At 37.9% G+C, this 127,088-nt stretch overlaps 7 protein-coding genes and 1 non-coding gene across 8 annotated transcripts; 6 read left to right on the top strand and 2 right to left on the bottom strand.

Moving 5' to 3' along the window:
• The first annotated feature begins 10,858 nt into the window (after window positions 1–10,858).
• LOC115456348 (putative mediator of RNA polymerase II transcription subunit 26) lies at window positions 10,859–20,458 on the top strand. Its single transcript, XM_030185366.1, has 7 exons — window positions 10,859–10,879; window positions 11,727–11,843; window positions 14,017–14,223; window positions 15,677–16,959; window positions 17,949–18,045; window positions 18,364–18,437; window positions 19,025–20,458. Exons 1-7 carry the CDS (start codon window positions 10,874–10,876, stop codon window positions 19,092–19,094), a joined length of 1,854 nt encoding a protein of 617 aa, XP_030041226.1. The 5' UTR covers window positions 10,859–10,873; the 3' UTR covers window positions 19,095–20,458.
• Window positions 20,459–20,536: 78 nt separating this feature from the next.
• Window positions 20,537–27,497, bottom strand: LOC115456347. Its single transcript, XM_030185365.2, has 2 exons — window positions 27,344–27,497; window positions 20,537–22,995 (listed from the first exon to the last, which is right to left on the bottom strand). Exon 2 carries the CDS (start codon window positions 22,981–22,983, stop codon window positions 20,779–20,781), a length of 2,205 nt encoding a protein of 734 aa, XP_030041225.1. The 5' UTR covers window positions 22,984–22,995; window positions 27,344–27,497; the 3' UTR covers window positions 20,537–20,778.
• Window positions 27,498–32,205: 4,708 nt separating this feature from the next.
• Window positions 32,206–32,278, top strand: Trnar-ccu. Its single transcript has one exon. It is a non-coding gene; the product is annotated as a tRNA-Arg (tRNA).
• An 8,144-nt stretch (window positions 32,279–40,422) lies between these two features.
• Window positions 40,423–44,274, top strand: LOC115456362 (lymphocyte antigen 75-like). Its single transcript, XM_030185380.2, is given in 6 exon segments — window positions 40,423–40,474; window positions 40,958–41,071; window positions 41,755–41,895; window positions 42,104–42,298; window positions 42,743–42,988; window positions 43,916–44,274. Coding segments are annotated over 6 exon segments (936 nt in total). The 3' UTR covers window positions 44,104–44,274.
• A 1,627-nt stretch (window positions 44,275–45,901) lies between these two features.
• On the top strand, window positions 45,902–52,919 carry LOC115456357 (lymphocyte antigen 75). The gene is made up of 6 exons (XM_030185375.1): window positions 45,902–45,999; window positions 46,704–46,817; window positions 47,380–47,520; window positions 48,501–48,695; window positions 51,903–52,154; window positions 52,632–52,919. Exons 1-6 carry the CDS (start codon window positions 45,948–45,950, stop codon window positions 52,808–52,810), a joined length of 933 nt encoding a protein of 310 aa, XP_030041235.1. The 5' UTR covers window positions 45,902–45,947; the 3' UTR covers window positions 52,811–52,919.
• A 2,334-nt stretch (window positions 52,920–55,253) lies between these two features.
• On the top strand, window positions 55,254–59,370 carry LOC119189160. Its single transcript, XM_037438146.1, has 6 exons — window positions 55,254–55,377; window positions 55,984–56,097; window positions 56,783–56,920; window positions 57,520–57,714; window positions 58,193–58,444; window positions 59,084–59,370. The coding sequence occupies exons 1-6, from the start codon at window positions 55,296–55,298 to the stop codon at window positions 59,260–59,262; spliced, it is 960 nt and encodes a 319-aa protein (XP_037294043.1). The 5' UTR covers window positions 55,254–55,295; the 3' UTR covers window positions 59,263–59,370.
• A 1,533-nt stretch (window positions 59,371–60,903) lies between these two features.
• LOC115456351 (CD209 antigen) lies at window positions 60,904–65,838 on the top strand. The gene is made up of 6 exons (XM_030185370.2): window positions 60,904–61,007; window positions 62,464–62,577; window positions 63,802–63,945; window positions 64,477–64,674; window positions 64,960–65,217; window positions 65,517–65,838. The coding sequence occupies exons 1-6, from the start codon at window positions 60,956–60,958 to the stop codon at window positions 65,705–65,707; spliced, it is 957 nt and encodes a 318-aa protein (XP_030041230.2). The 5' UTR covers window positions 60,904–60,955; the 3' UTR covers window positions 65,708–65,838.
• Window positions 65,839–79,091: 13,253 nt separating this feature from the next.
• Window positions 79,092–89,573, bottom strand: LOC115456366 (lymphocyte antigen 75). Its single transcript, XM_030185389.1, has 6 exons — window positions 89,477–89,573; window positions 84,787–84,900; window positions 83,859–83,996; window positions 83,048–83,242; window positions 81,475–81,726; window positions 79,092–79,342 (listed from the first exon to the last, which is right to left on the bottom strand). The coding sequence occupies exons 1-6, from the start codon at window positions 89,526–89,528 to the stop codon at window positions 79,164–79,166; spliced, it is 930 nt and encodes a 309-aa protein (XP_030041249.1). The 5' UTR covers window positions 89,529–89,573; the 3' UTR covers window positions 79,092–79,163.
• Between the last annotated feature and the right edge of the window lie 37,515 nt (window positions 89,574–127,088).

The raw sequence follows: 127,088 nt of genomic DNA, 5'->3' as shown, positions 1-127,088 counted from the left end.
TTACTTTTTGAGGTTATCGCGTTCAGACAGACGCAGCGATTTTGTTTGGAAGTTTGAAGTAAATGCAAAAACTGCTGAACGGGTTTTGGATATATAGCACGCGGATAGACCATGTCCTAGATTAACATTAGGCCACTTTTTCTCCCAGAATTTGCTCCCGTAGCGTAACGAAACGCTTTTTTACAATATTAAATGAATGAATGAATCCCTCCTAGCCGAATTTCGGCCACGGCGGCTAATCTCAACGGACATCAGCCAGATACGCAGGATATACCTATTATGTGCACAAGTGTGTGCGTAATACACAGGTGCACTCTCTGTTCCTTCACTCTCATAGTTCGTCGAGACGGCAAGCCGACATTACCGTTAAGAGATCAGGCGCAGGACCAACGGCTTTACGTGCTTTCTGAGGCACGTTGGTATCACACCGCCAACTTCCTGACTCCGAGCTGCGACTGAGTAATTTTTAAGATGGAAAAACCCAGTCACATTTATATATTATATTCGCAATATTTACAGAATACCATTTTAGTCCATTTTGACTTTGTGCAACCAGAGAGAATAATAGAATAGTCGCCGCGTGACATAATTTCTCTTCTGCCAGCCTGCCTGCGCAGCCGAATATTTCCGGAAATGCCCGATGTCATCGGATAAGAGAGCGGCGCGTAACAATATATTAGATTTATTTATTTGATTTTTTAGATATATCACTATTGTATTTAAGTTACTTTTGTAGCAGGAAAGCCTTTTACGAAGGCGAAGCCGCGAGCAATACCTAACAAAAGAGGAAACAGCAATGATATTCTTAAGAAACAAGAGCAGGTTACGGAATATTTGGGTCCTAATTATTGGTGCTAAGTATTCCAAAAAGACTCCTTTGAACGTGCCTGTTTAATTAGAATTTATATTATTAGTTATCGTTTAGATAGTAGTTAGTATCTAAATGATTCTAAATATTTTTCGTAGTAACTAGATCTCGTAAAATAACAAAGGATTGTTTCTAATTAGTTTTTTGACAGTATATTAAATATATTATTAAGGTTAACACCATATCTATATGTTAGGGTATTTCTAAATTAGTAGTTACATTTTTGACTTTTTTTGTTACTAAGCCACAGTGTGCGAGCACTGCTGTATTTCAGTGCGATTTCTGCAGCATCTGAATCAGTATGTCTTTGTCTATTATTAAAATTAAGCCGTAGTCTGAAAATTCCTGCGGGGCATTAAAGCCAATGTATAGACGGCGACAGTCCAGTTGGTATTGCAACGGACTGCCGAGACGAATGTCCGCAGTTTCAAAACCCAAGGGCATGCACCTCCGACTTTTATAAAGTTATGAGTGTATTCTTTGTGAATTATCGCTTGCTTTAACAGTGAAGGAACACACCTTGAGAAAACTTGCATACCTAAAAAGTTCTCTATAAACATTTAAAGGGTATGTGAAGTGTGCCAATCCGAACTAGGCCAGCATTGCGGACTAAGGCCTCCCTCTCAGTAGGAGATGAGGCTAGTGCCCAGCAGTAGGGCAGTAATACATAACTAATATTGTATGTGTATTTTGAATACCCCTTTAACGAAAATACAATTAGAAATCGGTGGTTTTGTCAATCCCAAGATGTGTACAATACTTAAGGAATAGGTTACGAACAAAGTTTAAGTAGTGGAAACGTAAACGTATACTTGCATATAGTGAAATAATGCAGTTTGGAACTTAACAAGTGTGTCGTCATGCCTTGCAAATACTTGCACAATATCGTCAAACATTGATCCAACATTTGTCGTCAACCATCAGTATGGCAAGTGTGACGTCATACCTTGCAAATGCTTGTACAAAATCGTCAGACATTGATCCAACATTTGTCACTAACCATTATTATGGCAAGTGTGACGTCATACCTTGCAAATACTTGCACAATATCGTCAAACATTGATCCAACATTTGCCGCCAACATTCAGTATGGCACCGTCTTAACTTTTTATTTACAATGCAGGATCCAGGCCAAATATACAATGGAGTCAGTTGGATCGAAGCCAGTGCATTTTATGTTTTGTATTACGCGTTTCTGGTCACCAAATTCGATTTATGTAATGATTGGACGTATTACAATATTCAAAAGGCATTCTCTTTTACAACGACGATGATTATTTTTATTGGACTCTGTTTGTCGTGTATTTAAGTTAAATTATTCAATACTTTTCCTGTTTTTGTAGGGTATGTGACATTTTATTCTATTTCTTTTATCATTACATAAACTGGTATTCTGCTCTTGATAGATAATATACTGGAGTCTAGATACAGTATCGACTGGCGAGAAATGTTTATTGACAGTTGACACAATTATGCCGGCCTGTTCGAAGGTAGACAAGCTGAACTTGGAATGCAAATCACGTTGACCACTACATTTTCAATCTCTATAGGTTTTACATCTTATGTTTGGTGGTTGATATCCTGGCGGTATTATTTTATTATAGGCTAATAGACCCCACTGCACCTGATACGTGAAGAGAGGTCCAATAGAATGTCGACTGACGAGAGATGATTATCCCTTGACAGTCGACCCAATTATGCCGGCCTGTTAGAACTGGATATACATAGGCTAATCCCGGAACGCGACACATACGTGAGCCACTATGACGACTGGTATACGGTGTTCGCTATCCGGGCAGATATAAAATATATCCTACCACCAACCAACTACGGATAGCAATATTCTGCCACTAGCAACTCCTTTTGCTAATAATATAATTTTCGCTCAATGTGAGTTCATTATGAAAGGATTATTTAAATTACTCTGCGGATGGCTTCGACCCCTCATTTCTACTCGCTGCAATTTCAGCGAATTAGTCTAAATTCTATACAATTTTGATCCTGGATTTGGCTAATTGAATTTATAAGTTGGTTTAACTTCAATAAATAATCGTATTCAGGAAACGAATAAACAAAATGAAAAGTAAGAATTCATTATTTAAATAAAATGAAAACTAAGAAAGCATTATTTTTAATCGTCATCAAAAAGAGGAGGGTATATGTTCAACTGTTTTTATTTTTGTGAGTACCATTTTAATATCCTAGGACCATCTAGAAGATGTAGAAGGGAACTTCTCAAAATCAAATAGACTTAGAACGATTATATTTCTGTTGGGTTCAGCGTAGTTTCAATGCCATTCTACATTAAGAATATTGCTGTTCAACACTACTTTAAAAAAATTAACTTTGAAAACGCAGGAAGATACCTCAAAATCAATCGAGGCTTTAGATTTGTGTCGGGTTTTGTTATCTTTATTTCTTACTAACAAACAAGCAAATAAAACTGTTTTAATAGTATAGACAATAAAGGCTTGGTATTTATTTGCATATACTAAATCATAATGAAACCTCTGTAGCTGATAGTACCGATTATCATTCAGTTATTTTTATTGTGATTTGTTCCAGACAGGGGAAGTTTGTGTGAAGGGGGTGCATCTGTACCCCCTGCACATGCACCCTCTTTCACCATGAGTACAGGCCTGGTATTTTTATATAAAGCGATCGCGAAAGAGGGTAGGCAGTACAGGGTTGTTTTCAAAATGCATTCGTTGCAAGCGACTACCTGTCCCAACTCGCGGATACTAATTTCATCGAAATGGAATCTAAAATGATGGCTTACAGTTGCACGTGCAGTGGTCTCAGTATGTTTTATTTATAAAATTAATAAATTGACTACTTGCATCAGGCTTTTCAGACTTGGTCGGTGCGGAAATATTTAGGGGAGGCCAACGTTCAAGGTCGAAAAGCTAAGTAATTTTCATTGTAGTATTCTATCTGCAAAAGCAAACGCTGGCTGCCTCGGTGGAGTACTTGACGACGACTACCGCACTGAGGTCCTGAGTTCGAATTCCCAGTCGGATCAAAAATAAATGAGACTGGGTTTTTCCTTCTTAAAAATTACTCAGTCACAGCTCGGAGTCAGGAAGTTGGCGGTGTGGTGTCCCTGTGCCTCGGAAAGCGCGTTGGTTCTGCGCCTGATCTCTCCGGTCATGTCCGATTGCCGTCTCACCGGACTACGAGAGTGAGCGAACAGAGAGTGCACCTATGTTTTGCGCATACATTTACACTTCAGTATCTTCTGTGTGGCTGATCTCCTTTGAGATGACCCGCGTTGCCGAAATTCGCCTAGGAGGGATTTAAATATAGGTTAATGTGTACAGACAAACAGTGTTAGCTACTTTCAATTAAGGAAAGGTCAATACTTAACAAATAACATGACCTTAGTTTAACATAATAAACCTATATAGTTGTACACAGATTATACACACAATGCACGTAGTTCTTAAGGCTGAACTTAAATAAATTGATGTCTTATTTAAACTCCGCTTAATTTGTAGGTTATATTTTTAAATACAAATATACAAGCATTTATTTGCACAACACCATGACACATTCAATTTACAAACAAAACAAAGAGATGAAAAACAAATATAATAAAAGGAACAAAAAAAAATCGTCAAAAGCAGCTCTGACTTTTTGAAGTTACTTGTGTTTTCTTTATTAATTATTATTAAGATTTTCTGCATTTTCGAAGGTTTAAGTCTGCCAACTGGCACTAATGCACTATGGTGCTTCTGGCGTGTTCATCTTGAGGACCCATAGCTTCACCAAGGTGCCGGTGACCAACATGGGGTTTATAGTTTTTAGGTAAAAATTCCTCATACCCTGCTTATCATTAGTAGATGGGAATACAAGAGGACTTTCCCCATGAAAGAACAAATACCACTGTGGTGGTTTAAGGCCTAAATCTTCGTAGTAGGAGGCCCGTGGACAGGAGAGGAATAGTATATTATACAGGGATGATATTCTCTCTTAATACAGGCCAGTGCCCAGCAGTGGGTCAATAAATACTAGGTTGCTATTATAACAATATGGAGGACTATATAAGGAACTGATTGCTAACTTTTAGTAATGCCTGTCCATTCCTACATCTCCTGAACATGAGATTATAAGAATCAACACTTTGTATACATAATTACTAAAACTAGTGCTGGTGGTAGGATATATTTTATATCCGCCCGGATAACGACCACCGTACACAAGATGTTAAAACTCGTCATAGTGGCGCACGTAAATGTGTCGCGTTCCAGGATCATCTTGTGTACATTCGGTTCTAACAGGCCGGCATAATTATGTCGACTGCCGAGGGGTAATCATCTCTCGTCAGTCGACATTCTATTGGTCTCCACTCCACTTATTATCAGAAGGGTCACTAATAAAATAAATAAAAATTTAACAAAGTTGTGTAACTGCTTATCTTGTAACTGTGACCCGAAACTTTACCACTAACTTGCAAACGGACATGTTTTCGGTTTCCCGTTTTTCCTGATATGAATCTGGAAAAATGGCGCCCGGGAGCGCTCCAACGCCATCCTAAACGGCAAGTTATTGTTCGAAGTACTTTAGAGTAAATGTTAGAACAAAAACATTTCATACGAAATGTGTCGCATACGGAGGACTGTTCACAATTTTGTTTGTTTGTTTTATTTTTTTATTTATTTAAATAGCACTATGAGACCACAAATATTTAGTCTTACTTATAAAAATTTTGCAAAGCTATGCTTAGTTAAAATACAGATTTTCTCGATCAGCTTTCAATCAAAAACCCGTCATCTTGCCTCTTAATAAGGTTTAAACTAGGAACCGGTGATGTTTTTAACAGCTATTTAAGTAAATGTTTGATGACATATAGAAAATTTTCGACTTCCTTTATATAAATTAAACATTATTTTCGTACACATTTGGTCAGGTATTTATCTAGTTAGCCAAGTCAATACTATTTATTTATATCTACGAATTAAAAACAGTGTTTATATTAGGTTTATAGAGACTATCCGATCACTGCATATAAAACGTGCCCATGGTAATCTCGGTCATAGAAGTTGCAACCCCGTAATGTCTTAACCAATAACATGTCGAAACGCGAAGAAAGAGCCAAATAAATCAAACAGACAGTCGGCAGACAGATGGCGCGTGCCTAAACTTTAAAAAAGGTTTTAATGGCAGTGATAATGTGGGTATCTTATTAATATTGTAAATGTATAAGTAGGTGAAGATTTACAGTTTTATTTATAAAAATTCCGCAAGGCTATTTTTAAACGCTCTTTTTACAGTATTAAACATTATACAGGGTAATTTTGAAATTGCGTTACTTAATAAAAGCACATACTTATATACTTGGAAATAACACTTTACAATAAGTTACTTGAGCCGTAGATGTAAACTAAAAAAGTGTAAGTTTCGAACAAAATAAATGTTAATAAAAAGTAATTTAAAAATTATGCGCCCTAAAGCCACTACTACTACCTTAAGAGAATACGTTGCAGTGTCAACATTATAGTTTCATTCAGAAATACACCCACGCTCGCGCCATTATCGCATTAGACTACACAATTATTAAAAAATCTGAAAACTTAACCCAGGATTTTTCGTGAAAATATTAGTTATTAATGTATGATTTTTGGCACAATATCAGCAAAGGTGAAGACGAGTATGTGGTTTCATTTAGTAACGCAATGTCAAAATGACCCTGTATTAACAAAAATAATTATGTACAGAATACAATTTTAGACATTTTGTTAACTACGTGCAACCAGGTAGAATAATAGAATAGTCGCCGCGTGACATATCTTTTCTTCTGCCAGTCTGCCCGAGCAGCCGAATACTTCCGGAAACGCCCGATGTCATCGGCTAGGATAGCGGCGCGTAACACTATACTTAAAACACAAATTTACTCGATCAGCTGTAAGTCGAAAACCGCCATCTTGCCTCTCATGTAGATTTAACTAGGAAACTGGTGATGTTATTGACAGCTATTTAAGCAATTCTTGATCACCTCTTAACGCTAAAACAAGTTTATAATAAAGACTTTTAGAAGTCTGTTATTACTTCTTGGTGGCGTTGTACTGTATGTGCGGTACGGAAGCGCTCTGAGGTCCTGGGTTTGAATTCCGAGTTTAGCAAAGTAGTATTTGGGTTTTTTTTGTCAGTATCAGTCCGGAGTCTGGAATTTGTACCCGATAAAAATAAAAATAAAAATGCTTTATTCATCACGTAGGCGAACATAGTTGCACTTATGATAAGTCAAGGTACATGAGAATATTTAATTATTACTTAATTAAATTAGCTTATATAAACAAAGACAATTTATATTGAAAATAAAATAAATGAAAAATATACTTAGTAAACAAAGAAGCCAGCTCGGGCTGGCAGGGAAGAAAAAATAAAATGATGTATATATGTATTTTTAAATAAGCAATAAGGGAGAAACGCGTCGCGATCCTCACCGGTGAGGACAATAAAAGCCCTAACCTAGCTAACCTACCAGCCTTTCACTTACTATCTAAGCGATGACTACCCGAAGAAGAAAGGCAGAAAGAAACTCCGGGCTTTATTTTTTGTCATCAATTGTCCATTCTTTTATAATCTTGTTATTAAATATATTTTTTTTGAATAAGCCTTTTCTATATAAATTTCTGATATGGCGATAGGCACGCCTACATCACATCATGGGACGGAACACACTTGGCGAAAAGTGGATGCCCTGGTTGCGCCTCTGCATACCACTTTGGGGATAAATGCGTGATATCAGTGTTATTATTTCTGCAATTTGGTACTTATAAGTACAGAAAAACGATATCTAAGATTATACAGTCATTTTGATATTTATTTATTGCACTTAATAAACAAATGTATACAGGCGGACTTAATGCCATAGGCATTCTCTACCAGTCAACCTTAGGGTGGTAGATAATCATGGTAAGTGTATCACCGTAATATGACACTGAGAAAGAAGATAAATATATAAAATACCTAATATGATATTCTGTTTAGGAAACCCCATACTCATGTTTACATATGCTGACATAGTGCCAAAAATCATCCATGAATAACAAATATTTTAACCAAAATTCCCGGTTCTACTTTTTCGATTTTTGGATCATCTTGTTTAGTGCGAATATAGTGTGTGCGTGAGTGTATGTTCGACTGAAAGTATGATGTTGCCATCACATCCGATCTTAGCCGAATGCACCATATAGGGTGGTCGTGTCTAGGAAGATATTCCACCTCAAGTGGTACAGAACCAAGTCAGTTCATGTTTTAAAGTTAACACAGATGCTCTGTCTTCTAAAGGACTTGCCTACGTCAAGTACTGATGAGTTCTTCTTTGGCAGACGATACAAACATGGAATAGGGTTGGCAAGAATGAAAGAATTAAGGTGTCGTTCGTGAATTTTTTTGCTGATTCTAGGAGTTTAAGTGATATAAATATAATTGTAATTTATTTTATTTTTTTATTATTTTATTTATTAGGGATTACCAACAAAATTAACAATATTACATATAAATAACTAAAATAAAAAAAACATCTGGATTAATTGCATTTCTAATAACAGGCGACAACAACATGCGCAAGGTTTGAATGAAATTATTAAACATATAAAAATAAAATAGTTAACAATATAAATCTATGTATCTATATACCTAATAACAAATTTTAAAGTTTATTATTATCAGAATGAATATTATAACATCATCAATATTTACCAAAACAGCTTATTTCTATTTAAGTTTCTACTGCAAGCAATCGTTGTGTGGGCTTCGGCTGTTACTGTTGGAACGGATATTTGTATTATCGTAGCTGAGATTGTAACAAATAGTGTATTAGAGTGCGTTGGGGTAATACCGGATAGCGGGGTAACCCCGTTGTTTCGAGATTACTTCTAACCCGTCAGTATTTGCCAATACGAAAAACATAGCTTGTATTTTTTTATTATAAATACCACAATTGTTTGCCACTGTTTTGTTTTGGTTATTCATTAGCTTTAATTTTAGAAAACGGGATTAATCCGTTATCCGGTATTACCCGGACGCACCCTACTGGAATCTAGATGAAATTCTATCTGGAGTGCTGTGAGTTATATTCACCTCTCTGTCTACTTAATCTGACTATAGGCGTGAGTATATTCGAGTATGTCGGAACAGTAGCGGGTAAAAATGCCGGCCGTTTTACTTTATAAGTGATTGACTAACAATGAATGTTTTTTCACCAATCCATTAATTAACAATACATGTTTTCCCAAAGCGAATATTTTTGTAAAGGTATGTACACAAGTTTTTGATAGAGGTTCAGTGTTTGAACTTTTTAAAAGGAACAATTCCGTTATACATGATTGTTGTTGTCCGTTATACATTTTAACTAAAAAGTAATCAAGATTTCCCGTTTTTGCAGCATTTTTGATTGATGCTCCGGTCCTGTTGGTCATAGCGTGATGTTATATAGCCTATAGCCTTCCTTGATAAATGGGCTATCCAACACTAAAAGATTTTTTCAATTAGAACAATTCGTTCCTGAGATTATCGCGTTTAAACAAACAAACTCTTTAGCTTTATATAATAGTACAGAAGTACAGATAGATAATTTCGAGAATTAATTTTTTAAATATTAATTCAACGTATGGTTTATCTGTATGAAAAATTTTGTTCATATTAATTGTTGATTTCTAAGTATATTTCTGAGAAACTAAAAATCATATTTTTTGCTGAATGTACCTTCTGTAACGTAAATAAAAAGTCGGAGTCACGGTGAGCAGTAATCAAGTTAATATCAGACAAAAATATATTGAACTAGTTGACCCGACAGACGTTGTCCCGTTTTAACTATGAATTTGCAGCGCGCATTCTGTCAATCGCTGACAGTTATTTCAAACAATTGATAGTTATATATAATTAATAATTTCGTTAAGATTTCTTAAATTTTCTAATTTACCGCGCAATTTTTTGAATTTTTTCTTTCATAAGAAGACTCCTGACAATGATAAACACACAAAAAAAATAGTTAAATCGATCCAGCCGTTCACGCGTGATGGTGTGATTAAGGGAAATAGGGATTCATTTTTATATATATAAATTAATATACAAATACAACAGTGCATATTCTCCTTAATATAGACAATAAGTTTGATAAAAGGCATTAAGTCATTAGAGTTTAGATTAAATTGAAATATCTTGTTAGTGTTAAGGCTGGATTGAATTCTTAATTGCGTAACCAAAAATATTTCTAAATTATTTTTATTTGACACTTTATGTAGTGCTTTTGATTTTCTAATTTTAATTATAAAAAGTAGGTCATAGTAAATTGAAATAGCAGTATATAAACAAATTATTTTTATTATTAGCAGTATATAAACTAATATAAACAAATTACATATTTTTCATAATAATTCGTACCTACATATACTCAGTTATTAAGAACAATAACAACCATGAATTTTAATATAAATTATTTTTAATACATTCAAATTAAGATATAATCGACTGTCATAAAACTTATTGAAAAGTCGAAATATTTTTCAAAAAAAATTACCTCAGTGCAAAATATTGAAAACAATGTGCTGACTCAAAAAATGTATAAATTACTACCTCGGTGGCGTAGGTGTACTGCATGCGCGGTACGGCAGCGCTCTGAGGTCCTGGATTCGAATCCCGGGTCGAGCAAAGTGATATTTGTGTTTTTCTGCTCAGTATCAGCCCGGAGCCTGGAAATTGTGCCCGATATGGCGATAGACTCGCCCCTATCACATCATGGGACAAAACACACTTGGCGAAAAGTGGCTGCCCTAGTTGCGCCTCTGCATACCCTTTTGTTTTGTTTATAAAAGTTAATCTCGTAAAAAATCGCTTAAGTAAATTAACCTTACAACAGTATTTATAATTTATAAAAACTGATTTGGCAACCCTACCGCCGTAAGGTCGGCATCGTTCGCGCGCCGCATGACAATGCCCAACACTATTGTCTATAAAAGCGTTACTCGTGCGCACCTCATAAAGCGAAAGTCCACGAAAATGAAGGTGATTACACGTTTTTTTTATGTGCCAGTGTTAGTGCGGTGTGTGATCGATACGGATTTGAATTTGGAATTATAATTTATTTTGTGTTTTAAAGGGTTTTAATATTTGGGTTACAATTTGACTGGCGTATTGGATTATTTTTTTTAAATATATATTTTGAATAAATGTTTTTTTTTAACTATTTAAAAGGAATGCTTTTGTGATAATTGAGTTGCTATTTATGTTTCTTGTATTCGTTTATATTAATTAATTCATCGAACAAATATTTATAAAAATGGAACGCATTTGCTTACCGCTAATTTCAATAAACGATTCAAGTCTTTTCGTTCTATCGAATGCCAAAATGGATCAATCAGAACAAAGTTTAATTAAACTTATTTTGATTGATATTCTCGGAATTGGATCGAAGATTAAGATTGAGATCGTTTATTGAAATCGGTCGTTATGGTTTACCGAATAGCTTCTTTATATAAGTATATAGACCTGTTTAACAAGTTTCAAGTTAATAATTATTTCTTATGACGCGAATGTTAGACGTTAAAACTATTTTCGGATTTTATCGCGGTTTTTTATATTATAATTTTCTCCCGACTTTTCAAAGACTGCATCCTTCATGCTTATTGGGGGAATTGAGGTGTTGGTCGACCGAAAATTTAAAGTTACAATATCTAACCACTTTTTACAATTATAAAATTTCTTTAATTATTTTTTTCTTATTTTTTTTTTTTAAAAGATATAAATTCAGATTCTTTTAAATTTACTCAGAAGTTGTAAAACAGGCACCAAGTATACCACTATTATCGTACCAAAACATTGGACTGGGGATTAACGTCATGTCATGTCTTAGGGGCTATTAGCTGTAGTGTTCCTGGTGGGTGTGGCAGCGGAGCCCCCAGCCCCGTACCCGCCGAGCGGCTGGCGACCCAGCGGACCCGCCTTCGAACTTCCACAGAACGGACAACAGGTTTGTATGTGTTGTATACCTCATTGCACGGACGTGAGGCCCCGAAGGCCCAATTTCGTCGGTAAAATCGAAAAAAGGGTTCTCCAAGACACTGCGTGAGGTCCTTGTAAGTACGAGGCTCTAGGCAGGCTCTAGCCCGGTTGGCCTCCCCCTAAGGCCGCCTCTGTCTCATTGCAGTCAAAACCGATATATTTGTCTGTTCTATGAGTGAATTTATAATTGAGTATTGTAAGTCAACATACTGTTTATTTGTATCGTGTTACACAGCGGCGATAGCCTAGTTCGGTGTGGAACTGTTTGCCAAGACGAATGTCCGCAGGTTCAAATCCCAAGGGCACACACCTCTGACTTTTCTAAAAAATCATGTGTGTATTCTTTGTGAATTTATCGTTCGCTTTAACGGTGAAGGAAAACATCGTGAGGAAACCTGCACATCTGAGAAGTTCTCTATAGGAATTTCGAAGGTGTGTGAAGTCTACCAATCCGCACTAGGCCAGCGTGGTGGACTAAGGCCTAATCCCTCTCAGTAGTAGAGGAGGCCTGTGCTCAGCAGTGGGCAAGTATATAATACAGGGCTGATATTATTATTATTGTGTCACACAGTGCCAGTTTTATATTTTTATGAGTGTAAGCCACTTTATTTCCGCCGCCCCATGTTGGTAGGTTTATGTATGTAGGTTTCGAAAATATTTAATAATTTTCCATTTGTTTGTATTATGGAAGGCATTAAAGTTAAATAAACGAATGATTAATTAAATCGAGTGATCGTCCTAGGAAATCTGCCGCCCCTAAGAGGCTGCTGCCTATAGGCCGTGGCCTATACGGCCTATTTACAAATCCAGGGCTGGTTACACTGCTGTATTAGGTTAGCTTGTAATAAAATGTAAGAGAGAAAAATAAATAAATGTTTTTAGGTTTTGGAAGGACATGTATTGGTAGGTTACTTGTAAACGACAAGCTCTGGGTAAGTACAACCGCAATGTCTTTTTCTAATGCCAAGTAGGGTCTATGCATTGTCGAGTCCAGTTTGAAGGATATTGTACCATAATTACATTATGACTTAATATCTCATGTCTCAGGATGACGAGCGGAGTGCAACGTACTTGGTAATTATACGTTCTGTATGTTGTTGCTACTCTTTATTTATTTATTTATTGTATTTTAAGGGAAACACACGAGCAATAATGAATAACATAAAAATAAAGCAAATTAAGTAGTACATGTCTCAATTAAGTTTCCAAAATTAATTATGGGCGCTTTCTATCAGGCGAGTGACATGCTCATCTCGCTTTCCAACTGCAATAAAAAATATATACAAAGTGACGCAGTTGTATCGTGTAATATAAATCGGATAATTATATTTTAAATATTTTTCTCAAACAAATTAGATATTTGTAATTCTTAGGTAGTTAGTTGGTTCGCGACAGAAATAGACTCTTGTTATACGTACATGGGAACGTGATCCTACTGTACCTGATGGTAAGTAGAGTGGGGCCCAAGGGTTGCCAGTATATTTTTTCAGTCTATAAGGGACAATTAGAAAGAAAGAAAGAAAAGAAATTTATTTTGCAACAAACACAAGTTACATAAACATAACAGACAAACAAACGAAACAGACAAAAAAAACTTAAAACTATGTTTGTCACAAAAAAGGCACCAACTCAGCAATATGCTGACAGTGAAGCCAGCGCTGATCTTCCGTTGGGCCGATACTTAAAGGAGCATAATTATAATCATAATTTAAAACAGGTATCAACACGCTTTATATTAAATTAATAAAAAACCGACTCGTATTGATATGTATGCGGAAATGCGAATGTTGCGTGCGTGAGCACTTGTCAATCGTACATCGATCGATTTACGGGACAGAGTTTCTCCCGCCAGGACATTTCAAATTGTGCCTAAAATACAAAATGTCCCGGTAAATATGAGACGTCTAGCAACACTAGGTCCAATAGAATGTCGACTGACGAGAGATGATTATCCCTCGACAGTCGACACAATTATGCCGGTCTGTTGGAACCCGATATACACAGGTTGATCCTGGAACGCGACGCACTTACGTATATTTACTTTACTCTTTTTTTATCCTACTCTCTCAGTAGTAGAGGAGACCCGTACCCAGCAGTGAGAGAACGTATTTTTTTTGTTAATAATCAATTTATCTATACAGTCTCAACAATACCTGCCGCCTCTGGACCCTCGGAATCCAGCTGTCCCAGGCGTGGACTACGGAACACCTGACGTGTCAGTCCAAGGTCTCCCCACGCAAGAGCAGCAGCCAATCTTCCAAGGGTCACCCGTCCATGGACAGCCTTCTCAGGGACCTGGCTTCCAATCCGACATCAGGAACTTAGACCAAAGTCTTCAGCAGAATCAGGTAAAGAGTTGGTGATAGGTTTTTTTGTTGAGTGGTTTAGCTCATTTTCGTTATTAGAATATTGTATTTTATCGTCCTAATCATTAGATTCTAATTTGTTTGTTGAGGGTTTTTATTTTCTATCTTATTAAATATAATAAACTTAATAGTGTATAATACATTCCCAATACAATTTTTTTTATATCTATTATCATTCCAGATGGATATAATGGGTTAGAAATATGAATTCGTAGGTGCAAAGGCAATTTGTTTTAAGCGACATTATTTTACTATATTAATTTATATATTTTGCAATGTCTTTCTTATTTCAAATATATACTTCAATGTTCCATACTAATGTCACTTAAGTCAATTAGCCTTTCACTCGTCCTTATAGCATTACATAGTATAGCATAAGCATATAATGATTTTAAGCTCACTTAGAGTCGCATAGACCATTGCGTGGAGCATAGATGTTATTGTTTTGTGTATTTTTTTATCATAATTTCATGGGTCGAGTATAAAGGCAGCAAAATGTGGGTGCACTGAGAATGTATTTAGCTTATGTCGGTTAACTTTTTTGAGCTTCGTTTCACTTAACATCCGGTTAATTTTGTCGTGTATTCAATAAAAAATAAATCAGTACATCGATATATATGTACTAAGTCGTACATGTTTATCCTTCGTTCGTAATAACGTGTTTATCCTCGAAGGGGTATGCAAAGGGCAACCAGGGGCAAAAGTGGATGACTTTTCACCAAGTGTGTTCCGTATCGCCTATCGCCATATCGGGCACCAATTCCAGACTCCGGGTTGATACTGAGCAGAAAAAACCTAATTTCACTTTGCCTGACCCGGGATTCGAATCCAGGACCTCAAAACGCTGCCGTACCCCGCATGCAGCACAACTACGCCACCGAAGCAGTCATATAAATTGAAAGCCCCGGAATAATTTAGGCCGTTAACTAAACGCACAATAAATTAACTTCAATTATTAAATTAAATCGAGTTCGGGAACTAATGGACGCTTTAAATTATTCACATGTTCACCAGTTAATTCAGAATGTTGAACGTGTGTCTTTCGAACAATTATTTCTGTCGGACTCATCTGTGGTCGAAAAACGTCATCATTTATGGTTATCTGTATTTTACACTGCCCACTACTGGGCATTTCTTTACTGTTTAGTCGGTTTAGGCCTTAGTCAACCACGCTGGCCTGGTGATAGTTGGCAGACTTCACATTCTAGTTATAAATTCTGGTTCATAAGTATCTAGTATACTCATATAATAGAAATAGTGTAGGTAAAAAATAAATATGAAATAGGTTCGGCATCTAGTAGTTAAAACTAAACAATTATTAATATTTACGTAGAAAGAAATTGTAGCTGCCTTTGCAGTCGTTACAAAAGGGTAATAGTTAAAGCGAAATAAGACTAAATATACAGCCCAGATTAAAATATTGTTATTATTCCAGTACCAACAACAACAAGAAATCTACCGTCAGTTCCAAAAACAGAAGCAGCTAGAAGCCGCCCAGGCCAAAAGCAAAGGAAACAGTCTCCCATCACCCAAAGCTCCAAGGCCTTTCGCTCGCACCACTCCTGCACCTTCCACCACAGCAAAAGCTGAGCCCACCACCGAGGCGCCAGCATCTCAAGTCACTGAGGCTAATCTGAACGAGCGCGAGATCTTGGAAGACGATGGTCCTTCAGCTGAACTTAAGCAAAGAACATCAGTGGAAGTATCTAAGCAAAACATCCAACAATACCCTGGAGAATTCTACCTGAGTTCTCTAGCCCAGTTGCAGTTGCAGCCCCAGTTCGTTCCTCTTCAGCAAATCAGGAACTCCTACCTTCAACCCATCCAGGCTGAGAAGCAGGTTGGTTTCGATGGACCAGCTCATTTCGCTGCCCTGCCTTCAGTTTTGGCGCAACAGCAAGCGAGTCCTCAGCCGTTACCCCAAAGTCCTGCTTTATTGATCGGTGAACAAGCACCAAATCCTGGCTTCATCGTGCAGCAACCCTTAGCTCAGCACCAACCTGCTGCCGCTTATCAACCCGTACAAGCTCAGTACCAACCTGCGGTACAGCCCCAGGCGGCCCAACCAGAATATTTACAAACAAATCCTGATGCGGTAGCAGTCCAACCTGTACAGCAGTACCAACCAGTTGCTTACCAACCTCAGGTGGCACCTTTACCTCAAATCCAAGTGCAACCTGTTGTTTTGCAACCTCAGTCCGCGCCTCAACCCCAGGGTAAAGATCGCGAAGAAATCGAGAACCAAGGTGACAACTCTGAGTTTCAAGCCCAGCAAGTTTATCAGCAACCGCAGCAGGTTTACCAACAACCGCAACAAGTATATCAACAGCCTCAACAAGTATATCAACAGCCTCAACAAGTCTACCAACAGCCCGAACAAGTCTACCAACAGCCTCAACAAGTATTCCAACAACCCGAGCAAGTATATCAACAACCCCAGCAGTTTTACCAACAACCAATCATCGTATCTCAAAACCAGGCTCCTCAGCAGCTTTACCCAGCCCCGTTAAACAATCAGGGCGAAGTCTACGAGGGTCAATTTCAACCCCAAATAATTCCGGGTGCTCAGCCTCAGAATTTCCAAGGTCAAGACGCTTTGCAGAGTGGTTTGGATGCTAACCAAGAGGGAAACGACATAGACCAGGCCGAAGAACAGGAGTCGGAAGAAGATGACGAAGGCACCAGGAGTACAGCCGTAGCAACAGTATTTGGTGCGAGGTAAGTTTAAAGATTTCATAAAAACTATTTCGTTCTGTACATTTGTTTTAAGAAATACTATTATCCAGAAAAACGCAGTCTTTCCTTCGAGGAAAAGAATTACTCAGCTTTGTATAAAACAAACGTATTTGGCAATACATAAAAGTTCAATATATCATACTTTAAATTCACGCACCGTCTTAAGGACGTATTACATAAGCAATTTTAAGGTTTTTAGGCTGCAGAACCCAAATTCATTTATAATTCAGCATCGTCTCATACATCGGCATTCCAAGCCCTAATTGGGGCAATGTCTTCCATTGTTACATCTGCCAATTTGCATATTATATGTGACTGTATTACATATGCTGGTTGTGAACTAACCTTGCGACTTATTCGTGTGGAACGTTGGGTGTAAATTGTAGAACATTTTTATTGCAAGCTGCAAGCAAATGCCCTGTTAAGTGATTTTCATCCCACTTTAAATATTAAAAGAAAAATGGGCTGGATTTAATGCTATGCCCTGAGCATACGTTACATTCATTTACGGGTCGGAATATGCAAAAAATTACTAATTATTGTTTTAAAAAATCTATTTTAGGTCTTTTTGAAAATTTTATACTTCTATAATGTTTCTCATTAAATTGCCTAACAGAGTTTAAATTACTGTGATGTGTACTTTAGGAGGAGATGCATGGAATCAACAATTTAGTGGCATTTTCAATACGAAATTATTAAAACAATATCCACATTTGTAGAAATATGATGTGTATTTTCTTATAGCTATATAGCTTCTAAATATACGCTTAGCGCGCTGTGTTGCTGGGAGCATCGCTTTTATGAAAAATATTAAATGTCCGTCAAGGAAATGTTTTTTGAGATTTGCTGTTTGACGATATTTTAAGGTTATCGATAAAGATTCCTTTACTATACCAACAAGAGCTTGATGAAGAACGTAGGAATATGAATTCTATTCCAAAACTCTAAGCAAATATCAATTCAATTTACAGGACGCAGCCGCGCGTATTCACGCAATACGGGGCTCCGTTCCCAGTGCCGAGGGTTCAAGCTAAACCTAGCTTCACCACTACAGAATCACCAGTTGAGGTAAACCATCTCCATACCATACAAGGGTATTCTTCATGGCTTTAAAGTAGTAAGGACGTGACCGCGTCTTTATTAAAAAAAAAAAATCAAATAAGTTTGTTTGCTTTTAAACTTCAGTTTTTTATGTAGTTATATATTTAAAAAAAAAAATAGATTTGTCACTTATTAATATCAGGACCGAAAAGTAAAAAAAAGTATTTTTTACTTGGCTTTAAAGTAGAAGACTTGTGTAAAATAATTAAAAAAAATTATACTTCGACTTACGATCTAACGTTGGAAATAAATGAATAACTATACATTTAAATTGAACTTATCCAGGAGGTGACAGAAGAAGGTCCAGCCATTGCTCAGGCTGTAGCTGTTGCCAGCAGGCAGAAAAACGCAAAACTCAGGTATTTTTTCAATCATAATAAAAAAATTCTGTATCAGCTAGGAGTCTGGAATTTATGCCCGATATGGAGATAGGCTCCCCTCCTATCATGGAGGCGGAAAGTGAGTGCACTAAAAGCACCTCTTAGTAGTAGTTTTCGGGGATAAGGGGCGTGTGTGTGTAATTTAATAAGTTTAAGTAATAAACTTAGTGTACATTAAGACGTTTAATGAAACTAGGGGTAGAGTTCATTGATATTTTGTCTATACCTTCGGGGATAAATATTTGCTGAGGGTAGGATATATTCTATACCCGCGCAGCAGCGACCACAGTACACAAAACGTTAAAAATTAAAACCCGCAGTAGTTACCAATGTCAGTACGTCGGGTTCCAGAATCAGCCTGTGTATATCTGGTTCCAACAGGCCGGCATAATTGTGTCGACTAGAGGGTTAATCATCTCTCGTCACTCGACATTCTATTGGACCTCACTTTTTTCACCATCATTAGGTTACTTTGCCGTGCGCATGCCAAAATACCATTAAATTATAGCGATGTTAATCCCTATTAAGTTTCAATACATTTCTAATTAGGTCATCCCTTTTCACAGGAGGAACCGCATTCGACCAGTCTTCACAGTGGACCGATCTGGACATTTAGTCCTCGCTCCTGGACAATAAATGACAACATATCCAATATCACACAGAAACTTTCTCCAAAAAGTATATGCTAATGTTGCGTTGATTTAGGATGAATCGTATTTATTTTCTATGCGCGGTGTTTCCGCTCTGCATAGCTGTGGATTTATAACCGCCATTTTCAAAAAAAGATCCCAACCGCTTTTCGATCTATTTCAAAAATGGACCAATCAGAACAAAGTATTTCTGACATGCTTGCAAATGAGTTATTTTGATTGGTTCATTCTCGGAATCGAATTTCAGATTGTGATCGTTTATTGTAAACGGTTGTAAATGATACAGAGTCATAGTTTAGCCCCATTTAGACGGATCAATTATTGCTAATAATCGTACGCAATTATTGCTTTAAAAATTGCCTCGTCTAAACATGTGTAATGGCGAAGCCATTCTCGTTCGCCTTAACGACTAACAGATATTAAAAAAAATGATCAATTGTTAGCAATAATTCCTCCGTCTAAATGAGACTTAAATATATAGCAGAATCGATGCAACTCTATTCGGTTAGAGTGAATGGCTAATTAACCTAAAAACATTTTTTTCGAAAATGTTTAATTTAAAAAACATAGAAAAATTGCTGATTTTAAATATGTATGAAACTTGTGTCACTAAAAAATTTGGCTTAAGACAATTAGCCTTTCCACCGCCAAAATAATATAAATAAACAACCCTAATCGCTATCTTCGTAAAAATGAACCAATAAGAATAGTTCGACATGCTTACGGATGAGTCTGATTGGTTTATTTTTAGGATCAATCCGTAGTTAGCGATTATGATGGTTTATAGTATCTGTCCGTAATAAAATCAGTAAATAACCTTTGTCAATGTTTATCACCTTTACTCTGTAATTGATGTCTTAAGAGGTTTAATATAAAATGTGAACGTAACTTGGGACCTGAATTTACTACTAGTTGACCAATTAAGTTTCTTACAAGCAATCATCAAATATAATGAAGTTTGAGGTCAAAATTCGTTACTTCTATTTACGTCAAACTTAATTGTTGTTAAGTTATTTGAACGTGGCAAACTCAAAATAAAGAAATTAAAGTTTTCAGCAATAAATATCACATATTAAGTTATAGGTTACAATACTCAGCACTGAATATTTCAATGGTTTTTAGAAAGAGATAGGTGCTTAGCTTCGGGTTTATAGAGCACTCTTTCACTCCCTAAATGACATTGTGTTACTAATTTGCTTCTCTTTCTTTATCTACAAATTTACTGCCGCGTACTGTAGTTATGAGACATTGTGTTCTTTATTTATTTTCGCCTTTAATCTAACTATATTTATTTTCATGAAGGTTTTTCCTAACAGCTTATTTAAGTTGTGAATAAAGAATTATATTTAATGTGGTTTATTTCTAATCCTTCCCAAAACACCGTAATTTAAAGAAGGAAAAAAATAGTCAGTACTTTTAGATAAATTAATTATTCACTAATAGTTTTTAATAACCAAATAAATGTAAGTAGGAGAACTAACACATTATAAATCTGTAGTCAATATTTTGGTTTATATGTAAATAACAAACCTATGATGACTTGAAATTTCCATAAATCCTGCATAAAATTATGGACCCAACACGTAGTACATAATACAATTTAAATTATGACATCAAAACTATTGGTAAGTATTAAAAGAGGGATCAAATAAATAAAAATATCTTGAACTTCACAAAGGCTTCATTATAAAGACAACAAGTCCGTACATACATAACAAAATTAACAAAAATGTCGGCACACTGGTCATGACAAAGGCATTCTCTTTCATAAACTTTATAGGGACAGATAATAGTACTTTAAGACGATGGAATCTGCTAACATCTTGCGCTAATTCTGGTTCAACGCCCGACATAGTTTCTTCTTTTTCAATATCAGTTTCAAGTCCAGGAGATAGATCGTCTAAATACTCTCTAAAAATCTTCGTAATTAATTTATGACTGAATTTAGGCGAGTTTATAGTCGGCCCTTCAGGGTATAGTTTGGTCATCAGTCGGTCGATAACTTGGTTCTGGAGTAGGTCACATTGTAAATTCTCATCCGTTTCTGTTTGGAGCATATCAACGTATACTCCTTTATTTAAGACGCTTTCTTTTGCTGCAATGTCTGCTGTTTTTTCCGACATGACTTTTAAAACAAAATTTTTGTAGTTATCAAAATCTAGTATTTTCTTTATTTCCTGTATTATTCTATTGGGAAGTGTCTCCTCAATCCTTTTTAATGCTGCATCGAGTATTAGTATCAATCTGTCCCACATTTCTGATAATGTGGAAGGGTTAGTGTTTGGGAATTCATTCTCAGTTTTGCTTTGAGTTACGTGATTTTCTTTTAGCTTTGCTCTGATAATCGTTTCATCTGGTAGCGTTATTATTTTATGAACGCCTAAATTTTTCTCAACATCAAAATTCTTTTTTAAAATATTCTTGACCAAATCGCCTTGCTCATTTAGGATTACATCGTCATCTTTTTTCACATAGGTTTTGTGTTCTTTTGTTACTATGACGGCATTTTCATTGAATTTGCTTGTCGATGGGTTTGATTCAGGAAACATTCCTAAATTGATAACTGCATTCAGTAGTTTCTCGTTGTTGTAGTCACTATCTCTCGCATATCCCTCATTACCGGTAATGGTTTCATCTGATTGAATTTCTGAATTTGTTAAAGTTAAGTTTGAATTGAAACTGGATTTATTGAAATCAGAACTAGTTCTTGCGATGACGAACGTGTCTTCATCTATTGATATTGCTAAACTGGATTTTTTATTATTACCAATAAGTGTTGCGTTACTTGATGCATCTTCTATATGATTTACAATATCCCTTGCATTTTTTATATGCGTATTTTCATAAGATGATGGTTTAGATGTTAACGTAACAGTCGGTAGTATAACAGTGTCAGCACCTGTTAAATCTTGTTTTGCTAGATATACTTCTTCATTTGTTATAAATTGCCTTTGTTTACATTCATTAGCCTTAGCCTTATTGAACGCGACGGCTACTGCAACATTAAGGACATCAGTTTTGTAAGGAATCACGTTCTCTGATGACACCTGGATTACAGAACTATATGTATTAATACTCGAATTATCATTCCTTGACGATGATGAGCTCCACTTTCGAGTCAATGTGTTATCACTAGAATGACTTAGTACATCTTTCTTGGTTGTCGATGAACTTAGTGACGAAAATTCTTCGGTACTAACACGATCTGAAAGCGGTTGTTCCTCAAGCAGATTTTCGACGGCAAATACCTTTTTTAAGATTCTAGATTGGTTTATTATATTAGACAGATTGCATAGGCCTCTCTCTACTATATCAGTAGCCACTGCGTTCCTTTTCGATTTGTTGTAACGTAATTTGATCTTTTTGGTTATAGATTTACAATGCTTGCATTTAAAATGAAAGTTCTTTTTATCGACGCGTTTGTTTTTGTGATTTTTTTTTCTAAATTTGCTTTCATCCTTAAATAGCTTGACGTGTACTGAATTAAATATTACTTCTGGTTGTATATTTTGAATACTATTTGAATTTGTGAGAGTAGCCAGTGTAGTTTCTGATGACTTTTTAATATCAGCACATTGTGCAGCATCTTTCAATGCTTCAGTTTGATCATTATCTTGAGACATATCTGTTATATGAGTAAACTTTTCGGTTGCATTAGGGTCTAAAATCTTCACTGAATTCTTTGGCGTAACAGAGTTGATGCTTCCTTGAGGACTCTGTTTGCAAATCATTTGCTGCGCGGTCATGAGATCGTCATACGTTTCATGCATAGCAAAAGCGACTACATACGTCGGCATAATTTTCGGATATCGCGTTATTGATTTCGATCTTTTTGGTACTTTTGGAATGTCGCAATTTTGGCTATCATCTTGCATTTTAATTAGGTTCTGAAACAACGTAAAAACATAAAAATGTGGATTGTTGAGATTTTTCAAATATATTAAATGCGAAATGAAACATCAGTTGTAGTAACTGTAAAATTTATTAACAAACAATCAAAACCCTAAATCAGATAGTTTGACATGCAACATAGAGGTGTTTTTACTTCCACCTTTATCGCTGGGACGAAGAAGATCTTTGATAACATAGTTGTAAAACAAACAGGCTATTATTGTCACTGGAATCCACAGTAAAAGGCAGTAGATAAAACCTTCCCCAAATCCCATTCCTTTGCGATGACGCATCAGGGCATTTTTGTCACAGCATTCTTCTATATCGATATACACAGACGTGGGGCATTCAGGTATACGTTCAGCAGAATCATTTACAACCGGTTGATGAGTATGATTTCTGCTGCATTCACAGGAGGATGAAGATCGACTTTCCTGTTTCTTTTTAGATTTCACGGATCTGTCTAATGATATTTTGGAGAATGCCGCCGAATTGTCTCGTCCACAACAACTATCGTTGCAACTGGCATCACAATAATAAGCAATGACATTCTTTTTCTCTTTCGCTACGTCGATTAACGATTTAGACTTGGGAAGTATGTCAAATTCAGGAGAATTTTCCGCCTTACCACCAACTGTCATATCAGTTACTCTAAGTACAGATTCACTCTCAATTATTTTGTATGACGTACTTTTCCTCATGAGTCTGTGACAGAATTCAATAGTGTCCCTTTTTGGTTCTTTTGAAAGTTTAATACCAGCGAGAGGGAGGTTTTTAGCGAAGTCATTTGATATTTGAATTCCTTGGGAGATAGGTTTCTTACAAGTTTTTATTGTTTCAATAGTTTTGACATTATTACTTTTATGAGGACTCATTCTTTGTTTATTGGTTTCTTTTTTTAATTGTTCTGATACTAGAGTTTCTGCTGTATGCAATAAATGTTTGACTACAGATTTAAGATCATGTATTTCTTGAACTATTTCTAATTTGGATGTTTTCGTACCTTGATCCGCTGTTACGTTTGTTCTTACAGGTTCATATTTTATAGAGTTCTCTGTATTGAAGATATATTTCGCTTGACTGGCAGCACCGTCAAGTATCGGTATAATATCTGGAGTTTGCTCAGGGACGTCGTTTATAATTATTTCTGTATGTAGATTTTGTTTGGACTCTGTGCTAGGAATAGGTTTGTCAGTATTGCCTTCTATTGACGTGCCAATGATGTTTTTTCGTATACTAATATTAGAAATTTGTGAAGACATATCTACAGATTTACCTTTCACAGGCAATACACTTACATGAATGTCAAGTTTAAAATTTCCCTTGCTTCCACCTTCTGTAATATACTTTAATATATTTTGAACATGGTTAAAAAGCTCTTTCTTACTAGCCATTTGATATTCGTCTTTATTACAGCTCAAAGTGAACTTTCTGTTTTGGGTGTACCGAGGTTTAGCAAGTTTTAATGACCGTCTTCTTTTGCTAAGGTATACGTTCTTCTTACTACTTACATTGACTCCATCATCTTGTCTGCTAGTAATTTGTTCAAACTCTTTTTCTATAGGAAATTCTACACTATTACTTACAAAATCAATGGTAATCATAGGCTCACTCTGATCTCTTCCAGTTTGTGTATTAGCAAAACTAGCTTTGGATGTATACTTATCATCTTTACTGACATTATCGTCCTTTAAATGTGCAGGTTTTAAATTATTCTTCTCAGTTAACGTAAAAGTATCACTGGTTGGTGTACGATTGATGTTATTAGGGCGTAAATTCGCTGGATGATCAGCATATATACTTTTAACAAGACTAGGCATGTCTTCTAATTCTGCTTTCTTCACCTCTTTATATGCACGTGGGACTTCTTTTTCTTCCGTCTCTGTGGTGTTTGATACGTTGTTGTGGACAGGCTTTGAATGGAACGCTATGCGTCGTTTCTTAGGTCTCCTCATGCCATAAGTAACACATCGTTTGGTAAAAGACCTTGTTGAAATTGCAAGTAGGTCGAAACTTGACGAGTCTAACAATTTGCTTTGGCTGTGTTTAGATTTGTTGTGTTTGATCTTTTTTAATTTATACATAGACTTGATTTTTGATACCTTAATGTTTCTCGGAATGCTTAGTGTTGAAAGAACTCTTAGTTTCTTGATAGGCGATGGAACAGATTGAGAAGATAGATCTTTTACGTTACTTGATGAATTAGTTGTTATCGGTCTAGATTTATGGTTACAATAATCGCAAATAAGTGAAGCCGTTTCAACCTTCTTGTTTTTAACTTCATAATTATGTCCTTCTCTACTTAAAATGTAAGTCGATCGCGAAGAGATCTTATCTGCTTTAGGTTCTCTTCCTTTATGTATTATGGAATGGAGAACCGTCTCTATCTTTTCCTGAGTATCTTTATTCTCCAGTAGATGTTTTTGTATCCAATTCGTAAGTAGTCCTTTTAAGTTTTCAACCATCATAGCAGCTATATCTACTTGTTGATTATCTTTTGTTGTAGTTTTGCTATCACCACACGCGCCATGTCGAAACTTTTTAACACTATCTATTTCCGTTATAACTGTGGAGTATTTAGACTTTGAATTATCTCTCTTATGCAGTTTGCTTTTATAATACCTTCTGAGTATACAAACATCTGTTTCTACGCTTAGGTCTCTTTTAATTTTGCCGCTGTCGACATAGTACTCATTTGTTTGTGATAAGTTTTTTTGGTGTTGCAAAATACTACTTCTCGTGTAAAATTGTGATGCTCCGGAACAAGTTCGGGATTGTGTGCATATAGTATTGGATTTCTTGAACAATATTCTCGTATCTCCACATTTAGACTTGTAGTAACGTTTTCCCATATCTTCAGATGCTGTAGTCTTCTGGAATCAAAAATATATGAGTTCTATTCATTTTTGTTGTGTTTACTTACGTCACTGGATCTTCGTTGCAACGCACTTTTAATTCGTAAAATATTTGAATCAAACCGATATAAAGTAAGTAATGTTTAATATCATATAAAATGTTTCAAACCGAGGTTTTACTCGAATCAAATCGAAATCAATAAAAAAAAAATAAGATTGTAGGAAATAAATTGACAACTAAAATCTATTGAAAATACCTTTTAACATCATAAGAATAAAGTCTTGCATTTACCTATATAGGTTATTTTTCATACCAAAAAAAATTCTATTGGGAATTTTGATCAGAAATATATTTTCACGCGAGTGAAGCTGTGAGAAAGTTAATCTGTGATAATTACAAACCGGATTCCCTTTTAATTTTCATTAAGGTTATTGGACCCTATTCCATCTATAGGGGCAAATCCGTCTTCTTGCATTTATGACCTTTTTTTTCGAAGGACACCTTTGATAGCCGTATCGGTAAGAGAGTCAAAAGGCCCTACTCCGTTTATAGAGTCAAATCCATCTTTTTGCAATTACGTGTGCTCTATTCGAAGGACAGCCTCCATAGCCGTATCGGTAATAGTAAAAATATCACCTAGTTACCAGTGATGAAGAGTCTATATGACCCGACATCTGCCGGCTTTATGTAGAATTTATGTAAAATTCAATTATAATCAGGACGATATGTAGGCCATATTAGTACCTATCAGTCTTATTTATAAACTTGTTTTAGCGTTAAGAGGTGGTTAAGAATTGCTTAAATAGATGCCAAAATATCAACGGTTTCCTATTTTAAACCTTATTAACAGGCAACATGGCGGGTTTTTACAGCTGATCGAGTAAATCTGTGTTCTAAGCATAGCTTTGCGAAATTTTTATTAGTAAGACTGTATATGTTGTGTCGGGGTCCTTCTCGAAAACTTTCACCCTTCGTCACTACTATATACTTATACTGCCATCAAAGCTATACCCTGTGAAGAATGTCCGTGATTGCAAAAAGATATATATACCTAAGCGGCGATAGCCTAGTTGGGTGTGGAACGGACTGCCAAGACGGACGTGAACGTGAACGTCCACAGATTCAAATCCCAAGGGCACACACCTCTGACTTTTCTAAAATCATGTGTGTATTCCTTGTGAATTTATCGTTCGCTTTAACGAGGAAGGAAAACATCGAGAGGAAACCTGCACATCCGAGAAGTTCTCTATAGGAATTTCGAAGGTGTGTGAAGTCTATCAATCCGCACTAGGCCAGCGTGGTGGACTAAGGCCTAATTCCTCTCAGTAGTAGAGGAGGCCCGTGCTCAGCAGTGGGCAAGTATACAATACAGGACTGATATTATTATATATATACCTACGTAGATAGAATAGGGCTCTCTGACCTTACGTAAAATTTATTCTAACAGTACCTAATCATTACGAATAAAAGGACTTAATCAATACTTACTTTTAATTCATATACGATGATGATTACTTTTGCGAATTTAATGTTATTTACGTTAGATTTAGCCACTTAAATAATATTTCCAATTCTAATATGTTGTGATTGTAATGTCAATACATTAGAAAATTTATCAATTTTACTGACTTTGATAGATAGATGCAGATAGATGTCTGAAAATATTTTTTATTCGCAGAGTTTTCATTCAAATTAAATGAAATCTTCTTGCATATTATATTTCGAGCTTATCATAATATTATCCATGCAGTGGTACCAGTGATCGAGCTGTGGTCGAAATTCAAGCGTCAATTTTAATATACAAAGTCATTTTACCACTGTTACTAAATGATACATACTTATCTTGAAAATAACACTTAACTATAAGTTACTCGAACCGTACCTATATGTAGAATAAAATTTTCCTCGCTCTAATGTCATTACATTTATTCTAAGAGTATTCGTCGTAGTGGCAACATCATACTCTTTGTAAGAAATATACCTACTTATAAACACACTATATCCGGTCTATACTATCTACAGCGTTGTAGTCGTATTGCGTGCACGGTTCGACACCGCTCTGAGGCCCGGGGTTCGAATTCCGAGTCGTGCAAAGTGATATTAGACTCTGTTCAGTATTAACGTGGAATTTGGAATTTATGTCCGATCTTTTTTATCACATCATAGGACGGACAGCAAATGTGGGTGTCCTGGTTACTATGCCTATGTTCCACGTTACAAAAATACACGTCGAATTGATAACCTCATTTTTTTGTTGTCGGTTAAAAGCGTGCAAAACCACGGGCAAAACCTAGAGCATAAAACGTCTGCACACAAGTCCCAGAGCTGTGAATATTAACAAGTTCATCACGATTCGATTAAAACTTATAACCCTGAGTTTGCGATCCCTTTGAAGACCTCTCGAAATATGAGAATGACGAGCTTTTATACCTTTGAGTGAGATACTCGCACGGTGCCTTTAGGGAATGGAATTTACTGGTTGCAGGTCTCTCATTTAAGTGTGCGATGGGTAGGTACCACCGTAGTGTCTGTGTGCAGTGTGTAGTCACTGTTGTGTTACTGTTTGAAGGACATTGTAGCCAGAGTAACTACTGGACGTAATAGGACTTAACATCTCATGTCTCAGGATGGCGAGCGCAGTGGAATACCAAACAATACTTTGTCATACAAGGTGCTGGATGGTGTCTTCTGATTATGGGCACTCGTATCGCTAACCATTAGGCGAACGGCAAGCTCGTCTCGTCATTCAAAGCAATAAAAATAAAATTCGTAGACACATCACGGAGAACCCTTAGTGAATGAAATGTAAAAAAAGTTGTTGACTAGTAACGGAGGATATAGGCCTGTGTCATAACTTCTGAGTCAGTGCTACTCGTCAAAATGTATAAGACGATAAAGCACGTAAAGCCGTTGGTCCTGCGCCTGAACTCTCTCCGGTCATGTTGGCTTGCCGTCTCATCGGACTACGAGAGTGAAGGAACAGAGAGTGCTTGTGTATTGCGCACACACTTGTACACTATAATATCTTCTGCGTACCTGATCTTCGTTGAGATTGGCTGCCGTGGTCAAAATTCAGAACCAATCATAAGTCGACCCAATATAAGTCACACTCTATGCTCTGAAATACATGTAATAAGTGTAGATTGGTTATAAAGCTGGCATGTTTACTACCTGAAATAATAGGTTCTATTGGCACTAAGTATTGAGGTTGTTAAGAACCCATTTCTTTTGACGTATGCTCTACAATAACGGCTTTCGGAAGTCGAATATTCTCATGTTTGGCACAGCGTAAACAGTTTCATTGATTTGTGGTCACATGACCTTTAAATCTAGAGAAGTAATGTTCCATTCTTCTCGAACGTTGTTTGAAAAACATTGCTATTATAACTGATAAAATATACCGCTTTCAAAAAACACTAAATTATTTAACATCATCTATATTATACTAGCGTTTTTAACATTTATTTGTTTGACAATTAACTCAAAACTAAAATAGTATTTAGTATTTAAAACAAAAACATAACTTATATACTAAAAGACAACAATTTTAACCAAATTAGTTTACAAATAAGCGAAAGTGCAAGAACATAAAAATATAGCTAGCGAAATGCAATGATTGTGCAACCGTCCGATCCTAAGCAAAATGCAAGCAAAAGTGTATCGCCAACGCAGTGGTCCGCTGGCCAACCGGTTGAGTTTCGCGCCCTTTTTCTTTATTCTTTTTTTCGCACGACTGACCACGTCAACTTGCTCATTATATCTATAATAATAATATCAGCTCTGTATTATATACTTGCCCACTGCTGAGCACTCTCCTCTACTACTGAGAGGAATTAGCCCTTAGTCCACTACGCTGGCCTAGGGCGGATTGGTAGACTTCACACACCTTCGAAATTCCTATAGATAACTTCTCAGATGTGCAGGTTTCCTCACGATGATTTCCCCGTAAAAGCGAACGATAAATTCACAAAGAATACAAACATGATTTTAGAAAAGTCATAGGTGTGTGCCCTTGGGATTTGAACCTGCGGACATTGGTCTTGGCAGCCCGTTCCACACCCAACTAGGCTATCGTCGCTTTCATGATATCATCATTCATTATATTTATACCAGTTACCAATTTTGAAGTCGGTGCCTAATAAAAATTAAACATATTTAACAATCAAATGCAGCATACCATATTCTTATGAAGCAAGAAGGAATGTAAGGATGGTGTAACATTGATTAAAAGGATCTATAATGGCCTCCGAGCCGCGACCGTCTCGGGACCGACTATTGTCCACCGAAGCCGGCAATTTTGAATTAAAACCTTAAACGTTGGTGTTTGTTACAGAGTTTATGTAAACGGTATAGGGTTGCCAATTAGGAAAAAATAAAGGCACCAAATATTTACTAAAACTTAATTAGATTGGATGATATTGATGATTTAAAGAGCCATTAGAAGTCGCTAAATTATTTAATCAATTCATCAACAAATTGACTGATTATCTAGATAATTAAATACAATTATATATGTATAAAAAAAACAACAAACAAAATTCACACGCTATATTCGCACTAAATAACAAAATGTCCAAATAATTTAAGTTTTGGTGAAAATATTGGTTATTATATGCACTTGCTTGCGCATTATATTACATATTATTAGTTTTATTACAAATTCAATTCGCGCGGGTTTTTGTAAATGCTTTATAATAAAAAAATCTATGATCGATAGTAGCTATTGCAGATTTATTCAGTGACTTATTTTTTGCGATTTATTTGTGGTCAGGGGGGTGCATGTGCACCTACTTACACCCCCCTTCTGGCGCCCATGCATAACAAATTAGCATTTCAAGGCCTTTATAAATCATACTTGTGTCAAACGGAACCATATCTCAATAGGAATGACGGCTTCGTTAAGAGTTAAATTAATAGGATGCGGCATTCATTTGTGCGTAGTTTATATATAGTGAGCGAAGTTAAAAACGGGCGCGAAATATGGTCGGGGAAAGTCTTTTTCCCGAAAAAACCTCATCTTATGTATTTTAGGGATGCAATTGACCTATGTTTTTAACTTGGGCGCGAAAAGTGCTCGCGTTTTCGCAGTGAAAGTCGTTTTCCCCGTAAAACCTAATCGTATGTTTTTCCGAGATATAATAGACTTATATTTTTTAATTTCGGGCTGGCATATTAATGCTCCAAATAACTTCTAAAGCCGTGAACAAGTTTATGCGTTTAATAATAATCAAAGCCTTTATAACAGCGGGATATTTTTATACGACCACGCCAAATAGAACACTAAATGTGATTAGTCGAGCGAAATCCAGAAAGAGTATCCATTGATGAGATTTAATTATCCCTCGTCAATCGACATTATTATGACGGCCTGGTCGAACCCGATAAAACATAGGCTGGTTTCCGAACAAGACACACTTACACGGGTCACTATGGCGTGCTTACACCTTGTTTACGGGTTGCTATCCAGGCGGATACTAATATCCTACCAAATGGTAGGATATTAGTATCCGCCTAATATCCTACCATTTGGTAGGATATTAGGTGACATATCGATTTCGATATGCCTAGGTGGCATATCGAAATCGATATGCCACCTATTTTACTTTATAATCTCAAATAGACAGCGCTGCCAAGTACACGAAGGGAGGCGAGCGTATATTCAATTTTTAAGCTTTAAAACTGGCCAGAAAAAAAAACAAAAAATTCGCGCCAATACATATGCTGGGGCTGTCAATGACATTTTATTTTCATTTAATTTACCTTTTATTTAAAGTTAGGAAATTAATTTCAGGAATGATTTGGGCCCTAATATTTAAGGTAACTACAGAAATAGTGTCGGTCTTTGCATTATATAAATTATGATAAATTTCTTTAACCTAAAAAAGACACGGCAGACTATGCCGCATGCTCGAGAGGCTTTGTTCCATATTTTTTTTATATTGCTTTGTATGCTGAGACGAGCCTGCCGTTCGCCTGATGGTAAGCGATACGACCGCCCATAAACAGCAGAAGCACCAACATCTTGTATTACAAAGTATTGTTGGGTATTCCACTGCGCTCGCCATCCTGAGACAAGAGATGTTAAGTCTTATTATGTCCAGTAGTTACCACTGGGTACAATGTCTTTTAAACCGGAACACAACAGCGACTACACACTATTGCTTGTTAAGATAAAATGGATAAAATATTTGATGATTTCTTGTGACTTATTCGTTTTGGAAAAAAATATATCAGTAACATAAGGTTGAACTTATTGTTATATCGTCTCTTCAGTATGAACTTCATTTTTTTTTCTAAATTTCTTTCAAATACTATTGTACACGGTTATGTTTTTAGGTGTAGGGCAGTAAGCCCCTGTGGCCTAATGGATAAGGCATCGGCCTCCTAAGCCGGGGACTGTGGGTTCGAGTCCCACCAGGGGTAAAAGCATTTTTTTTGTGAAGAATCAAAGTTAACTGCATATCACAGACGAAGAACAACGCCCATTGCCATGATGTCGGAATATTATTGTTACATTAACTAGACCGAAAGGGGCTAGTGTTTTAATAAAGAATATTTTGACATCGTAAAGTGAGTGAACACCCTTGTAAGCCCGAGCTGGTTATTTCGGTTTGTACCTTGTGTTCATTATAAAGTTTATCCCTAATTTAAAATGTCCATAGTTATATAAGTAATTTTAATAGTTGTTTAGAAATAATAATAATTATTCCTATGTTTTGTTTTGATGTATCATAAGTGCAACTTTGTTCGCCTGCGTGATAAATAAAGTATTTTATTTTATTTTAAGCGGCTGTCCAGAGTGTGGAACTATGTTGTGCGCAAACGAGCAACATATCAAATAGATGACGTCGCCCTTACCCCGAATCCCCTATTAGTGAACTACTAACACCCCCTTTTAAACATAATACGATACCAGAATTTCCCCATCACTTGCAGACACTGAATTTGATAACAACTGCCGGTTTCAATTACCTCAACATATGTGAATCGATGCAACATATGTCTTTTCATACCTACATAGTCGTTGCTTTCAAATAAATAATAATAATATCAGCCCTCTATTATATACTTGCCCACTGCTGAGCACAGGCCTCCTCTACTACTGAGAGGGATTAGGCCTTAGTCCACCACGCTGGCCTAGTGCGGATTGGTAGACTTCACACACCTTCGAAATTCCTATACAGAACTTCTCAGATGTGCAGGTTTCCTCACGATGTTTTCCTTTACCGTTAAAGCGAACGATAAATTCACAAAGAATACACACATGATTTTTTAGAAAAGTCAGAGGTGTGTGCCCTTGGGATTTGGATCTGCAGACATTCGTCTGGCAGTCCGTTCCACACCCAACTAGGCTATCTCCGCTTAACACGCTTCAAAACGTCGAGAGTAAAAAAGAAACCGCAGTATATAACAACATTTTTATAGATATCAGCTTTAAAATTAAACTATTTTTCGGATTTTATCGTGGTTTATAATTTTACATTTTCTCCCGACGTTTCGAAGCCTTTGCAGCCTTCACGATCACTGGACATATTTAAATCGCGATAAAATCCGAAAAATAATTTAATTTTAATGTCTAACATTCGCGTAAACATAAGAAATCATAGATATCAGCTTTTTATAAATTGATGCTGAACTATGCATTTTTCGTCCTGCTTTGCAGTCCCATGATGTGTGTAGATATGTGTTAGACTCGAGTGTAGCGGGTAGAAGTAATAGAAGTAAAGTCCACACGTAAAGAGAGTTTATTTGTACAGAGTAAGAGTACAATTCACACAAGAGTAGAATAAACACACACTACAAGAAAGAAGGAGAGAAAATAAAGAGAAAGTCTACAGCGAAACGAAACGAACAAAAATACTATGAACGGTTAAATAATAACAAGCGTAAGCGACAGCGAGAGCGTGAGCGATCCGCGCCGCATGCGTCGGCTGACTGACTGCGGTCGGCCGGGGGCTACGTGACAGGCGGAGCGTACGCGTCCCGCTCCGACCGGTTCATGTGACGTAGGGCATTGTTAGCTGACCGCTATATATATCGAATGTTGTACCATTTGTACATTGAAATGTTATTTTACAATTTTTATTTTAATGATAATAGTTTAGTATATTTTATGTTTATTAATTTAATTTTAGTTTTACAATAGTATTTAGGTTTAAACAGATTGATTATTAGTTTTAAGTTTATTTTATTAATTTATAATTTTGTTTATAAAACTGATGTTTTGTGCGGATAATGCCGCCACATCACCCCCCCCGAGAGACCGTCCTACGGGCGATAATAGTTTGGTAGGCGTACAGATCGGCCTGACCTGGTTCTCGTGACGCACGGCTTCTCGGTGTCAAGGTCACTGGGAGTCTGTAGTGGTTGGGATGTGTCTTGTGGCGTGTTTGGTGTATGTTTGTTTGTGTGTGTGTCTGTATGTGTGTTGGCTGCGTATGGGTCACGCAGTATGTAGGCCGGCTTAACGCGGTCTATGGATACTGTGACCGACTTACCATTCAGGAGAATAGTGATCACCTTATCGCTTCTCTTAAGTACCTGATGAGGACCAGTATAAGCAGGTTGAAGGCGACCGCGATTGATTTCCTCCCTAAGAAAGACATGCGATGCCGTCGCTAGATCTTTAAACACAAAGACACTACGATTACCGTGACGTGATGCTTGCGTCGGCCGAATTTTACTCGCAAACGACCGAATTCTAGATAGATAATCCGTCACGTCACTGGAGTTGTCAGGTTGGGAGTGGAAGAATTCTCCCGGTAACCTAAGTGGCTCGCCGTAAACGAGCTCCGCAGAAGAAGCTTGTAAGTCTTCTTTATACGCCGACCGGACGCCTAGAAGAACTAGTGGGAGGGATTCAACCCAATTGTCATTGCCGTGGCAAGTAATGGCAGTTTTCAATTGCCTGTGGAACCTCTCCACTAACCCGTTGCATGCAGGATGATATGCCGTCGTGGTCCTGTGCCGGAAACCAACCAGGTCTGACAGACGTTTAAACAGCGCAGATTCAAACTGCATGCCACGGTCAGTAACAATATTCATAGGGCATCCGAAACGCGCTATCCACCCATTTACTAATGCATTGGCAACGGTCTCGGCTGTAATGTCACGCAGTGGCATAACCTCAGGCCAACGAGTAAACCTATCGACGGCAGTGAGGCAATACCGATATCCATGAGACAGTGGTAAAGGACCGACTAGGTCTATATGGATGTGCGCGAACCTTGACCCTGGCAATTTAAAGGTGCCGACGGGTGACGAAACGTGGCGAGATATCTTGGCTTTTTGACAAGCCAGACAAGCTTGCGTCCAAGTTCTACAGTCCTTCCTTACGCCAGGCCAAACAAACCTCTCAGCCACAAGTCTGGCTGATGCTTTGGCTCCTGGATGACTAAGGGAATGCAGGCTCTTGAAGACACTGTGTCGCAACTCCTGAGGGACATATGGCCGGGGAGTGCTGGTGCTCACATCGCAGAACAGTTCAGCGTCCAAACCCGGTACCTTGACTTTTCCAGCCGTAAGGATGTGTTACTATCCAGTAATTGCCTCAATTCGGAATCTGTTTGTTGCAGTATTACCAAGCGGTTTAAGTCAACCGGCTGAGCAATTTCGTCAATTCTGGATAGTGTATCTGCAACCACATTATCCTTACCGGATATGTGTCTGATATCCGTGGTAAATTGGGATATAAAGTCCAGGTGCCTGAACTGTCTGGGTGAGCAGTTCTCCTTGCGGGCGTGGAAAGCATAACAGAGTGGTTTGTGGTCTGTATATACCACAAAGTCCCTAGCCTCGACCATATGCCTGAAGTGTTTGATGGCTTCATAAATTGCCAGCAGTTCCCTATCATAAGGTGAATATTTTTGTTGGGAAGGACTGAGCTTTTTGGAGAAGAACGCAAGTGGTTGCCAATAGTTATCTTCTCCCAACTGTTGCAACGCTGCTCCTATTGCCGTATCAGAAGCATCCGTGACTAGCCCTAATTTGAATTGGCTATTAGGATGGGCCAACAAGGCAGCCTTACATAGGCCCTCTTTGCTGGCTTCAAAAGCCTCCTGCTCAACCTCAGTGAACGTGACGGGTTGCGAACCTTTTACGGTACCCTGAAGTAACGCATTTAGGGGAGCTTGTTGTTGGGCAGCGTTTGGGATAAATCTGCGGTAAAAGTTTAGCATACCTAAATATCTCCTCAGCTCTCTTGCGGTCTTCGGGACTGGGAAGTTTTGGATGGCCTCAACCTTAGAGGGAAGCGGTGTGGTACCTTCAGCGGTAATATGGTACCCTAAAAACTTTACCTCTGGAACACCAAAAATACATTTTGAGGTATTTATAACCATGCCGTAGTCCTTTAGTCTCGTGAAGACTTCTCGTAGGTGACGCTTGTGGGTTTCCTCATCGCTAGAGAAAACTAAAAAGTCATCTAAGTATGCGTAACAAAAATCCAGCCCACGCAGCATCTCGTCTACAAATCGTTGGAAGGTTTGAGCAGCATTCCGAAGACCAAAAGTCATAAATAGGAATTCAAAGAGTCCAAATGGTGTTGCTATTGCGGTCTTTGGAATGTCTGCAGGGTTCAATGGGATCTGATTATAGGCCTTTACGAGATCTATGGTGGAAAAAATTTTACACCCAGAAAGACTATAGGCGAAGTCATGTATGTGGCGGATAGGGTACTTGTCCGGAATGGTCCGTGCGTTAAGCATCCTATAGTCGCCACATGGACGCCATCCGCTGTTCTTCTTAGGGGCTAAATGCAATGGAGAAGACCAAGGTGAGTCGGAAGGTCTGGCTATGCCGATTTGGAGCATAGTAGCAAACTCTTCCTTGGCGATCTTTAATTTATCTGGGGCCAGCCTACGTGGAGTACATGTTACTGGGGGACCCGGTGTGGTGCGAATAAAATGTAAAGTGTTATGTTTGGGCAAGTGATGTGTGCCGGATGGGCGAGTGATGTTGGGAAATTCCTTTAATATATCGTGATATACAGACTCACCAGTGATTACCTTTACCGAGGGAACGATGTCAGGTGAGCACGCAGGTGAAGCCACTGCAACAAGACTAGTCGTGTTATCGATTAGTCGTTTGTTACGACAATCTACCATGAGGTTAAAATGGCATAAAAAATCAACGCCTATTATCGCCCTCGTAACGTCCGCAATAATAAATCTCCAGACAAAGTCACGACGCAGCCCTAGGTTTAAATTAAAGTTAATATACCCGTACGTTTTAATTCTGCTGCCGTTAGCGGCACACAAGTCGAAATCCGTTTCAGGGAGGCGTCGAGCCCTAATTCTGGAGACCGGGAACACACATAAATCACTCCCCGTATCTACTAAAAATTGCACTTTAGTCCTAGAGTCCTTAACAAACAGGCGACCAGTACTTGGGCAATCGTTCGTCGCCATTATCGATCGCCCGGCACTTTTCCCGCGAAGTCGCACGGTTTAATGCACCGTCTGGCTTTATCGCCGAACTTCTGGTGATACCAACATTGGGGGTACCGGCGGTAGTTGGACTGCGACCTAGTCCCGGAGCGTGGACGACGAGTCTGGGAACGTGCCCTCTGTGTCGGACGGGATCTCCTAACCTCGGCAGCCAGCATACGGACCTCGTCCGTCAGCATTGCAATTTTCTTGTCCATGACTGCCACATCGTTGTTGTCGGCCGGTACTTGACTCGATGTCGATGCAACTTGCATGTTGGGGGTAACCACATCATGGATTCGGTCTGCCAAGTCTGCTAACTCCTCCAGTGACGCCTTCGGTTGAGACGCGATTATAGACTGGGTAGTTTGTGGTAGACGGCTCGTCCATATTGACCTAAGGAAGTCATCAGGTACTCCCTGGTCCCGCAAGGTTTTGCAGGTGACGGGCGAACTGCGATGGCTTCCCTATCCCCGAGTTCTTCGTGACTAAGAAGCTGCTTAATCTTCTTGTCCCGGGAATCCGACAATCGTCTGATTAGCTCTATCTTAAGCTTGTCGTATTTGCCAGCGGCTGGTGGTGTAGAAATGACGTCTTCGACTTCCACGGCATATTGCGGATCCAACTGGCTGATCGTGTGATAATATTTTGTCGTATCACTGGTGATATTAGATAGCGCGAACTGTGCTTCCAGCTGAGCGAACCATAATGCTGGTTTCTCGGGGTAGAATGGGGGTACCCGTATACCCACGCGGCATGACTCAGCGCATTTGGTGCCACAATCTTGCTTATCTTCGCTTGCTATTGCTGCGACTCTTCTTGCTGAACGGCTCGGGGTCACCACTTTGTAGATATGTGTTAGACTCGAGTGTAGCGGGTAGAAGTAATAGAAGTAAAGTCCACACGTAAAGAGAGTTTATTTGTACAGAGTAAGAGTACAATTCACACAAGAGTAGAATAAACACACACTACAAAGAAAGAAGGAGAGAAAAATAAAGAGAAAGTCTACAGCGAAACGAAACGAACAAAAATACTATGAACGGTTAAATAATAACAAGCGTAAGCGACAGCGAGAGCGTGAGCGATCCGCGCCGCATGCGTCGGCTGACTGACTGCGGTCGGCCGGGGGCTACGTGACAGGCGGAGCGTACGCGTCCCGCTCCGACCGGTTCATGTGACGTAGGGCATTGTTAGCTGACCGCTATATATATCGAATGTTGTACCATTTGTACATTGAAATGTTATTTTACAATTTTTATTTTAATGATAATAGTTTAGTATATTTTATGTTTATTAATTTAATTTTAGTTTTACAATAGTATTTAGGTTTAAACAGATTGATTATTAGTTTTAAGTTTATTTTATTAATTTATAATTTTGTTTATAAAACTGATGTTTTGTGCGGATAATGCCGCCACAATGTGATAGGCTAGCCTATTTTGGGCACATTTCCATACTGTGCTGCTACCGAGTTGGCAACCCAATGTCACTTTCCGCCGAGGCAATTCTTGCTCGCTCGGCCTCCACATAGAAGCACGCCCGCATGGGGCGAAATTTATCGCGGTCCTAGGCATGAAGTGCAGTGTGTTTAACTCATGGTTTTGTATCACATTGAGGCCTATGAGGGGCTCGCGAACATTTCCCTTCCCACTCCGTCCATCCTGAGATGTTTTTTTTTTAAGTACACACCCCGCAGTCAACACCGAGGGAAACCTGCGAACGGTATACTGGTTCCCCCCGGCTTAACGGTTGCGAGGCCCTGGAGGAAAGTGGGAGGGAAGAATGGGGAGAGGAGTGTGGTGGAAGGAAAAGGACCATACTAGGATGAGCAGAGTAAAGAGGAGGGGAAATGTTCAACGGCTCCCTATCAGAACCTCCACGTGAACTCACAACCATGGGGATGTAGACACTGTGTGTCTAGGTCCGTGACAAATGTCCGTCCCCCCATGCATGGGCGTGCATTCGGTGTGGAGACCGAGCGCACAAGAATTGCCTCGGAGGGGGGGTCCTAAAATGGTTGGTTCCTTATGCTTCCTCCACACTTCTTTCCCAACTATCCCTTCTCACTTTCCTTCAGGGCTGTAGTCGTTAAGCCAGGGGAATCTAGAACCCCACTCGTTGTTTTCTTCGGTGTTGACTGCGGGGTCTGTATCCAAAAAAACAATATTGCTGGACACAAATTTGAACCCTGGATCTTAAAACGGTGTACCGCGTGTACCGCGCGCGAAATACAACTACGTAAAAATACTGATAAAATACACGTGCACTGAACATATTAGTGATAATTTTGTAATGTAATACCATACTAATTGTGAATGATTGGGATGTTTTAATGTTAGATTAAAATATGTATTTTTACAAGTTTTTATTTAATTAATGTTTGTATGTATGTTTGGGTCGAATCATGCAAAATGAAATTAAAATTATTTGTGTAAATAATAAAATCATTATGTAACTTGAGCTTGACAAAAGTAAATCGCGCGACAAGGTTTTTACTGAGAATTTTTAACTCATGGTATTATAATTCTCTTTGTCTTATAGTATAAAACCATTGCCGTATATTCTATAAACACGAACGTCCATATAAACTATTTATTCATAATCTGGAGTTAGAATTAAAGTTCGCTGCATCACTAAAACATCAATCGTCTAACCAAACTTTTTAAACGTGCAGTGCTAAATCGCTTTAAATAGAGTCTATGTAAAATGGCAACCAATACCCGATTGCAGTACACTTCAGTTGAACACAGTAAGAACGCCAAATCTTACGTAGTACATAATACATATATATTGATGTATAAAACAAAGATTGATCTTATTTACAGGTTATTTATTCTTTTTAGAGTATTGAATAAATGCTTGTTTTTGAAAATGTTTTTTTTCCTATAAATTGTTTCTACTTACTACTATTAAAGCGAAGACTTCACAATAATTGTGACAGTTTTCAATCTTAAAAAATACTCGGAGCTCGGAGTTAGAAAGTAGGCGGTAATTTGGTATGGAGATAGTTTGAATGGGAAGGACATAGGCTACTTTTCATACGTTAAAAATAATAGAAAAATACGTTCACACAGGCACAACCGCGAGCTAAAGCTGATCTCATATAAATACTAAGGCACAGTGACAATATCAGTATTCGCAATGGAAGCGTTACTCGTAATTGTTTTGTTAATCGCTGCTTCAATTGTTGATGGTGAGTGTGATGATTAGTTATTTTTACTTTTTTTTATCTTTGGACATACTAGAATCACGTTTATCTTGTGTAATAACTAGCTATCATTGGCTTACTTAAGACGAAAAATATTCCAAAAATTTTAGGAAAAATAATGTATGACGACGAGGGATGATGATTAACCTTTCGATAGTTTTTGCCTCCGGGGGGCCTCTCGACAGTTGACACAATTATGCCGGCCTGTTGGAACCGAATATGCACAGGCTGATCCCGAAACGCGTTACATTTACGTGGACCACTACGACGGGTTTTAACACCTTGTGTACGGTGGTCGCTATCCGGGCGGATAGAGAATATATTCTACCACCAGCAAAGTTACTTCAGAAAGTCAGGGGCAATGATATTCGTGCCTAGTTTGCAGGTCAATCCAGTCAGTCAATAACCCCGCCTAAAGACTTAAAAATTCTTACCAATGCACAGCTTCAAGATTCTATTATATTTTAGGAAGCAATGAGTTTCGTCCCGACTACGAGTACTATGCATCAGCTGGCGGCTGGTTCAAGTTCCACAAGGTACCTGCCAAGTGGTACGACGCGCGACTCATGTGCGACTTCGAAGGTAATTAGTTATTTATCAGAGGAGAGCGTCGACTCTACATGTTCTGACTCCGATTGAATAGAGGCTACCGAACACATACGTTAAAGGCTTCATCATCATCATCAGCCGCAGGAAGTCCACTGCTGAACATGGGCTTCCCCAAGATCGAACTATTGAAAGTGGTCCGTATCCGGCAACCTCCTGCGACTTTTATGAGGTCGTCTGATCATCAAGTCATTCCCGTGGGTCCTGTCTTGCCCCATCGGCCATCAGTTCTGCGACCTATTTGCTCTGTCCATGGCCACGTCACCGATGTACTATATCAGTGACTTTCGTTCTTCTACAGATCTTCTCATGTCTGATTCGAAAATGTAGAGAAACGCCTTGGTGTTTGCATAGTCCTCCCCATAGCTCGTTGAGCGACTACTGGTCTACTGTGTTCTAAAAAGAAATGGAAAATGTACATTTCCAACTTCATTCTATTTCCTGGGTACCTGTTGGGTTAATTTTGTTTCGAGTTAAGTTATCAGAGCTCTAGATTCGCCGAGTTTCACTGCTCAGTGCTAAAATATGTGCCGCTGATTGGCGATATTGGCGTGCAAAAACTGCAATGTGAAGGCAATCCATATATATTGTACCTTCGTATTATATAAATGTGAAAGCTGGCAAAATTGTTGTAAATATCAAGAAATGCGTTCTTGCAGGAGCAGTTTTAGCGTCGCCTATCAATAATGATGTCCATAATGTGATGCAAAGCATTATTAATAAGACTGAGCATGTGTCTCCCGGCGTGTACACTGGAGTTCATAACACAATAATATCACAAGTATTTAATAGCATAGAAGGTAAGATTTAAAAGATATTAATATCATAAGTGATAACGCAATAGTGTGAACTGGTCGATCATGTAGTAAAACTGTTTTATTGTTATGTCTAAATATCTCTTCAATGCTCCTTTTCCCTGACCATCATCATTTACATTACTAAAGGGCGAGCAGATCCCTTACACTCGACCACAAAATGGAAAAAATAATAACATGAAAATCTTCCTAGGAGTACCATTATCGGCTTTGTCGGTTCGTACGCGCGATATGTTCTCCGAGGAGTACAATTCAGGGACGCACTGTGCGCGCCTGCTGCCTCAGGAGGGGCTCGTCGCGGGCAGCTGTGACGACATGCTCCCCTACATGTGTTACAAGAAGAAGACCGCCGAACTGCGCATGACCGAGTGTGGGACGGTCGACACAGGTAACAAGCTGCTGAAGAATAGCGCACAGAGGCTGATGGGAGGGTGCCCGATGTATGTTGGACTCGAAATGGCCTATAGCCTATTGACTCGTCAGAGAGCAATGGAATCATAGCCCGTAAAGCAGAGCGGCATAGTTTTGACGAGGGGCGAAGATACTCATGCCCTCTTTGATCGTCATTATATTAGTAATATACTTATTAAACCTAACATATTATAGTTAATTTGTCAATCCAAAATGCGGTCAGTAAGACTACTGAAGACGAGAAACCATTCACTTCTTTTTTATTTTGTTCTGTTGAAGGTTGGCAACGCAACTATGATAGCTCGATGCGGTATCCATGGATGATCACTCCTCATCAGTAGATCCACTTGCTAGTAGCTTATTTTCTGTTGTAAATAGCAGCATCACGCTGCTTATACAGTATTTGGTGTATGATTTATAGGTTATCAACTTAGTGCTAGAACCGGACACTGCTACAAGTTACACGTGTACGCTCTGCCGTGGTCGCTGGCGTACTTGAGGTGTATCGCTGAAGGAGGGCAGCTTGCCATCATCAATAGCGCCGTGGAGGCTAACGTCCTCAAGGAACTCTTTGCCAAACAACCGGCTTCATCAATCAGAAGAAGATATCAAGTTTACCTCGGCTTCTATGATTGGAATGAAAAAAACGTCTGGAGAACTAACAATGGTTGGGTCTTTGGATATTATCTTACTAATATTATAAATAGGAAGGTAAATTTATTACTCTTTCGCAGCCAGATCACAATAACGCATTTTCTGAAATTTGATAAAAGATGAAAATTAAATTTACTCATTTTGAGGTGCGCGATACAAGTTCTTAAGCAATAATATCACTGGCGATTATCTAAAAACAAAACATGACACTATACTCGTCATTTTTAACCGACTTCAGAAAAAGGAAGACGTACTCAATTCGACTGTATTTTTTTATGTTACCTTAGTACTTTTGACTGGCTGAACCGATTTTGATGATTCTTTTTTTTATTTGAAAGCTGGGGCTGCCCGTGTGCTCCCATATAAATTTAATTGCTGTTGGACCCTTGACTTCGGATGCATCGGAAAACTCTTATAATGATGTCAACGTATACTGATTTTTACAAAGAACATTAAAAAGCTAAATATAAAAATTTTTTATCAAAAAACTAAACCGCCTTCACAAATCACTAACACACCATAAAATAATTTAAAATTACGTATTCATTGGTTAGTAATTTTGGAGTCAGCGATTAATTAAAATTGCTAATTAAGCTAGACAAATACAAGAAAGTAAACTTTTATTTTTATATAACCAGTACTGGATACATACAGCATTTATATAATATCAACCCTGTATTATATACTGTCCCACTGTTGGGCACGGGCCTCCTCTACTACTAAGAGGGATTAGGTCTTACTCCAACACGCTGACCTAGTGCGGATTGGTAGAATTCACACACCCTCAAAATTCCAATAGAGAATTTTTCAGGTATGCAGGTTTCATCACGATGTTATCCTTCACCGTTAAAGCAAGCGATAATACACAAACCATATACTGGTAATGTTAAATAATTTTTTGGTTTTTAGTGTTTTTTTTACACATTTTTTTCCATTCCAGGGCAGTCGCTGGAGGAGGCTGGCTACTCGAATTGGGGTAACGGCTAGCCAGATATTTCCAGGGACGGTGGGCAGAACTGCGGCGCAATGTTCAGATCGGGGCAATTGGACGATGTAGATTGCTCGAAACTATCTTTTATATGTGAGAAGCATCCCAATAATATCATGCCAGTCCCAAACAATCTTTAGAAGCTTAATAAAGGTGCCATTGGAGTGATGCGGCGCACTACGCAAATGAATACATCGCGATTCATGACTGTATCTAGAGAAATATAATGTAAAATTAGTGGAAATAAATTGATGTTGTATGAAACCACATTCGTTAATTTATCAAAGAGTCATATAAGTGTCGACTCTGAAGACAAGTTAGCTAAGTTTAAAATCAATTATTAAACCATACTTTCATACGAAGACTATCATTAAAGTGATTATATCGTTATAATACCTACTACCTAACTTGCAAATGTCATAACTCTACACTTTTTCCCGCCATAATAATGTCGTTCCATTACCCTCATCATATTTTCAAACACGTTCCATATTCAAACTGCGTAAGTAAGAACAAAGAACTCATTGCACATTATAATTTAAACCACTCTCAATGATCCTCCTTTATGTATTAAACTTAACTCTATTCATATTTTCAACCAGGCGTCATGTGAGGTGTGCCGGCTCAAGGTATAACCTTGGCTCTGTTGTAAAATAATTAGTTACAAAAATCTCGCATTATGAAGGCATCAGTTATCAATTTATGCCGACCCATCTCCGGCATATGTATAGATTATTAGGAAATTTTATTAATACAACACGCTTGCCGGTCTTTCCCGAGATATCAGTGCGAACAAAGTTTGATAAACGTGTGATATGTCGCGAGTGTATCATTTTTATATACTTAATTAAATTTAGATATATACTGTCTCATTTGTAAATTCGCAAAGTTATGCTTAGTTAAAACACAAATTTACTCGATCAGCTGTAAGTCAAAACCCGCCATCTTGCCTCTTGGTTTAAACTAGGAAACCGGTGATGTTTTGACAGCTATTTAAGCAATTCTTATGCACCTCTTAACGCTAAAACACGTTCATAAGTAAGACTGTATTTGCGTCATGCTCCTTTTATGTCACAAAGCCAGCAAATGAGCAATCATCTTCACAAATCTCTAGCACGTGTGAACAACGTACAGAATCAGGAATTGCCAGCATTGAGAGTGTGGAGTTAGGAATAGAGAGGGAAGAGAGTTGCTCCCAGAATCTCGCCCGCCATGCGAAACTTAACCAAAAGTCCTACATTGGTTTATTGTCAAACCGTGATATCTTGGTCACGTCGAGGCGTGAAAATGAATTAAAGCAATATTTTGTGTTGAAAAATATAATAAAAATATTTTTCTCACTGTTGAATGTATTTATTGGAAGAAGATAGGGGCTTCCAATTATAAATTAAATAGCTTTTGCTCACGACCCCGCTCGCGTGATGAATTTTTCAGGGATAAATGTCCCACTTTATATTTTTCTGGGATAAAGTAGCATATGGCCTTTCTAGGGTTTCAAACTATCTCCATACCGAATTTCATCGAAATCCATTAGGTATGTTATCAGTTTATCGCGTTCAGACAGGCAGACAGATGCGGTGAGGGACTTTGTTTTAAAATAGGTTTTTTAGAACTTTTGAAGAGGAACAAATCAGTCATACTAGACGGTGGCGTAACTTTAACCGTTTACGTAGCGCACACAATAGAAGCTCTCAGCATAAATATTTTTTTTCTCGCTTTTAGGACATTTTTAATTGATACTTTGCTACTTTTGGTCACATTGTGATATCCTATAGCCTTGCTAAATAAATGAGCTATTCAACATTGAAATATTTTTTCAATTTGGTCCAAAGTTGCTGAGATTAGGGCGTTCAAACAAACATACAAAATCTTCAGTTTTATATAATAGTATAGATAGATTACTAAGGAGATCGCGTGAACTAGGGGTCACTGATGATAATAATGTTATAAAACAAATGTTTATTCGTCATATTATTTATTCGCAATGGAAGTGCTACGCGGAGTCGTTGTGTTGATTACCGTCTCAATAATCCAGGGTAAGTACCTTTTTCATAAGGGCACGGCATAAGTATTATCCCAACTGCACCTGATGGTATGTAGAAGGGGGGGGGGGATGAATAGACTCTCGAGTGACGAGAGATGGTGGTTTTTTTTTTGGGGAACTGCCGTGGTTATCACCGGGGGTACCCCGCTAATGGTATACAGGCGATCCCCCGGCTTAGCAACCACGGCAGCCCCATGATGAGTTGGTGGGCCCTACCGCTATCACTGGAGGTTCGGTAGCCTCCAGCTAGACGGTCTTAGGGCCCGGGAGGAAGAAGGGAGGGGATAGAGGGAAGGAAGAGGAGTTTTTAGGATGGTTGGAAGGAAGGGAAGGGAAATGTTCACGAACCCTTAGACAGACCTCAATGTGAACTTAGCAACCAAGAGGCATACGTTCCCCCATGCATGGGCGTGCATTTGGTGTGGAGACCAAGCGCACAAGAATTGCCTCGGGGGGGGGGGGGGGATGGTAGTTGACACAATTATGCGGGTCTGTGCGAACCGGATATACAGGCTGATCCCGGAATGCGACACACGTATGCCACTATGGCGGGTTTAACCCCTTGTGTGCGGTGGTCGCTATACGGGCGACAAAATACTAACTACCAACAAAACGGTATTTGGAATTCGACTCTCGTACAGATCTTTGACACTGATTCTTTGAGAATACGGATTTATGGGTTTAATTCTATTTTAGGAAGCAATGTGTTTCGCTCCGACTACGAGTATCATGCATCTGCTGGCGGTTGGTTTAAGTTCCACAAGGTGCCTGCCAAATGGCACGACGCGCGACTCATGTGCGACTTCGAAGGTAACTTATTACCTACAGGGTCATTTAACTAGGGTAAATAATTCAAACAGTCTAGCCTAAATGGCTTCAGTCTGTCATGGTCTAAAACGTGAGTGCTTCATAAATTTTTCTACAAATTTACGTATAGTTAGAATTCTAAGGCGACCAGGAATCATAAGGTGTCGAAAGTAGTGTAATATTATGAATAAAAATTATAAGGCGCGTGAACGATGTTAAGCGCTTGAAGTAAATTAATGAGGTGCCGCAAGAATATAAGATGCTTGAAGTTTATAAGGTGAATAATATAAGGCACCAGAAATACTCATACGGAAGTATATGACCCGCGGAATCACATAGAGTAAGTATATAAGGTTTACGAAGTCTATAAGGGCATCGGAAGTATATAAGGTGACGAATAAAGAGAACATTTAACAATGAGATTCTGCATTTGACAATTAAAAAACTAACAAAAATATTATATTCGGATTTTCTTTCATGATTTTACACTAAAATTACTGCAAATAAAGCTCAATATATACCACATATAATTAATTTTCAATCCAATATTGTTTTGTTAATCCAGGTGCTGTTTTGGCGTCGCCCATAAATGTGGACGTCACTGACGTGTTGCAGAACATTATCAACAAAATTGAGCATTTGTCTACCGGTGTGCACACTGGTGTCCATAATACAATATCGCCAGTAGTATTTAATAGTATAGAAGGTAAGACATCAAAAATGTTATAATGTAAGTGAACGTCACACTTTAATTTTTTAATTTATGACTGAGCAGCATGACGATATGAAGCGGCGATAGCATGAAGCGGCGATAGCCTAATTGGGTGTGGAACGGACTGCCAAGACGAATGTCCGCAGGTTCAAATCCCAAGGGCACACACCTTTAACTTTTCTAAAAAATCATGTGTGTATTCTTTGTGAATTTATCGTTCTCTTTAACGGTGTAGGAGTACATCGTGAGGAAACCTGCACATCTGAGAAGTTCTCTATAGGAATTTCGAAGGTGTGTGAAGTCTACCAATCCGCACTAGGCGTTCGTGGTGGACTAAGGCCTAATCCCTCTCAGTAGTAGAGGAAGCCCGTGCTCAGCAGTGGGCAAGTATATAATACAGGGCTGATATTATTATTATTATTATAACATAGCGAATGTAACAGTATTCTGGCACATCCTCTGTTAGCGAAAGCAAACTGGCCCAGGCGGCCAGTAAACGGAGATAGTATCTTGGAGCTTGCAATTGGCATGATCATATTTGTTCAAACCCTCTTTATTATTAAATAAAGATAAAAAAATGACTGTAGCTCGAACTAGCCGACTCTACCTTAGTAGTCTCGCTCTAGCGTCGTATTCCTCAATATCGAGAGTCGTGACCTCCCTTCTGTATCAGATTCTCTTTAACGAGTATCTTCTGTTTCTGTCTCCGGCAGTGTGGATGACGCTGTAAACTTAGTCAAGTGCTAACCAAGGCATTGGTCCGCGTCCACGAGGCCTCCCATCTACTTTAGTAGTAAAACTGCTCTATTATTGCAATTTTGAATTACTTACTTCATCCCTATTTACCCCATTCCTCGCCATTCACAATCATAAAGGACAAGGAGCCACAATACCTCAAGTTTGTTAACGAACGGAGGCGATCGCTTATACTCAACTAATTGTGTATTCGTAATTATAAATAAAGGTGTTTCCAGGAGTGCCCTTGTCAGCACTGCCGGTGCGCACGCGTGATATGTTCACCGAGGAGTACAGCTCAGGGCCGCACTGTGCGCGCCTGATACCTCAGGAGGGACTCGTCGCAGGCAGCTGTAGCGACGCGCTCCCCTACATTTGTTACAAGAACAAGACCGCCGAACTGAGCATGACCGAGTGTGGGACCGTCGACAAAGGTAACCAGCATTGTGACATAAAGCTGATCGGTATAATTCTGACAAGGCGAGCAAGACATACACTACTCTTCTATTTAGCCTAATATATACTGTAGACAATAGCCGATCAAAACAAGCACAAGATGAATACTACTTTGACGACATTAATTTCTCAGCAATTAATGTTGCAAAAAATTAAAGCATGAGTGTTTTGGATGATAGAGTCCCACTTTAACCAATTTTGGCCCCAGTAGGAACGGGACAACTCGACCGGTGTCACTGGCACAAACAACGTAAAATCACGGCTCCTGAAGGTTGGCAGAGCAGTTAGGATTACTCTAGGGCAATGATGGTCACTCTTCATCAAATCAACTTGAACGTAGCTTTTGGTCCTCTGCGAAGAGTGCTTTAGGAACTGTAACAATATTTGAAATAATGACTGCCTTGGTGGCGTAGTTGTACACGGTTCGAGAACGACTACGGCGCTGAGGTCCTGGGTTCGAATCCCGGGTCTTGCCAATGTATTCGTGACTGAGTTTTTCCATCTTAAAAATAACTCAGTCGCAGTTCGGAGTCAGGAAGTTGGCGTTGTGATCAGTGGCGTGCCTACCATGTTGTATATGGCCAAGCCAAAGCAACACAATTAAAATTCGTCTTCATTTCACATAAAACGAGTATTTTAAAAAATTCGACCCGACATCACCTCTGAAAGAAAGTCGATCAATTATCAACCAATCATATCAATTATCAACCAATCTCGTTAAAAGTAACACTACAATGACTGTCGAGTGTCGACGCATAATGTTTTGTTTTGAAATTTCGTAAGGTAATAATAAGTAAAAATAATAAGGTTACACTTAGCTGTTTACCGAAATTTTTACGTTCATAATATGTTTTTGTATATTAGAAATTAGAATATTTCTAACAGCGCTAATTAATGATTTCTTATGTTTACGCGAATGTTAGACATTGAAATTAAACTAATTTTCGGATTCTATCGCGGTGTTAGTATTTTATTTTCTCCCGACGTTTCGAAGACTTTGCAGCCTTCATGGTCACGGGGGAAAGTCTTCGAAACGTCGGGAGAAAATAAAATACTAACACCGCGATAGAATCCGAAAATTAGTTTAATTTCAAGCGCTAATTAAATCATTATAATTAACCAGAAGTATCCCACACACTTGTCTCGCTCGAGAAAAATGTGCAAAACCAATGATACAACTTAGGTAATACTTGTTTGAATGGGACCGTCCATCACGCCAATTTGTTTTGGATACTAGACTAAATACCTTATAAGGTTTTTCAAGTCAGGAGTACATTTCGCACCTCTCGCCAGCTTCTTGAATGTTGTTGTTTTTCATCATAACCTAACTAATTTACTTTGTTCTCGACTATCAAACTTTCACACACCTAAAACTATTATTTATTTATTTATTTATTTATTTGAACAGCCAACAAAACATACACCTTACATAGTTTTTTTTTAAGAATTCGGTAAGTAATTTCTGCAGTGCTGTTTCAATTACAGGCTGTCACAGCATGAACATTTTAAATACATAACAATTAACAATTGGCTGCACCACAAGTGCAGTATATTCTAAATATAAGACTGAATATAAAACTAAATTTAGGTTTCAACAAGCGAGTTCAATATTTTCTTTTTGAAGATAGGAAGCGAGTCGTTAAATATGTCAATACAATCAGATTTTTCTACAATTCGGTTATATAATCGGGATAAGCGAGGGACAGGCGAGTGGCTACCAAGGTTAGTTCGGCTGAATCTACAATTAAATAAGGGACGTGGATATCTAGGGATTTTAATAGGTACATTAAGGTGGTAGCTCAAGGTCCATTTTCATACATTTTGTTTCGGCTTTAATCTGGGTAACTAAACAAGTATTGGCAAGTAAAGAATTTAAATTCACGTCTAGTTATTTCAACTGCGAGAACTAATCACTAACTAGACGTGAATTTAAATTCTTTACTTGCCAATACTTGTTTAGTTACCCAGATTAAAGCCGAAACAAAATGTATGAAAATGGACCTTGAGCTACCACCTTAAGGGAGAATTTATTGAGACGAGGTGGACAATCTACATCACCGTTGACTATTTTATACAAAAGCATCAAACTAAGTTGATCACGTCTGTCTTTCAAAGTTTGCATTTCAAAGTATTTAATTTTATCAGTGTAAGTTTTGACATGTTTTGACATATTATAAGGAATCATTTAACTCATCTTTATATTTCAATGTTTAAAATAACTCAAAAACACGTAATAAACACAAATACTTTTAAAATGTATCGACGGCTCAATTAAAACAAACAATTGGTGTTGCCAGTAATACTAATCACAAATCATACTAAAAAAACCCTGAAAATATACGAAAGTTTTTAATAAAATACATACAATTCATAAAAATAATTATTATTAAGTATGTAAATAGAATTATGTTTATTCTAAAATCATTAAAATAAAAGATTATTTATTCAAATAAGGAATATTATGTAGAATAAATGTTTCATATTAGTAGTAAGTCCAAAGACTTGGCAATACTGTTTTGAAAGCATGGCTTTATTTCTAGTTCATAGTACTAATTGCTATAGAAACCTACTATAGCTGTACGTATGTTGTAGGATGTTATTCGTATTCGATCTATAAGTGTAAAAGAGAAAGAAATACCGAGGCAAAAAGCCTCGTATAAGCCCACGAGGGAGAGGGTGATAGAATATATTTTGTGCGCGTGTTTTATATTAAAAATTAAATGTTTGCATCTGATACTATTTAGATGTAGTAGTGTATATTATTGGGTATGTAGGTGCGCTCGAGGCGAACCGGCGCGGTGCACCGACACTTAGCGCGGGATTTTTTATCTTTACCGTACCGACCGTAAAATTATGATTATTGTTCCATATTCCATTTTGTGCAAATAATTTTAGGGCAAGCCAGGCTTTTGGGCTTCTATGGAAGGACCGCCACTGGGTGTGATACCCCGGTAACTCAGAAAGCACGAAAAGCCGTTGGTCCCGCGCCTGATCTCTTATCGGTCATTCCGGATTGCCATCTTAGCAGACTATGAAAGTTAAGGAACAGAGAGTGCCCTTGTGTATTGCGCACACACTTGAGCTCTATAGTATCTCCCGTATTTAGCTGATCTCCGTTGAGATTGGCCGCCGTCACCAAAATTCGGTTAGGAACGAATCATAATAATTTGAAACATTGTTTATAGGTTATCAGCTTAGTGCCAAAACTGGACACTGCTACAAGTTCCACAATTACGGTTTGCCGTGGTCGCTGGCGTACTTGAGATGTATCGCTGAGGGGGGGCAGCTGGCCGTCATCAACAGCGCTGTGGAGGCGAACGTCCTCAAGGAACTCTTGGCACGATACCCGACTGGACTCATTAAGGGAGGGTACGCAGGAGGGGCGTTCCTCGGCTTTCATGATTGGAATAATAACAATGTTTGGAGAACCGTCAATGGTAAGTGTCTTACGATTTCAGACGTAGGCGGAATTCTATGCACATAATTACAAATTCACACTTTAGACTGTATTTAGGAATTCGTTCTCGATATGGCGATGGGTTCGCCCTCTATCACATCATATGATCTGAGTGGGAAAATCATTATATCTATTTATTAAGGTTTTACGCAAACCGATGGAGCATTTTTGATGTGATACAGTCATGTTTAAGCTTGCAACCCAAGCAACCCAAGAAAAGACAGGGTCTTCTTTTTCAAAGAGATGTATGCGGGTAAGCCATAAGCAAAAGCAACTAATTATTAATTTGAATACAACTAAACTAGAATAGAAGAAACCAAAAATTCGTTTGCCTACAACTGCTTACAATTAACAAAAGCACCCAGAACTTTTACCTAAAAATCATGATGCCTTCGATATAACTTATGGCATTGGTCTATACTCATAACTTTGAAACATTCCAATTTTTTCATTCCAGGACAGACGCTGGAAGAAGCTGGCTATGCGAATTGGGGTGTCACCCAGCCGGACAGCTCCGTACAAAACTGTGGCCAGATGTTTCGATCAGGGCAACTCGACGATATAGGATGTGCGAAAGTACCCTTTATATGCGAGAAGCACCCTAATAACATCATGCCAGTCCCAAACAACGTTTAATTGAAAAGAATAACGTCATTAGTGTAGTGCGCAGCATTATATGTTTCAAATGAGTCAGACATTATACAGTATAGTTGGCTATAGTCCGGACCAAATCTATGCTCCAAAAGTTATAACCAATTGTTAAGACAAGTCCTTAGATTTTAATACAAAAATTACTTATTGATAGAAAATGTGATAATATGCATGTAGCGGCGTGTAAGTTTACGCTATTGTAGAGGAACAGATGGTTGCGTTCCGCTGTAGAAGGGGAAGACCACCAGTCTGAAGATGGTGCGTCTGATAGGTCGCGGTCCCTCCGACAGTTCCTATTTGGAGGTGGTATACGTATTGCGCGTTTCGAAATTCTGTTACCGCAATTCAGTATCGACTATCGCCATCAAGTGTGATTATTGGGCATTATTTCCTAATTATCCATATTCATCTCGCAGTTTTAGTGATGTTTACGAGATGGGGTTGTACATTAATTATGTCGCCATAATACACATTATAAACGTGAAAATCACTACATGAAAAAATATGATATAGCAAATTCTTACTAGAAGACCGGGAGACGTTGTTTAGCTGCAACTATAACGTAGGATTATATCCTCTTTGGTTTAAAATGGCCAGCTCGCGCTGATCATTGCGTCGTCGATATATTTTTTTTGGCTGTCATTAATTGTTAGATCGGACGGACGTTCACAATCTTTTCGCTAGCTTTATTTTTGTGTTCTTGTTAATTTGATTCAAATTATTCTGTTTTATAAATTAGTACAGTTTTTGTTATAGGTAATAATTACTTTTTTAGGTTTATGTTAATTTTTCTAATAAATAAATGTAAAAACCCTAAATATATTGTTAAACGCTCTTTTTACAGTAAACATTATATTTGCAAAATAATTACAGAATACAATTTCACACATATTTTGACAACGTCCAACCAGAAAGAATAATAATAGAATAGTCGCCGCGTGACATATCTTCTCTTCTGCCAGCCTGCGCGCGCAGCCGAATACTTCCGGAAACGCCCGATGTCATCGGCTAGGATAGCGGCGCGTAACAATATATTAACAGAACTGAATACCTAACCATCGCATGAGCACAAAATTTTGCATGACTATCTTCATATGTCCGTTCTATATAATTTTAACACTCTGATATTAATTAATTGCGGACGTAAATCCATTCTCTAACGAAGTATTATGTATTTAAAATAATACTAATGACCTTGTACAATATACTGGTCACTGCTGCCCATCCTCTACTACTGAGAAGATTTAGGTGGTGATGAACATTTCTACGCTGGTGAAAATGTAGTTTATAGAAATAAATGTTTATTTTGAAATTAAATTCGTTTATTTATGTAACAGTTTTGACTCGCACGACAAATAGTACCACAAAACGAACAAATCAGCTTAGGTAATGCACAGGTATTCTTCCCAAGGCAATTCTTGTGCGCTTGGTCTCCAAACCGAATACACGGCCATCCAAGGAGGGACATTTGCCGTGGTCACAAAGATCAGTGTGTATGTTGGGGATCGTATTTTAAGAGAATTATAATAAAATGTTTTTGTTCGCATATCTGATTTTTGGTGCATGAGAGAAAGATGAAAGTGTTTCTTTCTTTCTCTCTCTTTCGCGAGCAAGGGTAAGGTAATGTAATTAAAAATTAAGTGGTCAAAAGTAAAGATTTTCAGTAGGATTCCACTCTTTTATTTGTCCCTCATCCCTACATGTATACCTCATGGTTGTAGCTACACATTGATTGGTCTAAGAGCGCTCATGAACATATCTCTCTCCCTCCCCCCCCCCGCCCATCCTAAAGGGGTTCCCAGCCTACACCCAACTCCCTCCGTACTCTCCTCCGAGCCCCTACAGTCGCTAAGCCGGATATTACAGTATCCCGTTTGCAGTTTTCTCCCTGTGTAAAGTCTAGGAACCACGAAATTTGGAGATAGTTTGAGACCCTGGGAAGGACATTGGCTTCTATCCCGGGAAAATAATTAACGGGACTTTTATCCCAGAAAAATCGTTCACGCGAGCGAAGCTGCGAGGAAAGGAAGAAGAAATTATAATTTTGCATACCATCTTTTGGTTAAATATAGTTGCTCTCATATTTTGTCATCGTTATTTACCCAAATTTGCAGAATAAATATATCTTTATCTTAAGCTTTATCTTTAAAAGCTATTTAAAAACTTAATGGCCTATTTATTTATTTATAATTAGGACAACCAGTAGTTGTTACATTATAAATAGCTCCAATAAAATATAACAGTAATGATAGGTTTAAATGCACAACATTTTAAGGTGTCACCTATCATGAAGTTCAAGCTTATTCCATATTAAATTGAATTTTATAAATCTGTGGTATACCCGTGTCAATGTAACAATTATTTTTGTTTTTATAATATTATTATGGACAAGTAAGCAGATAAAGCCGCTTAACCGACAACGGAAACAAAGAGATAACGTTAAATAATATATTGCGATAGCCACAAAACCATGGTCATAATGTTAGAATATTTATTTGCAATGGAAGGGCTACGCGTAATTGTAGTGTTTATTGCTGCTTTAATTGTTAAAGGTGAGTGTAACAATCGAGATATTTTGATTTGGTTTATAATATCGTTTGAGAAAGCCAATTTTTCAAGGATTTTGTCCAGTTCTAGCTGATATGCATTTACTTTGGCGATTTTATTGATTAAATTTTTTTATTGCTTTGAATGACGAGACGAGCTAGCCATTCGCCTGATGGTAAGCGATACGACCGCCCATAAATAACAGAAACACCATCCAACAGCTTGAATTACAAAGTAGTGTTTGGTATTCCACTGCGCAATCATCCTGAGACATGAGATGTTAAGTCTTATGTCCAGTAGTTACGATGGCTACATTGTTCTTCAAACCGGAACACTTTCTTGGCGGCAGAAAGAGATATTGCAGTGGTACCTACCCAGGCGGACTCTTATATATGAGAGATCTACCACCAGTAAATAATTAATGTATTTCGTATTTTTTTGTAAAATGATACAGAAGTTAACCTAAAGTGGAATATCTTACTTAACACACACACACACGTCTTCAATTCTCCAAGGTGTAGTCGGATGCGCAAGTTCAGCAATCTTTCCTTAAAGAATGTACGCGGTGAACACGTACGCTGTTTAAACTTTGCTAATGTGTTTTATTCTAGGAAGCAATGAATTTCGTCCCGACTACGAGTACCATGCATCAGCTGGCGGCTGGTTCAAGGTCCACAAGGTGCCCGCGAAGTGGCACGACGCGCGACTCATGTGCGACTTCGAAGGTATCTTCTCATGTCCACGACTTGACGGGCAACCCTATTTTAATCCAAGTGAATAGACGCCAGTCCATCTGGATATTGTTGCGAAGTTGTAGGCCTCTCATACGCGGAATTCGATTGGATTAGTATAGTAAGGATAATTGCCTCAATGGCAATTTCTGCAGTTAATCAATACTGAATTATACTTAGTAGGAGTTGGGAGTGGCACGGACTGCCGAGACGAATGCCTGCAGTTTCAAGACCTAAGGTCACACACCACTGGCTTCTATAAAGTTATGTGTTACTTTGTGTAATATCGCTTGCTTTAACGGTGAAGGATAACATCGTGAGGAGACCTGCATACCTGAGAAATTCTCTAAGAAATTTCAGGTTATGTGAAATCTGCTAATACGCACTAGGCCAGCGTGGTGGACTAAGGCTTAAACCCTTTTGATAGTAGACGCAGTCCTTGCCTCGCAGTGGAACAGTATATAATAAATATTGTGCCAACACTATCATATTCTGGGCTAAAATGCATTGTGTCCAGGGTCATTAACAAATTTCGTATTTTGACGAGAACATCCAACACCTCGCTGCAATGCAAAGCTGTTATGGTGGCTACTCTTAAGAAGCAGTCGTATCGTTTGCAATCAGGCGAATGGATTGCTGGTTCTATCATGTAAATCTAAAAAGACCTTCGTTATTTCAGGAGCACTTTTAGCGTCACCTATAAATGTGGACGTCAGTGACGTGATGCAAAGCATTGTTAATAAAATTGAACCTTCCACCGGCGTGTACACTGGAGTCAACAATATTGTAACACCGATGATGTACAACAGTATAGAAGGTAAGGTTATAAATCAAATATACCACAAGTAAAAGAAATAAAGGAATGTTCATTGTACCCAGTGTAACTACTGGATATAATAAGACTTAACATCTCGTATCTCAGGATGGCTAGAGCAGTGGAATACCAAACAATACTTTGTAATTCAAGGTGTTGGATGGTGTTTTTACTGTTTATGGATGGTTGTGTCGCTAACCATCAGGCGAATGGCAAGCTCATCTCGTCACTCAAAGCGATAAAAGAAATGTTCATTAGTAAATGTTAGAATTGTGTCGTATTCTGGTGTGCGTCGAGGTAAACTTCCGTGAGAATTTATCGTCGGCAGTCAGATGAAGAATACTTCGGAATTGATTTCATTATTTACCTGACAAAAACTGGCATGATGGATCTTTGTTTTGTGTTTCTACGATCAGTGAAATTAACCAAAGTATATCCTATTCCTTCTCCCCCCTCCTTGCCCTTTTCCATCACTGATTTATCCTTTTTAAATTTCAGAAAGCCGCCATTATTCTGGCATTTCCTTTGTGGCAGGTGGCGATCGCTTACACCCATCTGAGATGTTATATTTGGCTTTATTTTTAAATAAACAAATTGTCCAGGAGTTTCCTTGTCAGCGATGCCAGTTCGAACACGCGATATATTCTCTGAGGAGTACAGCTCGAGCCCGCACTGCGCGCGCCTGCTGCATCAGGCGGGGCTCGTTGCAGGCAGTTGCAGTGACGATCTTCCCTACATATGCTATAAGAAAAAGACCGGGGATCTGCGCATCACCGAGTGTGGGACGGTCGACCCAGGTAACCAGCTAGTGAACACATGGTAATTGTTGTGAAGGCGTCAGATTTATCTTGCTGCCGATTGGATAGCTACTGACATGGCCAACGACCTAATGATTCGTCCACGATAATTGGGAACAATAGACACAAATGTGTTTTCTTTCTTTCTAGATGTGCGTTTAAAGTGGACCAGCATAACATGGTTTCGTTGCACTTACCATCACAGGAAAAATCCGCTGAATTATATTTTCAACAAAGAAATGTCATAAAATCCGACGCGTGACTTTACACTTCGTCGTTGCGTTCTGTACGGTCAAAATACAACCAATCCAACAAAATCTTGATTCCCCTTAACCATCTTTCTTCAAACGGTAGGGAGCGCAGCCAGAATTGCTGTCGAACTGTGCGTATCCATCGGCGAAGGCAGGCACTCTCCCACAGAAATCCCAGTTCTTTGTCGCTTTGTGCCGTTATGGATTATTTGAGTTGTTATTTACAGGTTATCAGCTAGATAACAGAACTGGGCACTGCTACAAGTTCCACAAGGACCCATTGCTGTGGTCGTTGGCGAACTGGAGGTGCATTGCTGAGGGCGGGCAGCTGGCCGTCATCAACAGCGCCGCTGAGGCTGACGTCATCAAGCAACTGTTCGCCGAATACCCACCTCCAACTATTAAGAGAGGGGATACAACAGTAGTGCATCTAGGTTTTCATGACTGGAATGAAAATAACGTTTGGAGGACTGTCAATGGTAAGGTTCTCTAGGCATCTAACTGAGGTGGAGTTGTACAGTCAATTTCAACAGATTTAATTACGATTCAAATTATATGTAATGCTATGTGAATCGATCAATTCGCCAGTCTTATAGCCATCACATAGCTTAGCATATGATCTCAGCGCAGAAGTCGTACTTATACTACAATGACAATTACGCCACTGAGGCAGTCAGTTGAACTACTAAATGCTACGGTCTATAATGTCTTTCAGACAGGATCACAATGTTTGGTTATTGCAAATTGACAATAGAAAACAATGTGGCGGCAACTAGCTGATCTCTGACAGATAAGGGATTATTTTTTATCCATTTAGTCAGCACCTAATGGTAAGTGGAAGCGTTCAGAAAGAGATCCGAATGCGATTTTTTTTTATAAATGCCAAAATGGCTTCACTGCTCCTGATGTTAAGCGAAGTGAAGCTCATAGAAAGGGCCGACCGTCCAAAGATACAAGCATCTCTGGTCGTCACAGTCACATTCGCCATGTTCGAAACCCGATATACATGCGCAGTACCAAAACAGGACTCGCATGGCCCATTTTCGCAGGGTTAACACCACGTAGATTATTCAGGGAGATACAAATAAATATAAATACCAATATCATTATCATTTCAGGTCTATCGCTGGAAGAAGCTGGTTACGCGAAATGGGATAGCGCGAGGAAAAACAACTACAAAGAATTCTACGGTAGTATGACCCGCGTAGGACTCCTGGACGACACTTTGGGCGGGAAAGCCGCTTTTGTATGCGAGAAACATCCCAAGAACATCGTGCCAGTCCCGAACAATGTTTAAGTTATCACAGAAATACGTGTAATATGGAGCGCTAGATTAATCAAATGCATTACGTAAAACCGTTATACTTTACAACTATTTCTAGTCGAATAAAAATCTTAAAAATTATGTGTGTATTCTTTGTGAATTATCGCTAGCTCTAACGGTGCAGAAAAACATCGTGGGGCAACCTTGCCTACCATAATTTATAGCAGTAATATTATAAACCTCACTTAGAAATTTCGTACCATAACGAGCTTAAAACAATATTAAAACCATACGGTTTTATTGAGCAGTTTTGTCTCACGTTAAAGTAAATCATTCATTCAATCCGTATCATGGAGTGTTCTTTGACGAGACAACGGGACGCCTGCCAAGTAAAATGTCTCAATCTTATGTATTCAAGGCAGGCGGTGACTTGCCCTCCACTAGATGGGCATCCCATTATTATTATTATTATATTACGTACTGTCAAAAAACAATTAATCGTGTAGTATTGAATGAATGATTTACGATAACGGGAGTCAATAAAACATGATGGTTGTAAGATTGTTTTAAACTCGTTATGGTACAAAATTTCTAAGTAAGGATATAATATTACTGCTATAAGAGATGGTAGTTAGGCTGAATCTGAGCTGTTAACGGATTTGACGCCGTACAGAGGGACTGTTGAAGATGTGTGTGTACTTTGTAATTTTGTAAAAATGTACCCGGTCATTTTGTCATTGCGTTACTAAATGAAGCCACATACTCGACCTTTGCTGACATTTTGCCAAAAATTATCCATTAATAACTAGTATTTTCACGAAAAATCCAAGTTTTAGTTTTCTGATTTTTTGATAATTTTGTAGTTTAATGCGAATATGGCATGTGCGTGGGTGTATTTCTGACTTTTTATTAATATTTATTTTGTCTGAAACTTTAACATTTTTATTTTACATCTACGGCTCAAGTAACTTATAGTAAAGTGTTATTCTCAAGTAGATAAGTATGTGTTTTCATTTAATAACGTGATGTCAAAATGACCCTGTATATAGTTGTCTTTACACACGTGACAAAATAAAATAAAAAAAAATATGAAAAAAAAAAACACTACATAAAATACATTCAGAATTCAATTATGTAAAAAATTATAATTTCGCAGAAATGTATTTGCCTTTTATTCCTTGCTTCTTAAAAATTTATAGATTACCAAGAAATTTCGTTATCGTAGCAATACTTTCCTGCAGGTTTTCCCTAGATTTTAATATGTAAACAACATAATATTGTGATTCGATAACCTAAATCTATATATAATATAATAAAAATGAACTGCACTTCGTTTGTCTCGGCGAAACACAAAAACGGCTGGACCGATTTGTATTATTTTTTTTCCGTTGTTCCCTTTCGATTAAGGGTGGTTAAAAAAAAACTAGAAAATCCAATAGAAAAGAAAAAAAAACGTCAATCTTCTCCAATTTCAAACAAAATTCTTCATTTAGTCCTTTTCAGTTAAAGCTGTACTGGTCCAAAATGCGCTAACCTTAGACATCAGGACGTGTTCTAACAAGTTCGTGAATAAGTACATAAATCCGAATGATTTTTTTAGCTGTACGTTTGACAGCTAAAGCAAAACAAACAATGAGTGATAACATGTCGGGTTAGGTCATTCTATAGATTATAGGTATATTTCTTATAAATATAGGATTTAACGCGTGCAGAACACACATACGGAATGGACGCGAAACAAATATTCTTTGTGTTATTTGCATCTGTAGTAGTTCACGGTAAGTGGCTTTGATCGTCTTATTGTATTAATTGACTTTTTTAAAAGAGATAGTATTACCGTGGTAATGTACTAATATTTCTAATGAATCAATGTAACGTTGTTAAAAATTTATTTAGTTTCATATTGTTTTATTTTTTAATATGTAACCATTTTAGGTAAGTCTTACTCTCAAAGTCAAAACAACCTTGTGAACTGGTTTCTATAATCTCTCCACCTATGGGAAGTGTTTCGAAATATTTATTATTATTTATAAAAATATTCTTCGGAATATAAGTACGTAAAGACAGCAATGTAACTAAAGAAATTGAGTAATATATGACTATCAGGCCTGTATTATATTTATATTGTCCCACTGCTAGGCACGGGCCTCCTCTACTACTGAGAGGTATTAGGTCTTGGTGCTCCACGCTGACCTAGTGCGAATTGGTATACTTCACATGCCCTCAAAATTCCTCTAGAGAACTTCTCAGGTATGAATATTTCCTCACAATGTTCTTCTTCACCATTAAAGCAAGTGATAATTCACAAAGAATACACACACACAATTTTTAAAAAGTTAGAGGTGTTTGCTCTTGGTTTTTGAACCTGCGGACCTATTCGTCTCGGCAGTCCATTCCACAACCAACAAGGGTATCGTCGCTTATATATGACTATGGCTACAGAGTATTCATATCAACTAATAAAGATGTAAAAAAGCGGCGATAGCCTAGTTGGTTGTGGGATGGACTGCCAAGACGAATGTCCACAGGATCAAATCCCAAAAGCACACACCTCTGATTTTTCTAAAAAAATATGTGTGTATTCTTTGTGAATTATCGCTTGCTTTAACGGTGAAGGAAAATATAGTGAGGAAACCTGCATACCTGAGAAGTTCTCTATAGGAATTTCGAGGGTGTGTGAAGTCTACTAATCTGCACTAGGCCAGTGTAGTGGACTAAGGCCTAATCCCTCTCAGTAGTAGAGGAGGCCCGTGCCCAGCAGTGGGACAGTATATACTACAGGGCTGATATTATTTATTATATTATTAATAAAGATATATTAAATTAGTTTCTCAGAAAATAAGTAGTCAAGCGGCATTGGCATATTCTTCAGGTTTTTTTTGTGTTTAAAACAGTGCAACTTTGTAATTCAATTATAAGAGTAATACACCTGTATTAACCGACATTGCCTATACTATATTATAAGAACTCAATTATTATGAGTCCAGCTGATAGGCTGATGATGACGGCAACGTATGAGTTGACTTCCCAACTATCATAGTGTTTTCTTATTAAGGTAGGGTTATTTTAAACTAAAATTATATTTTGTCTGATAAATTATATAGCGTCTGCAATAAAGTATATTATCATTATTATTTATAATTTTAATTGACAAAAACAAACAAGGCAAAGTATTTTTCTCTTCTCAAGTTTAAAGTTTAGTTTCAGTTAGGTTAGTGTTTCGTTTTATTCTAGGAAGCTATGATTTCCGTCCGGACTACGAGTACCATGCGTCAGCTGGGGGCTGGTTTAAGCTTCACTTGGTGCCTGCCACGTGGAGTGACGCGCGATTCATATGCGACTTCGAAGGTAACTATATTACCATGTACCTATAAGTAACTGTTATTGATAAATTTTCAAGTCAATTTGAGCTTGACATAATTTATATTTCTCATGCGAATTACAGTAAAAATAAAGCATGTAAACCTCTGGCGGCTCTAAATAACGAGAGGCCCCGGGCAAAAGCAAATAAACGACGCGAGGTCCCCTTCGAAAGTAAAAAATAGAACGCGAGGTAGAAAAAAGAAGTTCCCCGATTTTAACAGTTTTGTGAATAATAAAGTAAAAACGGTCCACTAAGGTACCACGCTTGGTTGCCTGGTTCGCTTCTCCCTCACGCCGCTTCTGATGTAAGCTTACTAGAGCAAATCAGTGAAGTTCTTCCGGTTGAGTAAGGTTGACGTCGACGTGCCCAAAGTTGGTAGTGGTCGACTTCCGTATGCGAGTGGTCGTCTGGGTAGATACTATCTTGTTTTGTGTGACATTACAGAGTAATTACTTGGTATTGTGAGCCTCAATATCTTAATATGTCTCTGGGAGACGAGTGGAGTGTCACGCAGTGCTTTGTAATTTAAAGTTCTGTTGGTGTTACTATTATTTATGAGCGATCGTTTTGCATACCATCAGGCGGGTGACATACTTCCCTCGTCATTTAAATATAATAATAATAATAATAATATCAGCCCTGTATTATATACTTGCCCACTGCTGAGCACGGGCCTCTTCTACTACTGAGAGGGATTAGGCCTTAGTCCACCACGCTGGCCAAGTGCGGATTGGTAGACTTCACACACCTTCGAAATTCCTATAGAGAACTTCTCAGATGTGCAGGTTTCCTCACGATGTTTTCCTTCACCGTTAAAGCAAGCGATAATTCACAAAGAATACACACATGAATTTTAGAAAATTCAGAGGTGTGTACCCTTGGGATTTGAACCTGCGGACATATATCTCGGCAGTCCGTTCCACACCCAACTAGGCTATCGTCGCTCAAATTTAAATATAATAAACAAAAATTAGCCCGGAATACATCATCACGTAGATTCTATTTAGTTGATTAATAGTGTCTATGGACCGTGTACTGAGGCTGCTTGCGAGTCTTAGAGTCTATGTGATACCCGAGTGGCCAAGTCAAGATGACCACGTCTAGAATGAAGTCTTCAAATCACGGTGGAGACATAGAGTCAAAATATTGAATGGGATCAACTGTAATAATAACCCAAATGCCTAAAAAGATGCCATTTTTTGTTTTAGGAGCTGTGTTAGCTTCGCCTATAAATGTGGCTGTCAATAATGTGATGCAGAGCATTGTTAATATGAGTGATCACTTGTCCTTCAATGAGGTGTACACAGGAGTCAGCAATGAAATAGTTAACTGCATGTGTCAGAGTATAGAAGGTAAGAGGATATAAATTATATATAATACTCCAGACTAAAAGAGAAGCTCCACTTTGAAATTTTACGCGCCCGTATGGCGATGGTAAGCCATACTGAGAACAATGTAGTCTGCAGCGTGAGTTTGCAGACTCGACCGAGGTGGTACCACTGTCTGACTGAAAGCCATGTCTTCTCAGATCTGATTTATTTTTTACTGTTATTTTGATTATTGGATGCCCAATCATCATCATCAGCCCGTTGCAGTCCACTGCTGGACATAGGCCTTTTCCAAGGTATGCCACAGGGCCCGGTCTGCTGCTTTTTGCATCCAGTCGCTGCCAGCCATCTTGTGTAAGTCGTCCCGCCATCTGTGCAGAGGGCGTGCCACGATACGGTTGCCAAGACGCGGTCTCTACTCTAGAATACGCTTACTCCAGCGGTTATCTGTTCTACGACATATGTGGTCAGCGCATTGCCACATCAACCTATTAACTTTCCTACCCAAAACCTGCGACAATATTATCTAACACTAAATCTATAACCTCTTTCCAGGAGTACCCTTGTCGGCGATGCCGATTCCAATGAAAGGAATTTATTATGAACAGTACGATTATAGCAAGCAGTATTGCTTGCGCCTCCGGGTCCAGGGGTTGTACTACGCAGACAGGTGCAGCGAGGCGCTCCCCTACATATGTTTCAAGAAGAAGACTGCAGAACTGCGCGTCACCGAATGTGGGACCGTCGACACAGGTAACTAGCTCGTGGAGAACACCACGCGGTAGCTCGTGGGAGTACGAGCGGTATAATAATGTGTGGCACCGGACGTATTATTGCATCACCAAAATCCAATGTGAAATCAAAGCTTCATTGCTACATTTCGCACGGTCAGTAAGATTCCAGAAATTCTTTACTTCGTTTCCCATTCTTTGCTTCTGAAAGTTACCAGCGCAGTCACGATAGTTGTGCTTTAGGCATAGGCGACGATGATCGCCTATGCCTAAGAATATGATTATTTATTTAGAATACTGTTCATAGGTTATCAGCTTAATGCCAAAACCGGACACTGCTACAAGTTCCATGAATACGCCATGTCGTGGTCGTTGGCGTACCTGAGGTGTGTCGCTGAGGGCGGCCAGCTGGTTGTCATTAACAGTGCCGCGGAAGCTGACGTCGTTAAGGCACTTTTCGCAAAATATCCGGCAAAATCTATTAAGAAAGGGTCTGAACCTGTAAATGTAATATTTGTCGGTTTCCGTGACTTAAATCAAAGCAACGTCTGGAGAACCATCAATGGTAAGTTTCTTAAGACATCGGAGTGAGCCGGAGTCAAAATAATAATATATTTTGAATACAACAGAGTTATGAGGAGCATGTTCGGCCTTGTAATCCGTTGCACAATTGCTTACAACCAGTAGCAACAAGAAACATGCCATTCAAATAACAAAGCGTGACGTTTGTTTCAATGATGTCCAATAACTACATTGGCTGCAATGACTTTTAATCTGGACCATAACAGTGAAAGCGCAGCTCTTTGCATAAGTCGTAATCGACTTACCGATTAGTGAGTTAAAACATATCCTTTTCTACTCCAGGGCAGAGCCTGGAAGAAGCTGGTTACGCAAATTGGGCTGCTGGTGAGCCCAACAACGTGATAAACCAGAAACAGTATCACGGCGCTATGTACCGCGAGGGTGGACTTGACGATTATAATCATGATGTACCCGCTCCGTTTATATGCGAGAAGCATCCCCACAACATCGTCCCAGTCCCGAACAATTGTTAAAGGTTGTAAATGAATGGCGCTATTCGGATAATGCCGCGCACGAGGTGATTTTAAAATATCTTTGATGTAAAAATTTGTGTGCCTTACGACTCGATGTATCAATGGGAATAAATTTTTCTTTTGTTTAATAATTTTCTCTTATTTATCAAATTCGTAAACAAATAAGGGCCTATTGCACAAGTCTCGAACTAAAGTTTCAGTATTTATATTTCTGCTGCACCATTAAGCTGTGGAACTTTTTTTTTAAGAGACTTCTCCGTCTTTACCCCACCACTACAATTCCTGTTAGCCAGGGTTAGCAGTTGCACGCATTTTATGACACTGAGCGGTGAAGCTCGGCGAGTTTCAGGGAACACTAATTTGTCTTCATCTTGCAACGAAATTTATCAAATAGCAGAATGAAGAGCGAGTCGGAAATATTAATTGTACAGTTCCCTCTATAGGAAAGTGTGAGACAAAATAGTGAACTAAGAAGGCGTATAGAGAAGCATAGAAGTTGTAAAGCATCACGGATAAAAAATAAATAGGATCCTATCACATAAAATGTTAGATTTAATACAATAGGCATGGCAAAAACGCCGGAAAGAACAGAAATTCCGTCTAGTCTCTACAAGGTCCATGTAGTATACAACTCCAGATGTTATTTGCATACTGTTTAACATGAAGTTGCGCTCTTCATGCCAGAGACTACACTCCCAAGTACGTAGTGGATGGTGTGAGGGCGGGAAAGTCTCATATGGCATGCACCCAATGTGTTATATTACATAAATAACTCTCAGTGGTGTCATTATACTCTTCACTACATAGTATAAAACAAAGTCGCTTTCTCTATCCCTACCTTTGTATGCTTAAATCTTTAAAACTACGCAACGGATTTTGATGCGGTTTTTTTAATAGATAGAGTGATTCAAGAGGAAGGTTTATATGTATAATAACATCCATTAAATAGTGGAGAAATACAGTTATTTTGTTATGTTATACCCGTGCGAAGCCAGAGCGGACCGCTATGTTTTTATATACAACGTTCACAGTTTTTCTGTAGTGTATTTAGTATCAGCATTGCACCCGCGCGAAGCCGGGGTGGGTCGCTAGTCTTATTATAAACGTGAAAGTTTGTTAAAATGTTTTGCTGTTTGTTAGAAGTAAACGCCGCAACAACTGAACGGATTTGGATGAAATTTGGTACACGGGGAGATCATGTCATCATTAATACATAGACCACTTTTTAACCCAGTAATTTGTTCCATTGTATAGTGCATTGGGTACTTTTGTGGCGGAAGACTATTCACGCGGGCGAAGTCGCGAGCAACACCTTGTATTACGATATTTTTAGATATATGTTACTAAAATTGTCATAGTCATTTTAATATTAACAGATAGTTCGAATGACAGACTTATTTTGGAAGCATAAAGTTACGCTCCATTAAGCATTTTTTTGATGTGTTTTTCTCACAAGCGCTCTACGCGTTGCGGTCTTTTGCCAATATGATTTAAACTGCGGTTACCCTGTTTGAATAGTTTGCTATCTACAAATTGCGTATCATTGAATAAGTTAGTTCAATAGAAATTAGGCGTCTCACGACTGCAACAAATGCAAGTGTAATGAGGTGTTTTTTATTCTGAAAACTGCTCTGGATTTGATGGAGTGTAGACTGATTTACAGTTTAAAAATATTGCGTAAGTATTTTGTGGAGCTTTGTATTAGTATATACTCATTAATTGTACCTAAATCTATGCTAATATATAAAGCTGAAGAGTTTGTTTGAAGACGCTAATCTCAGGAACTACTGGTTCGAATTGAAAAATTCTTTTAGTGTTGGAGGGCCAGTTTATCAAGGAAAGCTATAGGATATATATCATCATGCCATGACTAATAGGAGCGGAGCATTCATGTTGCAAAATGGGCGATAATTTATTCCTTATGCCAGTTTCCGTTGTGTGCGCCGCGTAACGTATAGTTAAGCAACAAATACCTTTGTATGACGCAATTGTTTCTCTTAAAAAGTTCTAAAAAATATTTTATAAAACATAGTCCCCTGCCGCATCTGTCTGCCTGTTTGAACGCGATAAATTAAAAAACTATCCAACGGATTTCGGTAAAATTTGGTATGGAGTTAGTTTGGGACCCTGTGAAGGACATTGGCTACTTTCTATCCCGGGAAACCTTTTATGTGAGCAAAGCCGCGAGTAAAAGCTAGTTTTGTATAAAAGTGGTGATGGGACGATTTTAACAATCACAACCCCATCTCACTACTTTATCTATGTCTAAGATTTTTGAAAATATATTAAATAATAGATTTCTGTCTTATTTACAAAAATACAACATTTTATCACATGCATTTTGGATTTAGGAAAGGTGCAAATACTGAAGATGTTGATATAGCACTAAGCTTGTATCGTTAACTTTTGAAACAAAATTCTTTAGAATCGTTGTGATTTGAAACTCAATGACGTTTTAAAAATAGACGCGTCATAGACTAACAAAATTGCACATCAAAACAGCGCACTATTTACTACAGCCTAGCAGCTCGCATTGATACGGCTCGAGCGTCGACAGCCGTGGCTATCTAGTTTATTGATCTCTGGTCGCCATGACAGTCGAATAAAATTCATTTATTAGTTAAAAATAAGTTAAATAGTGTACACTTATTACCTACTAACGTAGGAAATGAAACGTTTTTTTCATTCACAGTTGGAGTATTATTTGTACATCGTCTAAAAACACCGGAAGGCATTTTATTTATAAAAATACAAAAAGTTAGTAAGCTGACTAGCCGCGAAAGTGGTTGGAAGTTGACTAAGTGAATGACGGGCAATTACCTTGCTTTCGTCTTGCCAGTATTGAGCTCGGACAACGTATCTATGTAATAAAAACATCTTAGTTGAAACTCGATGAAACGACAATGCGTCACAATACTTTAAAATTAAAACAGCGTTCAACCAGCCTGCATGCTACATTTGCATCCTTTTATTCTTTTGTTAGTATGTTTAATATATGTATGCGCCTGCGTTATTAAAAAGCTTTAGTATAAAGCAAGCGTGTTGTATTATTTGTGTATTTTTATTTATGTGAATATTTCGATGTAACTAATAAATTTGGCAAGTATGTTTTAGTATTATGTAAATATAATTTACCTACATTTATTCTAATACTTTTGATACTATATATCTATCTCTATCCTTATCTCTCGTAGTCTAGTTTTTAGAAGTTTCTAGTCATATTTTTTCAATAGTGGCAAAGAATGCATAGATAAGAGAAACTACAAATAAAATTGCTGTCTAGTTTAATAATCTTTGACTAGAAATTATTGGTGGCGCAAGATTTTTCACGTTTGTACCGTTTAAAAAGGTTACAAACTTATAAAAAATAATTAACCGGCAACACTATTGTGTAAACGTCAGCCCGTATCGGAACGCTGGCAATATTTCCAATTTCAAAATAACGTACAATGGCGCCGCGCCGCCGTGTTTCCTTCCTGTACACGATTTGTCAATTTATTCAAAATGTTTGCATTCGACAGCCGTTCTGTCTGAATGATCGTGAATTACATTTCAGAAAATGTGTGAATACATTTTTAAATAAGGATGAAATGTACTAAAGGTTAATGTGAGAAGGAGAAGAAGAAAAAAGAGAGTTTAAATAAGATATTAATCTATTCGCCATTTTAAATATATATGCATTGACGTATATTCTATAGACACAAACGTCCTTATAAACTATTTGTTCAAAATCTGAACTGAAATGGTAACTAAAACGTCACTGTTATAACCTATTTATTCATTTGAACAACAAATAATTTTACTTATTTGATTTTTTATTCAAATCCAGGTTTACATTTAGACTCGAGTTCTTGTATCATGAGCGCCACTCCGTATACAACCACAATCTCTCAATATTGACTATATTAAGTCAGTTTGAATAGATTGCAGTTCAATTCAGTTGAACACAATGAATGTTCGGAACGCCAAATTTAGTACGCAATACATATTATATCGATGAATATGACGATTTAGAAGTAAAATTGTAAGACAATTTGATTCCATCTTTGGAATAGACACGGGTAATAGAATGAAACTTATTTATTTATTTATTTATTTATTTATTTATCACAAATTAATGTAAGTTTACAGTACTGACACCAAAACACTTACATTTTCATTAACAAAAATTTCAAACATAAAATTTAACAAATATAAACTCTATAAAACAAAGGATATCATTATTTCTTAACTAAAATTAAATAATTATTAAAAACTTAATACCTATACATATACTATGTGCACTTATTATAAACTATCTAGGAACAGCTTAATTACATTATATATATGGCGGGGTTTGTCATGAAAAAGGTCTAGATCTGCGTGTTGAGCGTGCATAGCGTTGAGTAGTGCGACGGCGCGGGCGGTAGGCGCCGCAGCACCGCGGTGCGTGCGCACTCCTCGTGGCGCCGCGAACATCCTTCTGCACCGACGTGGACCATCCGCGCTCTCCGCCCCGACCAGAAATCGAGCCGGAATGCAAGCTAGACCCACTTGTTCTAACGTGGTCGGATTGTCCACCTTGTTTATAAGGAGATGGTAGTAGTGGACTAAAAGTAACAGCTTCCGCCTATACTCCAGCGTATTTAGCCCCACCATCCCCGTTATAAACATAGATGGGTACAGATATGGATAATACCCATACATTCGCTTGTACAAGTATCGAGCGAATTTTTTTTGAATTCGTTCGATTCCTAAACTATATATACTTTGGTATGGATCCCAGACCAATGCATTATATTCGAGTCTACTGCGCACATACGCTTTGTATAGCGTTAAAGCAACTCTACAACTATCAAACGTGGAACATACCCTTATTACAAACCCGAGAATTTTACTGGCACTTTCGCAGGTAGATATTATATGCTGCCTAAAGTCCAATCTTGAGTCCAGTAACAGTCCTAAATCTTTTATTTTATCTACCCGTTCTATCCTATTATCATTGATAGTATAGTTAAACGTAAGTGGTTGGCGCACGCGTGTAAATGTAATTACTTTACATTTTGATTCATTGAAATGTAGGAGATTTGCCTCACTCCATGCGACAATAGCATTTATGTCATTTTGAATGGCTTTGCAATCATCAAGCCCACTTACAGCCGAATACAACTTTAAGTCATCCGCAAATAGTAAACAGCGAGAAGTGCTGACTGACATCCACGAACATTTTCTGGTAAGATGCAATTCTCGGTTGCTCTCAAACCGGAAATCAGACCGACAGTGACGTCATAGCGGAAGTAGATTCACTGAAATGTTAAACACGATACCGCTGAACAAAATTGAAAAATATTTCATATTTTTATCTCCTTTGGTATGTATATTTCGCTTTAATATTCTTGGGTCGATGTGGTCTAAAGGCATTTTTATTTATTTCGTTTCGTTGCTGATATTGTATCGTATAACACGAATTCTTGTGCCCATTAAGCCTTATTTAGACTGGGAAATTATTGCTGGCAGGTTTTTAATATATGTGTCGAAATAATGATTTCTTAGGTTTGACACTGTGAGCTCATTCTGCGAAGATATTGTAACTTTTTTGACAACCAACACCTCAGTCCCCGATCCCATGAAGCCTGCAGTTTTCGAAACGTGGGAAGAAGAATATAAAAAACCCCGATAAAATCCGTAAAATAGTTTTATTTCAATATGTATCCATATACTTGTACCTATGTATATAAAAAATCGCAGCTACGTTGGGCCACTATGGCGGGTTGTAACACCTTGTGTGGGCGCTATCCAGTCAGATACAAAATATATGCTACCACCAGCAGTGTCATATCAAATTAAGTAAAGTTGGAAGTCTATATTGTTCCATGTATTATAATATAATATATAATAATATCAGCCCTGTATTATATACTGCGCCACTGCTGGGCACGGGCCTCCTCTACTACTGAGAGGGATTGGAGTAGTCCACCACGCCGCGCCGGCCTAGTGCGGATTGGTAGACTTCACATACTCTCCAAATATCTATAGAGAACTTATCAGCTATGCAAGTTTTCTCACGTTGTTTTTCTTCAATGTTAAAGCAAGCGATAATTCACAAAGGATACACACATAATATTAGAAAGGTCAGAGATGTGTGTTGGGTTTCGAATCTGCGGACTTTCGTCTCGGCAGTCCGTTCCACACCCAACTAGGCTATCGCCGCTGAAGTATGTACTGCAGCTTCAAATTATAAAATACTTAGTTTGGAAACTGATAGTGTTTCTTAGTATTAAGTAAAGGCAAAGACACTTATAACTTTGTTTTTGAAACTCTACACTGACAGGCAACCTGAGAGTCAAATGTAAATAAGTTTCCACACGACATAAGGCTCATATTAGCGTATCAAACAATTTTATTTAATCAAGGCAGGCAGGTAAAATTTATTATACGCGTCGTACGAAAGTGCAAAAAGCAGTAAAAGTATCGGGTATACGCCAGTAATATATTGTAGACGTCACACGTCGAAACGGCGAGAGCCGATCGTAAAACACTAGTAAATATGTACGCGGGGGCACGAACACAAACCGGGTAACTCAAAAATTTAAAAAAATAAATACATCACGTATTTTTCCCCGAAGTTGTATGCAGGCAACCAGGCCACCCAATTTCTGCCAAATATGTTCCGTCCCATGATGTGATAGGGGCGAGCGTATCGCCATAATGAACTGAATTCCATACTCCAGGCTGATACTGAGCAGAAAAATCCAAATATAATTTTGCCAGACCCGGGACTCGAACCCAGGACTTCTCGAGTACTGCTGTACCGCGTATGCATTACTTACAACTACGCCAACGAGGCAGTATTTAAAAAAATAGTTGTTTTTGGGTATGTTTATAATTTAAGTTTTGTACATACTGTATTTATAAGTTTCATATATAAAATGAGTTATTAAAAATAACTGTAAAGGCTACAGAAAGGATATAAATGAATACAAACATTTAGCACACTTATCAAGTCCTTAAGTGCAATAGAGGTTACTTTAAACCCAAGGAAAATTACTTCCACTCCAAAACTAATAGTAATCCACTTCATATCATTAAATAGATCTTATTTTCACCTCCAAATGCTTAATGATCCATTTACTTAACAAGAACGAGTTGTGGTAAGAGGCACTTAGCGAAACCAACACTTATGCGATCACTAATAGGGTCTTAATTGCGTCAAATGGTTGAGGTGAGGTCTCCATCAATCTGAGGCTAAACTTAGATATTGATCATACGTTTTGAGACTAAAACGTAAAATCTATCTAAATTAAATGGTGGAATCAGTCTAATATAAAAAAGGGGACTTAGAAAAATATGTTATATAGTTTCTAAGTACTGGTGGTAGGTCTCTCATATGTGAGAGTCCGCCTGGGTAGGTACCACTGCAATGAAACGCTTTTGTGAAAACATCATTAAAATTCGATAAGAAATGGGGCAGTAATTCAAATTTCAAATATTTCTACGTGCAGGAGTGGGTGTGAAGTGAGGATATTGCTCCATCTCTTTCTTTCGCACGCATCGTAATGCCCGCTGACGTCACACGCATGTATTTCGTCTCTTTTCTGTTTTTTGACACTCACCCCTACTATGAAATTTCAATGGCTTATAACTTCTGAGTTTTTCATCAGACTTCAATGATTTCTTCTGTTTTAGAATTTATAGGACGTACATACTTTATAAAAGTATTAGAAAATATAAGTCAAATACCTATTTGTATTGTTGTTGCGTCATTCGTTGTTATGATTTAATTTTATAGTAAAATATGATCATTGTTTGTGTAATTGGTATACTCATCAGAATCTGATTTTAATTTATATTAGAAATAAGAAATGAGTGTACTGTTGGAGAACATTATTTAAATATATACAAAAAACAACTTCAAAATCTATATTTATAACTTTAGTGCCATGGACGCATGATCAACTCTCATTTTTTTTTATTTTCCTAACAAAGTTCAACGGCCAGACAGCAAATATACTTAGCAAAGAATCGCTCGAACAACCGGAATCGCAAAAGTCAAATCCCCTTTAAAATACAACTTTGTATACACGAAAATATTTTCACAAATATATTTGAAGACATCAGCATGCATATGTATGATGGCTTCAGTGTTATATTTCAGAACGGTGTTGGATTCGATTTACAGGAGGAGTTGATCAACTTGGGGGTAGTTTTGGGGTGATTATAGTGTGCCATACAGAACGTAACTAACTGCCCTTCTACAGTAGCGACTACCTATTTGCCGCTACAGTGTGGGGGGGGGGGGGGTTCATTATGTCGTCTACAAATTCCAGATTTCGTGCTGATACTGTGAAGCAAACCCAATATCACGTTTCTTGATTCTTGTTAATCTCGTTTAATTAATATCTTCTTGACTTAGTATAATGCGATGCAGTTTTGAATTATTAAATACCAAAGGATCGGAGTAAAAACACATTTATTCGCAAAGAAAACTTACAAAACTAAAATAAATTGTCAATAAAAACACGTAATTATTACTTACGTGTTTTGTTATAAATGCTACGTGATAAAAGTGCGCGTGGTGACGTGATCGCGACAAAATATTTGCCATATATTAGTGACACAAATACACGTTTATATGTCTGTATATTTATGTTATGTCTTTGTAATCAGCAGAGTGCGGTTCTAATATGAAAGGTTTGGTATGAGTTGGTATAGAAAGTGAACAAAATCGATTACTGGTGGTAGGTCTCTTATATGTGAGAGTCCGCCTGGGTACCACCGCAATGACTATTTCTACCGCTAAGCAACAGTGTAGTTACTGCTGTGTTCCGGTTTGAAGGACATTGTAGCCAGTGTAACTATAAGTATCATTACCATAACCAGTATATAGTGCCTACTCTGCCGTACTAACCTCAAAAGCGGTATCTCAAACAATGACGTTTTACAAATAGCCGCGTCATACACTAACAAAATGGCACATAAAAACGGCGCACTATTTGCTATAGTCACGTACCTGTACATATAATTACAAATTGGCTCGAAGAAGGAATAAAAAGATGCAGCATACATTCGTTAGAAAAGGATATATATACATCGACAGTTACGTAACAACGTTAGTGCCGCACGCTCATTGGCCGTCAAGTCGGGCAATTACCTTACTTTCGTCTTCCCAGTATTGAGCTCCGACAACGTATCTATGTTATAAAAACATCTTAGATCTCAAAAAATAAAACAAAATCTTGATTTTTATGTCGTCAGATAACTTAAACAAATACCTATCCAATGAAACTTAAATAATAGTATCTTGTTTAGAACTTGTTAAAAAAAAACCTAATAAAAAGAGTTTCTCTCTCCGTCTTACATACAAAACTATAAAACTATATTTACAAAACTTCGATTATCTCGAAATAAGGTTTCCCTGACATACCACTTTTGCGTTTAGCACGGCAGTACTGGCATTCAGTTTATTAAAATCATTAAAATGTAATAATTATATGCTATTTAGTATTTATTTTATTATATCTTCGTCTTTAACTTTCTTCGTCTTCTGATTGTAAGTCTTACAGGCAGCATAGTTTATCATCCCTCGTCAGTCGACATGACGAGGGATGATAAAATATGCCCGACGTGCTGCTGCACGACTGCCTCGGTGGCGTAGTTGTACTGCATGCGCGGTACGGCAGCGCTCTGAGGTCCTGGGTTCGAATCCCAGGTCGGGCAAAGTGATATTTGGGTTTTTCTGCTCAGTATCAGCCCGGAGTCTGGAATTTGTGCCCGATATGGCGATAGGCTCGCCCCCTATCACATCATGGGACGGAACACACTTGGCGAAAGTGGGTGCCATGGTTGCGCCTCTGCATACCCCTTCGGGGATAAAATGCGTGATGTGCGTGTGTGTGTGTGTCAGTCGACATTCTATTGGCACCCCACTCCACTTACCATCAGGTACAGAGGAGCCACTGCCTTGTACGAAAAAAAATTACCCGTGGAGAACTCAGTGGATTATTTATCCCCACACGTTTTTTCGACTTCTGAGCGGAACAAGTGTGCAGAAAAGCTGGAAGCTCGTAAACACTGGACACATTCCTTTGTTTCGATTTGTATAAACAAAATACAAAGAACTTCACACCCGGCGCATAAATCCTGGAGGCTGTCGATGTCAAATATCGAATGCACTTTATATAACGGTTTTAGAGAAAAAAATACACCTTCAGGACTGGTTAGAAATTCACGTGATTTTGTGTACATAAATATGTGAAATTGTATTCTTTGGGATATCTGTATTTTTTAACCGAATTCAAAAACAGGAGGAGGTTATCAAATCAGCTTGAAGCGGCGATAGCCTAATTGGGTGTGGAACTGACTGCCAAGACGAATGTCCGCAGGTTCAAATCCCAAGGGTACACACCTCTGACTTTTCTAAAAAATCATGTGTGTATTCTTCGTGAATTTATCGTTCGCTTTAACGGTGAAGGAAAACATCGTGAGGAAATCTACACATCTGAGAAGTTCTCTATAGGAATTTCGAAGGTGTGTGATGTCTACCAATCCGCACTAGGCCAGCGTGGTGGACTAAGGCCTAATCCCTCTCAGTAGTAGAGGAGGCCCGTGCTCAGCAGTATATAATACAGGGATTATAATATTATTATTATGTTGTATCTTTCCTGCGGGAAATCACGGCATAAAGGCCGGTCCTTTTGGAAGGCTTGCGTGGGGACATGGATCCAACACGTAGAGGCCCCTTTAAGATACATTACTCTAGTTGGGGTTTATACACCTTGCAAGTACTCTCTCTGTCTGTATTTATGGAGGAAATACAGCCAAAGACAGCGCTTGCAAGGTGCAGGGACTATTGCAGAATAGATGGAAATTATACTGGGTTTATGGATGGGATCTAGCTGGACTGGTTGCTGGGCTATTGATTGAGACAACGGGACGCCTGCCAAGTAAAATGTCTCAATCTTATGTATTCAAGGCAGACGATGACTTGCCCCCCACTAGATGGGCATCCCATAAGTGGCGTAAGCCAAGGACGCAACACCGGTGTGGGTGGCTTAAGGGTGTCGAGAGGTGTGCACCGATTTCACCATCGCGGGTCGCTGTCACGTCCCGGAGCGGGTTTCCTCGCTATTACGCAGATTGAGCACTTCCACCCTGGAGCTGAGGTTCTTAGCTCTTGCAACTTCCACCCCTAGCCGACCAGTTAAGGCAAGCCAAGTGTCAAGGGGTCTCATTTAGCCCCCACGGAATCAGGGAACGCGGTGTCGCCACTCACCGTCGGCTCGCCACAAAGCCGCCCCTGCGGGCTATTATTATTATTATTAAGTATCAATTCGACGTGAATTTATTTATTATTTTTATTTATTACTCAAGGATTGAATTGTTATAACCAGAGTTCTAAGAATGTTGGATGTTGGAAAGATAGTTACATAAAATTTTGCGCTCATGCGATGGTTACTCTATCTACGGTAAAATAACAAAACACTAGTATAAAATACTTGACATTTCGTCCATACGTGATTTGCACGTTTTTATTGCGCATATTAACATATTTTCTGTAATTGTATTTTTTTGCATTAGTCTAACTCCAATATACTACAGACAATTTATATTGGGAATAAAATTAATGAATAAAACACAAAATAAAATAAATAAAATACTTTATTTATCACGCAGGCGAACAAATTTGCACTTATGATACGTCAAAACAAAGCCTAAGAATAATTATTATTATTTCTAAACAACTATTAAAATTACTTATATAACCTACTCGGGCTGTCAGGTAGGGGGAAATAGAAGGGTAACGCGTCGCGATCCTCACCGGCGAGGACATGAGCCCTAATAATAAAATAAATAAATAATAACAGCCCTGTATTATATACATGCCCACTGCTGAGCACGGGCCTCCTCTACTACTGATAGGGATTAGGCCTTAGTCCACCACGCTGGCCTAGTGCGGATTGGTAGACTTCACACACCTTCGAAATTCCTATAGAGAACTTCTCAGATGTGCAGGTTTCCTCACGATGTTTTCCTTCACCGTTAAAGCGAACGATAAATTCACAAAGAATACACACATGATTTTTTAAGAAAAGTCAGAGGTGTGTGCCCTTGGGATTTGAACCTGCGGACATTCGTCTCGGCAGTCCGTTCCACACCCAACTAGGCTGTCGCCGCTTGACATGAGCCCTAACCTAGCCTATCTACCAGCCTTTCACTAGCTACCTAAGTGATTACCCGAAGAAGAAAGGCAGAAAGAAACACCTAGGCTTTCTTTTATGTCATCAACTGTTCAGTACATCTTTTGTAAATTTTTTTCCAAGTCTTTCTTGTACATAGTCATAAAAGTTATATAAGCTAATGCACGCACATCGCCGTTAACATGGGATAAGATGAAATCCAATCGATTAAACATGGCGCGGCACAAAATAAAATTACAAACAGGAAATAAAAGACAACATAAATTCATACTTAAATAACGGCGTACAGCGTGCATTTCTACATTTACAATCATAATTTTCAGTCAAGATAAAAGAAAGAAATATATAATAGTTATATTAAACAGGCAAACACAACATGATCGCTTGGTTGTCTTTTAAAAATTACGTTACATAAAGATATAGGAATACGATTATGTCAAATTAGAATTATTGAAATGTCATTATTATAAATAAAAAGTATGAGAGACATGTAACATACGAGACATTTTAGGCAATTAATTAATTACTAATGTGTGCTAACATGGTAGGTCATTGTGTGCAGGACACACTTTCCAAACCGTCTTATCATTAAGCTTAAGGTCCATTTTTCATACATTTTGTTTCACCTTTAATCTGGGTAACTAAACAAGTATTGACAAGTAAAGAATTTAAATTCACGTCTAGTTAGTGATTAGTTCTCGCAGTTGAAAGAAAAACGTAAAAATAATTAATATGCATGGATATTTCGGCCTTTAAAATTTAATACTTGTTTAGTTACCCAGATTAAAGGTGAAACAAAATGTATGAAAAATGGACCTTAAGCTATAACCTTAAGGTAATCAGATACAGTAAAGTACCCTTTACACATTAATTCACGCTTGACATAATACTTGAAATATTGTTCGGTAAAATTAGTAATTTCGAAGGGAAGTTTATTATAAAACTTAATGCTGTTAACTATGAATAATTTATTGGTTTTACAGAGCCTACGATTAGGGACAACTAATTTATTTTTATTTCTGGTATTTAGACTATGCGAGTGACTGTTTTTAATAAAAGTACTGAGGTTTTTACGGATGTACATTATATTTTTAAAAAATTATACGGCTGTCAAGGTCAGAAAGGCAAAGAAACCAAAAAAGCAAGCTCGGGATGGAAGGAGGGATCATAACACTGCAGTCTTTATGGTCACAGTCTTCTAAACGTCGAGAACAAATAAAAATGCGAATACTTGTTTTATTCCGTTGTCTAAAATCCGCATAAACATAAGAAATCATTATTTAAACATTGTTCGGAACAGGTACTATGTTGTTGGGGTGCTTCTCGCATACAAAAGGGGCGTGTTTGCCCAACGTGTCGTCCAGTTGTCCTGTGCGGGTCATGCTACCGTAATATTCTGCGTAGCTGTTTGGCGCCCCGTTGGTCCAATTCGCGAAGCCAGCTTGTTCCAGCGATTGCCCTATAATAATAAATTCAAATTATATTTATTGTGGTACACAGGTAGGATTAAGGTTACAGAACAGCTATGACCCGCTATAATAGCATACAACAATTTAACATTCTAGAGAAGACAGAATACATTCTATACATTAACATCATAAGATAATAGTTCAAACAGTAATAATTTGTCATGCAGAAATTTAAATAATTTATTTTTATAGTCACTAATGTCTTTTAAATCTCTTATTGGTTTTGGCAATTTGTTATATATGTCAGGAATAAAGTGAAATACACTTTTATGGAATAATGCCGTTTTATGCGGTGTAAATATCATTTTGTTATTACGTTTGACACAATTGCTAAAATTAAAAAGGTGTGTATTCATTTTAGCTTAAATTGCACACTCAAATATACTTAGTCTGGCCATAAATACTGTTACACTTAATTATAAAAAAATATTACATTTGAATTTCGAATCTGTCATTTTTATACGATTGTTCATTGTGTTTTCTCATTTTGGCGCCAATACATTGTAAAATATTTTGCGATATTAAAATGGTGTGGGGTGATAAAGAGAACCGAATCGCTGTGATAGCATTACACAAAGTAGGTATGGAGCCAAATGCAATTTTTAAAACTCTCCATACACTTGGTATTAGTAAAATGTTTGTGTACCGGGCTATTAATAGGTACAATGAGACCTCCTCTGTTTGTGACAGAAAAGATCTGGCCGTCCACGTAGTGTTCGTACGAAAAAGGTGGTCAAAGCAGTAAGGGAAAGAATTCGAAGAAATCCTGTCCGAAAGCAAAAGATTTTATCTCGGGAAATGAAGATAGCACCTAGAACCATGTCGCGTATTTTAAAAGATGACTTAGGACTTGCAGCCTATAAGAGACGCACTGGCCATTTCTTAACTGATAATTTAAAGAAGAATAGGGTGGTAAAATCGAAACAACTACTGAAGCGGTACGCAAAGGGAGGTCACAGAAAAATTTTGTTTACGGATGAGAAAATTTTTACAATTGAGCAACATTTTAACAAACAAAATGACCGTATTTATGCTCAAAGCTCTAAGGAAGCTTCCCAATTAGTCGACAGAGTGCAACGTGGACATTATCCGACTTCAGTGATGGTTTGGTGGGGTGTTAGCTATGAAGGAGTGACTGAGCCATATTTTTGTGAAAAAGGTATCAAAACATCGGCACAAGTGTATCAAGATACCATTCTTGAGAAGGTAGTTAAGCCCCTTAACATCACCATGTTCAATAACCAAGTATGGTCCTTCCAGCAAGACTCGGCGCCGGGTCATAAAGCTCGGTCCACGCAGTCTTGGTTGGAATCGAACGTTTCGGACTTCATCAGAGCTGAAGACTGGCCGTCGTCTAGTCCCGATCTTAATCCGCTGGATTATGATTTGTGGTCAGTTTTAGAGAGTACAGCTTGCTCTAAACGCCATGATAATTTGGAGTCCCTAAAACAATCTATACGATTGGCAGTGAAGAATTTTCCCATGGAAAGAGTGCGTGCTTCTATTGATAACTGGCCTCATCGTTTAAAGGACTGTATTGCAGCCAATGGAGACCACTTCGAATAAGCTTTTTATATTTTTAATTGTTTTATATTTATGTATTAAACTGACACACTGTAAAAGTAATAAATGTTATTTGCAGTTAACAATTTTCTTTTTTCTTTATTACAATATTTATGGCAAGACTAGGTACATAAACGGAAGAGATGATTGTACTGCATCTGGCCAGATAGATAGAGCTTAAAAGAAAAGTTGGATATGACCAAAGACATTAAACAGTATAGTTTGTTACAGACCGGACTTCAAGGCCACATTTTTGCCCCAAATTGATTACCAATTGGTAATAAGTCGCTGTCTTATTTGAAATGTCCGTGTGACAAACCACAGCGTCCATCGACATTAATAAAAAAGTAACATATTTACCGAAAATTCGCTAATACACATATTAAAAATGTGCAAGTTATGATGAGAAAAAATATGAAGTATTTTACATTGATATTTTGCTAATTCAGGGTAGATTGGGTAACCATGACAAGCGCAAATGTTTATATGACTAGCTTCCCAATGTCAGCTCTATAATCTTAGAACTCTTTGATATTATAGTTTGATGTAAGAACTTTACCATTGATAGTCCTCCAGACATTGGACGAATTCCACACTTGAAAACCAAGATGCACGACTCCTGTATGACCTCTCTTGATAGTCGGAGGTGGATATTTAGCGAAGAGTTCCTTGACGACGTTAGCCTCCGCGGCGCTGTTTATGACGGCCAGCTGCCCACCTTCAGCATCACACGTCATGTACGCCAGGGTCCATGGCAGGGAGTACTTGTGGAACTTGTAGCAGTGGCCTGTTCTCTTATCTAGCTTATAATCTGCAAGTGATGGTTCAAACATAATAATATAATATAATAATATCAGCCCTGTATTATATACTTGCCCACTGCTAAGCACGGGCCTCCTCTACTACTGAGAGGAATTAGACCTTAGTTCACCACGCTGGCCTAGTGCGGATTGGTAGACTTCACACACTTTCGAAATTCCTATAGAGAACTTTTAGATGTGTAGGTTTTCTCACGATGTTTTCCTTCACCGTTAAAGCGAACGATAAATTCACAAAGAATACACACATGATTTTAGAAAAGTCAGAGGTGTGTGCCCTTGAGATTTGAACCTGTGGACATTGTCCTGGCAGTCCGTTCCACACCCAAATAGGCTATCGCCGCTTGCATTGCAGTCGATTTTAAATAAAACATTCTTCGCAGAAAAGAATCGGTGAGTCCCCGTAGAGCCATGATTGTGTGAGTGGGTCCATATACCCATTTACGCAATCTTGCGCTGCCGAACTTCAAGAGAGGAATATAAGTAGTGAAGAATTTATTGCTTTGAATGACATAACGAGCTTGCCGTTCGCCTGATGGTAAGCGACACGACCGCCCATAAACAGTAAAAACATCACCCAACACCTTGAATTACAAAGTATTGTTTGGTATTCTACTGTACTCGTCATCTTGAGGCATGAGATGTTAAGACTTATTATGTCCAGTTACGCTGGCTACAATGTCCTTCAAACCGGAACACAACAGTGACTACACACTGCTGCTTGGCGGAAGAAATAGAATTGGCCAGTATCTTAATGACTACGAAATGCAACAGCGAAGCCGTGACTTTACGTCTACAGAAATTGTATTTAATTCAACTGTTTATCTTTCATTTGCACGTGCAGTAGTAACATATTATGCCGGTCATATGGGCATATCTAGTGATCTCAAGCCTCTCCGACAAGTTATTAGGCTCCTTCTTTTGATGATCGATGTTCAGCGCCCTCCCATCATCTACCGTGTAGTGTTCATCACTAATTGGTTACTTGCATCGATATAGATGTACTAAACTAGATTTGGCGTTCCGAACAACATTGTATTCAATTGAATAGAACTGTTATCTATTCAAACTGATTTTAGTATGGTGTCAATATTGATGCTTGTGGCTGTTTACAGAGTGGCGCTCATAATAAAAAAACTCTTGTCTAAGTGCAAACTTGGATGTGAATAAAAATATTAGTGAAATAAGTGAAATTATTTTTTCAAGTGAATAAATAGATTATAACAGTGACGTTTTGGTTGCCATTTCAGTTCAGATTTTGAACAAATAGTTTATATCGACCTTCGTGTCTATAGAATATACGTCAATGGTTACCTGTGTCTGTGGTCCCACACTCGTTGCTGCCCAGTTTAGCAGTTTGGTTCTTGTAGCACATGTAGGGGAGATCGTCACTACAGCTCCCAGCAACGAGTCCCGTTTGAGGCAGAAGACGCGCGCACTGCGGTCCTGAGCTGTACTCCTCGGAGAACATATCGCGCGTTCGAATTGGCATCGCTGACAAGGGTACTCCTGGAAACTCTTATAGTTTAAAACCAGAAATCGTGCATAATCTCAGATAGGTGTAAGTGATTGCATCTACCATGAAGGTAATACCAAAATCATGGCTGTTTTTCGGCTTGTGATAAAGGTGAATCAATGTTTGAAAGGAAGCGGGATATTTTATAGCTTGGGTTGTTTAAACGACTGCCTTGGTGGCGTAGTTGTACTGTATACGCGCTCTGAAGTCCTGGGTTCGAATCCTGGGTCGGGCATAGTGATATTTGGGTTTTTCTGCTTAGTATCAGCCTGGAGTGTGGAATTTGTGCTCTATATAGCGATAAGCTCGCCCCCATTACACCAACGGACAGAACACACTTGGCGAAGTGGGTGCTCTGGTTGCGCCTCTGCATTCCCCTACGGGGATAAATGCGTAATGTCGTGTGATTTGGGTTTTTTCAGTAACACATCAACAAAGATAGATATCATTCCAGTTATTTGTCAGGTAGATGATGGAATCAATCCTGAATGACCGATTCTCGATGTAGTTTAAGACGACATATGCTCATCAGAGACCCGTCACAAAATTCAACGTTATCTGATCAATATTCTTTTATTTTTTACTTGTACTATATTCTATTGATCTTACCTTCTATGCTGTTATAAATTACGGGTACTACTAAATTGTTGACCCCAGTGTACACGCCAGTGGTAGGCTCGTTTTTATGAACAATGATTTGCATCACATCACTGACATCCACATTTATAGGTGATGCTAAAACTGCCCCTGAAATAAGTTTTTTTTAGCAATTAATAAGGTAACGAACAATTCACTCGCCTGATTGAGAAACGACTTCTCAACCACCATAAACTTTGAATTACAGCACTGGCAACTGGAATTGTACTGCGCCTGTGACCTTAAGAGGATAAACATGAGGTGATAAGTCCCATAATATTCAGTAATTACACTGGCTACTATATCCATCACAGAAGAAGAAAGGAAGGATAACATAAGAGGGCTTGCACAGTATTGATTGGCTGCAGAAATCGACATTGAGATGGCATGTTTTTTGTTTTTTTTTCTTGTGTTTATTGTGGAATGAGAGACACGAGTCGCTGTAGAGTGTATGTATATGTATGTATATGTGGCCGGCAGAGGGTAGAGCCTCTTTATTGAATACGAAATTACGATGTTTCCTTCACTGCCCATAATACTTTGCCGGTGTTATGGGTAGTGAAGGAAACCTTTTCATCCGCCCTTCAGATGGCAGCTACCTAGGGTTCTCGTATATGAGAGGCCTACCACCTCATAAATGCTTGTATAAACATCAGCTGGACTACCATCTCGTCGGGGCGAGCCATTTAGTATATCGTCGCTGTCATTTAAAAATGTATGTTTAAAATACTATGTTTCAGGAAACACAAAAAAATATCCAAAAAAAAACAAATTGTACACACATGAGCATTTTTTTAAAAATCAAACATACGAAATTTAGTTACGACAGCAACGATGCGTCTCTATTCCTATGAATACAGAATATGTCACGTCGACCTCTCATCTCTAAGTGATAAGTTACCTTCCAAACTGCACATGAGTCGCGCATCGTGCCACTTCGCGGGCACCTTGTGGAACTTGAACCAGCCGCCAGCTGATGCATGGTATTCGTAGTCGGGGCGAAATTCATTGCTTCCTAAAAAAAAAACACATTATAGTGTACTAGCGACCCGCCCCGGCTTCGCACGGGTGCAATGCTGATTCTAAATACACTACAGAAAAACTGTGAACGTTGTATATAAAAACATAGCGGCCCGCTCTGGCTTCGCACGGGTATAACATAACAAAATAACAGTATTTTTCCACTATTTAATGTATGTCATTATACATATAAACCTTCCTCTTGAATCACTCTATCTATTAAAAAAAACCGCATCAAAATCCGTTGCGTTGTTTTAAAGATTTAAGCATACAAAGGGACAGACAAAGCGACTTTGTTTTATACTATGTAGTGATACCCCAGCGTGGTGGACTAAGGCCTAATCCCTCTCAGTAGCATAGGAGGCCCGTGCTCAGCAGTGGGCAAGTATATAATACAGGGCTGATATTATTATTATTATAGTGTATACCAGTGGAGAAGGAAGAAATTTTACAAAAGTTAACTCGAGGCAAAAAACAAATGCCTTAGTATATCGCAGCCAATTTATCAGAAAAGACAAAGTAAACCTTAAAGGGAAGACGGTAAGATTAAATTTGTATGGCCGTTTCGCCACTGGTGTATACTGGTTTGTTCATTGCGTACATTCTGAACGATCGGCCGGCGATCGAAATCCGATATGGAATGTCAAATTTTTGTTGCGTTACGCATTTGTTTCTCTTGCCTTAGCTCCGTCTCCTTTCTCGTTCCCACTCATTTGTTTAAAACTGGACGTGCACTGGTAGTTCTGGTTTTATATTTGTTTTATCATTTACCATCAGGCTACTTAGTAGATTATCAATTGCTATATTATCGCACTGCTGTAAGATCTCTACTACTGAGATGGATTAGGCGTTACTCCACCTTTGGCTAGTGAAGGTCTGTAGATTTCAAAAATTCTGATTTCACAAACCCTCAAAATCTTTATAGACCGTACTGGAATCCGAAAAAAACTTTAAGTATTGATTTATTACATTTATAGAGACTTTCCCGCCCTCACACCCACCACTACAACTCCTGCAAGCCAGGATCAGCAGTGGCACGCATTTTGTGACACCGAGCAGCGAAGCTCGGCGAGTCTCAGGGAAAACTAATATGTCATTATCCCGCAACGAAATTAATCAAACAGAAAAAATAGGGAGGAGTTGGAAATATTAATTGTCCACTTCCCTCCAGAGCAATGCGGGTGACAAAATCATGATGTAAGGAGGCGATTTAACCTCAAGGATAGGGACGTTTACAACTAGATAAGCTAGTTATAAAGCACCACGGATAAAATTAAATGAAAGGGTCCTATCACATGAGCTGTTAGATTTGATTACAATAGGCATGGCAAAAACGCCGGAAAGCACGGAAATTCCGTCTAGTCTCAACAAGGTCCATGTAGTATACAACCCCAGATGTTATTTGCATACTGTTTAACATGATGTTGCGCTCTTCATGCCAGAGACCACACTCCCAAAGTACGTGATGAGCAGATTGTTCAACCTCGTAACCAGGTGTAGAGCATGGGCACGCAGGAGAATCAACCAGCCTAAATGAGAACAGTTTACCCTTAAAATTACCATGGCCGGTAAGAAATTGCGATACACAGTAATCTATTTCTAGCCAAGTTTTAATTAGGCGATCGCGAACGTACGGAAAGTATTTATATAAATGACGCCCTTTCGAAGACGAGTCCCACCTACATTGCCATTCATTTAATAACTCGTTGTGTACATCAGTGTGCGTTTTAAATAGTCTATCGATTCTTAAGAGCTCGCGAGACGTAAGAAACTTTTTATCCATATCCTCTCTGGTTGAGTAATACATAGCGGCGCGACGCTGTACCTCAAATCGACAGGGAGTACACCCGCGAGGACAGGCAAAGCTTCTGTACTAACAGTTCTATACGCCTTGCACAAGAATATCAACGCCAATCGTTGACTCTGGAGCAGTTTCCTGCGCACAGCACCGATAGTTGCCCTATCGGCCCATACAGGTGATCCGTATGTAATGCAAGCTAAATAAGTCGCTCCATAGATGATTTTTGAGCGTAGTGAAAGACAGTCCCCACGTTGAGGTCGATATCCTTGTCAAGGCGTAAAAGTTACGTTTTGATTTTTCCCCGACGTTTTTATATGCTCTAGAAAGGAAAAATTTCGTTCTAAAATCAAACCTAAATAACAAACCGATTCTTTCCTTTTTACAACAATATTATTAAATTTTATTCGCGGCGGTGATTTTAATATACCTTTTAAAAGCAGTTGGAACGTTTTGTGAGGTGCGAATGTAAGGCGATTTCTTTCACCCCATTCAGATATTAATTGTAAACACGTATCCGCCAAACTTTCAAGCCCCGATCTACTATTAGATTCTATTAGTAAGAGGCCGTCATCCGCATATCCGGTTAAAGTGCATCCTACAGGTAAGGGAATTGAAAGAAAATCATCGAAGCTCAAATTCCATAAATAAGGACCTACAACTGAGCCTTGTGGACATCCCATACTCAGCGACTTCGACACGGCATGGTGGCCGAGTTTCAGTTTGGATGTTCCGTACGAGAAGTATGAGTAAATTAGGGAATATATATTCCTATAGCAGCCTCGTATTTTTAACTTAAGAAGTATCATAGGCCACCAAGCATTGTCGAAGGCACCGGAGATGTCTAAGAAGATACCGAGTACATATTTATTACATTTACAATACTATTGGAATATGTTTTGATTCATCAAGCAAATATAAGAATAAAAATAAATTTAACAAAAAATTAAACCGCCTTCAAAAACCACTCAAAACCAAAAAATAATTTCATATAACAAGTATATATTGGATACCAATTTTGGAGTCGGTGCCTAATTAAAATTGCTAGTTAGCTATATTTGTTGCATAGTCCATCTATGAGCTAAATTTCTTTCTAATCAATTAAAAGGAGTAGGTTTGCGTGTACTACAACACACACAGTGAAAGGTGTAATACCAAGCACATGTATGGTGTTTCATCTTTTTATTTCCTCTTTTCTCGAGGCAGGGAGTGTAATACACCTACATTTGACCAGCTATATGTAACAGGGGAAGAATTTGGGTAGTGTACAGTTCACAAATTTTAAATATTTCCTTAATAGCTTCCACTTGCTGTGCTGCGGCGACGTGTTTATCTCCGGTAACGATCTGACTTGCTGACTTTGTACGCTGGCAGCACATTGTTTTCGTATATTCGTTAATGTATTTATCTAGCTTAACTAGCAATTTTAATTAGGCACCGACTCCAAAATTGGTATCCAATATATACTTGTTATGTGAAATTATTTTTTGGTTTTGAGTGGTTTTTGAAGGCGGTTTAATTTTTTGTTAAAATTACTTTGATTTTTTGCTTTTTTGTGTTAGTAAAAAATAGACCGTCTCAATGGCATAGTTGTGTTTCGCTCACGATACGACTATCGCGCTGAGGAGTTACACCTCTGAGTACCACTGAAAAGGGGAAAAGGTGTGATGCTATATATATGTATGTATGTAAGAAGTAGATTCAAGCAAACCTAACGCAAAAACACAACTGATATTATTTAACTCACAGTACAACTATCGCGCTGTGGTGTTACACCTCTGCCTACCCCTGAAAAGGGGAAAAGGTGTGATGCTATATATATGTATGTATGTAAGAAGTAGAGTCAACTAAACCCAACGCAAAAACACAACTAATGTGTTTCGCTCGCAGTACGACTATCGCGCTCAAATGTTACACCTCTGCCTACCCCTGAAAAGGGGAAAAGGTGTGATGCTATATATATGTATGTAAGAAGTAGATTCAAGCAAACCTAACGCAAAAACACAACTGATATATTTCGATCATACTATAACTATTGCGCTGAGGTGTTACATCTCTGCCTACCCCTAAAAAGGGGAAAAGGTGTGATGCTATATACATATATGTATGTATGTAAGAAGTAGAGTCAATTAAACCCAACCCAAAAACACAACTGATATGTTTCACACACAGTACGACTATCGCGATGAAATGTTACGCCTCTGCCTACCCCTGACACGGGGAAAAGATGTTATGCTATATGTATAAGTATGTGAGAAGTACAGTCAACCAAACTCAATGCAAAAAACATAACTAAATAAGTCACAGGAAAGCTAAATTCGCGATTTCGTTTTCTTGGACGACATAATTATTCTAGTTTTTTTAATTTTAAAACAAAACTACCGAAGCGATCTTAAAAAAAAATTTATGGGACCAATCTGGAGAGAAATTCTTTCGAATAAAAAAAGAATTTTCCAAATCGGTTCATAAATGAGCGAGTTCTGAGGTAAGAAACATACAAAAAAAAAAAAAAAAGAAAAATCACGTCGAATTGATAACCTCCTCCTTTTTTTTGAAGTCGGTTAAAAAATATCTTCCCGTGACTTAATAGACAGGCTTAATAGGAAGGCAGTCTTCGAAACGTCGGAAAAACATAAAAAACCTCGATAAAATCCAAAAAACTTTTTTATATCACATTCGTGTAAACATATGAAATCATTATTTATTTTCAAGACAATAAACGTGAAATAACGACCAAGCTCCTTAAACAAAGATTAAAAAAAACGTGACTCACCATTAACAATTAATGCAGCAATAAACAAAACAATTGCGGGTAACACTTCCATTGCGAATAAATGATATTCGAATCAATCATCATATATTTATAGCTATTGCTAATATAATACTAATATTAGCATGTTTACAATACACGTTGTTAATTAATATACCTAATTTGACATATATCATTTATCCTTAACGTGACCAATTTGATTCTTACTCAAACTGGGACAAATATATACTCAAATGACGACGAAAAATAAATCCAAGAAATTATCTATCTATGTATTATAAAACAAACATCCGTTTTCTATCTGTCAGTATGTTATCGACTTTTTCAAAATCTACTGATCGGATTTTTATGAAAATTGGTATGGAGGTAGTTTAAGACCCTGGGAAGGTTGTAGGATACTTTTTGTCCCGGGAAAATATATAGCGGGACTTTTATACCGGGAAACTCTTTCACACAGACCGAGCCGCGAGCAAAAGCTAGTATAATGTAATCGTATTTTTTCCATATCGTGATTTGCAAGTTTTTAATGCGCATGTTAACATATTTTCTGTAAATATGTTATTTTTGTGTTAATATCTAAGGACGCAGTGACTTCTTGTGACACGGACATTTCAAATAAGACAAATACGTATAACCAATATGAAATCCAATGTCTTAATTTTTTTAAGTACTTAGTGTTGGGTGGAAAAACGGGACTATCCTGATCGAAGTAGGAAGTGTGGTCACCTTAGTAGTCATGCTTATTTATCCGCAATATTTATTCCAGGAAGGTTTACATACTAATAACTCCGAATTAGGTATATGATTTAAATTAATTGGCAATTACAAGATTAAATAATATAAATAATTTTATCATGTATTAACTAGTAGCTGTTGTTTGCCACTCCGCCCGCATAAAGCTTATTTGGGATAAAAGTCCACCTTTAAATTTTCCCGGGGTAAAATGGAGCCTATATTATAGAACAGAACTCTAGCAATACATCGGTGAAAACTGCATTCAATTCCATGCAGAAGTTTTTGCGTGATTCGTGTACAAACATTCACACAGGCAAAATATATTAAAAACCATTTTGGCTTCTGTTGCTTTAATAAAGACCACCCGTATTAGTTTTTCTTTATTATCTCAAGTAAAAATACTAAAAGCTATTTTGGCTTCTATTGCTCTTATAAATATAATAGTTTTTCTTCAATATCTATAATGTAACGACAACTGCCTGTTACAATTTCATTAAGTATATGTAAAGATAGCTTTTGTCTGCGGCTGCGCCTGCATGAAAAAATCATTTTATAATATAAGAATATTTGTTGAGTCCTCTAGCTCCCTCTTCTATACACGAAAGCGAAGAACGTGATCATTTCAATTTTAGACCGCAGACTTAAACTGTGGCGGTACAATTAGTATACACCGCCATCTCGTGAACATCGATGGAACTGCGAGCCGACCGATATGGTATTGACACGTAAACTTAAAATTACTTTTTATTAATATTTATTGTGTTCTAAACTTACACTTTTTTATTTTACATCTACGGCTCAAGTAACTTATTGTAAAGAGTTACTTCCAAGTAGATAAGTATGAGGTTTCATCTAGTAACGCAATGTCCAAATGACCCTGTATACTACCTCCGATTAGGAACCGACAGAGGGGCCGCGGCCGGTCAGACGCAAAATCTGCTTGACTGGAAATCTTCCTCTTCCATAGAGGAATGAAGCCATCTGTTCCTCTATAGAGGAGCTATTTATATATGCTGCTACAAGACCATAGCATATTGTGTTTAATAAAGTTAACCAAGTTATAGGTAAGGCTAACTTGTTAACCAAGTTATAGGTAAGGCTAACTTGTTAACCAAGTTATAGGTAAGGCTAACTTGTTAACCAAGTTATAGGTAAGGCTAACTTGTTAACCAAGTTATAGGTAAGGCTAACTTGTTAACCAAGTTATAGGTACCTTTGTCACAAAGGCAAAGTTAATTAGGTTAGCAATACACGCGATACCACAAAACTGTGGTAAGAGGCCCTTCAAGTATTACGTAACGCAATTTGGGGGGGGGGGGTCTTGTAAAACGTTACGATGCGTTACAGGGGCGGGAGGGGAGTCTCATACAACGCGTTATGTAACATTGTTTTTTTTTTTATTTTAAAACAATAATAATAATATTATCAGCCCTGTATTATGTACTTGCCCACTACTGAGCACGGGCCTCCTCTACTACTGAGAGGGATTAGGCCTTAGTCCACCACGCTGGCCTAGTGCGGATTGGTCGACTTCACTCATCCTCGAAATTCCTATAGAGAACTTCTCAGGTATACAGGTTTCCTCACGATGTTTTCCTTCACCGTTAAAACGAACGATAAATTCACAAAGAAAACACACATGATTTTTTAGAAAAGTCAGAGGTGTGTGCCCTTGGGATTTGAACCTGCGGACATTCGTCTTGGCAGTCCGTTCCACACCCAACTAGGCTATCGCCGCTTAAAACAATAACAAACGTATTTTAGTGACTTTCCAGTGTTTTGCGTAAAATAATTGTGATTAGAAATAAATTACAACTTTAGAGTTACATCACTTTGGAGGGGCCGGACAGGAAAACGTTACGGCGCGTTACATGGAGGAGTGGCGGTTCCAAAAATCTTCAAAAATTGCGTTACGTGATACTTGAACGGCCAATGAGGTCTCTGTGAATTACCACGTGACGTGGTGAGTCATTGAACTAAATAATTGTAGTTGAAAAATAATTCTGTACTATTAAAAGCTGAAGTGTTTGAACACTTATTTCAGAAATTACTAAACTGTTTTTGATGTTTTTTCACTAAAGGAAGCTTTTGTATACTAGCACAGCAATGTGACCTCACTGCAACTGATGGTACGTGAATTAAGGTTCAATAGAATGTCGACTGGCGAGAGATGATTATCCCTCACTAGTCGACACAATTATGCCGGCCTGTTGGAATCGGATATACACGGGCTGATACCAGAACAAAACATTTACGTGGGCCACTATGGTGGCTTTATGTTGGTGGTCGCTGTCCGGGCTGACACAAATATTTTCTTGTATAATTGTTTCTAGGCGATAGGAACCATTTTATATCACACTAGGTTTTGCTCGCGGCTCCGCCCGCGTTATAAAGTTTTTCAGGCTAAAGTTTTCCGTTATAAAAATAGTAGTTTCCCGGGAGCCTATGTTCTTCCCAGGGTCTCAAACTGTCTCCATACCAAATTTCATCTTAATACGTTAGGTAGTTTTTGAGTTTAACACGTTAAGGCAGACAGATGCAGCGGGGGACTTTCTTATATTATTTAGAACTTTTTAAGTGAAACAATCCCGTCATACATCATTGTTGCATAACTTTAACCGTTTACGCAGCGCAGGCAACGGAAGCTCTCAAAACTCATAATTTTCCTCGTTTTTGCAACATGTTTCATTACTGCTCCGCGCCTATTGGTTATAGCATGATGATATATAGCCTATAGCACTCCAGGAACAAAGGGCTATCCAACACAAAAAGATTTTTTCAGTTCAAACCGGTAGTTCCTGAGATTAGCCATTATTGCTCCGCTCCTATTGGTCATAGCGTGATGATATATAACTTTGAGCACTCCACAAACAAAGGACTATTCAACACAAAAATATTTTTTCAGTTCGAATCGGTAGTTCCTGAGATTAGCCATTACTGCTCCGCTCCTATTGAATATAGCGTGATGATATATAGCCTATAGCTCTCCACGAACAAAGGGCTATCCAACGCAAAAAGAATTTTTCAGTTTGGACCGGTAGTTCCTGAGATTAGCCATTACTGCCCCGCTCCTATTGGGTATAGCGTGATGATATATAGCCTATAGCACTCCACGAATAAAGGGCTATCCAACGCAAAAGAATTTTTCAGTTTGGACAGGTAGTTCCTGAGATTAGCCATTACTGCCCCGCTCCTATTGGGTATAGCGTGATGATATATAGCCTATAGCACTCCACGAACAAAGGGCTATCCAACGCAAAAAGAATTTTTCAGTTTGGACCGGTAGTTCCTGAGATTAGCGCGTTCAAACAAACAAACAAACAAACAAACAAACTCTTCAGCTTTATATAATAGTATAGATAATTGCTCCGATATAAAATTGCAACACCATACCCATTCTGTTTTCAACTTTATTCGGATATCATAAGGTCGAAATTTCATTACCAGTATCTCTAAGCCAGTTTTCATTGGATTTATATTCAAATGCAGTAAGTAATCATTAATATTCTCGGCGTCACTGTCACCGCATTAATATGCTGTCACCCGCGATGATGGAATGTCTGTCACCCTACTGGAAAGTCCTGCAGCAGTTATCTAGCCGATGGTTTATTATTAATCATAATTTTGTTTAAACTTTAGTATGCATTTACGACATTCTACAGCAGAGCAATGGCGTCGCCAGCGTTGCTTCAAGGAGGGCGCACCGGGGGGATGCAAGTCGATATGGAGAATTATAAAAGTATGAATTGTAGGTAAAGTCGAGAGCACATGTACTCTCTCCCACTTTAACAATAACAGAGCAGAGCGTAATTGAGCGTACGGAATATTAGGAATGGAATTGGTGAATTCATTCCAGTTTCGACAAAGATTGATCAAGCAAGTCAAGTCAAAGACTTAGGACTTCGGTTGCTTTACATTTGACAACTATTTTTGCAACGCCTTTGTAGTAGAGGTTTACAAACATGAGCAGGCAAGTTATTTGTTAAAATAATAAAAAAAAAACTGCTCTTTCGGACTGTATTTCAATTATTACTTCTGTTTTGTTCTTCTCATGTAAGTGACTTTGTCCTTAACGTTACTCGCACCGTAGATGTAAAATAAATAAAAAAATGTTATTGGAACAATATAAATATCAATAAAAATGTTAAGAGTTCATTACAATCTATACATTATACACACAACACAACATGACGCATTTTATCCCCGAAGGGGTATGCAGAGGCGCAACCATGACACCCACTTTTCGCCAAGTGTGTTCCGTCCCATGATGTGATAGGGGGCGAGTCTATCGCCATATCGGGCACAAATTCCAGACTCCGGGCTAATACTGAGCAGAAAAACCCAAATATCACTTTGCCCGACCCGGGATTCGAGCCCAGGACCTCAGAGCGCTGCCGTACCGCGCATGCAGTATAACTACGCCACCGAGGCAGTCATACGTATACATTTTATAAATACATAAATGAACTTAGTTAACATTTTGGTGTAAAAAAACCGTTTCTGGACGTATCCTTTTACAAAGTAAACTTATCAAAAGATATATGAGGAGTTCTCAAACAAAACCAGGTTAGCGAACAAATGACGATCATTTGTAAGTTTTCCTCGCCAATGGAGTAACAACCGAATATATATATTGTTTTATATCACTTTTTCCACTGAATTATATTTGGACAACGAAAATATGTGTGGAATTATAGGCATATTTTGTTGTGGTACTGATGGGCTATTGAAATCCCGAGTAATACTTTTTGTTTTTTTTGTACAATATTTTTTATAATTAATATTAAACCTTTTTTCTGTAACACCTGTATATAGGTTTATTTTGATAATGCCTAAATAAATAAAACCAAACATTTGACTGTCTCGGTGGCGTAGTTGTAATTGTACAGGGTACAAGTACGACTACCGCGCTGGGGTCCTGGGTTCGAATCCCGGGTCGGGCCAAAATATATGTGACTCGATTTTTCCATCTTAAAAATTACTCAGTCGCAGCTCGGAGTCAGGAAGTTGGCGGTGTGATACTCTCGTACCTTGGACAGCATGTAAAGGCGTTGGTTCTGCGCCTGATCTCTCTCCATGTCGGATTGCCGTCTCACCGGACTATGAGAGTGAGAATCAGAGAGTGCTTGTGTATTGCACACACTTGTGCACTATAATATCTCCTGCGTGGCTGATCACTGTTGAGTTTAGCCGCCGTGGCCGAAATTCGACTAGGAGCGATTCAAATGAAACCACATACTTATCCGTCTTTAATTAATATGTTAACATACTGCCAAAAATCATCAATGAATAAAGAATTACCAAAAATCCCGATGTTACTTTTCGTATTTTTTGATCATATTGTAGTTTAGTATGCATATGACGTGTGCATTGATGTCTTTCTGTATGTAAGAGTCATATCGCTGCGAAGAATTCTCTCAGAGTAATATAGGCATTAGGGCGTGTAATATTAAAAATACTTTTTATTGATATTTTTTTCGTTCAAATTTATACTTTTTTATTTTACAAATCAGTTCGAGTAACTTATTATAAAGTGTTATTTTCAAAAAGATAAGTATGTAATTTCATTTAGTAACGCAATGTCAAAATGATTCCTTATAAATAACAACATAATAATATTTAAAAATGATTCGAATTCCGCCTCGTTCGAAATTTAAAATTCATTCCTTTTTTAAATCCAAAGAATAGCAAAAATGAATGAAGCCATCGACATAAGTACAGTAATTTCTCTCGTACATTTGTCTTGCGAAATTATTAAACGCTCCGTTCCATGCAGATTAATTGGATCTTTAAAGCATTGTTCGGTTAATGGATTCAAATATTTCCTCTTCTGGTTTGCTGAATATTTTTTATAGATGATTTCTTATTTTAACTTTGATATTGAAATAAAGGTATGTATTTTACGGATTTTTTCTCATTTTTTTTTATTTTTACCACTTCGTTGGCATAGTTGTACATGCATGCACGGCCCGTCAGCGCTCTGAGGTCCTGGGTTCAATACCGGGTCGGGCAAAGTGATATTTGGGTTTTTTGCTCAGTATCTGAATTTCGATAAAAATTTGCGGAGTTAGTTTAAGACCCTGGAGAGGACGTGGCCTATTTCTTATCCTGATCAAATATATAGAGGTATTTTTATTCTGGAAAACCTTTACGCAGACGAAGCTGCGAGTAAAAGCAAGACTCAAAATTATAATATAAAAACTATTGATATATATGTACTACGTAGTAGATATGGCGTTCCGAACATTCACTGTGTTCACCTGAATTGAACTGCAATCTATTCAAACTGATTTTAGTATGGTGTCAATATTGATGCTTGTGGTTGTGTACGGAGTGGCGCTTATAATATCAAAACGCGAGTCTAAGTGCAAACTTGGATGTGAATGAAAAATATTAGTCAAATAAGTAAAATTATTTATTATTCAAGTAAATAAATAGGTTATAACAGTGACGTTTCGGTTGCCATTTTAGTTCGGATTTGGAACAAATAGTTTATATGGACGTTCGTGTCTATAGAATATACGTCAATGATAAAAAAAAAATGTTTAAAATAACGTTCTGTTCCGAATTACATGATATCGATCTCATTAAAACCGCATTCTTAATTCAAATTTTTAAACATCAAAATTCCACTGTAATTTCGTAAATTGTGATAACGTGTCCATGATTTATGCGGGACAAGCTTCGGAACGCGTCGGGTGTCTGCACCGTATAATTTAAATCAATAAAAGCACGATGCTACTTAAGGGGTACATTGCGAATTAATCTTTGATCACGCTTCCACTTAACGTACGGTTACCACGTTTTTGGAATATGAAGGATTTTTTTACTGAATGACCCGGTGGCGTAGTTGTATTACGATACGACTTTAATGCTGAGTTCTTGGGTTCGATTCCAGGTGGCAATGTGATATTGGATTTCCTACTGAGTATCAATCTGGAGATAAACTCAAAAACTCCAACGGATTTCAATGAAATTTAGTAGATAGTTTGAGACCCTGGAGAGGAGAAAGGTTACTTTCTATCCCGTGAAAACTTTTTCCCGTGGGCGAAGCCGCGAGCAAAAGCTAGTTTAATTAAAATAATAAGGTTAATGTAAATAGTTAGCCTTAATTTTAGTGTAAGTGTAAAACAATAATAAAAATATACTTATTCTGTAAATAGATATTTTTACCGACGATTATGCTCAGTGTAGAAAAATTACCTACAGATTTGCCCTCTCTTAATAAAATAACGTCCTATTCCAAAATTGTTAATTTGTGGGAGTCGTCCAAAAACTCAATTCTGCTTGAGACCTTTTTTTTTCCTTTTTTTATGCTATAGCTTTAATTTTTTACTTATCTTTAAAAAATTGAATTTTATAGCAACTAAAAAAAAGGTCAAAAACAGAAATTAGTTTTTTGACGATCCCCACAAAAATTATCAATTTTGGAACAGGTCATTGTTTTATTAAGACAGCGATTTATACTTTGGCAACATTTTTCAAACTCATAATAATGCTCTCATTGCAGCTTTCAGAAACAGACAAAAATACTAGCAGAAGCGCAAAGTGACATTTTCCTAAAGGAAACCCACATAAAGGTTATACAAATATGCATAAATTCTCTCTGCAAATCGCTCTAATGTTCAATAGATTTTCTATAAGTTATGAAATTGAAGCCGGCAGGAATCAAATTGTATGGACCTTTCGCCACTGCTGTCCACATACTTGCACTTACTAGTACAATGTAAATATTTATTAACTTTACTTATGTAGTATCTCGGTTATTTTTATAAATAATAGTCTTAATAATTTTTAGGTTTATATTTCATATTATCGTCCACGGACAACAACGTGCAAATCCAACAACAGGGCTTCGAGGGGCACAGGGGAGAGGAGGGCTGCCTCTTTTTAAAAACGTCAGCTGTCACACTTGACAGCTGACACTTCTACCTGACAATTGCAAGACCACAGACTCAACCATGCTTCAACTTATACACGGTCTCGTGGGAAATTTAGTATGTTAACCATTATCAATTAGGTTCTCTTGTGGTGATGATTCCTAACTAAATTTCGGCCACGGCGGCCAATCTCAACGGAGATCAGCTACGCAGGAGATATTATAGTGCACAAATGTGTACGCAATACACAAGCACTCTCTGTTCCTTCACTCTCAAAATCTGGTGAGACGGCAATCCGACATGACCGGAGAGATCAGGCGTAGGACCAACGGCTTTTACGTGCTTTCCGAGGCATTATCACACCACCAGCTTCCTGACTCCGAGCTGTGACTGAGTAATTTTTTTAAGATAGAAAAACTCACGCACATTTATTTCGGCCGACCCAGGATTCAAACCCAGGAACTCAGCGCAGCACTCTATTCGCACCGTGTACAATTATAACTACGCCACCGAGGCAGTCGAGGGTCTCTATGTATGTATGTACGTGATATGTGGTTTACTGACCTTGAACCTCGGAAAGAATTTATGCTTTATTAATGAATTACTTGAGTTGACAGGATTTAATTTAGTTGTAACAAATAACCAATAATTTCAATAATATACAGATAAACCAGAGGGTCTACTTCGAAAAACGAACGTCGAAACGTCGGTCCGAAACGAAGAAACGACGAACTTCGGATTTAATTTTACTACCAAATTACTTCGGATCCGTCACCGTTCTGTAGCTTACCTTAGTGGTAGGATCAATTGCCCGTTTTTTTTTTTGAGAAATCAGTAGACTTGGTCCTCGCAGATGGTTTTAAAAAGGGATGGCGATACCCTATAAGTTCTTACAAATTCTATGTCTGAAATGTTGCGATGAACGGATCGGATCCGTCGTCGAATCCGTCATTAGATCCGTAACACTTCGTAGTTACAAAACGTGCGATCCATCATCCGAAACTACGGGTTTTGTTTTTCGAAGTAGGCCCTGAGACTATTTTATATCAACGATAACCTTTAATCTAGGAGTAGCAGTGTATGTACTGAGTTCCGGTTGGAAGGATATTGTAGCGTAATTTCTGGGCATTAAGACTTAGTATCGTATGTCTCAGAGTGCCGCGTTTGTAATTCAAAGTTCTGTATGGTGCTGCTACTGTTTATGGGTATTCGTATCGCTTACCATCAGGCGAGCGACATTCTCGACTTTTCATTCAACTGTAATAAAAACACATGGATCCAAATACAATAGTTTTGTTATATGTAAAAGCTACGTCGCGGATATCCCATAAAAATAATTAGTAAACAAAAGACTTATCCTAAACTTTCACTAACGTGTGATCGCCCTACTTTTATGATAACAGCAGGCCGTTAAAACGATTGATGGAGCTTTAAACACTGAAAAATTACAGGCAACCAATGTGCTTGTTATTTTCATACGCGGCTATCATCACGCGTCTGTTGCAGTGGGTAGGCAGTTAATTATAATACATTTTTAAAATGACGCACTAAGTGTGTTGATAGTTGCTTTCCTTGTGGCGGCTTATCAAATTAAAGTCACCATCTTAGGTCGTCCCGAAACACAGCCCCAGATCTAGGGCGGGAGGGTCAAACCAGGGCCCGTGCTCCGGGCAGCGAATTCACACTTGGCAGACGCACACAACTCATCATTAACGCAACTTTGACTACTAAGACGTTCAGTACATTACACATAAATCATTTCCTTCCTAAATGATGATGATGACAATGGTAAAAATATAGGTGGTCAGGGGCGGCATTATCCAGATTTTGCCCCGCCTCCAAAAAATTCAAAATTCGGGACTGCCGAAACATCACGGTGACGGATTTTGACAACTGTGCCCTTATTCTATATGATAGTGTAAACGCGTAACGCGGCTGTGTCATGTTATCTTTGAGAAATATGCGTGGAATGGTATTCTGTAAGCCAAATTTCTATAGTCCTAAACATGATGGGTTGTGTTACGTGCTTGTTACGCACTGTTAAAATAACGTGCGAGATAGAGAATAAGGCTCCTGTGTTGTTAGTTTAACAACGGCGTCGCAGCTCAGAGCAAGCTCTTAAATACAACTCAAACTTTGTTTAAGAAATAGTTCAATACATAAATATCTACTTGAGATAATTCGACATTATAAGATTGATTTATAAATACGATCCTTACCCCCTTATTCATAAACGTTTTTTATCTAAGGACGGAGTAAAGCTGTGATAACAAGCCCGTTTCTCAGTGCCCAACGGCACTGAGAAATAGACATAGGGCCGTTGTGATTGGTTATTATTGTTGTATTTCAATATTAGCCAATCACAACGGCCCTACGTCTACGCACTGCGAAAACTGCCATGCCGTCAGCACTGAGAAACAGACTTGTTATCACAGCCTTACTCGATAGTTCGGTAAAAAACATCTATGAATAAGGGGGTTAATGTCTTAGTTATAATTATCAATTCTTAATGCGAACGTAAATGCAATTTCCTTGAATGTATTACGCTGAACCCGAAATGAACTGTAGCAGAAATTATCTTTAATCGGGTTAATATACGGTCTGGCAATCCGTTTTATATATAAAGGGTTTACGTCTGTCTGTTTGTTATGGTATCAGATCGCTTGAGGACATTTTTTACGTGCATTTGAGAGTTTATGGCAAGATGTAATGAGACACGAGCTGGTATTTGATCTGATTTATTCTATGTACCGTTGAAGTGAACGATAAATTCATAAATAATACACACATGATTTTAGAAAAGTCAGAGGTGTGTGCCTTTGGGATTTGAACCTGCGGACGTTCGTCTTGGCAGTCCGTTCCACACCCAACTAGGCTATCGAATCTTTTTGTGAATTTATCAGTTTATACAGTAGTAGAGGAGGCCCGTGCTCAGCAGTAAGCAAGTATATAATACAGGGCTGATATTGTTATTATTATTTATACGTTTTTCTATGTTTTATTAATCTAGTTAAAAAAAAATCGAAAAAATGTCGCTTATATCAACTAGCCTTTCAAACGTCGATATAAAACACGACAAAATATTTTCAAAATTAGTTTTTTTCTCAGGTAAGAATATTAAAACAGGCATAACCGGGTGTGTGATTCAGTGTAGATATCTTTGTATCTGGAGAGGTTAAAAGCGTTTAAATTTGGCTCTCCGTTCAATTTACACATCACTTTACGATCGTAATAATTTTGCTGGCATATTATTTTTTATTTTGCACGTTTCTTCAATGCGTATTATTGGCAGCACTCTTTTGTTGGTCTTATGCGAAGTATTTGTGAATCCACAATATACAGAGACCAATTGTTTCTTCACACTATTTCATAGTCTGTATTTTTTTTTATTGCTTTGAATGACGAGACGAGCTTGCCGTTCGCCGGATGGTAAGCGATACGACCGCCCATAAACAGAAACACCATCCAACACCTTGAATTACAAAGTATTGTTTGGTATTCCACTGCACTCATCATATGAGACATGAGATGTTAAGTCTTATTCAGTCTTACTTATAAGAATTTCGCAAAGCTATGCTTGGTTAAAACACCAATTTACTCGATCAGCTGTGTGTCTAAACCACATCTTGGCTCTTAATAAGGTTTAAACTAGGAACCGGTGATGTTTTTGACAGCTATTTAAGCAATTCTTAACCACCTCTTAACGCTTAAACAAGTTAATAAGTAATACTGATTATGTCCAGTAGTTACACTGGCTACAATGTTCTTTAAACCGGAACACAACACCACACACTGGTGCTTGGCGGTAGAAATAAACATTGCAGTGGTACCTATCCAGGTGGACTCTCACATTATAAGATCTTTTTTTATTAATATAAGTAATCCCAGCTATGTACATGTTGCTCATGGTAGATACTATAGCGACATCTCGCAAGTTTAAAATAATACCGTCATTACAAAGAACGCCTTCAATTTTCCCAGATAAAAACAATTGAAACAAGCTTAGTTCAAGTTTGAAATTCCTTAGGATTTTAATTGAAATGTCTCCATTGCATGGATAATACTTTGAAACTGTTCAATAGATAAGATATTATTCTGTTTTACTAGTGACTGCAGATTGTGGTTTATCGAATGAGTGCTAGTGTCATGGGCGCCGGGAAGGAGGTGTAAGTAGATGCACATGCACCCCCTATTAAATCTGCAAGAACGGGAACTATCGAACATAGGTTTTTTGATATATACTTCTACATTATTCCTGGATGCTTTTTATTTCGGGTAAATATTTATTTTGAAAAAAATCATTCATTCATTCACCGATGACCTAATAGAAGTCGCTGGATGCGGTCCGCTTCCAATAAGTCGATTTGGAAATCTTTGGGGGAGGCCCATTTCAGCAGTAAACATCTTGCGGCTGATGATGATAATGATATCAATCAGGTTCAAGTTAAAAAAAGGTCGCGATAGCCTAGTTGGTTGTGGAACGGACTGACGAGACGGATGTCTGCAGGTTCAAGTCCCAAGGGCACACACCTCTGACTTTTCTAAATATTATGTGTGTATTCTTTGTGAATTATCTGTTGCTTTAACGGTGAAGGAAAACATCGTGAGGAAACCTGCATACCTGTGAAATTCTCTATAAGAATTTTCGAGGATGCGTGAAGTCTACCAATCCGCACTAGGCCAGCGTGGTGGACTAAGGTCTAATCCCTCTCAGTAGTAGAGGAGGCCCGTGCCCAACAGTGGGACAGTATATACAGGGCTGATATTATTATTATTAGATTTAAGTTATTCGTAGGGTAAAATATATTTTGAAATATTGGCAATTAATAATAATAATAATGGGCCTGGGCCTTGGTAAACACATCGAAATAAAGTTTGGTCAACTAACAATTGATTGTTTTCAAGCTTTTTGATACTTAAAACCTTCTGTTATTTTCTTTCAAATATGGACGTCATTCAATGGCATTTTTTTAAATATTTGAACCCCCCCCCCTCTCCTTCCCTCTAGCTAAATCGTGCCTGGTCCTACTTAGTGAAATAATTTTCTAAACCGGTTCAGTAGTGCCAGAGGTTTGCTACTACAAACAAATAAAGTTACAAACATTTCTTCTTTATAATATTAGTATAGATTTGATGATATATAAAAATGAATCCCTATTTCCCTTGGTCATCTATATATAGAAATGAATCCCTATTTCTATCACGCGTGAACGGCTGGACCGATTTCACTATTTTTTGTTGTTGTTGTGTTTGTTATTGTAAGGAGAAGGTTCTTATGAAAGAAGAAATTAAAGAAGTTGAGCGGAACGTTAGAAAATTTAATTTCAGCGACTGACAGGACAACGTCTGTCGGGTCAACTAGTAAATTTATATTTGTCGATTGAAAAAATTTGTCCATAGTTTGAACAAATAGTTTATATGGACGTTCGTGTTTATAGAATATACGTCTGTTATAGAACAAATAAAAGATATGCATATTAAAAAAATAGTCAGAGAGTCGTGCACATAAAATTAGAACAAAACCTTTACAATGAAAATCAAAATGAAATTTGGATTTCTTTCACGATAAAATTTTAATATAAATGCGGTTTTTTTCAACAATACCCTACGACTTTCCAAGGTTTCAACTTTATTGGAATGCCCGGGCGTCACATTCGTAAAGAATTCTTTTAAAGATATCTTGAATTTTGCGGCCTCAGACGATTGTATGCAAAAAGGTTTAATATCTTAGAAATATAAGTCATTCCTCTTGTTAATGAAATGTATATCTTGTAAATATAAGTGTTTTGGTAAGCGACCGACCACGAGTGGCAACACGATAAGTACATAACTGAATTATAGTACAGCATTGACTGCCTCGGTGGCAAAGTTGTAATTGTACACAGAACAAGTACAACTACCGCCTGATGACTTCGAAACCCGGGTCGGGCCAAAAAAGTTATGACTGGGTTTTTCCATCTTAAAAATTACTCAGTCGCAGCTCGGAGTCAGGAAGTTGGCGGTGTGATACCCCCGTGTCTCGGAAAACACGTTAAGCCGTTGGTCCTGCGGCTGATCTCTCTCCTGTCATGTCGGATTGTCGTCTCACCGAACTATGAGAGTGAAGGAACAAAGAGTGCTTATGTATTGCGCATGCACTTGTGCACTATAATATATCTTGCGTACCTGGCTGATCTCCGTTAAGATTAGCCGCTGTGGCCGAAATTCGCTTAGGAGGGATTAATTCATTCATACTACAGCGTGGCACTCCAGTGCGCTCGTTGTTATGACACTTAAGATGTTAAATGGCATAATTCCCAATCATTTAGGCTACAATTTCTTCAAAACCGGCACACAACAGAGCATACACACTTCGCTTGTCGGTAGAAATGGACAATACAGTGGTAGGTCTACCCAAAAGGCCCCTCGCATACAAAAGACTTACCGTCAATAAAAGTGACCACCTGCCTAATGAAAATTTAACAATAACTTCTGATGGATGGATGCGGGCTGCTCAAAACTAAGTTTTTTTTTTGATTTCGCGGTGAAAGTGCATTATCGCCCAGTCTTTACGGGCTGCGACTGGACGGTTATGGTGGGGTCACCGTGACTTACAGTCCGACGTTGAGACACCCGGATTTGATAGGCCGAGTCTTTAACCATAATATATATACCTATACACGGTCCACAAGCTAAAATTCCGTGGTGGCTCGCTTCGGCGCATTAGGGACGGTTGCTTCCTTCGATAGAAGTGTCTAAGTAGTCGTCCCTGTGAGATGCTGCCTGCTACGGCCCTTCATCTTCTAAGTGGAAAGTGGGGGTTACAGAAGGCCCTACGAACCGAAGGACGCCATCAGCGTCAACGGCACCATGAGACCTATCTACCACACTGCCGTCCATCCCAGGGGTCACCACAATGTACTCAACACACGCAAACTAATGGCGGCCTGCGACCCCTTAATGGCCCCTATTAGTCGCGTTTTATGACACGCAGGGGATACCGTGGTAGAATTCTCAAAACGCCTTTAATCCATGTTGGTTGGTACCTACTAGGTGGGTAGTTTTTAAATTTCATCCCCTATCATAACTCCTGAGTTGAATTTCCAAAAATCACCCTTAGTGCTACTATTTACGTCATTAAGAGTAACTTTATGCATAATTTGAGACTTATAGGCTCGAGACACTTGTCGCGGGCCAGGCACACAGCTTAGTATGTATATTTCATAGTTGTAAATTCACATTGAGGCCTAAAATGGCTTGCAAATTCTCATCTTCCGCTACTCATCCGTCCCCCGTTTCCTTCCCTTCCCCTCACCGGAGTCGCTGTGTTTTTAACCCATTTACCAGCGGAATGTTTGCCGGCAAACATGAGAGCTACATAACATTACGCGTGTCACGGAAAAATAACCTTATTATGTAGTCAAGAATAAGGTTATATTCCCGTGACAAACGTAATGTCAATTAGCTGTCATGTTTGCCGGCAAACATTCCGCTGCTGAATGGGTTAAGCCAATGGGTCACTTGTATCCCGTTAGCAAGGTAACCTGGTAAAAACCGCAAAAGGTAAAAAAAAAACATGAAATATAAGTTAATACCTCTGTCTACGCCTAAAAAAGGAATGCGTGATGCTATGATACGCAACACTAGCACCTTAGATATTTCAACGCAGTATCGTCTAAACAAAAAACCTGTACAACCATAAATTGCCTTTGTTACGTGCAATCCACACTTAATTCACTGTTTTGTTACTGTACCGTAGAATACTTTTTGGAACAAATTACGCCGCGAAGGTGAATGCTTTTCCTTTTCTAATTTGCGAAATAAACACGCCGCGGTAATAAGGAAGATATAAAAGCCGACGCGATAATGTTGAAAATGAAAAGTAGTGCGAGAGCTTGTTTTATGAAATTTTGTAGGGTTTTTGTATAGAGTTTTTTTGGGTTGATAGTAATTGATGTTAAAGTAATTGTTTATTTTAAAATATGTGTGTAACATCGTGACAGGTTCACGCTATTGTACTAGAAGGGAATATAAGCTTAGACAAATTATAGCTGAGCTCTTCGCGGAACGACGCGAGATTAATTTTTTTACACGTGCAAGTCAAAGCGATTCCACTGCATCTGATAATAAATGGAATGGGGTCTTATGGAATGTAAACTGACGAAAGATGATTACCCTTCGGCAGTCGACAACTATGTCGGCTTCTTAGACCTCGATATACACAGGCTCATACCGGAACGCGACACACTTACGTGGGTCACTATAGTGGACTTTAACACCTTGTATACATAATTTGATTATTGAAAATGATCGTGTTCTTGAGGTGCAGCAGGCTTAACCATATCTATATGAGATTCTGACCACTCTCCGAATTTTTCTTATAATAGTCAAAGGGCGACAACAAGCAAATATATCTGCAAGTTAAATATTTAAAAAAACCTGCACCCAACTCTCGTTCTACAATCATGAGGTGTACAAACCGTCTAATTTAAAATCCCCGGCACTTTTGTACCTTCGAACGAAGTAATACAACTTGATACATTACTTCTGCTTTTTTGTTACAAATTGTTCCGAATTGTTCTAAACCTCGTGGTAATGAGGTTGTATAGTGTATACAGCTTAATGGTAAGACGAGCAAGCCGCTTGCCTCATGTTAAATGATGCGACCGTCTATAAACACTGAGTTAAATTTATTTCTCCCATCCCCATATTCCACAAATTCCCATCCCACTTCCCTAAGGAACGCCATGGTTGCTAAGCCGGGGGATCGCCTGTACACCGTTAGCAGGGTACCCCCGACGATAATTATGGCGTTCTCCAAAAACAAAAAAAAAGACCGTCTATAAAAGAAAAAAAACACCTAGTCAGTAGCCGTGCCTACAGTTTTGGGTGAAGCCAAATTAGCACAGAAAAAGATCGCGTCTCCATTTCATATAAAACCAGTATTTGCTCGCGACTTCGCGCGCCTGGATGTGTTTTCCGGGTTAAAAGTCGCGCTATATATTTTTGCGGGATAGAAAGTAGCCTATAACCTTCCCACAGTCTTAAACTATCTCCATACCAAATTTCATAAAAATCCGTTCAGTATATTTTGAGAAAATCGATAACATACAGACTGACAAAAAATGGGACTTTGATAATATGTATAGGTGTTTTAGTGCATGTCTCAGGATTAAAATCCGAGCCTCACAGTACTTTAAATAACTGTTGCAGAAAACTTTGGCGTTAGGGTAATACCGAAACAATGGGTAATATCGTAGTTTCAAGATTACTGCTAAACAGTATCTAAAACTAATAACTAATCCCACATCTTTAATATATACAAACTCCCATAAATCAACGGTCCCTACGTATAGTATTGAATCTGCAAAATTGCATTCACAGATTCAATAAGTACTTTGCGTACGGACTGTCGATATTTAAACGGTCCTTATTATAATGACCTGCATTTATTTAAGACAATAAGGATCGAAGTGCTTATTCACATGATAATTAACACTAAACAAGCGATGTTTATTTCACGGTACCTAAGTAAAGTATTGCATCGGCAAAATGGAATTATCCTGATTCGATATTTTACGTGGGGACCGTCGAAATATTACTAGTTAAAATTCCATGATTTATATCTGGCCCACATTTTATGGTACTTCGAGCAAATAAGCAACAGACTTTCAATATTTGAAGGGAGGAACGCAATACAGTTTTATCCTGGCAAAATGGAATTTTCCTAGAAAGTAAATAAGATCACGCGTGCGTACTCTGCTAGTATAGAAATCCTATTTTCAATCTGAAACCTAAACTCAGATCAAGTCACATTGATAGTATCACATATTTTTACTTTTTCAAGGGTAGACAGAAGCTATTCAATTTGGTCATGTTAGGTCCCATGCCTAGCCATACCACTTACCTGCTTTCTTATATTAGCATCAAAAATTGACTCCACTGCATCTGATGGTAAGTGGAGTCCAGAGTCGACTTACGAGTGATTACCACGCCAGTCGACACAATTATGCCGGCCTATTTGAACGATTACATATTTGTGTGGGTAAGTAAAGCGAGTTTAACTTGGGTGCGCTGTTCAAAATCCGGGCATGCAAATATCCTATCACCAGAAAGAATTGCGAAATAATTTTGACACCTGTGTTACAAACTATTGTGTGCTATTCCACTCCGCTTGCCATCCTGAGACATGAGATGACAAGTCTTATTATATCCAGTAGTTACACTGGGTACAATGTTCTTCAAACAGGAACACAACAGTGACTATACACTGTAGATTGGCGACAGAAAATATCCCTAGGTACCTAAGCATATTTTCTCTCACATACATACGGACTGTCACATATGAGAAACCTTCTACCAGTAATAAATTAATGCGAGAAATATTTCTTGATCTTAAAAATGCGGGATTTAATGCCATTAGCGGTCAATGTGACCCATTTAAAATTACAAATAAAACTAACCCTCTCTAGTAAATAAAAAACAACAGCCCAACAAGTAAAGTACATTAACAGGGTCTAATTGACCCAAAAAGTGCTTTTACAAATTATATTCAAAACTTCCAGGCCTTATTTAGGGGCGAATTAGGGTTGAAACGGCGCGATTTGTAACAAACGATTTATTAGGGCTCGGGAAAATGTTCGCGACACCTGCTTTTGGTTAATCATTTTGGGGTCTGTGGAATTATTTTGTTTGAGTTTAGAGTTTTAAATAAATAAGGAGTAATTTTTTTATTCTTGGTTTTAATTTCGGCGTTTTTATTTTTAACAGACATGACAATACCATCGTAATATGTTACAATATAAATTCATAATTTAATTAAATATCATAATCTTAATTTTAGATAGGTGTTTAAAAATAAGTCGACTCGCTTCTGAACAACTGTTAATAAGGAGAATAATAAATAAGTCGACTAACTACTGAACATCTGTTAATAAGGGTACTAAGAAATAAGTCGACTCGCTGCTGAACAACTGTTAATAAGGGTACTAAGAAATAAGTCGACTCGCTGCTGAACAACTGTTAATAAGGGTACTAAGAAATAAGTCGACTCGCTGCTGAACAACTGTTAATAAGGGAACTAAGAAATAAGTCGACTCGCTGCTGTGCAACTGTTAATAAGGGAACTAAGAAATAAGTCGAAGCGCTGCTGAACAACTGTTAATAAGGGATTTTTTTAAACATTATCAAATTAGTATTAGTCTATTTCACTGTTCCATAAAGAAAATTAATATTTCCAAGTCCTCCCTATCTTTCTATTTGATTGATTTCGTTGCGGGATAAAGATAAGTGTTCTCTGAGACAGCGACCATTACCGCTGGGTGTCATACAGCCACTGCTGATCCTGGCTTACAGCAGTTTTAGTGGTCGGTGTGACGGCGGGAAAGTCTCTACCAAATGGTATGCAGTTGGGCTAATTAGGCAACAGGCATAGCGCAGACGCTATCAGCTTATTGGCGAAGAACATTTACACGTCACATCTTCACCAGCGAAGCGATAGGCAGAGATAGGACACCTTTTCGCCATGTATGTATCGCCATATCGGACACTAGTTCCAGATTCATGTTATATATTTATTTATAAATTTAATGAAAGTTTACAGCACTTGGCCAAAACACTTACATCTAACAATGTAATCTAACTCTAAATTTAACAATGTTAAGACAGCAATAACAATAAAATAAAATTCAAACTAATAACAAATGATTTCCAACACTTAACTTACTAAGGAACATTTTAAAGCGTTTCTAAAAATAACTTAATACTTCATGAATGTTATAGTTAACACTGAAATAGGTACAGCGTCGAATTTTCGAAACTAATGGAGATAAAGTCCCCATAACCATAAAGGGACAATCGCAATGACTTTCAGTCTGAAAAAATACGTATAATTGTATTTCGGAAGCTTTTACTCGCGTGCAACAATAACTTTCGAAAGAGAATGCGGGATGGCGTAAAAACTCTCTTGTTCCTGCGCAGTATAGTTGAGAATTCAGTGAGGCAATAACTAGAATAGAGTGAGTGTTAGAATGGCCTTCATGGTAAGTACAATACAGTGGTAAAGACGATAGGTGTCCCTGCGAGTTGGGGCCTCATGGTCCCCCTTGGTGAGAAGGTGATAATGGATCCCCCAAATTCAGAAAGCTGGTCTTAGCGTCTGTGATAAAGGTATAACCAACGGCTTTATTGTCGCACAAAAAGTCGCCTTGTGTCCCCCTCGCTAAGTAGGGGGTCATAATAAAAAATAATAATATCAGCCCTGTATTATATACTTGCCCACTGCTGAGCACGAGCCTCCTCTACTACTGAGAGGGATTAGGCCTTAGTCCACCACGCTGGCCTAGTGCGGATTGGTAGACTTCACACACCCTCGAAATTCCTATAGAGAACTTCTCGGATGTGCAGGTTTCCTCACGATGTTTTCCTTCACCGTTAAAGCGAACGATAAATTCACATAGAATACACACATGATTTTTTAGAAAAGTCAGAGGTGTGTGCCCTTGGGATTTGAACCTGCGGACATTCGTCTTGGCAGTCCGTTCCACACCCAACTAGGCTATCGCCGCTTTTTTGGTAGGGGGTCATGAATCCCCTAAATTCAGAAAGCCGGTCTTGGCGTCTACGACACGTCGCACTTCAATTTTTAGTTTCAGGCAAATTATTGTTTTCAAATCGAAAATCTTTAACAATTTTTTATGTGTGATCTGGGAATAAAATCCAGGACCTCAAGCTTCATAGCCTTATACTGTCATTACACCAAAAACGTAATTAAAAATAATGATTATCGACTTACGGCAATTTTTTATTCTCTTTCTAGTAAACTATGAAAAATGTGAGCTATTTACGTAATTATTGATATAATTACTATCGTTTGTAAATTTTGCTGTGCAGCTGTTTTATCTAAAAAAACTAACGTCGTTAAAACGGACTTGCACCACTCACCGACCTCAACTGTGTACTCGGACCCTGTGAATAGTTAAAATACAATTACAAGAAAAAGCTCCGCTCATTAAAATGTAAATACTTTCGTTCAGTGCCACAGAACGATACAGCTTCTTTGGGGAAGGGAGGTCGAAACATTAGGCTTTGCTCGCGGCTTCGGCTACAAGTCTATTTAGTTAAAAGAAATATAGACAGTGGCATTCAAGGAAAGTGATTTTTAATACAAAAATTATTTTTTGTTTGTTCGAGTTTTACTGCCATGCCATTCTTTGTTTAACATAAAACTTTGTAAACTTCTTGCCAACACTGGAGTTTCTTTCTCGTTGTTCTCTGGTGAGAACTGCTTTCCGAATTGGTGGTCGAGTTAATTTTGACGGAATCTAAATAATATATCACATTTTACAGGTTCAATAAATTATTTCATTTCATTTCATCTTATTGCGTAAATGCTTAGTACAATTAACAGTGGCGCGCGTATTGTCTCCGCTTATCTCCAAAATTTTATGAATATTTTTGGTTGGTTTCAGTTTGAAAACATAGTTCTTGACCCGATAGATGGCGTTGTGCAGTACTAAAAAGTTGAAACATTAAAAAATGCGGTCTATGTAGAAAGGGGCCTGGATACACTAGGATGATTTTTTTTTAAATCGATTTAATTTTGGCAATTATTTCATCGTATACAAATACAAACTTATTTCTAAATAAATTAGATAAAAAATTGATATTTTCATAGCCAAACAAAGATATACTTTATAATAAATAACCGTAAATCGACTATGGAATAAGCCATAACTAACTAAACAAAAATTCAACAATCCAAAAATAAACACCCACAAAAATACCAACGGATGAGCCGGCTCCAACTAATCCGGCTTCTAGTGTTGCAAACAACAACGTCCGGCCGATCCGAGGACCGCGGACATATCCGGTCTCCGGAAACGTCGGAGCCCGCCAAACACCAATAAACATGAATTCTGTAACGTATTTTCCGTTCGAGATTTGCGTGTTTGACTATTGTATTTTTATGACTCGGTGATACTGCTATTACTGGTAGGTCTCTCATATGTGAGAGTCCAAGTAGGTACCACCGCAATGTCTATTTCTACCGCCAAGTGTGTAGTCACTGTTGTGTTCCGGTTTGACATTGTAGCCAGTAAGTACTGGACATAATGAGACATTTAGACTCATAGCTGATCGAGTAAATATGTGTTTTAACCAAGCATAGCTTTGCGAAATTCTTATAAGTATTATGTCTTATTCATAAGACTTATCATCTCATGTCTTATGGTGAGCGCAGTGGAATACCAAACAATACTTTGTAATTCAAGGTGTTGGATGGTGTTTCTATTGTTTATGGGCGGTCGTATCGCTTATCAGGCGTACGACAAGCTCGTCTCGTCATTAAAAGCAATAAAAAACTATTTCTCTGATGGCCCGAACTCAAATCCTCAAGCTAGTGAAATTTGGTTTTTGTGTTCCGTATTTGAAATTACCATTTAAACCATTTATTTTTCTACACACAAAAGAACAAAAAAAATAATAAAAAAAACATTCGAAATTGGAATTTGTCCTCGTGATGGTAATAGGCTCAACTATCACATCATGGGAAGATGCATGGAAAGTGGGTGATCTGGTTGCATCTCTGCCTCCTTCGAAGATAAAGGCGTGATGATGATGTAAGTGTGTTTTAGTAAAGTAGAGCGGGTAGGCGTGGAATTGATCTTGTGATTTTCATACAGATCGAACTTAATTTAAAATTTTATTATTTCAATAACTGTTGTGTGGCGAGGTTCGTGTTGCGACTGCCTTTGTGTGTTGTATTGTGGTTCGACCATGCTGAGGTCTCGGGTTCGATCCTCGATCAGGTAAATTGATATTGGGTTTTTCTGCTCAGTATTTGAAGTTTAGAATTTGACTGATCAAATTACTGGATCAAATCATGAAACTAGAAGAAGTATTGCGAAAATACTAGCACATAGCACGATACCTTGGGATAAAAGGCGTAATGATATATGACCTACTATTAGCGACATTTGACGAACATTAAAATATATGGCTTTATAAACAAATCGAAGACGAAAATACACATGAGAATCCATCAATACTTCACTGTGATGGACGTTGACAAATGATATCACAGTACCAACGCAAAATGAGCCTCCCTTCACAGCCCTTCATGCACTTCGTGAAAGAAATTCCGTAGGGATCAGAGATCAGGTTAAACTTGTCGTCCTTTTCGGCGACGATTCGTTGCCAATCAAGTTTGCGTTGTGTTAGCAAGTTGTTTTTAATGGTTGTACTACTATCTAAATATACAGGCGTAAATATCCTGTTATATAGACCTCTTATACTAACCCTACCCATCCCTAAAAGACACATTCTTCACGCCTTTTCCTGACCTAACCTAACCTAACTCTCGTGATGAAACCTGCATACTGAAGTTCTCTATAGAAATTTTGAGGTTGTGTGAAGTCTACTTATCCGCACTAGGCCAGCGTGGTGGACTAAGGCCTAATCCCTCTCAGTAGTAGAGGAGGCCCGTGCAGCAGTAGGACAGTATATAATACAGGGCTGATATTATATAGATTTAGTGTGGGTTTCACCTATTATTGTATTCTTCAATGGGTATGGTGGTCGAATAAATAAGGAACACAAAATCGCACTCTTAATAAAATAATGACCCATTCCAAAATTGCCAATTTGTGGGAATCGTCAAACAACCAATTTCTGTTTGCGACCTTTTAGTTTTTTCCCTTTTGTTTCAGGCTATTTTCATTTTTTATTTTCAGGTTTAATTTTTTACCTATCTTTAATAAGCTCAATTTATAGCAACTTCAAAAAAAAGGTAGTAAACAAAAATTAGTTTTCCGACGACTGCCACAAATTAACAATTTTGAAATGGTCATTATTTTATTAAGAGTGCGAAATGTTTGATAAAGATGGTGAGCCGGGTTTTATTCTTCCCGTTTCCTAGTCACCCTGTGGCGGGTGTGTGTTGACGTCCCTCCAGGGTTGCATACTTACATAAAATATCTATAATCGTCTGTGGCGGCAAATCCACTACAACGGTAAGTCGTTTGCAATTATTGAAATATTGTGTTTAGAGTAAACGCATATAGACATTCTTGCAGCAAATTGCTGCAAAAACTTGCACACATAAACCAAAAAGTAATACCAATTTAAACCCAAACTCAAATCATAATGAAGTGCTAAATCTCAATGTAATACGAGCAGGCATAACTTTACGTGTTATGTGCGTAGAAAATGAATTTTATGAAATATTTTCTAGAATAATGAAGGGAAGAAATTGTTTATTCCCTCAGGGCTGGTAACGATATTGAAAATTGCTTTATGATTATTAAGTGTTTTAATGTGGTACGTATTCTCATAGGCATAAGATATAATATGCTTATGAGAATACATTGCTTTTATCGTAGTGTTTGTTCGACTATTTTTATACGTACACGAGAAATTGATCTTACTGCTCCTAGTAAATGGAGTGGGGTCCAATAGAATGTTGATTGATGTGAGATAATTGCGCCTCGACAATCGAAGCTGCGATAGCCTCGTAAGCTGCGATAGCCTAGTTGGTTGTGGAACGGACTGCCCAGACGAATGTTCGCAGGTTCAAATCCCAAGGGCACACACCTCTAACTTTTCTAAAAAAAATATGTGTGTATTCATTGTGAATTATCGCTTGCTTTGACGGTGAAGGAAAGCATCGTGAGGAAACCTGCATACCTGAGAAATTCTCTATAGGAATTTTCGAGGGTGTGTGAAGTCTACAAATTCGCACTAGGCCAGCGTGGTGGACTAAGGCCTAATCCCTCTCAGTAGTAGAGGGGGCCCGTGCTCAGTGGGACAGTATATACAGGGCTGATATTATTAATCGACAACAATTATGCCGGCCTGTCGGTACCAGATATATATAGACTGATCCTGGAACGCGATATACTTACGTAGTCCACTATCACGTATAGTGCAACTTCGTTCGCCTACGTGGTAAATAAAGTATTTTATTTTAAAACTATTCGCTTTCGTGGTTATGGGCAAAGTCTTCGAAACCTCGGCAGAAAATTATGCTATAAAATCCGCAAAATAGGTTTATTTTAATATCTTCATAAACTTTAGTATTTATTTTAGTTATATTACAAAACTGAGCGCAATGTTACCAGAATAAAACACTCAAATAAATCAACGCCACATTTGCGCAGTTATTACATATCACTATCAGTTAATTTATACCGCATAATATTTCCGACAGTGTCTCCGGGGCGCGGTAATTATGCACATGGTTCCAGGTATCCCGCGGGAAACTGCCTGTTTTGGATCCGGGATAATAATGAGTTAATATTACTCGTATTCTTAATAAAATAATGACCTATTTCGAAATTGTTGATTTGTGGCAGTCGTTGGAAAACCAATTTTTGTTTGCTACCTTTTTTTTGTAGTTGCTATAAAATTGAGCTTATTAAAGATAGGTAAATAATGAGACCTATAGCATGAGAAAGAAAGGAAAAAAACAAAAAATTCGCGAAAAGAAATTGGTTGTTTGACGATTCCCACAAATTGGCAATTTTGGTATGGGTCACTATTTTATTAAGAGTGCGATGTATTTGTTCAAAGAGTTGGACGTTCTTAATCAGCTAATATTGTTTATTTATTTGCACTTAGTAGGTTCATAGGCAGACTTAATGCTGTAGGCATTTTCTTCTAGTCAACTTCAGGGTGGTGCAGAGATAAATAGGTGCATCTAAAAAATCTGTTGCGATATACAATATCAGTCTTATAAACAATTCGCAAAGCTATGCTTATTTAAAACACAAATTTACTCGATCAGCTGTAAGTCAAAACCCGTCATCTTGACTCTTGGTTTAAACTAGGAAACCGGTGATGTTTCTGACAGCTATTTAAGCAATTCTTAACTACCTCTTAACGCTAAAACAAGTTTATAAGTAAGACTGTATATATAAAATGCAGTTTGAACGTAATATTCTATTCTACTTAGACACTTGGATGACAGCCACATGTCGATGTCCGCCAAATGTCGACTGACGAGCGATGGTACCCATTGACAGTTGACAGAATTATGCCGGCCTGTTTGAACCGAACATACATACTGATCCCAGATCACGATACTTACGTGGGCCACTATGGCGGGTTTTAACACCTTGTGTACAGCGGTTGCTAGCCGAGCGGATATAAAATATATCCTACCACCAGTAATCAGTATCAACTCAGAGTATGGAATTTGTACCTAATATGGCGATAAGCTCGTCATCTATTGCATCATGAGACGGATCAAACATGGCGAAAAGTATACGCCCTGATTACACATCTGCCTACCCCTTCGTTTCTAAAGGCGTGTGTTAGTTGTTACATCTACAAAATGAATATACTAATAACTCGATAAGTTTTAAAATAAATAAAATGCTTTGTTCATCACGTAGGCGAACATAGTTGCACTTATGATAAGTCAAGGTACATGAGAATATTTAATTATTACTTAAATAAAGTCGCTTATATAAACCAAAGACAATTTATATTGAACATAAAATATCTGAAAGATTACAAAGTAAACAAAGAAGCCAGATCGGGCTGGCAGGAAAGAAAAGAGTTGGCATTTGCTGCAATTAATTCCTAAATTTCTAATATTTTTATAGAATTTTAAATGGTTACTGTAAAAGCTTGCTAAGCTCTATAAAGCTCGACTTTTACCTGCACAGGTGCACGGAATCACTGTCGTTTAGCGAACTGGACTATAAATTCGTATTTTTACTGTTCCAATGTTTTCCCTGGTGTCGTGTGAATAAAAATAGCTGATTTGTTCTCTCATTAGAAGGTCACACATTTCTCTCTGTTTTAATATTGGTAGGTACTAATATTTATATATAATAACATCAGCCTTGTATTATATACTGTCCCACTGCTGGACACGGGCCTCCTCTACTACTGATAGGGCCTTAGTACACCACGCTGGGCTAGTGCGAATTTACTTCACATACTTTTATAATTCTTAGAGAATTTCTCAGGTATGCAGGTTCCTCACGATGTTTTCCTTTACCGTTAAAGCAAGCGATAATTCACATAGTATACACACATAACTTTAGAGAAGTCAGAGGGACGTGTCTCTGGTTTTTGAACCTACGGACATTGGTCTTGGCAATCCGTTTCACAACCAACTAGGCTATTGCGGTTTTTTTTCATACTAATATTATTTTACAAAAATAATAAAACCCGGTATCTGTAAGTTTAAAGAAAGTAATAAAAGAAAGGGGGTGACTGAAGCAGAGTAATGGAGCCCAAGTCAGCGATTTTATGAATTATTTTCTATTTGTTGGCGCACATGTCCGAAACTACTGAACGGATTTTCATGTAGTTTCTACAGTTGGACAGAGTATTATTAAGAATAGAATATAGACTTTGTTTCTAAAAGGCCGAACAGTGTTTTTAGTCTTATTAGTGTAGTATAGTTTAGTATTTTATTATTATTTTGCATGCAATCGTAGGTGGCTTTATAATTTTTTGAATATTGTAGAATACGCAACAATGTTTATACTGTTATATATAACCAAAAGAGTTTGTTTGTACTTTTTACTAAACCGAATAAGTTTTTTTTTTCGCTATAAGGAAACTACATTATTTCTGAGTTCAATAGGCTTCTATCCCGATAAATATTATTCACGCGAGTAGCTACAGCTCGCCATAGCTTTGCATAGCATTCATATGAACCGCGCCTTTATCTAAGCCGACAAGACCGGATTTTAAGCCGGTGCAGTCGAGGCTTTTCAACTGCCTGAACAAACCTCAGATCCTGATAATATCTTAGAGAAATCACAAGTACTTTTAATTGACTTTATTACCTACACATAGAGTTTTAATTTGAGGTAACTATTTTAGTCAATTCGAATATATGGAAGCATATGTTAATGGTTTATTAGTATAGTGAAAGATTTGTTACATTAAAATTTTACTGGTGGTAGGTCTCTCATATCGCAATGACTATTTCTGCCGCCAAGCAGCAGTAGTTACTGTTGTGTTCCCGTTTGAAGATTGTAGCGAGTTTAACTTCTGGACATAATAAGACTTAACATCTCATGTCTCTGGATGGCGAGCGCAGTGGAATACCGAACAATACTTTGTACCTCAAGGTGTTAGATGGTGTTTCTACTGTTTATGGGCGGTCGTATCGCTTACCATCAGGCGAACGGCAAGCTCGTCGCGTGATTCAAAGCAATAAAATAAGATTTCAAAGCTTTATAATACGGATATGTGTCCGATTTATATATTTTATTAGGTCCAACAGTCATAATATAATGTAACAATTTGAAGCTACATTATATTATATAACTAGTACAATGTAATAACGATAATGTAACACTATATTAAGTTATTAATATAGTGTTAAACTAGATGAAAATAACTTTTAGGCAAATAAAGCTTTTTATAACTTTGAATTTTTGAGGTTATAATTTTGTATCTAATAAAAGATAATCTTTATAGGCAAATTTTAATATAACTACTCAAATTAATACTTAATTATTTAAAAGACATATTCACAGAAACGGCTCAAAATTGCAAACAAAGCCTCAAAGGAAAACTAAGTTAGTCAAGGACTTACCTTTCTTGAAATACTAGATCCAGGGCACCTAAAACACTGACTGGAACACTTGCTCCTTAGATTACAGTAGCTTGAGAGGTCTAGAGTGTATTCCTGTGTTCTAGAATAATTAATTTGTTAATGTAAACTATATATTACTGACTAGCTTTTAATCGTGGTTTTGCCCACGAGAAAAAGTTCCTTCGCACAAATCTAGCAATACATAGGTGAAAACTGCATTCAATTCTATGCAGTAGTTTTGTGTGATGCGTGCACAAACGTAGCGAAAATTCTACAAATTTTTTGGCTTCAGTTGCTGATAAAGAACACCATATTAGTTTATTCAATATCTATAATATAAAGACGTCGGACTCTTACAATTTGATTACAAGTAAAGATGCCTATTTTAATAAGGTATTCGATTTATTCTTTATAACGTAATAATTAAATTTGTACGGCGTATAAATTCTAAAACAAAAGAAGTCATTAAAATCTGTTGAAAAATCCACAAGTTACAAGCCATTGATATTTGATGGTAGGGGTGAGTATTAAAAAAACAGAAGACGAATTAATAGTTGTATGTGACGTCAGCGGGCATTACGATGCTAGCGAAAGAAAGAGATGGAGCGATATCCCCACTCCACGCTCACTCCTGCACGTAGTAATATTTGAAATTTGAATTACTGTCTCATTTTTTATTGAATTTTAATGCCGCTTTCACAGAAGGATTTCTTTATTGTACTAATTGCTGTTACTTGTTAATACATATGTATAAAATCAAACATAGTCAAATACCCTAGTGATTGATTTCTGAAATGATTCAGTCGTGTAGATTTCCTATATAGAGTTTATTGATTGATAGAATTTACACGTCCATAAGCATATGGCGAGTCTTTTCTGTGTGTTCTAAGGATATTTATTTATTTACGATTTTATATCAATTAAATATTCGAGGCGGCGATAGCCTAGTTGGGTGTGGAACGGACTGCCAAGACGAATGTCCGCAGGTTCAAATCCCAAGGGCACACACCTATGACTTTTCTAAAATTGTGAATTATTGCTTGCTTTAATGGTGAAGGAAATCATCGTGAGTAAACCTGCATACCTGAGAAGTTCTGTGTAGGAATTTTGAGGGTATCTATCTTCTTCTATCTTCAGTAGAAGAGGGGGCCCGCGCAACAATGGGGCAGTACATAATACAGGGCTGATATTATTATTAAATATTCGTTACACTAGTAATTCATAATTTCGGCTTATGCCATTAATTGCAGAACCCTACGCAATAAAACGTGGAGTGAATGATCTTGTCAAGCGAAATGTAAGCCGGTACACGCGGTCTAAGCCCCGCTATGGACTTCTGAATAGTTTTACAGGTAACTGTCGTACTCAGAGCGATAAGATGCTTGATATTTTCTTCAGTGGCGTAATTGTATTGCGTGTATAGTATGACCAACGTTTTGAAGTCCCAGGTTTGAATCCGGGTCGTGTCAAATAATTGCTATTGGGTTTTCTATCTTAATAAATACTTAGACGCAGTTAAGAGTAAGGAATTTGGTGGCATTAATATAGCAATAAGTGTTGCATTGGCCCCATATTGAAAAAGCTATGTATTTACATACAAACATTTTAATTAATCAATACCGACCATACACAAGGTGTTAAAACCCGCCATAGTGGCTCACGTGTGTTGCGTTCCGGGATCAGCCTGTATATGTCCGGTTCCTAAAGGCATAATGGTGTCGACTGAGGGATATTCATCTCGTCAATCGACATTCTATTGGACCCACTCCACTTACCATCAGTAAGGTCAATTTATCATAAAAAAAATCGGTATGCAAACATTTCATCTAAAGAAAAATGGCTACGGCGCGTTGAGTTAAAACAAGACAGATTGTTCGTAAGTTGGCCTGTTTCTCTTCAGTTTTATTTAAAACAGCCAAGATTTGCAATTTAAGCCAAGTCGAATTGCATGCTTCTACATACAATGTAGGGTTGTCACTGCACGCAAAATAAATATATTGACGGTTGCAACACGTTTCATACATATTTAAAATCAGCTCTTTTTTCTATGGTTTTTGTTGTAAGTAATTGGTATATATGTTCTGAGTTATTTATAAAATTAAGTAAAAAAGATGTGTTATTGACACGAGTGTTTATTTCAGAGTCAGTAACTAAGCAAACAAAATGACAACATTGAAATATTTATAAAAATACAACACATAAAAAATATTTGTCACAACACAGGTTACATTCTACATCAGTTTTAATCTAGTTAAATTTTTCGAAAGAAGTCTTGGAGTCTGGAGTTCGTGTCCGATATGGTGCTTACAAACTCACCTCTTTTGACAGTGGTATAGAACACATGGCGAAAAGTGACTAGATCCAAATAATTCTACCTTAAATTTGTAAAGTATGTGAAGTCTATCATCCCGTACTAGGGCAGCGTGGTGGATTAAGGCCTTATCCTTCGGTAGTAGAAAAGGGCCTAGCAGTTTACAGTAAATACAGGGCGAGAATTAATAACTTAATAAAATAAGTAAGCAAGACAAAAAAAAATCTATAATGTCATTCATACAAACCTTTTAAGCTAAACATGTAAAAAAAAGAAAAGAAATTGGAATGTTTGAAATTCGAATGTGGCCAGTATAATTTGATGTCATCTTTTTAATAACGTGCCAACCCTAGCGCGTGTAGTAGTGATTGTTCGGCTGTAGCGCTCGTTTCTCGGAAGCATTAGCAGGGTTAGCGACGTGTAAGCGCTCTATTACCGTCCCACCTTCGCAGGGTTGAGCATGCGAGATGTGGCGAATGGAATGCTGAATCGGTTTGTATTTTTAAAAATAGAATTGTTTTATGAGGTGTACTAAACTTTTGGTATGGTTATTATTTTTATAAATTAATGTTTTATTAAATGGATATTACATAATATTGTATTTTATACTAGATAGGGATTTTACCCTTGGTTTTTACCATGTGAAAAGTCCGAATTGTTTTAATTGTCTAATGTCTATATTAAATAACTTTTATGTGATCAATTTAACAACAAATGGAATCAAAAATATTTAAAAACATAACAAAATGTTTTTAAATTACGAACGTCGCTGTTATTTTTAAAAAGCAAGGAAGCCGTACCATAAAGTTAAACTTTCATATTGCCGTGCTCAAGAATGACGTTGGACGGCGAATAATTTTAATTTATCGCAACGAGCGGCTTCACAGGATTTCCAGGAATGCGAATCGCAAACAATGATTGCACGCTTAGTCCGTAATCGGATTTGAAATTTCGTACATTCGCTAACAAAACGAGGTTTTATTTGTTGCTTCGCGTTAAAGTCCCTTCTCGGGATCAAAGCCGGGATAAAAATGGTCTTTAAAGTCAGGGATAACGTGATTTCCTGTTGGTGAAACGATTTGGTGTATAGTCAGTGGTTTTAGCGGACCTGCGTCCTACTCATAAACAATATGAGATTGTGCAAATGTTTGTATGTTTGTAAGTAAACACGGAAACCACTTAAAGTATTTAGTTTGGGTACAGCTAGTATTCCTTTTATCATTTGCGCTCCTAGTACATATAGCATTAAAATATCATCTCTTTTCAGATGAAAGGCAATATATACTTAATATAAACAGTAGAAGTTTGAATAATAGCGTTGCCCGTGATTGGAATTTGTGCTCGCTATAATCATAAGCTCGCCTATCCTATCATGGTACGGAAAACAGCTCGGCGTAATTTTAGCGCGCTAGTCCCGCGCCTATTTTTTTTATTAAAGGTATTCTATACAACCAGATCCCAGTTGGCAGAGCACATCGTTTAAAAATACAATCGTGCACGAATGTATGCGCTTTCGACGCTTTCCGCGACCATTAAAACAGCGCCAGCAGTTTAGCGTTTCAAATATAAAACTGCAAACTTGTGCCCGCAGGTTAAGGAGTTTTGCAACAATTACTTACGTTGAAAAATGTTCTCGGCCTCTGGCGTTTTTTAAAATATTTATACAGCCATTGTTATCTTTCTTTGGAATGTTTTGAAATTGTAAGGAATTTTTAGAATTCATATTTTTGAATTAGGAACTGTTTCGTTCTGAATTGTGCGAGCGACTATTCATTCTGGAATTTGAATTTGGAATACTTTTTTATTGTTGCTTGGAATATAATTTAAGTTCACAATTCTGAAACAGTTTTTAGTCCATTGAAATGTTACATTTTTTAGGCCTTACCTTGCGTTTTTTAGAGGACGCAATTTTATTTTTTTGAAGTGTAGGGGGTCAGTCTAAAGCTAAAACCAAGTTTGTGGGGTCGCCACCCTTGTGCCACGGCCGCCATCTTGAAAATAGGGGTTGAAATGGTTTTACGATGTATCTCTTAAACTATTTATCTGACAAAAAATGTATAAACACTTTTGTTGCAAATTAAATTCTCTACAACTTTGGTTTAGTAACTTTTGTCGTAGAACTATAAAAAAAAAAGATAAAATCGAAAATGTTAAAAAAATCAATGTTAAGCAATGTCCATTGCAACGTCATCAGAACGTGTGTTTATAAGGTTCATAATACTCTTTTTGTACTCATTAATACCCAAATACCCAAGGGACAATTAGGGAACAAAAGAACATCTGCCTGCTATTATTATTATTATTTCTAACCTCTCTTATTGTAAGAATAGCTGATAATATTGTGTTGAAGTTGTCGTTCAACTTATATCTTTTAGTTGTGCTACATATTTCTGTACGTGCGAATGTATTTTATTCTGTTTTTAATTCTGCAGACGATTTCGAATGATTTTAGACACGATTTTAACTTTAGTGAAAACTACTTTTTATTAGCATTTTGACTTTTAAAAGACTTTTAAAAGTCAAAATGCTAATGAACTTACTTAGGACAACTTCAACACAATATTATCAGCTATTCTTACAATAAGAGAGGTTAGAAATAATAATAATAACGGTGGCGACCCCACAAACTTGGTTTTAGCTTTAGACTGACCGCCCCTACACTGCAAAAAAATAAAATTGCGTCCTCTAAAAAACGCAACCCCAAATGTAACTTTTCAATGGACTATTTGATGTTTGTTGAAATTAATGCTTATACAATATACATACCTTTCATTGGATGTATATTTGACATACAGTTGGGCCAATTTCTAGAATCATTTATGCAAATTTTATCCCATTTAAGGGCAAGCTGGTCTGTTGATGCAAAATATTTTGTATAGCATGTTTTTCATACTTAGATATGTAAATCCACTGCTGATGCCTCCCCTAAAGATTTCCGGACCAACATGTTAGAAGTGGCCTGCATCTAGCGAGTTTCTAGGACCTTTAGGCTTGCTCACCTTGTTATGTGTGCATTCTTTGTGAATTATCGCGTGCTTTAACAGTGAAGGAAAACAATGCGAGGAACCCTGTATACCTGAGAAGTTCTCTATAAACATTTTGAGGGTGTGTGAAGTCTACCAATCCGCACTACAGCGTGGTGGACTAAGGCTTAATCCCTCTCAGTAGTAGATGAGGCCCGTGTAGCAGTGGGGCAATATATAATACAGGGCTGATATTATTATAATCGCAATTATAATTGACTATTATGTGCCTTCATAAAACACACAGCGTTGATGTGAAGAAGCTGTCTATGGTTATGCTTTGTCTATAGTTATATACCTGTATAATCTGTGGATTCTGTTTACTTACACCTTCTTCTCACCAGAGGCGCCACTGTCGTGACGCTTGTGGCGAGTTGACAGTTATTTGAATCATAGCGTTTGTGGTTTTGCTGTGTTTTGCCGCGAAGTTTCAGTGATAAAGTAATTGCAAACAACTTTATGTGCAAAATTAGTGCATCAAGTCCAAATTATTCATCATTTACTTCGGTAAGTCTTTAGCATATTTTAAGATGAGTGATAATCGTGTTTATGACCAAGATAAGCCTGATTTTGTTGCTCCGGAGGGAGAACAAAACAGGGCTACGGGCTCGCGTGAAGATTTACACAGTTCATCTTCTTCCTCATCTTCGGAAGATGAGGAGGGTTTCGCTAGCCCACCGCCGAATAAGCGATCAAAACACGATCACCGACATAGCTCATCTACCGTCAATGATCCACGAATAGACGCATTAATGACTCAGGTAGCTTGTATATCAGATTATCTTACGAATTTACCGTACCATTTACATACTGCAAACCAACCTTCGGATAATTTAATAGGAACTCCATCAACATCACAAACACCTTTTTAAATAATCCTACTCAGACGGACGTTAGTTTGGGTGAAATTCACGTTGATTTGGATAGTAAGATGGTTATTCCTGTAGCCGATAAAGATCGTCTCAGGAATCTAGAACAGTTGCAAATGTTTGATTCACCGGCTTGGAAATCGATCCGTTATAAAAGGCATTACAAACGTGTGTTGCTAGCCCAGGGTTTACAGCATTAAAAGTTAATGAGGAACTCTGTCATTTCAACAATCAGAAAGATTATTTGCAGTCCACAGAACAGGTGTTAGCAGGCTTGTCAAATTCTGTCTTGGAGCAACGGCAGCTATTACAAACAGGTCTTCAGAGTCTGGTAAATTGGGCTGCCGCTAACCCTGAAAATATAAATTCTAATACCTTGGTAGAAAAACTAACGGGTCTTTTGGACCTAACTCAGAGAGTAATAAGAAGTGGGAGACTATAATGCAGGTTATTTGTGGTAAGCGGGGAGAATGTATACAGACTAGGCGTGATAGAATTTTAAAAGAGATAGCCAATCCCAATTTAAAAGCCACATTACAGAGAATCCCGCCAAGCTCTGAGTATTTATTTGGACGTGAGAAATTGTTGCCAGTCATACAGTCTTTGGGTGGTACACAGGTTTGGTTAAATACTCCAAGCTACATAAAAGAGGACAAACCATCAACATCTTCTTATTCTAACCGTGTTACACATAATAAGGATGTTAGGAAGAACAAATATCATGATAATAAGTTCCACCGCACTCCAAAGAATAAGCCAGATTTTAAGAAGAATCAGCCCTTTCGTCACAGTAAAAAAGGCTCAGAATACAAGCACAATCCAAAGACATCACAAAAGTGACTATCACTTCGAAGGGGTTGTTTAAGAAATCATTTAAAAGTTTGGAAGGAATTGGGCGCAGGCCCATTTATTCAAAAGATTATAACCTATGGCCGTATACCTTTCAAACGAAAAACCCCCCTTGCAGTATCCATACAGCCATATACAAAGAGCTTTAACAACCAAGACAACGGACCAAATGTCAGAGGTCATAATCAAATTAAAATCCCAGAATATTCTAGAGAAACCATTGGTAATAAATTCTGGTTTCTTTTCAAAAATGTTTTTGATTCAGAAGCCAGATGGGGGGGTACGTCCTATTTTCGACCTCCGGAACCTCAACAGTTATGTTGCTACAAAAGATTCCAATTAATTTCTCAGGTGGACGTTATGGATTTCCTTCAAAGTCAGGATTGGTTAACGAAGATAGACCTTCAGCAGGCTTATTTTCATCTACCCATAGCGGAAACACACAGGCGTTTTCTGCGCGTCATATACAAGCAAGAAATCTTGCAATTAACAGCCTTACCTTTCGGTCTATCCTCTGCTCCTCAAATTTTTGCAGCCCTATCAAATTGGATTGCGGAAATCCTTCGGGCTCGAGGAATCAGGATTATAGTATATTTAGAAGATTACCTTTTGGCCCACCAGAATTGTCTCAGCCTTACCAAACAGGTTACGGAAACCGTGACTCTCTTAGAGTCTCTAGGATGGCATATAAATTACCAAAAAATCAACACTAATCCCTACCCAGCAGTTAGAGTATCTGGGTCTCAGGTGGGATACTCAAGTCCAGACAGTAAACTTACCCTTCAAAAAAGTTCAGTCAATACAAACGAGCATTCGGGGCATTTTAAAGGTAGAGAGTTGTACCTTAAGACAGGCTCAGAGCTTGCTAGGGCAACTAAATTTTGCCAACCATACAGTACCCAAGGGCCGTTTACATTGCCGCCAATTCCAGGTTTTTCTCAGACAGTTCAAACAGACCAGACCTCGGGAGAGAAGGCTACTAACCCCCCTGTGTGATACAAGACCTAAATTGGTGGCTGAAAGAGATAGAGCACAGTACGGTCTCTTCAAAGAAAGGAAATTACTCATTTCCTCACCACAGATGCATCGGATGCAGGCTGGGGTGCCCAACTAAATGGGGTGTTCTTGGCCAAGAGGTGGACATCACGCCAGCGGAACTGGCATTCCAACGTAAAGGAATTGTACGCAGTTTTTGCGGCCATAGAGAGTCGGCAGGTAAATTTGTCAAATGCGCATATCCTAGTGCAGTCAGACAATCGTACACTAGTGGCGTATATAAAAATCAAGGTGGCACTCGCTCAATAGCACTGCTAAATCTCACCAGCAGGCTTCTGGAGCTAACCGAGCAGCTCAACATAACGCTGTCGGCATGTTACCTCCCGGGGAGGCTAAACGGCATTGCAGAC

Source organism: Manduca sexta, chromosome 2 (genome assembly GCF_014839805.1).
Source record: "Manduca sexta isolate Smith_Timp_Sample1 chromosome 2, JHU_Msex_v1.0, whole genome shotgun sequence".
NCBI classification, from domain to species: Eukaryota; Metazoa; Arthropoda; class Insecta; order Lepidoptera; family Sphingidae; genus Manduca; species Manduca sexta.
Note: the sequence above shows the minus strand (reverse complement) of the source record. Positions and strands in the feature narration are given on the sequence as shown.

Bases quoted from the DNA above. Each gene is read 5' to 3' on its own strand.
- LOC115456348 (XM_030185366.1), top strand. The intron at 16,960-17,948 runs GTAAGTTTAAAG...TTCAATTTACAG, and splicing joins GCAACAGTATTTGGTGCGAG to GACGCAGCCGCGCGTATTCA. The intron at 18,438-19,024 runs GTATTTTTTCAA...CCCTTTTCACAG, and splicing joins CAGAAAAACGCAAAACTCAG to GAGGAACCGCATTCGACCAG.
- LOC119189160 (XM_037438146.1), top strand. From the start codon at position 55,296: ATGGTCATAATGTTAGAATATTTATTTGCAATGGAAGGGCTACGCGTA. The intron at 56,098-56,782 runs GTATCTTCTCAT...TCGTTATTTCAG, and splicing joins ACTCATGTGCGACTTCGAAG to GAGCACTTTTAGCGTCACCT. The intron at 56,921-57,519 runs GTAAGGTTATAA...CAAATTGTCCAG, and splicing joins GATGTACAACAGTATAGAAG to GAGTTTCCTTGTCAGCGATG.
- LOC115456351 (XM_030185370.2), top strand. From the start codon at position 60,956: ATGGACGCGAAACAAATATTCTTTGTGTTATTTGCATCTGTAGTAGTT. The intron at 62,578-63,801 runs GTAACTATATTA...TTTTTGTTTTAG, and splicing joins ATTCATATGCGACTTCGAAG to GAGCTGTGTTAGCTTCGCCT. The intron at 64,675-64,959 runs GTAACTAGCTCG...TACTGTTCATAG, and splicing joins ATGTGGGACCGTCGACACAG to GTTATCAGCTTAATGCCAAA.
- LOC115456357 (XM_030185375.1), top strand. From the start codon at position 45,948: ATGGAAGTGCTACGCGGAGTCGTTGTGTTGATTACCGTCTCAATAATC. The intron at 47,521-48,500 runs GTAAGACATCAA...AGGTGTTTCCAG, and splicing joins AGTATTTAATAGTATAGAAG to GAGTGCCCTTGTCAGCACTG. The intron at 48,696-51,902 runs GTAACCAGCATT...CATTGTTTATAG, and splicing joins GTGTGGGACCGTCGACAAAG to GTTATCAGCTTAGTGCCAAA.
- LOC115456366 (XM_030185389.1), bottom strand. From the start codon at position 89,528: ATGGAAGTGTTACCCGCAATTGTTTTGTTTATTGCTGCATTAATTGTT. The intron at 83,997-84,786 runs GTAACTTATCAC...AACTTATTTCAG, and splicing joins ACTCATGTGCAGTTTGGAAG to GGGCAGTTTTAGCATCACCT. The intron at 83,243-83,858 runs GTAAGATCAATA...AAGAGTTTCCAG, and splicing joins AATTTATAACAGCATAGAAG to GAGTACCCTTGTCAGCGATG.
- LOC115456347 (XM_030185365.2), bottom strand. From the start codon at position 22,983: ATGCAAGATGATAGCCAAAATTGCGACATTCCAAAAGTACCAAAAAGA.